This window comes from Gastrolobium bilobum, unplaced genomic scaffold (genome assembly GCF_033153095.1).
Source record: "Gastrolobium bilobum isolate Gb01-03AN ecotype WA unplaced genomic scaffold, APGP_CSIRO_Gbil_v1 utg2103, whole genome shotgun sequence".
Classification (NCBI taxonomy): Eukaryota; Viridiplantae; Streptophyta; class Magnoliopsida; order Fabales; family Fabaceae; genus Gastrolobium; species Gastrolobium bilobum.
In genome coordinates this window covers 830-118,552 of record NW_026895775.1, presented here as the reverse complement: position 1 = coordinate 118,552, position 117,723 = coordinate 830, and the positions used below count along the sequence as shown (strand labels likewise).

Here is a 117,723-nt window from a genome sequence, read left to right as displayed (position 1 = left end):
TCTCTCTCCTCTCGGAGGAAAGGCTGAAAAGTGAAAAGAGAGGAGAGACAAAAAAAAAAAATGAAGAAGAGACAGGAATTAACAGAGAGACACAGAGAGAGATATAAGGGAACAAGCCCTTGTCTTCTCTTTGTTTCTCTTTTTTATTTTGATATTCAGACAAAGACACTGGAATTTAAGGAGGACGAGAAGAAACGAAACTCAGAGGTGTAGAGAGAGAAGGTGTGTGGGGCCAAAGCTAGCGTTTTAATTTTTAAGGGGTTAATTTGATGTTTAGAGAGAAACAAACAAAGAACAAGGGAGAGAGAGAGAGAGAGAGAGAGGGTGATTTGTGTAATTAGAGGTGTGAGCTACCATTTCGCTCCGCGTTGCATGCTAAGTGCTACATCCATAGACGCGTTTATCATCTCCATCTTCATGTTTTCATATACATGCTCTTGCCATTTTCTTCTTTTTTTGGACTCAATTGAAAGAAAAAAAAAACCTTTGAAAGAAACAGAGAATTTTCTAAGAAAATTGAAGGAAATAAGCTGGTGTAGTTGAGTTGTAGAATGAAGACTTTTAAAAATATTTTATATATCTCCTATTCAATAGTAAATATTTTTATGGGAAGAGTGTTTGTTCTTTTATATGACACAACTTGTGTCATTTCACTTTCATAAAAAGGTGTGTGTTCTATAATTTTATTTTTTTTGGTCCACTCTTTCTCATGATTTATCTCTTTTTCTCACTTAAAATGACATAATTTTATATCCTTTAAAATGACACACATTTTTTTCTATTTTTATATAACAGAAAAGTCTTCTTTTTTTCTTTACTAGGTGTCAATTATTAAAGTTCTTTGGCTACTATGGAAATGATTCCCCTTTTGTTTTGGCTTTTAATTATTTTTTATAAATGATATTTTGAAATCATTAAACATGTGGAGTTAAAAATAAATTATCTGCCACAATCTTACTTAAATATGATACTTTTAAGCTCAAACGGTTATATTCAATTTCATCATTTGAAGTTGAACTTCCAATCATAATATAGAGATATGCTATCATTGTTTTCAGTATTAAATTTTATTTTTTTCAATTTTATTTCATATTTGTCTTTATTGTCTCATTTTGACTTTTACTCCTAATAATATTTTGAATTTTCTCAAGAATTAATTCCCTTCCATTATATGCAATTAATATACATTTTGACTATATATTAGTGGTGGAGCTCGGCTCGAATTTGAGCCCGAGCCAAAAAAGTTATATGTCTATTTATTTTTCTTAATTTTAGTTAGTTCATATTATAATATATTTTAGTGGCGGAGCTGGGCTCCAATTTGAGCCCGGGCCAAAAAAATTATATGTCTATTTATTTTTTTTAATTTTAGTTAGTTCATATCATAATATATTTAAATTATATTAAATACAGAGTACTTGAGTAGGCACCACGAAAAAGAGTTATAATTTTATTAAATATTTTTGAATTTTACTAAAAAATATTTTTTTTTTTTTATACAAGTGAAAATTGAACACATAACCTAATACAACTTAGTCAAATCTTTCACCAAAAATATTTTAAGTTTTAGATAGAGCCAAATTATAAATTGTAACCCGGGCCAAATTATAATTTTAACCCAAGTCAAATTATAATTAATTATATAATTATATATAATAAGTACAATTTGTTAAAATTTAGCCCGGGCCAGGCCACACCAGCTTATATATGGCTCCGCCACTACTATATATATTAATATTACACTCATAAAAAGGTTTAGATTTCTTTTTTAATATTCTATATTTTAAAGATATTATAATATTGTGTTGGTGGGTGTGTGTGGCGGAAAGAAATCTGTAGAAATGTAATATTTTGTTTGTCTATATATTTACCGCTTTAACTATTTTATTACACTTATAGAACTCAATTTTGATTAATGTCATCAAAAAGAAAAATCATTAGTGTACATTAATTTTACTTTGTGTAGACAAAACTTTTATTTTTCATAAGAAGTTGCTGAAGACCTCCTAAGCATCTTGAAATATATCTTTTGATGATGTCAAATGGTTTGCAAGAAGTCTCCAATTAAAAAAGGAGCTTGAAGACACATGGAAGCATAGCTAAAAATAAATTGGTTAGATTTCTTTGTAACACATTTTTTATATCACTAAGTATCATTCTAAGCTCCAATACATAACATGCATTTCATGTAAAAAAGTAAAAGTTGGATTTAAAAGTTTGAAAATGTATGTATGTTTTTATAATATTTTTAAAATATTGAAAATTTAAAATTTAATTCAATTTCAATTGCTGCTCGCTAAAACCCTCACCTTAGCGAGTTATTTTAGCGAGATGTAGGTTCTTACTCGTTGCTCAGCTCGCTATAGCGAGAATGTTAGCAAGTTTAAGGATGATGCTCGCTGTTCATATCGCTATAGCGAGCATTCTAACGAGCTGGGTCGTGACTCGTTTTAAAACACATTTCTCTATTCACTCATCGCTACATTTTTTAGAAATCACTCACTCACTCTTTCTCTACGTAAAATAGCTTCTCTCTGTAAGATTTCCATAAAAAAAAATCCTTCAAGAACCATCTTCATCTTCCAATTTGAATCATTGAAGTCCTATGTGTGTAAGATCTAAGAGTGTGTGAGAGAGAATCTTTTGTCCTCATCATCTTCCTCCCAAGAAAATATATCATTATCTTGAATCTTTGCACATAGCATAATTTTGGAGCTTGGATTGTGCTTAGTGTGATATATCTAGTGTGATAGGATAACGTAATTTTGAATATTTCTTTTGTGATAAATCTGAATATTGTATTGTGTGTTAAAATGGTGTGCCTATATGTGTGAGATTTGTCCTAGGTGTGTTGGGTGCCACCAAGAGGGTTGGCAACCTATTTACTTGGCTTGAGAATGTTTCTTAAGGCTTGGAGCCTTTAGAATCTACTAGGGAGTGTTGAGTTCTTGTGTGAGGGGAGTTGGTGAACTCCTAGGTTCGACTTGAGAAAATTCTTAGAACTTGGAGCAATTTAGGCACTAGGATAGTTTTGGATATTTTGATTGATTGTGTGTGAGACATGTGTTTGTAAAACACTGTTTTGTGATCAATAAAATATCTATATGTAATTCAATATAGACGTAGCATCCCATTGCATAAAGGGGTATGAACCAGAATATATCGTGTGTTTTTCTTTCTGATTTAATTTTTGAATTTTCTATATAGAGGTTGAAAGTTGATGTGTTTCCAATGTGTTATATATTAAAGGTCAAATTGAGCATTTAATTGATCTATAATTATTCAAAAGACATTAGAATTGTGATTAAATTGTTAATTTACTCTTAGGAGTATTTTCATGAAATTCTTATGTTTTTCTAAGGAATTTGGCTCAGTGAAAGAAGACCAAGTTAGATAGCTCAACAGGAAGCAAGGAACAAGAAAAGAGCAAGTTAGTTGCCGCTACTAGCGCCAACCGTAAGATTCTAGCGTGAATTTCAAGCTACTAGCCCCAAGTGACCCAACCTTTAAAGCTTCTCCATGCTAATGGTGTGGGCATGGAGCCCTTGGCGCCATAAAGACTAATCACCTCTGTTTGCTCGCGCCAGAAGCGTCATCTCCACGCTAGACACATCAAGGCATCAAGTGCCAAATCTTTCCCACACTAGCGGCGCTAAGGTAGCGCGACTAGCACCAATATGCTAGTAAAATTAAAGCTTTGTGATATTGATCAAGGACGTGATTTTAGTAAAGATTTGATTGATTATTTGATTTAAGATCTTGAAGGATTTTTAAAAGATACAACTTCCTGATTATAAAAGGAAGCTGGAAACCAAAAGAAGGGTTTTGCACAATTTAAGAACAAAAAGACTAGAGGATTGAGAGATCAAGTGGAGTGAATGAAGATCGAAGCAACTGTGGAGATCGACCAACATTCCTCTTTTAACCTTTAATCTAATTTCTTTTCCATACTTTCACTACTAGAAAATGCGCAATTTGAGACGAAAGAATAAACCAAACGCAACTTGCGATGGATATTGCGACTGCGTAACTTTGTTGACAGACTCAGACCTATTTTATCGTCGCAAAAAAATGGACGCACATTCCTCCGTAAGTTTGACGCAAACCCGAAGCAAATTGCGACAGAAGGATTTACCGTTGTAAATGTGAAAACTTTGTGTCGGAAGTAATTACGACGAGCATATCACTCACAAAACTGTGGGGGATAATTGGCGATGATTTTTCAATTATATCATCCGCAATTTGCGGTGGTTCTTGCGACTATATTTTTAGTTATGCTTTGCGATGATTTTTGTGACTTTTATTTCTGGTATTTTGCGACGGTATACGTTACCGTCGCAGAGTTGAAAATATAATTACATGCATTTTTTTATACACAAAGTGCCGATGTCGATCCCTAACATAATATCATATACAAAACAAAACAAAAATGGATGGAAGGAATTACATAAAGAAAATAATTGATATGCAATTAGCAAAGTAAATAGTACAGATCAGAGTAGAATGAAGTAGTAACAAATGAAATTGTCGTTCGTAAATAATCTTACACGTATCTTCTATAAATGATACATGCATATAGACAATTGACAACATGCTTGCTAATGGTAATTTATGCTAGGTCTGCTTAAAAAATGCAAAAGGCATAGGGAATTTATGAAACTGTGCACGAATAGTAGTACATACCACAATCATTGATTTTATTTCAACAAATAACTTGGAGACATCAAGATTTTATGATATAGAGTTTCATGTATTAAGTGAACGAGCAGGTGTCATGCCATATTAGTTATGCATCCATGCAACTCAATACCTGGACCTCAATAGTAGTCTTCTACAAGAATGTGGGCAATATAACCTAACACAACATTTTAAGAGAAACCTCTGAAGAGATCAAACTCAGTATATACTACTCTTATCAAGGAGAATATCAACAGTCACTTTACATGCAAATGAAGAGTTGGTATAGTATTATTCTGGTTGATATCGCGTGATGTGTAACTTCCATGTAAAGCCCCCGATAAGTCATGATATCGCAAAGACTAGGCAGATGCTTGTAATTGACACAAGGACCATCAAAAGAAATGACATGATTAAAATTCACCCACTTTTAATACAACTTCTTCATATAAGACATTTGATAACAACTTCATTATCAACATCGTAATCAATTATCGTACTGATTGGGAATTATCTGTACCAAAAGTCAGACTCTCAGTGAAATTTTTTCAAAGAATTCATGATAAGACCTTATGACAATAACATTCTCATCGTAATCAATTAAGATCATTCTTTTGCGACGGTTAACTAGTACTGTCGCACTTTACAACGAAATCTGCGACACAATTATAGAATATGCGATGGAAAATGGTTTCCATCGTAATATGATGCGATACTTTGCGATGGTATTTTTCGTCACAAAGTTCAAAATAACAGGTTAATTTTAAAGATTTAAATTTCAAAAATTATGTCTGGAATTGCGACGACATTGATAATATGCGACTGATATTTTCGTTGCAATGTTAAAAAAAATGGTTAATTTAAAGATTTAAATTTCAAAAATAGTGCCAAGAATGGCAACAAATATATTTGTTATCGCAGTTAACGACAGATACTGCGACAATAATGTGAAATGAAACAACGTTCCACGAAGTGGGTAGTAAAATTAAGGGTTATTAATGTTCAGTAACGACCAGTGTGCGACGGGTTATGTTTTCATCACAAACTGCGGTGGGTGTGCCGACGAAAACACATAGGTAGATGTAACATTATTTGTCTCATTTGCGACTACATTCTGCGACGGTAACGGGTGATTTTCCCATCGCAAAACATCTTTGTTTTGTTATAAAAAAACTTAAACTTTTGTATGAATCAAACACACTTTCTCTGGTCTTTCTCATTTCACTCTCTGGTCAAACACACCATCATCGCTGGTCACTCTCTCTGGGTTATGCACACCGCCGGTCAAGAAGAACCCTCTCGTATCTCACCGTCTCTCTAGTCTCTGCACACCGCCATGGGCCGTCTCTATTGTTGTCGCTGGAAATTTTCCAGTTGCTGGAAAAACCCCACCTCCGGCGTCCTTTTCTTCACCGGTTGTGACTTGGGTCAGCACATTCTGAACATAGAGGTGGGTTGCACCAGTTCTTCCCTTCCTTTTTCTTTGTAATTTAATTTCTTTTCACGATTTCATCTCTGATTTCACAGAGATTCACATGCTCGTTCCCCTGATTTCGACATTCACAACCACTTATATTTCTCCAAGCAAGGTTGTTCCCTCTAGCCCCATGTTGGTTATTTTCTCCTCTACTTTTATGAAGTTAGATCATTCTACTTGCGCGAAATAATTTGCCAATACTATTTCTACCAAAAAGTTAGCAGTTGTATGTGTTGCGTTTCACCTTGAAATTTGTGGCATTGTAGTCTTAATTTGCCACCTACATTTTGATGTTGAAGCTTTTCTTGCTAAGGTCTCAAGTTTACCAAGTACCCATGCATGTATGTCCGTAATGGCTCGTCGATATATAAAATCTATTTGATAAGAATTGTATGTTTATGTGTCCTTTTCATGTTGCTATTAAACTAGTGTAATTTTCTTAATTTTTTTAAGTTAGAAGTTCTTAATCAAATGTGAGATCAAGACAGAGTAGAATGCTCCATACCTGATTTCCTTATGGGTTAAAAGCTCTGTTCCTAATTTTCTTTCTCATATATAATATTATTACAAGCTGAACTATAAATGATTGAATCATTTATGCCAATGCCGAAGCTTGATTCTTCAACTAGCTATGTGGATTTACTTTATTTTGTACAAGATCTCACGGTCATGGTTTTGTGGCCAATGTGGCACTTGAACAAAAAAATAAAATATAATGGATAACTCATGATACCATGAGATTGTAATCCAATTTTGCATACCAAATACGATTCATTATAGAAGAATATAATTGATCTATGAATATGATACGTTGTGATTCATGGTTGGATAACTTATCAATTTTTTGCCTAAGGGTCTACTTTTACATGAATTAAATACTTATTCTATGCTTAGCACCATAAGAACCAATTCACATATGCTTTATAGGTTATATTATGCACTATGTTCTGTACTATTTATTCTTTACTGTATGTTGTCATAACTTAACATGCTATCAAAGATAATAACCTAAACCTATCTTAGAACCCTAACCCTAAACCAAACCATAACCCTAAACCATAAACCTAACTTAGAACCCTACCTCTACCCCTAACTTAGAACCCTACCCCTACCCCTAACCCTAAATCGTAAACCTAACTTAGAACCTTAACCCTAACCTTAACCATAACCTTAACCATAACCTTAACCCTAAAGACTAAATCTAACCTGAAACTATCTTAGAACCCTAATGCCTAAACACTAACCCTAACTTAGAACCGTAGCCCTAAACCTAACTTATAACCCTACCCAAAAACCCTAACCTAACTTAGAACCCTAGCCCTAACTTAGAACATTATCCCTAGCTCTAACCCCTAATCCTAACTTAGAACCGTAACCCTAAGCCTAATTTTGAACCATAAATCCTAAACCGTAACCTTAACCCTAAACCTTACACCAACCTTAAACCCTAACCCTAAACCCCAACCCTAACCTTAATCCTAATCTCTTACACAAACCCTAACCCTAAACACTAACCATAAATCCTAAATCATAACCCTAAATTTTACACCAATCATAAACCACAACCCTAACCCTAACCCTAAACACTTACACAAACCCTAAACACTAATCTTAACCCTACCCCTAACCGTAAACCCTAACATAAATTATTGGTTTTTAAGTTGGTACATCAGTATGAATGCTAATGATTGGTTCATTTCGTGCAGTTGGAGACTTTTTTAGCCATATTATATCGTGTATGATTCACCCAGGCATTGCTTTCATTTCTTTATCTGTCGTTTGAGGTAACAAATTACTTATGTATTGATGTAATTGCGTGTTTGCATTGCAATGAAATTAATATTATACATGTTATCTCAATGTTCCATAATATGTCCCCATCTTCTTGTTTACTTTCCCATTCTTTGGTTGTTCCCCGTGAATACATGTCTCGTGTTGAATGCATGTATTTATTTTCCGCTTACATGATTAAGTGGCAATTGCTTGATGTTTGTTTGATTGATGTCTTTGTGAATTGAAAGCATCATACTAAGGAGAACGTGGCCTGAGGTATATGTCGTGGGGACATACTCAAGTCCACATTTTTCTTTGTGTTTGCTGCTTGTTGGATTTGTATTGGCCGCTTATATTTGTGGCATAACGTGTTCGTGAATTGAATGCATTTGTAATGTTAATTTCTTACAACCTCATAAGTATGGAAAGCGTTAATGACAAGAGTTGGATGTACAATCGTAGAAATGATAGAGCACAACTAACAGGAGCCTTCTTTGATGGTTTGGAAGCGTTCATCTAGTTCGCTTAAGAGCGAAGAGTATTAGAAAGTAGGAAAATCAGTTATCCATGTGTGAAGTGTAAGTGTATGGAGTTTCAAACTACGGACGATGTGAGGGTACATCTGTGTAGGAAGGGCTTCATGGAGGGTTATGAATGTTGGCATTACCATGGGAAGATTAAACATACACCAAGTGGTTATTATTACGGGGGAAACAATTAATGAAACAACCTCAATGAATATGAACAGTTGCTTATGGATGCAGCAGGACCGTCGATTGGGAAATATTTTAATCCTGATACTCATGTTGAAGCTCTTCACATGGCAGATAACCCTAATCCTAAAGCTTAAAGGTTCTACAAAATGCTTCAAGATATTCAAAGTCAATTATGGGATGGTTGTGAACACTATGAAGCTAGCGCACACACAGCGCTATTTGCTACCCTAGAGACACTTAGCTTGAAAAGTGATCATCGAATTTCTGAGTCTGCTTACAACGGTTGGATGCAGTTCACGAGTCGAGTTGTTCCCAACAACAAAAAATTGGCGACGGATTTTTACCAAGAAAAAAAAAGGTTAAATAGCTTGGGCTTGGATGTGAAAAGATTCATTGTTGTCCAAAGGGTTGTATGCTATATTACAAGGAAAATGTTGATCGCGCCAACTGTAAGTTTTGTGAACATGGAAAATACAAAGTTGTGAGGAAAAAAAGGAAAACAAGCCTTCAAGTGTTTAACAAGATGTGGTATTTTCCTCTTATGCCTAGGCTTCAGAGATAGTATTCTTCAGAACAAACAGTCGGTCACATAAGATAGCACCAGGAGCATTATAGGGATGACAAATTTGTGATGCATTCATCTAACACCGAAGCTTGGATTCATTTTGATGAGACAAATCCTTTGTTTGCAGTGAACCCCCGTAATGGTTGTCTTGGTTTATGTTCGGATGGCTTCACTCTTTTCAAGCAGACAGGTAGGAATTATTGTTGTTGGCCTGTGATAGTAACTCTGTATAATCTCCCATCTTCCATGTGCATGCAAAGGGAGTTTTTATTCCTTACAGTATTAATCCCTAAACTTTCCAACCCAAAGAAGAAGATAGATGAATATCTCAGGCCTCTGATAGAAGAGTTGAAGATGTTATGAAATGAAGGGGTTTTGACATATGATGTATCATTAAAACAGAACTTTACTATGCAGGCCACCTTAATGTGGACAATAAATGATTTTCCTGCATATAGGATGTTAAGCGAATGGGGGAGATCAGGGAAGCTTGCATGTCCGATTTGCTTGGAACGAAATGTCGATTATACCTTACGAAATAGTCGCAAGGTATCTTGGTTTGACACTCATCGACGATTTATGGCACGCAATCATCCTTATAGGAGAAATTGAAATGACTTCAAGATAGGGAGGGTCGAGAACTCATGTGCAATATGTCCTTTAAGTGGCCATGAAATATGGTAGAGGGTGAAGGACCTTTAAAGTGTTAAAGAAGGGGGCGGTTCGTATGACCCAGGGGGATATAGCGTAGATCACCGTTGGAACAAACATAACATATTTTGGGATCTACCGTATTGGAAAGACCAATTGTTAAGACACAATCTCGATGTAATGCACATTGAGAGAAACATGTATTGCAATATTCTGTACACTGTGATGGACACCAAAGGATCAACGAATGACACTTTAAATGCAAGACTGGACATTAAAGCGCTTTACATAAAGCCTATTTTGCATTTGCTTGAGACCATTAGGGTCGCATGCTCAAACCTAAAGCAAAGTACACATTGAGCAAGGTCCATAATCTAGAATTGTTGTGTTAGGTCAACGATCTCAAACTGCCTGATAGTTATGCATCCAAGTTGTTGAGGTGTATTGACATAAACAGACAAAGTTATTCGGGATGAAAAGTCATGACTGTCATGTTTTATTTCAGAGATTGTTATCGTGGGCCTTCAAGGCCTTGCCAAAGCATATATGGAGCATCTTGACCGAATTATCAATGTTCTTCAGAGAAATTTGTGCTTCTCAACTTAATGCTGAAAGGTTATGGCATCTGGAGGTGAGCTTGCAAATAATCCTATGCAAGTTGAAGATGGATTTTCCTTCAACCTTTTTTGACTCAATGAAACATTTTCCTGTTCACTTGGCCTACGAAGCAAGGGTTGGAAGTCTAAAACAATATAGATGGATGTATCCGTTCGAGAAATTTAAAAACATTTTCATACTATTAATTGAGGCACATAATGTTGTAGGTTATAACAGTTGCCAATCTTGTGCTTATAGGTTTTTAAAAACACTAAAGGATAAGATTGGGAACATGAATCGTGTTGAAGGATCTATCATTTAAAAGTATCTGCTCGAAAAGGAAAGTAAATTTGCATCGTACTATTATCCTCCTGAATACACATCAACATGGAGACGAGACCCTCGACACGATGATGGCAGTCGTACGAGTGGTCAGATTTCAATATTTAATTATCCAGGCCGAGTAGTAAGAAGACAAAGTAGGTCAAATCTTGAAGGAAGGGATAAGCAAGTAGCGGAGTGGTACATTCTCAACAACTGTTCAGAGGCTGCTCCGTATATTGAGTGAGGTTTTATTTGTTGCTAGTAGGATTTTAACTATTGTGAATGTGTATAGTTCAGGGGTTGTTCAACGCTCCGATCAAATTTATCTTTTGTTACAGTTACTTCTCCAAATGGGCCAGATCCAATTATCCTTCATAGCCATATTTCGAACTTGACCAATTCATTTCCTCTCGGTTTCCTCAATGGCTTAAAGATCATTTCGCTGCAAAGACGTCAGCTCCACATGATGTTGCTTGGAGTTTAGCTTATGGAGGTGCAACATTTGCCACACAGTTTAGAAAATATATCATCAACGAGTACAAGTTTGCAACAGTAGAAGCGAATAAAATTACATCATGCTGCAATTATGGTGTATGTGTTCGAGGTGGCCAAGTCGACGGTGCCGAAGGAAACTACTACAACTAATTAGTTGACATAATACATCTAGATTACAGGTGGCAAAAGAAGGTAAGTCTGTTTAAGTGTGACTGGTTTGATAACACTCCACGTAGGACAAAAATGGATCAATATGGGAATTTTGAGGTTCATAATGCAAGGAGATATGCAGTGGGATATGATTCATTTATACTTGCTCAGCAGGCCGAACAAGTTTTTTTTTGAAAAGCAAACAGGAAACAGAAAAACAAAAAAAGAAACTAGGAACACCTCCTAGACCAAACTACTCCTACATAGTCCCTTTCAAGTTTGTCACGACAACCAGAAGGAGGCGAGTCAAACTCTTGTAAAGACCAATCAAAGGAGTAGGCAAAAGAGGTCATCCAATTGGCAACCCCATTCCCTTCCCTATGAATATGGGAAATTCTAACCCTCCAATTCCAGCAGGCCGAACAAGTTTATTATACATCATACCCTACATCTTGAACATGGTGGATAGCAGTTATTAAAACCAAAGCCCAAAATATTATCCCAGAGACCAAAGAGTCTATTGCGACTTTGGCAAGTGCACTAGTCGTAAAAGTAATAAAAGTGTATTGAGTACGAGATTGTTCCCACAAGGATTGGTTTTCAAACACTAGTTCACTATTCGCGATTTATTTGGATCAACAATTATGAGATGAGAAGAATTAAAATTAAAATCAATCAATAACATGCAAATTCAAAATTAAAAAATGAGTTGTTTTGACAATTAAAGAACGTAGTTAGGGTTTCAACTTCCCTCATTCTCCTCTTTATGTTATGAGTCAAACAAAATTATAAAACGTCCTTAAAATCTTGCTAATCAATTCTTTCTAGATTAACTAAGGCTCAATCCCTTGTTACCCTAATTCTATGTGATCTTGAAAGAATCCTTGTTCTTCAATTGTTTCTCAAGAAAACATGCATTAAGATCAAGAATTCAAAGATTATGTCTATTCCTAGATCACAAGGATTATGATGAATTTATCAACTCAGGATTCATGCCTCAACATCCCTATTGTCATACAATCCCCCTAAATCAATCTACAAGAAGCAAACTCATAGAAAGCATGTAAAACAGATAAATTCATTCGAATATAAAAAGAGAAGAATCTCAGAGACAATTTTAACACATAAACATAAAGAATCAAATGAGGTCCATCTTCCTTTAACTACAAAAAAGATCTAGCCTAGCATAGCAAAATCAAAGACAAAAAAAAAAAGAGAATCCCCCAAACTCCATTGGTGTGATGGCATGAAGAATCCTCAAAACTGCCAGCTTGTTCTTGAATTCAACCCGCTTTCGATACTCCAAAGCATAAAAGATGCGCTTCTCTCTCCAAAGTAAGATTCACTCTTCTCAATTATCAAAAGCTCCTATCTTTTTGAATGTGTCAGCCCTTTTTTCTTTCCAAGAGTTGCCTTTTTATAGTGATGAAATCAAATCTTTTAATTTTTCATAATATCTTCAATGGAATCTTCACTAGAATCTTCAATCATATCTTTAATCAAATCCTTAAAATCTTCCCTTTTATATTTAAAGAAAAATATTTCCTTAAAAATATTCAAGAGAATCTTCAATAAGATCTTCAATCAATTATATGATTCAGAAATTTAAAACAAATCAACTTGAGCTCTCCAATTTATCTTTTTATTGAGCTGAAAATTATTGCAAAAGATAGAAATTTTTATGAGAATATTACTGAGAATAAAATAACACATTAATTATAATTCTCATAACTTGTAATTATTTTTAAATCAATTTCATAGTTATATTAATCCTTAATACATAATAAATTGGAGACTCGTCAGAGTCACAATCAAATGAAATACCTAAACCATTCCAGGCTAATGTGGATCAAATACTGCCCGTAAATTTTGAAGAGGATGATGTGCCTCGCAATCTGTTTATTTAGGGTGCGGAGTTATACATGATTCCTATCCATATGGAGAATGAAGAATCAGATGATGATGAACAAGAGGCGCATTCAAGTAGTGAACCTGAATTGGACGATCATCAGACTCCAGAGGAAGGTGCATAGGAAGCAGTAGAAGAACAGGATTCGTCCGACTGATCACTTCTTATTCTTTCTTTAATGCTGAATGTTATACTAAAGACATTGAAATATTTGCTTTGACTTGTAAACTTAATTGATATAATGCATTATATCATTGCATTGGACTTCTTTTATATTTGCTCCCAAACACATTAATGAATGGTTTATGGTTGGACATTGTGTATTTCTTTATACATATTTTTTCCTTACTATTTCTATAAAGGGTTTCATATGGCTTCCGACCGTGATCGTGCTGATGGTCGTGGCAGAAGGGGTGGCCATAACAGCCGAGGAGGCAGGTCATCCACTATCTGCACTAGTACAAAAGGCAACAGGGATTCTCCCAAGTTGCCTCCTCAATCTATGCCATCCTTCCCTTCTACCACTAACTCTGAACTCGGTCCTAGTGGTCTATTGCTCATTTCGTCTACACTTATGGACGTGGCAGAGCATGTAAAAACTAAGTCCAATTTTAATAACTTTAATATTAATATTTTGTTTATGAATATTGTTACTAAGATTATTATTTAATACTTTGTTTGCCTTTTGCAGAATCCCCCTTCCCCCCGTCCTTTGATGTGGGAGATGCATCTTCTCACCAGCAGCCAGTGTAGGGATCAGTTGATCCTGCCACGAGGCATGTCTGGATTTGGTCGATGGGACAATCGAGTAAATTCTTTTCTTACACCGTCAAGTAATAATTTCTTTTGTTTTTTACGCTGTTTGCTTGATAATATTTTGATTTATTCTTATTATCAGGTTCGACCCACAGAAAGACACATATCCCTTCATTTCATATATAATTTTTTTCAATTACAACCACCGATGGGGCCAGTGGAAATTTGTTCCTGTCGACATCAAAAAGGGTTGGTGTCAAGAGTTCTTGGTAAGTTTTCCCATATTTGAGACCCTAAACCATCCTTTTCGACATGCGTTTTAAATTCCTCTAATGTGTGATAATGTGCAATAATCACTTGGATTTTGGGAATTTTGCAAGACTCATTCCACTGGTTGCCTGAGCATAAGGCCAGTTTGAGAAAAGTTTTCAAACACAAGTCTACGAAGTGGTTTGGCGATAGGATGCACCGCTTGAGAAATAACTTGGGCAGCGATGATTGGTGCACTGCTGAAACTAAAGAGAAATTGAAGGGACAATAGGCGGCATATGACAAATTTAAGGAGGCGCAGGAGCGGAACAAGAGGAACAAGCGGAATAGGGCGATGGCGCCCGGAGCCACTTATACTAGAAGGTGCATCCCGATATCGGACGACAAGAAAAGACTTGTAAGTATACATTCTCTTTTATTTCGGTATCCTATTTAATGCACTTTTAAGTAATTAATGAAGCTAATTTTAATTTGCAGTAAGTTGCTAGGGTGCCTAAAGATGAGCTTTCTTTTGCCACTCTTCAGAGGACTCACACCCAGGAGTCAGGATCTGGGTCCCGGGATTGGATAAATGATATGGCCAGGGGATTAGCTGTGAGTTTATGACGTACTTCATTTTCGTTTGATTTATCAACGTTTATTTCACTTTATCATTATTAATAATTTGTTTTCTTTTTTCGAAATGTAATCTGGTAGGAGGCGTATGATAGGCTTTGGGAGGAGACCCATGCGCAGGCGCTGACAGAAGATGGTACCCCTGTCTCTCAAGTCGATAGCAATGAGATCTTCCTGAAAGCAGGTGAAAATTTAATAAAAAAAGAAGAGTGTTCGAGATAGGAGCATCTGGCAACCAATTGAAGCTGAGCAAGCACCCCTTCATCCGCTCTACCGGAGTTTCTGAAGGTAAAGACACATTTAGTAATTGTTTACACTTTTTTTCCCTAATCCATTAAAATTATTTACAAAACGATTGACCTAAGTTGTAATGTATTTACAGATGAGCCCGCCAGGATACATCGAATGACTATTGCATTGCAGGACGAACTGCATAAGGAAAAGGAGAAAATAGAGGCCGCACTAAGGGAGACGAAAGAGGAACAACAGACGATGTCTAAGGCCTTCAAGAAATTTCTGGAAAAGATGGAGAAGAAAAAGTAGAAGAGGAAGATGAATAAGATGAAGAAGAAGGTAGTAGCAAATGACTCGTCACCCACATCCACATCCTCATCGTTATCCCCTTCCCCTCCAACTTCCGTTTCCCACACCCCTACATTGTGATGTATTTTATTACATTTGTTCAAGATTAGCTTTAGTATTTTCATTACACTTTTTTGTTTTTGTTTGTAATTTATTTTTAATTGTTTATTTTCGGACTGTTGATTGATTGTTGGACCGTAGTTGGACTGTTTACAGGGTGGAAATTCAATGAATTCAAGTAATTGAAACTCAAAATGCAACGTAACGCAACCTTTGAACCTTTTTTGAGTCTTTACAATGAGTATTAGAGTGTCGGGGAGTGTCAGAAAATGCCAGACACGACACGTCAGGGTCTTTGAAATGTTGATGCTTCATAGTACCAAGGGGTTTGCATTCATCATGTATCATGACACAAAAAATTTTCCTACACACTCAACATTTTGTGGGGACCGCATTTTTTGAAGCAAAAAAAAAAAAAAAAACTAAGGCACAGAAAACAAATCTCTATAACATGACACAATTATTTTCCTACAACATAACTTTTATAAAACCCTAGTAACAAACTATTAGAGTTGGCAAAAACGAGCCAACCCGTCGGGTTGGGTCGTAACCCGCAAAAAATAAGCCGAGTTGGGTTGGTAAAAATGAGCTGTCAACCCGAGCCAACCTGGCTCGTTTCAACCCGTGAAAAAACGAGCCAACCCGTGGGTCAAACAAGCCAGCTCGCGGGTTGAGTTTTTTTTTATAAAAAAATACAAAATATAATATACAAAAATGGACAAAACTCACACATGTTGTAATCATTTTTCTTCTTTCTCTAAACCTAAGTCCCTAATCTTCTCACATCCCTGCCATTTTTATATTCTTAGGCTGTGCTGGCTCTGTTTGGTTCAAATATCTTACCCACTTGGTAGCAAGTGGTTCTAATTTTTTCTAGATATTGATGCAAATTTGTTGTGAAGAAAATTTGAAACTAAAATATTTTGCTTTTATTTCTCATTTTGTAACCCTTTGTTTAAGCTAATGGAAGTCAGATAGCTGATGCATTAATACTACATGGTCATTTAATTAGGCTGAAAACGAGCCAACCCGCGAGCCAATTTTCGAGCCAACTCGTTAGCTATTTTTTCAAACCAACCCACGAGCCATATTTTTTAGTCAACCCGCGAGCCAACCCCAACCCAACTCGGGTCCGGTTGGGTTGGGTTTTCTGGCTCGTTTTTTTTTTCGAGCCAACCCTAACCCGGCTCTTTTTTTCGGGTTGAATGCGGGTTGGATCGGGTAGGGCCGGGTTGGCCCGTTTTGCCAATCCTACAAACTGTCAAACCTTTTCAGCACGAGATTACTAATAGTAGCTTTAGGTTTAAGATTTTAATTTTGATGTAGCTTCAACATTAAAATATACATTAACGCATTATTAAAAGAGGGAGATTACTCCTGTAATCAATTAAGGACGTATTGACTTTTCAAATAATTATTGTTGTTAAATTTGTAAAGTCTACATGATTTAAATATGTAATACCAGATAATCAAAATGATAATAATAATATAAAAATGCTTACATATCATCATAGAATCAAACTTAAATATCCTTTCAAATAAAATTTGAAAAGTACTATATTTGTCATTCATCAAGATGTACAAGACTAATTGCCTTAACTGACATGATCAATCTATACCAATGTATCATGGTAAACATTGTCTTTGAAGAATATCTATATCTATATTGTAATATTATTAAAATGCCTTCAAACAATTGTTTTCAGCATTAAATTATGGAATATAATATTATTTTGATCAGTAATTAATTATACTATTAATTATTCAGTGTCAATTTTATAAATAATATTTCTATAATAAAATTTCTTTGAGAAGCCTTTTATAAAAAGGAAGATTTTTTTACAATGGTTGTATTAATGATATTTAAACCTACATGATGCTCTTTGTTTTTCAGGAAAAGGAAAATGTAGAAATATTTTTTTACAGAAAGAGTCATTTTACTGAATGAGTCATTTTATTAATTCTTGAATAAACGGAAGTTTTTTTTTTTCTTATTCAATAACTATCTTTAACTTTTTATTTTTTTTTCTTAATTTCATTGTTAAATACATTTTATTTAACTTTATTATTTTATTTTGTTTTGAAAATTTATTTAACTTTATTATAACTCTAGCTGTAGCGCCTCTCTCTCTCCGGCCACTTCTCAGCCCAATTGTTGTGGTGCTGTTGGGCCTAAGTTCTTGACCTTGGTTTCTAGTCGCTTATTCCTAGACAGTTCGTGGACCTTCAAGGTTTACTTTCTCTTGAACTCACTCCAAATTCCTAAGATGATAATTTTTATTTTTATTTTTGGTTTGATATTTATCTTTTTTCTGTAATGATATTTAGTTCACGATTATAAAAAAAATTAAGAAAAAAATTTATCTTAATTTTCTCCTTGAAATTTTTAATTTTTTTTCTTCAAAATAAAATAATTCGACCATACAATTAATATAAATTTATACTATTAGTCCCTCAACTTTCACCGTAATTTTTTTCAAACTTTATATATCGTACAATTATTTCTCATAATTTATGCAAGTTTTTTCTTTTTCTTTTTACAACCAAAAGCTACTTGTATGTTGAGAATTTGGATAAAAAATTTGTTAGTAACGATCATTTTTTTTTTTTAATGAGAATTTGGTGAGATTATTGCATGTTAGCACATATAATAATCTTTCGCACATGAATGACTACTTATAAGTAGTAACTGTGGTGCTGATGTATGGTAAAAGCTGGTAAACCTTTAAAAGACTGTTATCTTTTTTTCAACTCAACTGCGGAAAAAGACTTTCCAAAAAGTTGAATGTCCCTCACATTGGTTGTTAAGAAAAGTATTTGGGGCTCCCTTGTTCAGAAAAGCAAATAGCTTCACGTATTTAGCACACAGATTCGAAAAGATTGAACGGATCTATGGAAAGGCTCCCTATTGTTCGTGGAGGAACATTCCCTAAGTCAGTTAAGCACTTGACAACTCGAGTACTCAAATATATAACGCTGCGGGTTTTAAGCTCATAGATTTCTGTTAAGAGTTAACTGACAAAAATTCAAAAAAAGTTTTGTTTTGAATTACTTAGCGCTTATGTTTTTTTTTAAGGGTTCGTTTTATCTACGGAATGTAGATAACTTATTTACATTGAGCCTAAAAGACGTTATTTTGAGGCAGAAATCAATATATTTTTGTAATTATAATTTATTCCAATGTTATAATAGTCTTTTTTATTATAATTTTTTAACCCAAAACGACGTCGTTTTGAGAGCGAATGTAGATAATTTATCTATATTCACTGTAGAAACATTAAAAGCCTTTTTTTAATCACTTACCCTCTTATGATTTTTTTTAATCACTCAGCCTCATGTAACATCTTGTTGAGTCAAGTCCGACCTTTAAGTCGATTGCGGAAACGAAACAGTAAAATCCAAGAGGAGAGAGATGAAGAAGAACACAGTCAATTTGTTTAACGTGAAAAAACTTTATTCAATGTGAAGAAGTAAAAACTCACGGGACACTAGTTCAGAATCAAACTTCCACTATAAGAATAATGGGTTACAACAATCAAACTTTCCTAGTCTTTCACTAGAAGTACAATCAAACTTCACCTACAATAGTGGTAATATCAAACTTCCTTAAAGATGTCTCACTCAAACTTCTCTCTAGAGGTATTCAAATTCTTTTTCATATCTCTAAACCTCAGACACTACAAGCTTATATACGGGAGGGATTGAATCATTCAAAGGATGTGTCCCTTGAACCTTGCACCTTCGTTTATGGAGAAACATTAAATCACTCAAAAATTGTGTCCCTTGAGCCTTGCACCAAAAAATGGAGAGTTTCAATCTCTTAGGACTTGAGCCAAGTATTGAAGAAGGAACAACTCCCAACACATCTCAAGGACTGGCAAGGGCCAAATCTTGTAGCTAGGGATACATGAATGAATCGAATCAATATCCAAAAGAGAAGAATTTCAGAGACTGTGCTAGTATAGAACAATACAGATAGCTTATAAGAATTAATTGATACTACGTATACTAACGAGATGTATTTACTTTTTAGTAGTAGGGAACATAAAAACTCCATATAGTTAAGTGTGCTTGACTTGGAGCAATTCTGAGATGGATGACCTCATGAGAAGTTTTTCAAGAAGTGTGTGAGTGGGGAGAGGACAAAGCACAATAAAAAGTCTCGTGTTAATTTGTGTGGATAGTCATTGATCCTCGTAATAAGTTGTCGGATTTTATACCTTATATGATTTTTTTATCCAAGTCCATCCATAACACCTTTAGAAACTTAATTAATCTATTTATTTTACCTTTTTGAGAAGAAAAAGATATATTGATGACAAAAAAAGAAAAAATAGAAAATCAAATAAGACCAAATTAAATATGCTGAAAACATACACACTTACATAAAAAAATTACAAGTGAAAAAAATGAAAATAGAGGAAAAAAAGAAGAAGAAAATAAACTGAAAATAAAAAAGGAAAAATAAGGCCAAATATTTAGAAACTTATAACAATGACAAAAAAACTAAAAATTAAAAATTAAAATAGCCTTAATCAAAAAGAAAAAAATAAATCGGAGACAAAAAGAAAAAACAAGACAAAAAGGAAATAGAAAAAAAGAAAGAAATCAAAGTTGTAAGTTTTTTTTTAAAATATATGGATTTTTTCTTCTATTTTTTTTTTTTGTCCTCAATCTATTTTTTTATTATTTATATATATTTGATCTTTTTTCTACAATTTTTTTTCTTTTGGTCTTTTTTATCATTGTTAAAAAAATAAGACAAAAAACAGGAGAAAAAGAAATTAGTTTTGTAAATTCCCAACGTTTTTGGTCTTATTTTTTTATCCTTAGTCTATTTTCTTCTTTTTGATTTAGACATATTTGGTTTCAATTTTTCTTCTATTTTTTTGTCTTCGATCTATTTTCTTGATTTTGATTTAGACTATTTTTATTTTTCTACCTTTAGCATTTTTTTATTACTATTGTAAGTTTCTAGTATAGTGGTCTTATTTTTTTTCTTTTATTTTTTCCTCAGTCTATTTTTTTTAATTTAGACATATTTTGTCTTTTTTTCCTTATATTTTTACATTTTTTACTTTTATCCTTTTCTTAAGTGTTGTAAGTTTCTAATATGTTTGTCCTTATTTTTTCTGTTTTTTTCTCTCTGTTTTCTTTTTATAAGGGTAAAATATGACAGATTAATTAAGTTTCTCACAGTATTAAGGATGAGTTTGATAAGAGTGTAAGTGATTAAAAAAATTTAAGGCAGTAAGTGATTCAAAGCAAAATTGTAGGGAGATTTTTTGAACTTTTCCCAATATAAAATGAGTTAAATTATTCAACACCTTATAGTTTTGTTGCATTTTCAAATTAGCTTTAATAATTTAAATTTTTTGAAGGAACTTATATGGCTTTTTAATTTTTAAATATTTTATAATATAATTAAGTCCTTAATTAGGTCATTTTGTACTTATAAAACTTTATAATTGAATCTCTGTAACATTTAAGGACAACATAAAAATGACTTGCAAGTTGCAAATGATTATATACAAGCATTTATTAATAAAATTTAATGTTTTTATTTAATAAATATTTCTTTAATATTTTTTAATAATACAAGACCCCCATAAAAAATTTTAAACTATAAAAATTTAATTAAACTATATGAACTTACAAAAATAATTTAACCTATAAAATGTGTATATTAGCTTAATTGGAGCACCCTATACCCATATATTTGAAAGAAGCAAGTGGGTCTTGATTATAAACTATGAAATGTATATATTAACTTCTTCTTTTTTTGTAAAAAAATGTACATATTAACTCATTTTTTACTTAAAACAGTTTATATTAATTTCTTTAACGTGTGTTGTAAAAAATATTGACAATATACTACAAATGAATAATGAACTGAAATAAATATATAATTATGCAGATTAAAAAACAGATTTTATAGATTATACAGTTTAAAATTTTTAAAGTAATACTTATGAATTATTATTATTTTGTAAGAATACTTATGAATTGTAATTATATTGATGACTAATGATTAAAATCTAACAGAAAAATGACAAATGATCAAATAATTTCTCTTTCTCTACCTAGGGCTCTAAAAAAAAAGCAGCTCAGCTTCAATGATGGTACTTTGGAAATTGCTAGATCAATAAAAGTAAACAATAAAAGTAAACAAAAGTTCTTCTAAATGGGAAAGTATAGAGCAAGTTAGATAATGCAGATCCCTAGATTTGTCCAAATCAAATCGTATCTGTCCAATGGGGCTATGATTGTGATTTTGTTTGGTGTCATGACAAAAGATCAGGAGAGAGGAGGATTATAATCAAATCATCAACTTGTCCCCCCATTTAAATCAAACAAAACATTGGTGCTCCAACCCTTGACCCACAAAGGTACAGGAAATTGTCTAGTGGAAAATAATAACGATGGTTGGTATGGGAAACCAACAAAAATGGTTTCATTCAAAAAAATATGTAAACCAGCAGTATGATGAATTTATGATGCTCCTCTCACGTCACTGCATGGATTGATAGATACAAAAAAGTTCAATTTTTTTTTTAACTTTTAATACGAATTGACTGAGTATATTAGCTTATTATAGTTGCCTTAGAAATGAATCAATGAAAGATAAAAACAAGTCATCAGGCTTTAATTTAGGTCCACATCAACCATCTTGTCACTACACTAGTTGCTCTCACATCCTTAATTATCTACATCCCCAGAAAAAACTCAATTCTTTATAATTTTCTTTTCATTTTTTGTAGGGATTACTGTAACTATTAAAAGGACGAGAAAGTTGGAGAAAACGTTACTAGGCTTGGCCTGCCGCTATCTAGCTATATATGTCGTGGTAGCTTAGTAGATAACACTCTAGTTCACTAAGTAGAAAGGAAAGAATTTTAATTTGATCCTCGCATGTTATTTTTAGAAAAGATTTAAATATTTTTATTTTTGACTTGAATTAGTTTTATAATCAGTTTAAAAAATTAAAATTTATTATCAAAAAAAAAAAAAATCAAAACTTATAACAATACTAGGAAAAGTCAACTTGCTTCAATAATTATAGTTGGGTTAACTTTAAAAAAAGAAAAGAAATTGATGCAATGCAAAAGGTAATAGGCCCCAATTGAGCTTGCACATTCAAGAACTTGGCTACGTACCTTCAATAGTTCGAAAACGAAGGATTCCCTTCATTAATTCTGCCCTGTCCTTCCTGCAATCAGTTGTCTTATTCTTCTTATGCTCAAATATCATTTACTTTTTTTTTTAAAAAAATAATGATAGTCTAAGGTTTTTTACAAGGACTAAGTAAAAAATGTTTTCAATTTAATAAAAATATAAGATTATTTAATAATTAAGAATGTTTTCTTTTATTTATGGTCTCAAAAGTTAATTTGGGAATGCTAACATGTAGATCATATTGGGGACATATAAGCATTTGAGATGACTTGGTAGATGATTCTGTATGAACATATGGGGAAACAACTCAATCATTCTCAACTGCATTAGGACAGTATACCTTAATTAGCTTCATATCTTTATGTAGCCCGCTTTGGGAACTAAGAACTTAGTATATCATATGCAAACTTAAGAATCAGTGCGGACCTTATTTTCTCTACATCTCTAAATATCCTTTACCAAGCTATATATCATTTAGAGGGTTCTTTCTACTTCACGTAATAATCCAATATAATAATGGTAAGTGCAAGCACTCATGGCCGACCTGATAATTCAAATTTTACCTACTTCTAACCTTGATATGCATTATCTGTAATTTTATATGCTTTTTTCGTCAAATAATTGCTAAACTAGCTATATGCATGCTATATATTCTACCTCTCAGGTGGTAATATTTTGATCCCAGGATCATCCTTTCTATCCTATCCACCTTATTCAAATTGATAATTTCTTTTGGAAATATATATATATATATATATATATATATATATATATATATATATATAAAATAAAATTAGAAAGAAGGAAAGCGACCAAAAAAATAAAAAAATTATATCTAGTTAGGGAAGAGAGGATTGTAGCCAGCAACCAAACTAGGGATTCTATAATGAAGATCATATGATAGACATCGATCCTACCTGAAAATAAAAGGCATATATATAGTCACACCATCAAACTTGTGTGTCTTTGCAGTTCTGCTCAATTGATTCGCCATATGTTCTAATTCCAATTAATCCACTCTAGTTTGGGCTCTTTGGTTTGTTTTATTTTGATTGAGATCAATAATATACAGTATAATTAATTAATAACATCACCAACTAAACTAATTATGGTGTACTATGGCTGCATATCATCTAATTATACCTTCTCTTTGTTTTGTGTGTGTGTGTGTGTTTTTTTCCCCTATCATGATTCATCTATAAGAGGAGAGATAGACAAGATATATAGCTTAATTGATTTTCTACAAAAGTACAGGAAGAGAAGCAGAGTTGTATGCATCTATGAGAAACAAAAGAGAAGAAGAAAAAGGATATATATAATTAGGAAAAGATAAGAGGAACAAAAAGGAGAAAAAAAGAGAAGACAAAGCATTGAATATATAGATACCGACAAGTGTTTGAGATTGGTGGGTGGAGCTAGATGGAAAAGAAGTGCAAACTTAGATATTGACGCGGCTCAATCAAACTACATGGCTGGTTTTCATAATAGCCATGTCTTCAAATTGAGGCGCGCCAATACCTAATTGATATGTGCTAATTCGTATAGCACTTCCCCATCACCTCCATCAATACCCCAATTCATCTTTTATATGCATCGATCTTCCTATTCTCCTTCCTCTCCTTAATCTTTCAGAGAAAGCAAAGAACATAACAAAAAGATATATGTTATTGAGGAACAATATCGGTTAGGTTTGAAGAACACAGCATTTAGAGCAAAAGCTGAATATATAATCAAAACCAAACCGGCTAGTGCTAATGTACGACTCCACTGTTTGTCTTTGACTAACTACTTTTCAATCTTCCATGAATGCAAATATTATTAATTAATTTTCCTCCTCAATTTCAAAAAATATTTTTAAAAAAATAAAAATAAAAAATAGCCAAGTGTTTCTGTATAGTGTGTACTATACCTCTAGTGGCTTGGCGTCCACGTACTCGTGTATCAAAATTTCCAAAGTGCCTTGCAAATAGCAACAAAATATTACCTCGAATGAATTAAGACACGGAGGTTCTTTTTGGAATTTCATCTGCATGGAGACCTACAATGAAGCGAAATACTAGGTCATGATGAAAGAGAGAGTACAATATATTAATTACGTTGTAATGAATTGCACCCACCATTCTGGACCACTGTCTGGAGGACAATGCCTTTTAACACTTGGATAATATAAAATGGGGTTATGTTATAAAAATAATATTTTTATAAAAGATTATTTTTTAATTATTTTTTAATTATATTTATATACTTATATATTTCTATAGTCGTACATACACATAACTAATATTTTGATTTTTAATTACTATGTTTTTATTAATTACAAAAAACAAAATTATTTTTACTTTAAAATCTTTATTTTTAAGAATTTATGAATAATATAGTCAAAACTACAAGAATTTCCTGTTTCTCAGAATTTTCTCATTTCAACTTAAAATGAAAAAAAAATGTAAATTTTGAGTCTCTGAATTTATTATTTTTGGAGTATATATGTCATATGGTTTCTTCACTTGGCATCTAGCGCGTTTGGTAGAGGAAAAAAAAAATTTTATCCGAAAATCTCAATTTGTAAAAATATAATTTTTACATTCAGTATACGATAATATCCAAAAATATAAAATTTAGAAAAATTTAATTTCTCAAAATTTTTGAAGAATTCTGCATACCAAACTCCAATTAATTCAAGACTCAAACTTGGGTTACTCGAGTTCCAGATTCCACTTTATTGAAAATGGACAAGCCATTGTATATGGTTCCACACACTAAATTGGGAAGCTTCAGTATTATGCTGATGAAAAGCAACCACGAAGGCATGCCAAGGGATTCAAACTTCAAAATTCGAATACTGAATATTGTGTATCTTGCACCAAAAAAATAAAATACAATTGTATCTTCTATTTTTTAAGGGTTTAATTAATTATGGGTTTATTTTTTCTGCAGTCAATGTAGTTAATTTATTTACATTGAATCCAAAATGACATCATTTTGATATGGAAATTAAATTATTTTTATAATTCTAATTTATTTTAGAATTATAATAGTCTTTCTCATTATAATTTTTTAATCTTTTAAACTAAAATAACATTATTTTGAAAATAATATAAATAACTTATCTATATTTTTATTATGGGCATGATTTATTCCGGTGAAAGCAGCACATATTAATGATTATTGATTAAAATAATAATATAAAGACAAATATAAATGAATGTTACTTTTTTTTTTGAAAATTTAAAATTAAGTCCCACAACAACTAAATTCATTTATTATATATAACTGTTATATTCGGCAGTTGGAGGGTCACGGACTTGCCAAAAACTGTGGAGACCCGCAATTTCCTGAGAATTATTTTAGAGAGTCACAAATATGTGGCACCTACCCACCTAACTCCTAGAAATTATGCTTATATCTTCAGTTATGCGAGCCTCGGAGTGGTCAATGGCTATCTCTTTCATGATGTTTGACAAAGTTTTTTGTTTGTGTTTATCATAAATATGAAAGAGAGAAAAGGAGGGAAAAACTTATTATATTGAAGAGTGATTTATTTGTACATGAATAAGGCTCTTATTGATTTGTACCAAAAAAAAAAAAAATTCTTATATAAAAGAACAAGAGAAGATTCTAGAATATTACAACTAAATTAAAATAAAATATTTATATCTCTAATACTTTTCCCTCAAGATGGAGGGTGAATAACATTAACACTCGATCTTTGGAAGAAAGAAGATTAAAAAGAAGCTTTACGGAACATAAGCTGAAAAAATCGGTAGCACAACAAATCAACTGGAATAATCATCATTCTAAAGAGCTGGTAAAGAAACAGTGCTGGAATGAACATCAGTTAAGATGCGCTGGAATGAACATCAGCAAAGGAAGGGCCGGGATGGACATCAACCTGAACATCAGTACTTCAATTGGGATAAAAGCTGACGGAGCCACTGTAACTAGGATTATTCGCGGTGTTATGGATATGAATATCATATCCCAACTACCCACCTAGGAATCTACTAAGAGATAGAGTCATAAGCATCTCAACAACTCTAAACAATCAAAGGGCACAAGATAAGAATCACATCCCAACAGAAAGGGAGTTGAATCCTATTGCAATTGGGGGAGCTCAAAAGACCCAAGTCTAAGAAGGTAATCCTTATAAATAAGAGCCTAAGGACCCCAGGTAAACACTTCTAACCTATAAACGAATACTGCCCACACTGTGCACACACCCACCCCTTGGCTATAAGCCTATTGCTTGTGCACAGTGATTGAGACTTCAGCTATAAGCCTAGTATACACCTGATATACATTATCTCTGAGCGCATACCTCACGGTATAGCAATACGGTCTATCCAGGACCTAACACGCGGACTAGGTAACAACTGAGATAAATGCTCCTTCTGAATCGGAGGCCAAAATAAAACCAAATAATGACAAAACCAATACAAGCCAAATAAGACTTGAATAATATCACAAACATACGTGGGAATAAAATTAAATTGGCCAAATACAAGCCTAAGAACAACAAAACGTCCAAAATAGGAATGGCAGCACAAGAAAATTCAGAAAACAAATACATAACCCAAAAACAAAATCTGAACAAAATTGGTCGTAGTTGTAATCCGGCAAACATGAAACTGTAGAGCAAGTATGAAATATCATGAAACACTTCCTATGCATGCGGGGTGAGAAGGAAAAAATGCTTGCATATCCCTAATAAATGTTAACAGTAAGCTGAGAAATGATTTGTGAAATGAGCCAGAACAAAATTGCAGAAACTAAAGCGTAATGGCTTGGTGACACAAATCAGCAAATAGTTAGTGTGCAACAAAGAGCTCAACATCCTAGCCATGGAATCAAGGCCAAATAGAAACCACACAATAGCAAAGAAATATATCTTCGGAAAAGACCATTAATCGGTGAGTCCATAACGGGAGAGACACAGGACAACACATATAAAAAATGGAAAGAAAGAAAAAACAAAGATGAGAAAAATAAAATAAAAAGTGATAGATCTGTTGGAGAAGAACCCAGAAATAATCGAGAAAGACTGGACAGAAAATGATATTCCGAAGGAGATGACTCAGAACAATGAAGATGACTCGTAGATCTGGAAAGCTATAAAATGATACCAATAAAGAGAAGGGTTGGACAGAAAGACATTGACGAATAGGGTGCCTGGGAAACACGTTACCATGCGCGGCAGAAAAAAGCCAGGAAAGATGACCGGAATAGGGAAAGAGATATGAAGGAGAAACAATGTAGAAAACAAAGGAAAAAATAAAATGACGGCAACGGAACCTCCATTCATGGAGGATGAAAATTTTCTTCTGATATCATGTTAAAAATATGAAAAAGAGAAAATAAGGGAATTTCATTGAAAAGTGATTGATTTTACGTAAAGGAGGTTCTTATATAAAAAAACAAGAGAAGATTCTAAAATATCATAACTAAACTAAAATAAAATATTTATATGTCTAATAATGTTCTTCATTATATTATTTGCTGATCCTGTGAGTGTATTCTTTTCAGCTAGGGATTCGATTCCCTTAACTAGGTCATGATACTAACTTATCATTCTCCATCCATAACTTTGGACAAGTGATTGCAAGACTGGATTAAATAAAAATCTAGACTATTGGGTCATGTGTACTGATTAAAAGAACAATAAGTTTTACCGTTAGAGCTTGATTTTCTAGAAGACTTGAACCATTCGACATTATTAGTCAAAGGGCTTTGCTCATTTTGTTAACGTGAATGTCACATTTTGTCGTTTCTCTTAACTCGTGAATCTAACTATTTATAAGTCAATAATCAATAGCATACCTATTAGGCTATTACAATATTGTTATTATGAAACAGTGTTATAATTAGTTTGTTTCATCATTAAATTGATTATGTTGATTCAACGATCTTGATTTAACTTTTAAAAACCTTTTTTTTTCCTATATTTAATACTTTATATTTATTTCTATTTTTATTTGGTTATAATTCCTCATATTAATGCTTTCATGTTAAATATGAGAAATTATAACCATACAAATGTGGAAATAAATATAATCGTTGGATCAACATAATCAATCTAACGGTGAAATAAACTGGTAGTGACATTAATAGTAATACTTGTTGGAAATCAACAACACACAAATCGAAAACGAAAAAGAAAAAGAGAGAGAGAATAAATATAGCGATTTATCCTGGTTCACCTAATTTAGGCTACGTCCAGCTTGTCTGTACTATATTCACCTCACCGCCACTCGTTACAAGTTACTCGGTTTACAAGGAAAATATAAATAGGATTAGAAAACCCTAACAGCAGCTATTCATGGGTCCAAGCTCAAACTGCTAAGAAAATTACAATAAAACAGAGCCTCACAATAGTACCTAGCCTCTACGGGCCTGGGGGCGCTGCCCCCCGGATCCCCGCCCGCTCACCTGAGAGCGAAACCTCAGTTGCCTTTCTGTTGACCCTGATAATTAGGACTCTCATCAGCATGCGAAGTATGAGCCATACCCAATAACAGTAACACTAACTGATAATAACAATATCTTATCTCTATATATTATGAGCCAAAGGAAAAAAAATCAATAAAACCCAATAGTGTTTTATATACATTAGAGAAAGAAACAAAGAAACTACAAAATATTGCGCAGCAATACGGATCCGGAGAACCAGGGTTGCTGATGATTAAGGTAACAAGTTAACTTTTGTTTTTCCCCATTAAAATGCATATGAGTAAGGATATTAACGGGTCGAGCCAAGTTTTGCTCTTAAAATATTAAGTTTGTATTTAAATGTGTTAGCCTGACATAGTCTGTTACCTGTTATGAATATAATTATCAGCCTTTGGCCTGATTTATTTAAAAAAAATAAAAGTCTGATTTAGCCTGTTAGTCTGTTTAAGAAAATAAAATAGCAAAAATTTATTCAAACAAAATATATGATCCACAACACTAATAATTTCACAAAGATTCATAAATTTAATATATATCCAAAAAGCATAATATAGAATAAAATCATTCAAAAAATATGTTTAACCAATAAAATAGGATGAAATGGGTTCAGGAGAGAGAGATGATTATTATGAATAGTATAAAAAATATAAAATAAAACTAAACGTTAGTGTATCAGGCCAGTCTGAGAAGCTCTAAGGCCGAGCTTCTGAATTGAAGCTTGATGTGTTTTTATTAAATGAGCTTTTATATAATAAGTTCAAGTCTAGTTTCAACAATCAATTTTAGATATAAAAGTTCAGGCCATCATGAGCCGAGTCAAAGACCCCTGATTTGTTTAGCACCCCCGAGTAAAATCATCGGTCTCTTTTTTTCTTTAATTGAAATATGATATTCAGAAGAAAAAAAACTAACAATTAAGAGAGAATGCGTTATCATCTAAAAGAGAGAGAATTTTTTTATTGAAGTATCATTTTTCAATTAAAAAATATTAAAAGAACAAATAAAAAAATAAGTGTTTGGGATTCAAAGTCTAGAGTGCATTTAATTAAGATAAAAGAGTTGACGCATGCATTTGCTGGGAAAACGTTTATCGTCAGTCTAATTTATTAATTGTCAATTTGTCATTATTCTTTAAATATTTTATTAGTTTTGTAAAGCATATCTTATTAAATAACTTAATAATTATTTATTTCTTTTTATATATTTACACAAATTTCAAAGTAATATAAAAAAAATTATCAGTTAACTTTTTTCATATTCCATCCATTTCAAAATAATTATCGGTTAAAATTTCTCATGAGAGTAAGAAGATTATTAAATTTAAAAATATAATTATATTTTATTAAATTACTATTCCACTTGATTGATATTTTTTATTTTATTTTATAAATAAAACAAGCTTAAAGTTTTTTTTAAAAATACGACTTGCTAATTCTTTATGGAGAATATTATATTTATAAAAATTTTATTTACAAACCCTTACAAATTATATCATGTCTTATTGGTAAGACACTCTTAAGCAATGTTATTAAATCCGACCCGGACATCAACCCGGTCGGGGTACTGGATCACTAGTTGGATCGGTTGATCCGGATATAAAAATATATATAAATATGAATATATAAATTTTAATTATATTCTCCATATCTAAAATATTTAAAAATGAGTTAAACAAGGTTTACTAAATAAGTTTAAAAATATGAAGTACAAATAAATAAAAATGCACGTCATTACTATGTCAATTTAAATTGTAACTCAGAATCACATAAATATACCTCTCAATAATATTGAACTTATATTTTTCAAATTCATTTACATTGTGTTATGGATATATATCATATCCTAACTACCTACCTAAGAAGTCATTAAAGGATAAATGCCTAATTATCCTAACAATACTAAACAGCAAGATACTTGGGATAGAATCCTTATCCCAACAGCAAATAAGCTAAATCCTATTGCAACTGGGAGATCTACACAAATCCTAGAGGTGACCCTTATAAATAAGAGGCTAAAGACCTCAGGTACACACTTTTTGACCTATTTACTATTACTGCCCACACTGTGCACACACCCACATCTTGGCTATAAGCCTATTGCTTGTGTGCAGTGATTGGGATACTGGCTATAAGCCAACTACGGTACCTACCTCAAGGGTATCTCTGAGCGCATACCATTCGGTATAGCAATACGGTTGTCTAGGACCTAACATGTTGAAATGACATATGTCACATTCTCTTAATTTATTATTCCACAAATTGCTTCAGTATTAGAATTTAGAAGCTAAAATTTGGTGGATGTCCAAGTCGGAGAGGTCGGCACAGAAATGTCGCCCTTCATGATCCAAGCCAACCCGGCGGTGGAGTCTGCACGCCCACCTCCGCAGAATGATCAGCCCAGAGACGAGAGTCACGTGGTCAATACTGCCATGAATGCAATCCTTCAAAGGATGCAAGAGATTAAGAACAGGTTCTTGGCTCAACAAAGGCTGAATGCCCAAAGAATGGAGGCATTGGAAGCCGAGCTGCAAAATAAAAACACCGAAGGCTAAGCTGGAGGAGCAGGCCAAGCTGGAACTGGAGGGCTGAAACGCCAAACTCTGGCAACCTAGAATGTCCGAGATCCTCACAATGACAACTACCAGGAAAGAGGAGGACAAGGCAACAATCAAGGAGAGAACTATCTCCATGATGAAGAGGCTAATGATAGCCCATTCACTGAGAGGCTCATGAACTTGGCAATTCCGCTGAGATTCAAAAGTGCCAAACGCCCATCTGGAGGCGTTCAAGCAAGAAAACAGAGATAGAGATTAAAGAGGATCGAAGAAAAGAGCCAAATCTCAGGACAAGAAGTCGGACGAACGATATCTGAGGACCAAATATGACAATTACACACCATTAAACATGTCCAGATCTCGGATATGGAAAGAAGTAGCTTAAACCGAGATGTGCAATGTTGAAAGGCCTCCGCCCCTCAAGAGCAAGGGTGGGTTGGATAGAAACAAATTTTGTGCTTTTCACGATCAGAATGGCCACACTACAAATGACTTCTGGGATCCCCGAGATGCCATTGAGAAGCACATCAGAGAAGGAAAGCTGAAGCAATACATCATCTGAACTCAGGGAAAGAAAAATGTCTAGCGAAGGAAAAGAAGCCGGAGCAGGAGTCATAGCCTGAAGAGGGAGGAGAGGGAAGATCACGAACAAAACCTCCCTCCTAAGGGTAAGAAGGTCGAAGATAAATAGGAGGAGTTCCAAGAGGCTGAATTTGAGTGCAACGTGATAAGTGGAGCCTTGGGCGGAGGAGGTGACACTACAAATGTCAAAAGAAAATACCTAAAGGAGGTCATGTCGGTTAGAGACAGACCGACCTTCAAAGGAAAAGCTAATAATCCTGCTCCCCCAAGGCTGTTCTTTACTGAAGAGGACCTAGAAATGGTTGTACCTGGACATACTGACGGTTTGGTAATTATTGGGGTGCTAGTTAACTGCCGAGTTAAAAGAATCTTCCTCAATCATGGAAGCTCAGCTGACATTCTCTTTTGGAATTCTTTCCAGAGGATGAATTTAGACGAGCAAGACCTGAAACCGTGCGTCACTGAACTGATTGGCTTCAATGGAGAACCATCTCCTCCAAAGGGCTACATAGATTTGAAGCTGACCTTGGGAACAAAGGAAGCATTTTGAGCTGGCAGAGTTCGGTTCATAGTTGTGGACGCACCATCCTCCTACAATGTGATCATTGGTCGGCCTACCATCCATGAGTGGGACATGTTAGTTTCCACTAAACATCAAGCACTGAAAATGGTGAGATCAAAGAATGAGGTCATCACCATAAGAGGAGATCAGACGGAATCAAGAGAATGCTATTATGAGACATTAAGGATCATCCATGGAGGGCCGTCGTCTCCTCCTAGAATTAAAAATGGAGGCAAAGCCACCATTAGAGACCAATCAGTGTACCCATATGGTAACCAAGTAAATTTGGTTGAGTTGGACATGAGGGAGGAGCTCCAAGCACCTCGTTCAGAACCCGAAGGAGAGCTGGAAGATGTTAGCATTGGGGATGACAACAAACATCACACCAAGGTCGGAAAAGGCCTGGAAGCCGAGGTAAAAAAGACATTAATCTCATTTCTCAATGAGAATTCTGATGTGTTTGCATGGAAGTCGTCAGAGATCCCGGGCATAGATCCAACCTTTTGCTGCCACAAGCTTTCCATGTACCCCGGATCAAAACCAATCTCCCAAAAGAAGAGGAAAATAGGCCTTGACCGACGTCAGGTTCTGAACGAGCATGTGGACGAGCTATTAGGAGCTGGCTTCATTAGAGAAATACAATACACCATATGACTCTCCAATGTTGTGCTGGTAAAGAAACCTAGTGGAAAGTGGAGAATTTGTGTAGACTACACTGACCTCAACAAGGTTTGCCCAAAGGACTTGTATCCAATGCCTAATATAGATCAGTTAGTTGATAATTCATCAGGATTTCAACTACTGTCATTCATGGATGCATACTTCGGGTATAATCAAATTCCACTACACCCAGATAACCACGAGAAGACCACATTCATCTCGGAGAAGGGAAACTTCTGGTACAATGTTATGCCTTTCGGCCTCAAGAACACCGGGGTGACCTATCAAAGGATGATGAACCATGTCTTCCAGAATCAAATTGGAAGAAACCTGGAGGTATACATTGATGACATGATCGTCAAATCCATGCATATAGCTACACATGTAGCCGACCTAAGAGAGAATTTCGAGCAATTAAGAGCTCGAAAAATTAGACTGAACCCAGCCAAGTGCGCTTTCGGGGTACCAGCTGGGAAATTCTTGGGCTTCATGCTCACCAACAGGGAAATTGAAGTTAACTTTGACAAATGTAAGGTCGTCTTGGAAATAAAAGAACCAGAAAACAAAAAAGAAATCCAGCAAATCACAGGTCGTCTGGCGGCCTTAACCAGGTTTCTGCCAAGGTCGGCAGAAAAATCCTTGCCTTTCTTCAAGCTCCTAAAAAAGGAGGCAGAATTTGGATGGGGGTAAGACTGCAAAAGAGCATTTGAAGAAATAAAGAAGTGCTTGGCCACCCCACACGTGTTGTCAAAGTCAGAGCCCGGAGAAACGTTGATCCTATATCTTTCTGTAGGAGAAGAGGTCATTAGTGCCGCCCTAGTAAGGGAGACTGACAAGGGGCAATAACCGGTATACTTTGTAGGGCGAACATTGCAAGGACCTGAGCTTCGGTACCAAAATTGGAAAAGATGGTATTTTCCCCGCTTACCACGACAAGAAGGCTCTGACCTTACTTTCAAGGACATCAAGTGGTCGTAAGAACCAACCAGCCTATCAGACAAGTACTACACAAGCCAGATTTAGTTAGAATGATGATTAACTGGGCCATCTGAGAGTTCGACATATCGTATGAACCTCGGCAAGAAATCAAGTCTCAGGCACTGGCCGACTTCGTGTTGGAACTCTCTTCCTTTAAAGGAAAAGAAAAAGAGAACGAGGACCTATGGACAATATATGTCCACGGATCCTCAAACTCTAAGGGAAGTGCAGCCGGGGTGATAATTGAAAGCCCGGATGGAGTGTCCATCGAACACTCACTTCACCTTGCGTTTCCGACTTCAAATAATCAGGCCGAATATGAGGCTTTCATCGCGGGAATGGTACAGGCAAAGAAGCACAGAGCAAGACGGATATAAATCCTCAGTGACTCACAACTGGTAACCTCGTAAGTCAAAGGGAAGTATTAAGCCAAGGGACCCCTCATGATGAAATATCTCCAACAAGTCAAGGAACTGTTGGTTGAGTTCGAAGAAGCGGTGATCTAGTACATACCCCGAAATGAGAATAATAGGGCGGACATCCTGTCAAAGCTCGCCAGCTCAAAGGGAGCGGGAAATCATCGAACGGTGATACAGCAGAGCATCCCAGAGCCGCCTTGCGTGATGGTCATAATTGAGAACGAGGACTGGAGAAGGCCAATAGTAGCCTACCTCGAGAAAGGAATTCTTCCTGATGAGGTCCAAGAAGCCAGAAAATTCATAAGAAACTCGGCTTGCTACACCATAGTAGAAGGGCAGCTCTACAAAAAGGGTTTCTATACACCTATGCTTAAATGCCAAAATAAAAATGAGGCTAAATACACCTAGACCGAGATCCGTGAAGGCATTAATAGACATCACATGGGAGGAAAAGCTTTAGCCAGGAAGGCACTTAGGGCAGGATATTACTGGCCTACTATGGAAGCGGATGCGAAGGAGCATGTCAAAAGATGCGAACAATGTCAAAAACATGCACTTATCATCCATGCACCTCCTGAGGAGCTGCAAACCATCACGGCTCCTTGGTCGTTCTACAGGTGGGGGATGGACCTGTTAGGGCCCTTTACTGTGGCTGAAGGACAACTAATATGGTTGATAGTAGCAGTGGATTACTTCACCAAATGGATTGAGGCCAAACCACTCACCACCATAACCTCAGCCAGGATTCAGAGATTCTTTAAAAGAAACCTGATAAGCCGATTTTGAATTCCAACTGAGATCATCACTGACAACGGAACACAGTTCGCTGATAAGATGTTCCAAGAGTTAATGGTTGACTTCAAAATCAAACATCGATTCGCATCAGTAGAGCAACCTCAGACAAACGGACAAGCTGAGTCAGCCAATAAGGTGATTCACTCCATAAGAAACGTCCATCCCTTCCGTGATAAGACCGGGATTCAAGACCTGAGCTTGTGCAATGGCATTGGCAAAGGATTCAATAGCGGCATTTATAATTACGGTTCGAGCTTCCTCGAAGTCGCCCTGCAACTTCTGAAATTGAACATCCTTGTCAGCCATGGACTTCGAGAAGGCCTCCTTCTCAGCACTCAAGCCATCCACCTTAGTATTGGCCAACTCCAAAGCTTTCTTAACCTCGGCCAAATCAGAAGAAAGATCCTCAACCTTCAGTTCCAACTCGAATTTTGATTTGCATAATTCCTCCTGTTTCCCCAAAAGCTCATCTATCTTAATAGTGAGTGAAGAGTTGGAGGCAGAAGATAAATCGAGCCTCTGATGGAGATCCTGAAAAGATTGGAGTAAAGAAGTTTTCTTTAACGCATCCTCCTCCATCGGGGCCAGCATAGACTTAATGTCGGGGGTCAAAGATGAACCTCCAATAAGTTGCGGAGGAGGCTTCAGGGCGGCCCTAAGTCGGTCCGAAACCCCTACCCTCCAAAGTTCGCCAGGTTTTAATATTACAACGTCCCCCTGAGGAGCTTGGGTAGGGAGTGGAGGTGGAGATACGGAAGGGGTGAGTTGAGGAGCAGAGACCTCAGATGAGAGTGCAATATCGCCCACAAAAGATGAGGTGCCTCCAGACATAATGTCGAAATGCCTCTTTTTCGACACCTCGGTGTCAAGGGCGAATTCTTCAGTAGCCTTCCCCTTCAAAGAAGTCTTCTTAGGCTTTGGCAAAAACTTCTTATATGCTGAGCTCGTCATGCTAGCTGCAGGAGATACAAAAATCAAAATGCAAATTATGAAATAAATCAAAGTAAACATATAAGGGAAACTACATACTACATACCGAGCTCTTCAAGGAGATCCTCTCCAAACTTATTTACAATTCGACTTAAGTCGATAATGCCGAATTCGTCGGCATAGCCAACCAGGACGGAAGTCGTAAATCTCTTCGAATCGGAAAGAGCTACTCCTGGGGTAGTGTAATCCCTAGGACGCCTTTGGTAGTGATTCTGCGTCTAATAAAGCTCGAACCGATATGCCAAATCCCCTTTGTTTAACCATGACGAGGCAAACCGGGGGAAGGAATCGAGACGAGCTGCCACTTTGAAATAGGCATCCTTAAAGCCTTTGAAAGATTAGGAGTATGGGATAAAAAACCCCGATTTGGAGCACCTCAGAGGGTAACCTAACCCTTCCTTTCTTTGGCCTCGGCCCCAGTCTGGGCTGTATATACATCAAATAAAAAGAAAAATAGACAAACTATGCAAGGAAGACAAACATATGCACACACTTGCTCAAAATCTCGAATGAAAGCCCATGAGTTGGGATGAAGTTGTGAAGGAGCAATTCGAAGTCGGTGGATCACGACAATTTGAAACTCAGAGAGAGGGAACCGAATTGCCAACTTGGTAATTAGGTCTCGGTAAAAATAAAAGAAATGAGGCTCGTCCTCATTAGGCCCGCACATATCGGGTTATCCCCTGCTAGGAGAATGTCAACCCCATTGGGGTCTCCAACTGGAAGTTGGGTTACCTCGGCAGGAGACATCATAGATCGCATGTTGAGAATCTTAAGAAGAACCTTATTCCGGACGTCAGACTCTTCCATAACTACAGTCCTGGAACACGAAGGATGAGGGTAAGTATAAAAATCAGCCAAATTCGACCTAGGGCAACCTGAGATGGGGGCAAAATGTAAGACCGAGGAACTGGATCACGAGGGGAGCTCGACCCAAGAGAAGCTACAGGATCCGAGACCGAAGGGGGCCACCCCTACCAAAATTAAGTTCAGTTTGACGTTCCCCTCTTCCTCTCCACCTCTCCATTTCCTGCCGCGTCAACCTCGGGAACTCCGGTGACCTCCTCGAGGGCCCCGAAGAAGCTGTTGAAGCTTCTCATCCTCGGTATATTCCTTACCATAAAACCAATACTGAACTGCCCTAGGCAATTTCTTCACTACTTCCTCATCCTCCTCATCACCTCGGCCAGAAACCGGATCAGAAGATGGACCAGGAGTATTCATCAAGAATTCTAAAAACAAAAAATCCCTTTCGAAAGCAGAGGAGACTCAAAGAAGAAACACAAATTGTTGTTCTTCCTAGTAGAAAGCAGAATGCAACAACTCTAAAACCCTAAGATTGTATATCCAAATGAACAGTAAAATAAATGAGGGAAAGAAGAAGTACATGAGAAAGGAACAGGCAAAGCAACTATGAACTCTACGAAGATCTTCACAAATAATGACAGCAAGGAGGGAATGCCTATAGAAGATAATGCCAGAAACGAAGGAGAAAGGCAACTGAGGAAGGTGAAAGTCACTAAACATGTTGAAAATGAATATCTATACAAAGGAAAAAACATCTCAGACGTGAAGATGAAGAGGTTTTAAACGGTTAAATAACCAAGGGCAAAGTGGTAATTTTCCTACTGCACGCATTGAATAAATGCACTCATGGCCTGCAAAAGCTCAGAACGGCGCCCATTCCACGAAGCACGAAATGCCAACAGGGGCATGACACGTGGAAAGTTGTAACCGTCATTGCAGGAGAGAACTGAGAGGTCAAGTTGATGCGATAAGGACTAGATTTGACCTCATCCACGACATCATAGTCGAATCCTTTAAACCAGAACCATACTCCATTGACGCGTCAAATGTCGAGCTCGAACCCGATGTTCGACATAACTAACACGCAACATCGAATGCAAGAACTCGGTAATACTAAGGCCAAGATGATACATAAACACCCCGGCATTCCGAGCTACAGAATACCAGGCTGGGGGGCAACTGTTATGGATATATATCATATCCTAACTACCTACCTAAGAAGTCATTAAAGGATAAATGCCTAATTATCCTAACAATACTAAACAACAAGATACTTGGGATAAAATCCTTATCCCAACAACAAATAAGCTAAATCCTATTGCAACTGGGAGATCTACATAAATCCTAGAGGTAATCCTTATAAATAAGAGGCTAAAGACCCCAGGTACACACATTTTGACCTATTTACTATTACTGCCCACACTGCACACACACCCACGTCTTGGCTATAAGCCTATTGCTTGTGCGTAGTGATTGGGATACTGGCTATAAGCCAACTACGATACCTACCTCAAGGGTATCTCTGAGCGCGTACCATTCGGTATAGCAATACGGTCATCTCAGACCTAACACATTGAAATGACCTATTTCACATTCTCTTAATTTATTATTCAGCAAATTGCTTCAGTATTAGAATTTAGAAGCTGAAATTTGAGGTCATTGTAGAAGAGTATACTAGCAAATAAAATTACAAAAAAATTTTAATATGAGTTCTATATTTTTTTGTGATAAGATGAAACAATTTTTATTTTTTAGTTTTTTTTTTGTTTTTAAAAATGTGTGACCCGACCAAGTCACGGGTCGCCGGATTCCAGGTCGACCTGGCAAGGTCGGGCCGGGTTCATAACAATGCTCTTGAGTGAAGTCTTACGACATAGTGTAGTTTGTAAGTTTGTAAAAAAAAAAGTTTGTCAATATAGCCCTCCACATTCTTTATAATACTCAATAAATAATTAAAAAAATTAAAACTTCTAAAATAAAAATTATTTTAATAGATAGAATAAAATTGCAAACATTTATTATGAAGCCAATTTCAATAAACACTTGATAATTCAACCTAAATACTATAACGATTAGGGTAACATAACAATTCCCAACATAAGTATGTTAGTTGCTAAAATTTAAGTTCGTTTTATATTGAAAAATAATTATTGTAAGTCTCATAGAGGTAGTATCCTTTGACACCAATGTCAAATTTGAAATTTGACACCTCATCTGAGAGTCATTAGAACAAAAAAGATCAACGATTCTGATTTGTAAGCATGTGAAACCATTGATTCTTTTTGATCTAACGGCTCTCAGATGAGGTGTCAAATTCAAATTTGAAATTTGATATCTCATCTGAGAGCCATTAGATCAAAAAAGATCAAAGACTCTGATTTGTAAGCATGTGAAACTACTGATTCTTTTTGATCTAACGGCTCTCAGATGAAGTATCAAATTTTAAATTTGACACTGATGTCAAACGATCATTACCTCTATATATATATATATATATATATATATATATATATATATATATATATATATATATATATAGAGGTAATAAAATACTAATCTAATTTAACTATTTTTTTAGCGTTTTTGTGCTTGTGGGGAACTTACTGTACATCAATGCTCGTGGCCTTGTGCTGACTTGCTTGCCAAAAGGACAATCTCTTGAGCTTGGTGTTTTTTACCTTTGTCCATGTTCCTTTGTTTTTATAGGGTTTTTTTTTTAAATTAACTTAATCCTAATCATCTCTTTAAGTGGAGTTGACTCCTCTCGATATTTTCACAAACTTCAATTTATAAACCAGTTATGAGACTAATCTGTAGTGCAGGACGTGTCTATAAAAATCGAACCGAGTGTCTTTTCTTTCCACTTACTTAACTTCATTACTATTAATTGAGTTACCACCATTATAGTTTTTACAGAATTTAGAATTACAAAAACACCTTATTTTCACCAGAAAATGATGTCGTTTTGGGTTTATTGGAGATAATTTATCTTCATTGACCGGAGAGATCCTTTATCCATATATATATATATATATATATATAGGGAAAAGTATTTCTCCAGTCACCGGAGATAAAGTTATCTCCAGTGAGCTCAAAATGACGTCGTTTTGGGTTATAAGATTAAAAAATTATAATGATAAAGACTAATATAACCCTGCCATATATTATAATTACAAAAATACCTTAATTTCTGCCTCAAAACGACGTCGTTTTGGGCTCACTGGAGATAACTTATTTCCATTGACTAGAGAAATCTTTTACCCATATATATATATAAGGAAAGATCTGTTTACAATTTTTTTTTATAAATTGCACTAGATGACCGGTCATACACTCCTGATTGAAGTATGAACGGTCATACTTAGTATAATTTGTAAGAGTTAGTAAAAAAAAATTTGTAAATATAACTTTCCGATATATATATATATATATATATATATATATATATATATATATATATATATATATATATATATATATATATATATGGGCAATGAAATTCTTATGTTGCATGATAAGGATTTTATTCCAGCAGACACAGCCAATGTCACAGCAATACTTTCAAAGGGAGTGCTGGAGAAAAAAATCCAATTGCTTTGACATAAGATTTGATTTTTCATATATATATATATATATATATATATGAGAAATGTTTTTCTCATGTTGCATGATACAATTTATCTCATGCAACACACAAAAAAGTGGATGAGATCCACTAAGAAGAGGAGAGAGAAAGGAAAAAAGTGAGTCTCACACACTTTTTGTGTGTTACACGAGACATTTTGTGTCATGCAACATGAGAAAAACATTTTCCTATATATATATATATATATATATATATATATATATATATATTGACATTTACTCGCAAGAAATCCACCTAAGAAGGAACCATGACTTTGTGTTTTTTAAGGGATTGCATTTAATTCTTAAAGATGAAATTTTTATTTTTAATTATTATTATTCTGGCCATTGTTTTCTCTCTGAATATTCCCATCTTTGTTTGATTCTGAACAAGTCTTCCTCTACAGCAGCAGAGTTGTTGAGAACTCTGCTTCATTCCTTGGTCCAAGTTTAAAATTTTGTTTATGTTTGTCTTTCTGTTTCGGTGTCAGAGAGCACACAACAAGGAGTGAGAACCGTTGACCTCAATCTCCATGGCTGTGAAACCTCTTATTGTAGCTGGGCTTGCAAGTTCTCAACTTGGTTGTCACAATTTGAGGACCAGACATCATCATGCTTTTGGGTTGATTTGGGAAAATCAGCTGAAGAGAACACACAATTGGGTATTCCTTGGTGGGGTATCTGTTGGCCGAGCCATGAGGCTTGTGGAGAATGAGAATCCACGGAAGCCAGCAAAGATACTGGTGCATGTGGTTGATCATGATCAAACGGGTGGTGATGTCTCCCATGGATTGCATAAAGATTTGCTCTCTCTTCCAAGTGGGTTTTATTTTGTCTACATTTCACTTTCTTCAAGATGATTGTAGGAGTATCATTTAAGGAACCTTATTAAAAGTTTGTGAGAACCGAATTTCCATATTGGATTTAATTTATTCCTTTGTTGCTTGCTTGCTTTACATTGCTGAATGAATAAATTGTCGTTTTATGTACTGTTTCTTTTGTTTGATTTTAAATGGTTAATTGAACTTTCTCACTTTTTGTGACAACTTGCAAAGCCATGGTTGGGAACATACTAGTTATTGAACTTAATGTGATTGTGGCTTATGATCTTTTGTTACCAGTCATGGCAAGGATTAATACTAGGCCTGGTTGAGAAAATATAATCATTGACACTTTACCCCGGACTACAGGATACATGGCTTTCTGTTTGGAGCTTTTTTCTTTGAAATTAGGAACTTTGTTAACATTGCCAAGCCAAAGAGTGGACAAAAAAAAAAAGAAAATTCCTTTCTGTTGCTTTTAGCATTTATTTTTAAAGCCAAAGTAGGCTGATGAAATGGTAGCAAAATAATGTGATTACAGGATGAAGGGAATAGAATACAGTCGGTCAGTATTGATGAAAGATTTAAATACTATTTTCTCCCCTAGAGAGTTATAAAATCATGAGGGAAATTTTATTTATTTTATTTTTTGATAATATAAGGAAGGAACTTGTTGATGGGATAATGTTATCATCAAATCTAGATTATGAATCCCATCTGCTGATTAGAATAAGTTTTTGACATAACAGTTCTTGTGCTAATTTCGTTTTGATCTTTCATTCATAGTCTTATATTTCTCATTATTTTCATGTTCTTGAATGCTGGGAAACATTGTTCTGAATTTAATATGCATCTAAAGTTTATCATCTCATTTAAAGAGCTATGCTGTTAAGATCAGACTAGTTATAATCATTTAGAAAGTTACAGGTCTTATTCTGTTTTCTTTGCCTTCTTATTTCATTATTATTCCACCATATGCATTCACATTGTGTATTTTGTCATGAGTTTTACCGTTAGATCTCAGACTTTGCAACTACTGTTTTTGATACTAACTGTAGGGCCATTATCCATATCTGATATTATGGCTTCTTCTGATGATGGTGCTAAAGTACGAATATCATATAAGGTATGATGTATCTGATGGTTACTGTCTGATTTGATTCCCATAGCCATGGTTCAATATTTGCTTGGATTACTGAATTAGGGGATACCAGGATCATACAGCGAGGATGCTGCACTCAAAGCTTACCCTAAGTGTGAAACAGTTCCGTGCAATGATTTTGAAGATGCTTTTAAGGTTTGACATAGCCTGTAATATTCTTTAAGCTAAACTTCAGATAAAACTGTAACATTCCTTATATTTTAAGATTTATTGGAGATGATTTTGATTCAACATACTATATGCTTTCCTAAGGGCAAGGACTTGTAGGCTTGAAATTTCAATGTCTTTCTGATGACCTTCTGTCCTTCTCATTTATATGTGCACTCATCCTCACCCTTTCTCCCCACTCATTTTCTAATTTTTTTTTTCTTAAAATTGTCTGACAGGCTGTTGAAATATGGTGGGCTGACAAAGTTATCATTCCAATAGAAAATACATCTGGGGGAAGCATTCATCGGAACTATGATTTACTTCTTCGCCATAGGCTTCACATTGTTGGTGAGGTGCAGTTGGCTACTAACCTCTCCCTTCTAGCTTTGCCTGGTGTAAGAGCAGAGCACCTAAAGCGTGTTCTAAGTCATTCCCAGGTCAGGCTTCATGTTGCTCATTTCTGGCTCTTTTTTTAGATGTGGTAGCATAGAATTGTAAGAAAGAAATAGATGTTTTATTCTGGTTTTGAAATTAATATACCATTGCTCCACCCATGAATGGACCTGGAATTAATATTCATTTAACATTGAATTTTAACGTTTCAAACTGGTTGAATTGTTCTTTTCAAAGCTGAGTAATAACTATTATACCCATTAGTTGAACAACAAGAGTGTAAATAACCTTGAGATACACCACCCCAAAAGCTAGCTCAAACGGTGGGAGTGCCCAAGGCCTTATAAACTCCACATTAGTTGCTCATACAACCAATGCGGGACTATATATCTCAACACGCCCCCTCACACGAGAGCCCATTGGGCTTGAAGAGTGGATGATGCAATAGGCCCAGCCTACCTGTGCTAAGAAATTCCACAAGAGAAAGTGGGGGACGACGAGGCTCTGATACCATGTAAAGAACCTTGGGATACACTACCTCAAAAGCTAGCTCAAAGGGTGGGAGTGTCCAAGGCCTTATAAACTCCACATTAGTTGCTCATACAACTAATGCGGGACTATATATCTCAACAATTAGGCATGTAACCAGTATTTTTCCTAGCCTCATTTGTTTAACAGTGACTAATTCGGAGCAGTAGACTGTAGACCACTTAGTTATCAACCCTTTTGTTTGGTTTAAGCATGGGCACCATCTCTATAAGTAGCTAAATCTATGAGTAATATGCAAGTGTTGTTGAATATCTGAATATGTACTAGTTGTTGGAATATATATAATATATCCTATGGGTTATGAATAAGAAGTGAGTTAAGGAAGAAAAGAAAAGAGGGAAGTTGACGGGGTGTGTGGGTTCTAAGAAGTCCCACATTGGACAATTAGGAAAAGGTGAGAGAGTTTATAAGCTCCCACCTCACACTCCTAAATTTCCCCTTGGGGCACTACACTTTTGTGGAGAGGAGAGGAGCTAGGTGGCCTTTGGTCAACCACTTCCAGCCGGCCGGATCGGATCGGTTCGTACATGTGTGTGAAATAAAAGTAATTTTTTAATTTTTTGTCCAACCCTGTCCTTATCCGTTGCTTCCCTCTAGATTCTTCAAAACCAAACGTTTCTTCTCGCCGGTTTTTTGAATGTTTTGAACCGAACCGGTTCTTACTTTTCGGTTCGAACCGACGCGTTCATTCATATTGAACCGAACCGCCGAACTGGTCACTAGTTATACCTGTTCGCGGCCGTCAGTCATGGCCGTTCGCCGGCGGCGGCAGTTCATCGTGACCGGTCAGTGTCTATATAGACACTGACCCCTTGAGAAGTTTTATCTAATTTTCTGCACTGTTATTCTGCCGGATTTTTTCCTTCATCCGGTTTGCATACTTCCTTCCATTTTCCGGTGTAATCCCTTTGGCATCTTGTTGTGTTTGTTCGGGCTGTTGACTAGTAGTGCCACCAATCTTCAGACACAATTGTTCTATCCTGGGTGACAAATGTCCATCAACCTTCGACATCAGTGAGGGGGCAAATTGTCTTATGGAGACACTTTCTGTGGGCTCGGATTTCTTACACTATCCTGCATACATTGATCATTCTGTTCCATCTGTAAGTTTGTTCTAATTTCCTTATTGCACTTTTTTGATAATTATGATTACTAATTTCATCTGTTCTATATACGGGTTCAAACCTCTTAGTGATTTTTAATATCACTCACTGTCTTCTTTACAACACTAGTCATATTATAGCTGTGAAAAATTGAAAGCTTTTTTTCTTGCAGGCACTTGAATTGAGTGATAACTTCCTGACTAAATTAGGTGTTGCCCGAGAAAATGTTGATGATACAGCTGGTGCTGCTCAGGTATCCATCTATATATCTTATGCAACTTTTGAGTTTATCTAACAGATTAGTGGAGAGTAATTTTGTTTTCTGTTTTTCTTAATGCACACGTGAGATTAGCATGTAGCTTCAAATGGTCTATATGATGCTGGTGCCATTGCAAGTGTTCGAGCTGCAGAAATCTATGGGCTTGATGTACTTGCAGAAAGAATCCAAGTAAAACCCCTTATCAATCATCTTCATTTGCAAGAAATATTCAATTTACTTTCTTCTCATTACCCTTCATTTGATTGTCAACAAGTATGCCTTTGAGAGGTTAGTGTGTGCATGTTTTTAGTTCTTCATAATAATCTGAAATTTTGAAGGCAAAGAAACTAGGCAATTGTAACCAGAAATTTGCAATTAAAAGTTTTGGTACAGTGTTCTGAAATCATTAATGGTTATAAAGTAGAGGCGATCTTGTTTAAGAGTATAGAAAGTATGAGAAATTCTATAGTGCTCCCATAGAAAGAAAATCTCTTGCTATGTCCCATTAAACGTGTACCACCTCAACCTAACTTAAAAATGTAGTTAAAGCAGGAGATAGTAATGGCCACATAGCTGAGTAATATGCATTCCATGGTACAGAATTCACTATTATGAATTAAGAAAGAATTCACTATAAAATCTAGGGTGATTGACTGGGGATTGATGGAGCTTGATTGATTGACAACTACACATACGTATACTCATTCTTCTATTATAAATATAGGTGTTGGCTAAAGGCAATGTGTGCTTCTACCTACGGTCTTTCTAGACTGGCTTCTTCTCTACTTTTCTTCAATAGAATCCAGATCCTTATTTTCTTTAGTATTTCATCATGTTGAAGAACAATTCCCCTAAAAGATCCTTATGCTGTTAGGTGGAAGCCCAAGAATGGTCTATATCTCTGACAGATCTCATATAATACACTGCTGCTGACATTAGATGCTGCAAGACAGATATATCTTAAATTTCCACGATGGTAATATTTAGCTAAGACCTCACCTGTTCTTGAGTTCTAAAACATTTTTACTGAGGCTATCTAACTATTTAAACCCTTTCTTTATTCTCTTTTTCCTTCTTATTTGTTTCCCTTTTGTCCTGGAATCATGTGGATGACTGGATGTTTAAATCTGCTTTGAATATCTGCCAACTGGCCCCCTATGTAACCTCTGATATATCATCCATGGCACCTAGAAATATGCTCTTTACACCCTTGAACAAATTTTTACTGGTAAGAAACATCAATATATTCTAGTGAATATGTTTTTACTGATGGAATCAGCCAACTGCAATGCATTCGCTGTGTGTTATTTCTTTCAATGGTAGGGATCTGTCAGATAGAAATTAGTCAGTACAAAGAAAAACTATGTTTAATGATGTGCATAAATAAAGTTTATTAGACATGTTCTTGTCATTCGTTTGTACACAAACTGCTCAAATAGAGGCCAGATATTATGCTTCTATATTACTGTAAATAAGAAATACTCGTGTTGTCTTCAATGTCTTGTACAGGATGATTCTGAAATCATCAGTCGTTATCTTGTGCTTGCAAGGGATCCAATAATTCCGAAAGCTAATAAGCTCTTTAAGGTAATAGCTCTTTTGACCTATGACTATTGTATCATAATCATGTTACAAGATTCTCTAGAACCAATTGTTCATCATTTTCAGACAAGCATTGTGTTTACACTGGACGAAGGTCCTGGGATGCTGTTTAAGGCTTTGGCTGTATTTGCATTGAGGGACATAAATTTAAGCAAGGTATCTCAGGAAAAACCTTTCTTTTTACTCTAGCTTAATACATGATGATTTCATGAACATTAACAGTATATATTATGAAATCAGATTGAAAGTCGCCCACAAAGAAATCGGCCATTAAGAGTTGTTGATGACTTTAACACTGGGACTGCAAAGTGAGTTATGTTTTTGCCTTTTCATGTTGGAGCACTGCAACTGGCCATTTTCTTTTACATCATATTTATTGTTGCATGTTCAATATCTGATTCGAGCTAGTTTGTCTTTAATTGCTGCAGAGTTTAAACATGTCTAATTTTGTATTCTTCTCCGAAATTGTTTTTTATTGTGCTACAAATCCACAAACAAGAGTTGAAGAATAGTATTAGATAGATAGAAAAGGAATGAAACTATTACTAGTGAATGAAATCTGAAAAGAAAAAGGAGAGAATTCTCATTCCAAGGGTTTCTCTTCAACAAAGGCTTCCCTTTTCTACAACTGAGCTATTGCTCAAAATTCCCCAAAGTAACAATTCAGAAAGAATATCCGTTCTACCCCCTCCTTACTATTTAAGCTAAGCCCCTGCGCTTACTATTAAAACCACCTAATTTGTAAGTAATTCTATAACTTCCAGGGTCCTATCATTGTGGGTGTGCTTTAATTAAGGATAAACTCACCCTTAGATTTCTGAAACAATGTATTTTCTTATATGCTGATGCAAAGATTAAAATAACCTGTGATGTTTTTTTGATTTAGGTATTTCGATTATCTTTTCTATATTGATTTTGAGGCGTCTATGACTGAGCCCCGGTCGCAAACTGCTTTAGCCCATCTGCAGGTTTGTTCTTTGACATCTTATTTTAGGATTTAAGTTGTGTCTTTTAATTCTTCTTTTTTCTTTTATCTCTACTCAAACTTTCATTTTCAAAGAACCAAGGGAAAAATAGTAGATAATATTGTTCAAATGTTTTAAGCCTTCTCAAGCTTTTGAGTAGTAGTCCTCCCAGATTTTTAGATTCTAGCATGCTAGCATAAAATAACAAATTTGCCAACTATTAACATCAAGGAGAGCACAGGTTACATTAATGTTTGCATCAGCATATAAGAAAACAACGTTCCTGTCTTTTTGGGCAGCTGTAGTAATTATTAACCCTTCAACTTTCTTGTCATGAGTAAACTATCCAATATATCAAAAACATTTTATGTCCCTACAGGAATTTGCCACATTTCTTCGTGTGCTGGGCTGCTATCCCATAGATACAACCATATAGATCATACCTATCTGCGTTTTATTGGTGAATTTTCAATTAATGTCATCATATTCAAACCTGAAACTTGGAAGAGGATTTGGAGCTAACTTCATATTCAAGTAATACAGGAGCTTTCAGATGGTCAGAATGTAATGTATGATAAACAATAGTTGATCCTTACCTTAAACACATGGAGGATGGAAACGGAGTTTGATGGTCATTGAAGGTGATCTTCGGGAAGGATGAACGAAGTATAAGGTTTTAGCCAAATATAGAGTTTTCTTTCTATTACATTATCAAACCTAACAAAAGGAACAAGAAAAGGAAAATGAATCTGCTAACATTCTTTCACAGTGAAGTCATCATAGTCAATATGAATATTGCTTAATTGGTTCACATCTCATGTCTTGATTCTTGTCGTGACATCTTCCACCAGTCAAGTTGGTGTGTGGTTCATATATTATGTATTGGGCTTTATTAGTTTTCTTTTATATAAAATAGTTATTTTATATTGTATAGAGAAAATAAGTAAATCTCGTCATTACAAAAAAAGAAAAAAAAATAGGTATTAAAATCGAAGTGAGAAAGCATAAAAGAAGTTGTCTTAAGTGAATTTCACGAGAGTAATATTTCTCTTATTTATTCTATACATTTAGCCAAATATCTAGTTTTCATTCCATCACATGTCAAGTCTAATATAGGAAACAAGAAAAAGAAAAAGCTGCAAGTGCATTGTTGCACAGTAAAGTCATCATAATCGACAAGAACATGTCATGTCATGTCTTGTCTTGATTCTTATTGTGACATCTTCCACCCGCCAAGTTGGCAAGTGTTCTTGTTTATATTCTGTTCACATATAAAAAATTAAAGTTATTCGAATCTTGAATTTTGTAAAGATGAAAAAAGAGGGGTAACTAAAAGAAGTACAAAAGTAATCGACTAGGTTAAGTTTAGTGGGAAACAGTGACTCATTTGCTATTTTTTTTTTTTTAATTTTTACCTAATTGTAATGGAAATAGTAAAAAATTTTAAAGTGTCATGTATATGAATAATGAATTAACTGATCAAAATATCAGTCTGTTCTGGCAAAAATAGAATACGTGAAAACAAAATTAAAACACGTGACAGTCTGGTACAAATTCACTATACAAGATAGCAAATTATGTGTAATAAAAGCTTTTATGATTTTTTCCTTTCCAAAATTGATAAAAATGGAAAATAAAAATGTAATAAATGATACAATCAATATCACTTTCACATTACAACCTCCCGTGAATTTTTAAGACGACGGTTCATTACCTGCAATATAACCTTTCTTTCTTTCTTTTTTCACCTCGCAAACCTAAAAAGAAAACAGTATTTTTTTTTTGAGTTTTGATTAATTTTCTTTTTAAATAGATTAATTGCTTTGGTTCAGTTTTTTTATTTTTGCTTATGAGAAAACCAAAGTAAACTGAATTTGTATGACTATGTGGTAAGTTATATATTTTTATAATTTATACACTTTCAAATAATTAAATTTTACTTATTGCTGAATTAATTAAAATATATATATATACCTATTTATTGTTTATATTTCTCCATCACTTTTTATTAATTTTGAAAAAAAAATCTCCAAAACTCAAAAAAAATTATTGTTTTCTCTTTAGGTTTGTGAGGTGAAAAAAAAGGAGGGGCAAGGCTGGGAATTGACCATCATCTTAAAAATTCACGCGAAATTATGATGTGAAAGTAGTATTGACGGTACTATTTATTACATTTTTATTTTTATCAATTTTAGAAATGAGGAAATCATAAAAGCTTTTATGACACCTAGTGTAATGTCCGGCCGCTTCAAGAATCAACGACTATCCCCACATACTAACACGAGACTTTTTAGTATGTTTTTTTCTCACTCGCACACTTCCCGGGAAAACTTCCCAGGAGGTCACCCATCCCACAGAATTGCTCCAAGTCAAGCACGCTTAACTGTGGAGTTCTTCCGTTCCGGGCTACCGAAAAAAAGATGCATCTTGTTAGTATAGGTAGTATCAATTAATTCTTATAAGCTATCCCTAAACTGTGCAGTCTCATACCTGCACAGTCTTTGGAATCCCTCTCTTTCGGGTGTCGATTCGATTCATTCACGCATGTAACCCCCCGCTGGAAGCCTGTCAGGAGTCGCTCCTTGTCCATGCCCTTTCGCACCGGCGATCACTCCCCGCCCTCGTCAGCGTTTAGGATGTTACACCTAGTTCGCTAGCCAATATAGCAAATTTGTATTAGAGTGTCACGTGTCTTGTTTTTGCTTAAAGTAGATTGACAAATGTCTACCTAATTTGCTACTACTGATAGTGAACTAGGTGATCACAAAAAATGTGTCATGTCAACAAATTAAGTTTGCTACCTATTATAGCGAATTTGTACGCGTGGTACTTTGAAAAATTTTACTATTCGCTTGACAGTTGAACAATTTTTTTTAAATGGCAAATGGGTTACTATTTCGTCTAATAATAAAGATTTGGATAGACTATATTAGATTATGTGTTAATTCTCATTTATATATAAAAAAAATTACAAAAATATTATTGATTTCATTGTATGTTCATATGCACTGAATGAGTAAAATATTATTTCATGACATGTCATCATTGCAGTTGAATGTCTTTTTGAAAAAGTTCCCACATGGTGATACTGCAACTTTTGTTTTCAACAAAAAGTTCATCTTTTTCCTCATTCTGACATCAACCCACTCCATACCCATTTGACATCAAGGAATTAAATATATTTTTCCTTAATTTCTATGACCATTCGGTTCCTGTCAAGTTTTTAACTTGGTTGCCTATTTCAAATTTGAGATTGTGAAAGTTGAAATAGTAATTTTGAATAAAAATTAAGTGTGCATATTTTCTTATGTTGTAGGATAGTAGGAGAGAAAAAAGTAGAGATAAGTTAAATGTGGGTCCCACATTTTAAATTAAAAAAGAAAAGAAAAATTAATTGGCACGAAAAACGAATTTGTGTAGGGAAAAGTTTTTATCTCATGTAGATGGAGATAATGATTTCCCAAAAATTAAAGGTAACACACTTGTTAGCAGAGTATGCTCCAAGGATTATATTTCAAGTTCGATACTTGAAAGATTTTTAGTTAGACACGAAACCTTTTTGATCTAAGCCACTATCTCGGGTTTAATATATTTTTGTTTTGATGATGAGCTTGCTCTAGATCCTACTCTGATGGCAAGCAAAGTGACTAAAGGTATAAAAATAAAAAGAATAAAATCTCATTTGGGTGTTTAACAAAAAATACGGTCACTATTTTGGTTTTCTATAAAAAAAAAAATTAGTTATGAAGTTCTTAAGAAAGATAAAGTGGACCCACGTTAGTCCTTTCGTCAATCATAAACACATGACGTTAGCAACATGATTGAGGTGTCACATTAACTAGACAACTCGTGGTCCACGTAGGAATAAAAACATCGTCATATAGGATATCAGTTCTCGTTGTTGCAGAAACCAATTCAAGTTGAACTATTCTTTCCCCCTCAACATCTCCCCATGAATGTCGCCATATAGTGTTGCTTAAGCAGAAACACATTAAGTGGGTATTCTATCGTTGTCTGTACGTTGTAATTTAGGGTTTTCTGAATATTTTGTGCGTTCTTTGTAATTTAGGGTGAGAAGATGAATGTTTCTTCTGGGATGGGGAGCTCAAGCCTTTGCAGTTTAATTAGGGCTAGAAGCAAAGAAAGACTACTGCTCTAAGGTGTAAATGCAGGAGGCCAAGTGTTGTATACACCTCCAAAACTCATAGAAACCCAAACATAGCATTTTTTGGGTGTCTCAATTTCAAGGTTAGCAATTTATAGACAACTATACACATTATTTACTTTTCAATTTTTTTAATTTGTTTTAATTTCAAAGTGAGCATTGTTATTATGAGTTTGATTTCTTTTGCTGGTAGGAGAAGAAGTCTTACTGTGATTTTTTTAGATGGATGGATGATGCCTCAAATGAGAGGATGGAGCTGGAAGATTGGAGAATTAATAAGCTGGAGTAGAATGTAGATGAAATGGAATTCAAGTTAAACTATGTGGATATGAAGCTGAATGATGAATTGCGGGTTAAGGTGAATGAGCAGCAAATGAAGATTAATGAGCACCAAATAAAGATTAATGAGCTATCAATGAAGATGCTTGCAGAGTTTGATAGGGTGGAGAAGGAAATTAGGCATGTGGGTAAGTGTTCCATGGTGTTAGTTGCTACCACTATTGTTGTGTTCATTATATGTATTTTGGAAGTAGGCTAGAATGAAAAAAAAAAGTGTACCACTGTTGAGATTGATGGTGTATGTACCAGTAGCTAGTGTATTGTTGTTGAAATGGAATGAATTGTAATGGAAGGACCAGTATTGAAATGTAATAAAATATTGTTCATCATATATATATATAGGGTAAAGTGTGTGTCATTTTAAAGGATGTAAAGTTATGTCATTTTAAGAGAGAGAAAGAGATAGATAAAGGAGGAGAGAGAGTTGACAAAAAAAAAATAAAGTGTGGGTCCCATCTCTTTGTGAGAGTGAAATGATATAAGTTGTGTCATTTAAAAGGATAAATACTTTTCCCATATATATATTTATATATTATATACTTTCCCTTCTTGCATTGGCACAAAGATCACTATAATATAAACCTACTTTTGTTCAAAGTGGATTTAAAACTATTGTCATTTATAGCATTACAATTCCTTAACTACCACTTTGTAATTTTGATTTCTGTGGTAGCTGTTTGTAAATTGTCAGAAAGATTGGGGAACTAGAGTAATAATAATGAAAAAGTGGGAGTGAATTGGGAAGAAATGAAAATAGGATGAAAATAGAAAGATCTTTCTATGGTAGTGTTAAATAACATAGAAATGATAGGAAATGTTAAAATCTATGTTATAATAGCATAATGGAGGCTCACATCTTAACAACCTATTTGGAATACTTCTAACAAAAGACAAGAAATAATGAAACAGGAAGATTGATCACCATCAGACTAAGAGTTCTATGTAGAGAAAAAAAATGGAATAATAGTTCTGTTAAGATTGATCACCATCTTGCAAGTGGTTTTACCTCTACATGTAGCTGTGATGGATAATTCTCATATGTGTATCTGCACATTATGGTGGCATTCATATTTTGGTTAATGTGATGATATTGAATGGGCTACTTCTGATTGGACTTATGGCCCTCACACTTTTCAACTTATGGTGCCATTCTTGTGTGGATGCTTAATGTTGTGCAGACTGCACAATTAAACTGAGGACTAAAAAGGGTCCAGATAAATTTGTTGAGGACTCAAAAGGGTCCATGCTTAATGAATTAAGGACTAAAATGGTCCCTGATACATATTGTTGAGTACTTAAAAGGGACACAAATTGCAGAAGGATAAGAAGTGCACTAAGAATCCTGATACGACATGCATGATTGGTACCACACTCGGAAACAATAACAATTTCAAAAATCATGCACATTAACATTTAAGCAGCACTTGTACTTGAGGCATTGTTCATGACATACAAAAATATACATGACAGATAGAAATGTACATGATTGCCAAACATAAAGCATATATCACAATATGGACCTATATTCCAGAAATGTATAGAACAGACAGAAATGAACATGATCAATTCACAAACAAGCTGGAATATCTTGTATTCCTTACAAGATCATGACAGACAGAAATAAACATGGCCTATATGAAAGTGTTCCAAAAAAATGGCCTAATTTGAAGTACTAACATGGCCAATACCAAAGGTATACAAAAAGGCCTAATTACATATATCCAAATGGCCACTGATGAACATGAGTTGTCCGGTTAACGTGACACCTCAACCACGTTACTAACGTGTGTGTTTATGACTAATGGAAGGACTAACGTGGATCCACTTTGTCTTTCTTGGGGACATCGGGACTAATAATTTTTTTTATAAGGAACTAAAATAGGGACCGCATTTTTTGTTAGTGACCCAAATGAGGCTTTATATAAATAAAATTTTCATAAAAATTGGTTTCTAAATAAAAATAGTTCATAAATTTTAAGGGACATTTGGTAAAGGATAACTTTTTTCGTACCTGGGAATCATGATTTTTAGAATATGGTGGGAAAGTCACTTTCCCGGAAATGTTATTAAAAAGTTGTTTGGTAGGCTAAAATACTACCAAAATTTTGTCTAAAAAAAGTGTAAATTTTTTCAACACCTAGGATTCTAAGATTACCACTCATTTGATAGTATTCTTGGATGGTATTTTGAAAGAAAAATTATACGCAAAACAAAATCCCGGGAATATCATATTTCTGGAAAAAAATATTTAGAAACCTTATATCAAACGTGAATAAATAAGATTATCACTATCACTTTTTCGAGAATCTCAAAAAATCCCCCCAACCAAACATAGAATTTAGAGTTGTACTCATGGTCAAACCTAACTTTTAAGTCTAAATTGATTTTGAAAGTTGCCTGACTGCTAAAATTAAATTAGATGATTACTTGTTTTTCAATGTCATTTTCATTTGAAACTAAAAGAAATTAGAAATAAAATAATTTATGAATGAATTAAACTAATATAATTCTAAGTAAACTTTATACAAAAATTGCTAGATCAATAAAAGTAATTCTTACATATTGAAGGTTCCAAAGTTCAAGCACAGGGCTACTGTTGACCTTATCGTTAAATCTAGCTTTTTAGCCTAACTTAAACATCACACACGACTTGGATATAAGTTAGAGTTTCTCTTTTCTTATATGACATGAGGTAGCATTTCTCATACCATAGATACAATAAGTGATGGAGCCCATCACTTGTTAAAAAAACAAAAAAGATAGCACAGATTTCGATGTCTCACAACATAAGAAAATTATCTCCTATTACATAAAAAAATAATTTCCCTATAAATTATTATCTACTTCGGGTTTGGATACAAGTCAAATCTTGCAATGGTTTACTTCAGGTTTTATTATCTACTTCTTGGATACAAGTTATCAAAGTCCCCGTTCAAAACTTTTAAAACATTTTAATCAAATAGAGCATTCTTCTCAACCACTTTAACAAATCGATGTTTCCTTTCTTATAAAAGGATTAATGTTTCTCATATTATAACACACATATATTAAAGTGGGTGGGTCCCATCTGAAAAGAAAAGAAAAAACATGGGTTTCATATATGGAGAATATTATATTTACAAACTTTTTGTTTATAAACTCTTACAAACTACACTAAGTATGACCGGTCATACTTCAATCAAGAGTGTATGACTGGTCATACTTAATGTAATTTGTAAAAAAAATTTGTAAACGGATCATTCCTCTTCATATATATATATATGGATATAAAATTATATCATATAATATGAGAAATATTAATTTCTATATAAAAATATGAAATGTAGGTGTGTATTATGTATGTAATTAATTTGCTTGAGTATTTTATTATTGCAAGTGTTTTGGATTGGTCTTGGCCCACTTAAGTCATTTTTCCACTCCCCATTACATGACAATTTGACAAGATATGTAATAATCAATAAATATCATACTAAATAATAACTCTTGTACATGAATTTCCAAAAATCGGCTATTCCTTACTCACATCTCAACCATTGAAGTAGGATCAACCTTCACATTACTATATATAAGCAATGGCCTTCATCTTGGTTCAAGATCTTGAGACTTAAAGCATTAGATTTGTGAGTCTTTTCACTTATATAGTCATCATTTAGTATATTGATTTCACTACTTACACTTGAATCCCAATCAATCTAACACTAATTGGACTGGATCACATGCTGTTGAGCTTGGTCCAATGGTGCTCTGAGTCTTTACTGGAATGAGTGCTACTAAATGAAAGCTTTGTGGGATGGTATGTGACTTTACGAGATGTTCTACAGGATGGAGTATTTGAGGTAGGATCTCTTGATTGACTGAGGCGATTGTGGGTGCCTGCAAAGTATTTCGATACTCAAGTTGGTATATGATTTATTAGTTTTTTGTTTTTTGGAGATATTCCAATCAGTTCATCGCTTTGCGACTAGTCTAATTTGGGGTGGGTCCCAGGATTAAGGCTTTAAACCCCTCTCAGAGATGGTACTGAAAATGATCGAACACATGTTCTCACCCCTACCTACTCAGTTCTCTGACGCCAACTGAGCTACCATTATTTGGTAAAAAATAAAAAATGATCATACTTGAATTTTAAGCCTCTGTTTATATAGTAGTTGAGTGTCTTACTTATGTCACCTTAGTATGTTGACACTTAATCTTATTGATGCACATAGGTGGCTCTTGTTGGCTCTCCTTTGTGCAAGATATCTATATGTGGGCCATGCCTGATAAGCACAGGTAGAACATGTGCTTGTCCCTTAGCCATTGGCGATTGGGTGGCTGTAGAGTTTTGAGTTATTGATGTCGTGTAATAATAATAGATAGAGCTGCTAATGTCGTGTCTGTCAGTGTACCTGCGAGATAACATGTATATATGCAGGATGACTACGTTTTCTTAATCTTAAAGTTTTAGTGATCGGGCCCTTCTGGATCTTTCATGGACTCAACCTTGTATTTTGTGTGGGATAGGTCTTGATCATAACCCAATATTTTTTAAACGAATTTAAGATTCAAATCACTTTATATGAACCGGTTTAAGAACAACTCTGAAGTAGAAAATATATTTTTTAATCAAAATTGCAAAATTGATTGCACAGAGAAAACAATTTATGATGTATATGTATATTAGATATGTCTAGATCCATTTTCAATATTCATCATCCGTTTTCCATTACTCTTTATATATATATTTTGTTGAAAGTACATAATTTTATAGACAAAATGATTTCTGCAGCTGCTGTACTTACAGCAAGCAAGGATCCGCGTCCGGATCATAGGATATGGTACCGGATCTTGAGGTTTTTTTTTTTAAAAAAAAGCCGTGAGGCCCACTTTTTTGTGTCAGCTGTAAATAACAATATCTACGGCAGCTGCAGAAATGTTAAGCCCAATTTTATAAGGAAGAGAAAGACAAAGGAAAGAATATCCTGTTGCTAGAATTCACAATTTTTTTTTGAAAATGACATCACATGTGATGGCGAAAATAAGGGGATATCCACCTAAGGATAATCAAACGAAACTTAAAATTCCACAAGCACAATTATACTAGAGATGATAATGGAAATTAAATTTGACTTGATGTGTACCTCTAAAATTATAGGCAATGAGTAGGATTCAAATCCTACACGACTATGGCAGCACATAATACTATTTTTAATTGATTTAATAAAGCTAATAATAACTCTTTTTTTTAATATTAATAATAACTCTTTAATATACTACAAAACTACGAACATATTTTTTTATAAACATAATTGTTGATTTACAATTAACTTTCATTTTACCCTTGAAATATGAACATTTTTTTAGTATATTCATAAATATTCTTAAATCTTTATTGAGCACCAAAAAAATACATAATTTAATACGAACTATTGGTAGCACCCAAAGAACAAAAAAAAAACAGAAAGGTGTGGGCATCGAATGAGATGTTGGCAAATATTACAGTTTGTTTAGTTTATAGTGTTCTTTTACAAGGAAAAGGAAACATTACTAAAGATGCATCGTTTATGATGGTGACGCTCTATACTTTATGCTTTGTTCTTTTCCTTAAAACGTTAGACAGATGCTGCGTGCATATACTAAACTTCTGTAGTACAGCTCGTCCTCGAAGCATAATGTTCCTCCGTACTATGTTGTGTCCAGGTTCAATGAACTTGGCACCTTTCTTCTTTTTCTTTTTTCCATTTTCCAACCATATGATTATTTAAGTCCCAAGTGTCTTTTATAGAGGAGGGAAAGAGTTGCAAGAGATCCTCATGGGGCAAATGCCAACCCCTTAGTTTTCTGTACTCATAAACTTGGCTGTTCTATTGGTATGCTTCTCTTCTCTCTTCTTATTCATTGTTCTATGATTTGGATGGTCCATCTTTAAACTTGTAATTAAAGCAACTTTCTTTTCTTGGTCATTGCTATCTGACAGTATAAGGTTATTAAGTTTGGGTTTGAGCTCAAAAATATTTAAGTTGTTTTCTGCTTATTATAGTATAGCAGGAAAAAGAAAATGACTCAGATTTTTCCATCACAACTCTTTAGAAGCTCTAGAACTCCAAAGTTTCAAACTTTTATTTGTTGTCATTGATGGGTGTGGTTTAGATATTGTTCATAGGAAGTCTTTTGATGGATAACGTTTTGGTTGATCCGTTGGTACAGCTTGTTGGACAGGTTCTCGTGGCTCATTGTATCAGTAAAGTGCTGTGTCCCTCAAAGATTTTGATCTCAAGCTAGCCATCACAAACTAGAGAACTTAACAGCTGTTGCTTTCAGGTACTTTTATGCTGCTTTTTTTATGATCCTATGAATATTCTTCTTCATATGCCAAATCCAAGCAATTGGAGTGTGTGTTATATTAAATGGAAGTATGGAAAGCTTTTTTCTCTTCCTTTGTCTCTTTATATCTATCATTGGTAAAATAGAAAACGTTGTTGATTTTGTTTTCTTTTAAAATGGTACACCAGGTGACTCTCTTAAAGAATTTCAGTAATTTACTTGTTATTTTGTGATGAATTACTTGATAATATATGTTGGAACTAATGGAAATAAAGCAGCAAAATACATCAAGAAATAGTCTCACAACTTGAGTGGTACTTAATTTAACAGATCTATCAACAACCAAACACATATCATAAACGATGGATGTAGGTCGGTTGAAGATTTTGTGTACGGAAAGGTCATTGACTAATGTTTTTCAGGTTAAAGTCTTAAAGACCATTAATTATGATAAAATTAGCAATGTGAACTGAGAAGAAGATATGTAGTCAACATAACATGTTAAAATATATAACATAGTACAGAAGAAACCTCCAACTTCACTCAATGGAAAATGGGAAGACCTCTCCAATTACTTGGTGCCAACTGTATAATATATTATGTGTGGATCTTCTAATTTCTAAATTTAAAATTCAAGCAGGCTAATTCACTGTTGCACGTTACCTTCGATTATTGGTCTTTTCTATAACTTTGTAGCTAAACATGTATTTAAACTGTGAGAATTATTAAATAGTTTATAATTGTCTAGCCTACCATGAACTGGAATATGTTCAACTAGATATGTTGAAAGGGAATGTTTGTTTCTTTTTTTTCTTTTTGGAAAGTGGAATGTTTGTTTCTTAAAACAAAGAAAGGTTGCATTGATACAACTTATTTGTGCTTCAGCAAAGAATTTAGGGAAACCAGGGCTAATACAATTTCATTAATTTGGAGTAGGAATTTGTGTCTGTATTTGTGCAAAGATGTAACTCATTTTGGAAATGGAAATGCCACCATGAGGGCTTTGGGCCCAAACTCATGGACTGAGAGACTAAAATAGAAACCCTTTATCATTCGTTATATTGAGACTCAACCATTCAGGAAGTGCTAGAATAACTCTTTTAATAGGCACTCTTGGAGGTTCTTCAAGTAAATGTTACAACTTTCGAATTCCATATGACAAGATGGATAGAGGGTGGTGCTGGTAGCCTGGTAAAATTGGACAAAGTTGCATACAAGAATAGTCAGGACTATTGGCAGTGGCAGTTCCTGCAAGCCATGAATGAGGCCTTCTGTGGTTTTCTCACTTACAAAAATGTTTCAATTGGATGCTATCCACATACTAGACTCATCATTCTACTTGAAGAACTACAAAGCTCCAAGTGTCTCTGGGAGGATCTCAATGATGAGAAGCCTGGCACTCTCAAAGGACATACTAAGCTGCAAGTGATGATGCATATTGCTCATGGTCATAAATATGGAGCTGCATACAATGCCCTTTTCTACCTGTGCTTAGTTTCTCAAAGCGTGAATATTGTAGAGTATATTTTGCTGCTCTATGCATCTTGGTGTTGCTTCTTCCAGGTAATTAACTTGTTGGTTATGAGCTTTTAGTTTTCTGGTGATTTATCTTTTGTGCACAATCTAACTTTATTTAGCATTTTTGCTATATACACAGGCTGATGCAGTATCTTATGCTAAACAAGTTGTAAAGCTGATGGACAGTGGACACATGGCAGGGAAGGTCACAGTTGAAATAAATGAGGAGCTGATGCATCCTATTGCACAACACTGTTATATCCCAGATATGATCCGGTGCTGCCATCATATGTTACTTTGACTACAGATATTTCATTGATGGCTTTTAATAAAGTTCATCAATGATAATATTCATAATCCAACCAAGAAACCCTCTTGTACGGGACAAGGATCTCAAACCAACAAGTGACTTGTTGCTGCTTCATACAAATGTGCTTCAGTGAGGTCCTATGTTCTTGTATTGCTGCTGAAGAGAGTTCCCCTTTCGTAACTTCAAAATTTGACCCTGTTTTAATCATTTGCTGATCAGTCAACTTGATCATAGCTAAGTTTCTTTTTACATTCCATCCCTGTAGTAGTACTGATGAGTTTTACCTTTCTGTTGCTCTTTGCAGCAGAATGTAATAAATTGAAGTTTATGTGCTTGTAATTTGAGAGGTTATTTAGGTATTATGAGAAAGTTTGCTGAACTCTGAAATTCTTGCTTGAGTATTAATAATATTATGAGTTATGTGATTTCTGACTTGTTCACTTCAAATATGATGGTTTTTCTTCTCTCAATTCGTTTTAACTTTCTGTGATTTAATGTTTATTGGTTTCTTTTTCTCTTTCTCACTCATATAACAATGAATGTTCTTTACATTTTTCATTTATCCTCAAAGACACAAACATTGGCATTTCAATCCTACCAGACAATCAGTCACTTATTTCAGAACTACTAATGTAATTCACATGAAGCTACCTCATGCAAGGATTTTTTTATATTTTAGAACATTCATAATTGCACAAATATCCAGCAGATCTTAGCTCTTCACAAAACTATCCTCAGTTTGCAATTGCTTGCAACTGCCTTGTCTTCACTTTAACCCAAATGGTATGGACACAAATAGTCTCTCTAAACTTTCAAACAGAAACCCAATTCTAATTTTGTGATCATAAACTAACTTAAAAATGACTCTTCTCTTCTTAAATGCATTATGGTGTCTTTCCTGAGCAAGAAATAACTCTCATCACACTTTGAATTATTATCCATACATGAAATTATCTAATGCATCAAAATACACCAAGTCTAGACACATAATTAGTTTCATTTCCCCCCTTCCACTCCATCCATTTTCACCCTTACAAACCAAGCCCTTACCACAAATAGCTTCAAAATTAATCAGAAGAAGAAGGAAAGGCAATAATTTATAACAATGACTAACATTCAAAAGCTTAACTAAATTGAGCCGCTCTCAAGCTTTCTTCTCCTTGACAGGCGAAATAAATAGAAACCTGTAGACCCAACCAGCTAAGATTGCACCTACAAAAGGGCATATCCAATAAACATAAAACTGCTGCCAAGTGTTGTGATTGTTGTTCATATAGGCCCATCCAAAGGCATTGGCCGGGTTCATAGAAGGTCCTGTGCAACCAGAACCAGGAATAACCAAAGCCACGGTTGCCACAGCAAGCAAATACACCTTCAACAAAGGGTTTTTAGGACCCTTGAGCATGACAAATAGGATAGCTAAGTTAAGAGCAAAAGTCAACGCACCCTCAGCTATAGCTCCTGTATGCAAGTCAACCTTCAAAGAAGGACCCTTCAACATGTGTTTGTATTGGGTTGGCATGACATGCATGATGGACTTTGCACCAACAACTCCACCTGCTGCCTGTGCAGGAAAACGAATAGCCATGGATGCAAGTGATGAATCAGGCCTTAACCCTACTGTGTAGAAGGTAACAGTGGTTGAAGGGTTGAAGCTAGCACCACCCAAGGCCCTTCCAATCAAGCTTATGATGAAGACTATAAAGGTGGCTAGAATTGTTGTGATGAATAGACCAGCTAGTGAGACAGGTTCAAGACCAAAAAAAACAGCTACCTTAGCATTGGAAATTCTCAACGTTGATATACAGAAAACCCATATTGATGTCAAAATTGCATCTCCAATTGCTGCCTTTATCACCCCCATATCCTCTCTACAAGACTTTTGCTCTGTATGGTATGTCCTTTTTTTTTTTTTTTTTTTCTTGGAATTGGAATTTCATGATTAAGAAGAAAGAAAGAGATAATAAGATTCTATGTTTGAAAGATGTAATCAGCCAAAAAGATTCCAATGACCTAGTTTGTCGTTTGCACACGTGGCCTACGACAGTGACATGTGAATATAATGCAATTACGAGAGAGATAGTGCATCCTCTTACCTGAAAAAATATCATATTGGTCATGTTATTTGATCACAACCACTCATGATGAGATAAGAGAGAGAAAAATATATAATTTTCAAATAAATGGTTGTAATCAAATAACATGATCACATGACCACTTTTCCACGTGAGAGAATCCACTCCCGTCCTGAGATAACTAAGTTAGGATTTGACTAATTATCCTCCATTCTTAACCTAAATTTCATACTCGTACCACCCCTTATAAAAGTATAAAATGATTCATATTGTTTTAATTTAAGAGATTAGGTTTCGGAAATGTTAATTGTACAGAAATTTTATAATCAAATAGTTTAAAATGAAGTTCAAAGCACTCTTACACCATTAACATGTTATAAAAATACAAAATTATTTATAAATGTTCGAATAATAGTTTAAACTTTTTCGTAAAGTTAGTTTAAACATAAATGCGACTGGCCATGCTGAGAAAGGTCCTGATCCACTAGATTGGGTGGTAAGTTGGGTTAGAATAGTCCAGGTCACTTCGATTGGCCCATTTTCGAATTATGGACCCAAATCTTAAAGCCTTGTGAGTCATTAACGATGACCCAATGTTATTATTAACTTTTAAAGAAATAAAAACAACCTCTTCGTAACTCTTGACATCCACGAGCGTGTGTGCTGGGATATTATTAATAAATAAACCAATTTAAATATTAGTTAATATTATGTTTATCTTTAAGTTTCAATAAGTTAAAATTATAATATATCATGTATAAAAAAACTATGATATATTTTAAATTAAATTAAAGATATATATTTTATTTACGGACTTTACATACGAGTTCAGTTTAAGTTCATGTTAAAAAAAAAAAAAAAATGTGAAAGTTAAAATCTGGTACAGTCATTGTCATGTGGATTCGTTACCCGCTATGAATACACAACGACATTGGTTTTCCTTGTCTTTTTCTGAATTTAATACGATTCATTAAGTCAAGCTACCACAGAAAAGTGGTTGTTATGAACTAATATATTATCCAAAAAAAATTATTAGGTCCACTCTCATATTCTTCGTCACGAAGAAAATACATTCCACAAGATTTTTCAGTTGATAATAGGTGTGATGATATTTTTTTAACTTCTCTATAACCTCATCTCAAGCGACCTACACTTACAAACAATAGAGAGATTTTGCAGCCTTACCCACTTGTTGGAAAAAATCAGATAAGGGTGACAATTCAGGTTAATAACTTAATATGATATGAAACGAATGTAAATATTACGAATTTAAAATGGGATCTATTAATCTCATGTTGCAGAGACAAGATTGTGGGGTCCACTACTTTTTAAAAAATAAAAATAAAAAATAAAATAGTGGACCCCACTATTTTATCTCTGTTATGAGATAATTATTTCCCATTTAAAATTGAGTTAAAAAATTTTATACTAACACAATTCACTTATTTGACAGGTTAACATAATATGACATAAATAACTTGTAATTATAGTCATTAATGAAAAATTTGTTCAGAACTGAGAAGAGTTAATAATGCAATTTAAATCTTACTTATTTACTTGTTTACAACAAATCTTACTTATTTACTTACCCAAAAAAAATCATTTATTTTTCCTCTTAATAAAAGAGTATGTTAGTAACGAAGATTTGCACCCACTAATGACATAAGTGAAAATCTTGTATATACAAATAGTACAGCAAGTTGATGTCAAAATGAGGTACACTCCAACATTCTCCATTGAAAAGTAGGACCTCATAAATATAAAATGGGGAAAGAAAGTTAAACCTTAGATCTGTTACTTAATTAGAAGCATCCAATGATTAACTTAGAGTTTTGAGTTATTTTGCTCTATTAAACCCTTTATTTAGTATTTAATCTGCACCCATGCTTCCAAACAAAGCAAATGTTTTTTCTGGTAAAATTTTATTTTGTTGGCAGATTTTATTTTAAATTTTAAATTTTTTTTTTTTATGATAAACTTTTAAAGATCAGTCAATAGTAGCGCTGTGCATGGAGACACTCTCTTTAAGGATACTGAAATGGATACAGCTCATTGATTAGATAATACTATCTGACAAACATCAATAAATATAGGTATACCAGTCCTTTCCTTCTGCTGAAGAATCCTATTGTTTCTAATTCTCTCTTTCCCCACACCGACACAACAATACCTCATGGTCTTATCTGGGTGTAGAAAGCTCCAAAAGTTAAAGGGAAAAGAGAAGTGTAAGAAAAAGAAGAGTTATTTAAATAAAAAGAAAAGAACTTGCCAAATTCGTTTGTTTTAGTTTCAATACTTAGAAAGGCAAAAGAGAGAGAGAGTCATTTTCCCATTTCCACATCTTAGCTTAAGAGTTAGAAAGAGATTGGAGATATGGGTTACTTCAGGAAGCTGGAGTCTTTCTTATTGTTGTTAGTGTTGCTGGTGACATGTGCAAGTGGGGAGGATCCTTATAGGTTCTACACTTGGAATGTTACCTATGGAGACATATATCCTCTAGGAGTTAAACAACAGGTACCTTTTTTTTTTCTTTTTTCTTTTTTCTTTTTCACCTTGTTCTTCATTTTTGTGTTTGATGAATGTAAAGAATATTTGGTGTATGAAAATGGCAGGGGATATTGATAAATGGGCAGTTCCCAGGGCCACAGATCGAGTCCGTGACCAATGATAACTTGATCATCAATGTTTTCAATAGTTTGGATGAACCTTTCCTTTTCTCTTGGTTAGTTTTTTTCTCTCTCTCTTTCTGTGGGAACTTTCTTGTTTAAAAGTATCAGTGTTAAACTAATGTTAAGATGATGTGATTCTTTATAGGAATGGGGTGCAACAAAGGAGGAATTCATGGCAAGATGGAGTCTATGGTACAAACTGTCCAATCCCAACAGGGCAGAACTTCACTTATGTTCTTCAAGTGAAGGATCAGATTGGTAGCTACTTCTACTTTCCTTCCCTTGCATTCCACAAGGCAGCAGGAGGTTATGGTGGTTTCAAAATTGCTAGCCGCTCGGTGATTCCTGTTCCTTTTCCTCCTCCAACAGGAGATTTTACCATATTGGCTGGTGACTGGTACAAGAGAAATCACACTGTAAGTAGCTTGCTTTGCATTAATGTTAATTAGTCTTCAATTGCATATTTGCTCTAACTAAGGTAACATTTGTGTCACATAAATATTTCAGGGTGATCCGAACTAGTTTTTTTCTTGAACCAAACCGAATTGGTTTAAATCAGTCCCACTTAAAAAGCCTAATTATTTTATTTAATCCAAATCGGTTTTATTTTTTCCCGATTTGAAACTGGTACTAAACTGGTTTAGAAATAATTTGGAATTGGTTTACGTTTCAAAACCAGTTTATGATTTATAACCCGTTTGGAACTAGTTAGGGTATACAAACCAGTTCTGCGCAAGAACCTGAGAGCAGATGAGGGTGAGAACATGTGTTCTATTCTCCGTACCGTTTTTGGAAGGGGCTTAAAGCCTTAATCCCGGGACCCGTCCCAAATTGGACTAGTCGCGAAGCAATAAACCGATCAGAATATCTTGAAACAAAAAAAAAAAAAGTTTTGAATTAGGTTTTCAAAACCAGTTCTTTTGGTTCAATTGTTTATAAAACCAGTTCAGTTCTTAAAATTTATTTAGAAAAATACAGTTTGATTTAGTTTAGTTATTTTGTGAAGCCTTACTTTCTGTAATTTATTTTCTGGTTTTATGGTGTTTGATATGGAAAATATTTTCTGAAAAACATAAAAAGAAGAAGAAGATATTTTCATCAAGAAAGAGTCTACAATGTTTAAGAAATTTCACCAAAACCATTAGTATATTTGTATTTATTCTTGCAGGATCTGAGGGCCATTCTAGACAGTGGAAGTGACCTTCCTTTCCCTGATGGGCTTATCATCAATGGTCGTGGTTCCAATGCTTATACATTCACGGTTGATCAAGGTATAGTACAACAACTTCAAGCATTTTGTTTACTTGGAAGCTGAAGCTATAATGGGGGACATTAAGCACAATGTACTTGCTTATTGAACAGGCAAGACTTACAGATTCCGGATATCAAATGTTGGGCTTACAACTTCCATCAATTTCAGAATCCAAGGACATAAGATGATGCTAGTTGAAGTGGAAGGAATCCACACTCTCCAAAACACTTATGATTCCCTTGACATTCATTTGGGGCAGAGTTACTCTGTATTGGTTACTGCTGATCAACCACCCCAAGACTATTACATTGTTGTCTCATCAAGATTCACCACTGAAGTGTTGACTGCTACCTCCATTCTTCATTATAGTAACTCAGCAGCAAGTATTTCTGGTCCTCCACCGGGGGGGCCAACAATACAAATTGATTGGTCTCTTGAACAAGCTCGCTCTCTCAGGTATTACTTCAATACATATTCAAAAGTTCAATGATACAAGTGGTTGTCTCACTTGGCTGGCATGTACATATATCACTTCCAGTTTGTTAAATTCTTTCATACACATTTTCATCTACTTCTGTATTAATTATCTATGGATGATTAGATTATATATAGTTGGAGATTATTTTGCCCACAATTTTCCTTGTTGGACTCACCTCTCAAATTCCTTGAGAACTTACAATCAAACATGCATAAATTAAGATGACAAGATTACATAGTTATGCTGGGAAATTTGTTTGTTATATGGTCTCTGAAATAATTTATATAAAATAGCTCCATATTAACTATATAACATTTGATAATTAAATCAGGCGGAATCTGACAGCTAGTGGACCAAGACCTAATCCACAAGGATCTTACCATTATGGTTTGATAAACACAACACGTACAATTAGACTTCAAAATTCAGCACCAATTATCAATGGCAAGCAGAGATATGCTGTCAATAGTGTGTCCTTCATCCCAGCTGATACACCACTTAAACTGGCTGATTACTTCAAGATCCCAGGAGTTTTCAACCTTGGAAGTATCCCGGACAACCCCACCGGCGGCGGCGGCTACCTACAGACTTCTGTCATGGCCGTGGATTTCCGAGGCTATGTTGAGCTTGTGTTTGAGAATCCTGAAGACAGTTTGCAATCATGGCACATTGATGGTCACAACTTCTTTGTTGTAGGGTAAGTTCTCCTAACTCATTGTAATATGTCTTTACACTAAGAGAGATATTTCAGCTTCAAAGCAAAAAAAGGAGGTAATAATATAACATATTTGTGACGTTCATATATTTAGAATGGATGGAGGTCAATGGTCAGCTGCAAGCAGGTTAAATTACAATTTGAGAGACACGATATCTCGTTGCACAGTTCAGGTACCTATGTTTATAAATTTTTCATATAGGATGTAAGTGAATTATATGGTAAAATTGTGACTGAAAAATATGCATTGGCTTGTGTTTTGGTGCACAAAAACAACAAAGGTGTATCCCAAGTCATGGACAGCAGTGTACATGCCTTTGGACAACGTGGGAATGTGGAATGTGAGGTCGGAGAACTGGGGTCGTCAATACTTAGGACAACAATTTTATGTTCGTGTGTATTCCTCAGCTAATTCGTGGAGAGATGAGTACCCAATACCAAGTAATGCTTTGCGGTGTGGACGAGCTATAGGCCATTGAACTCGTTCTTTATATATAAAGCCACCGAGATTGAGATCTTTATTCAACATGAGTCGGTCATTCATTTCCATTAAAGGCTTAACTCGAGCCAATTTCCTTTGTTTGCACCGTCTGTCATAATACAATATAATTGAATATAGGTCATGGATTGCTCTCTTGTTAAGTTCAAATTTAACTCATTGGATCATCTGTGGCAGGATATTCATATTTTTTTGTGTGTGGATAAATTACATATATTTTCCACGGGAAGCAATCTTTGTTGTTGTCATATTTAAATGATATATTTTGTCTTCTTGTCATCTCTTACCATTCAAAGTAATTCATATTGTTGTTGGGTTTCTTTTATTATTGTTGTTACTTGTTACTACATTTCTTTTCAATTGGTATGATAAATTAAGAGGAATCTTGAGGCTTTATCTCCTTTCAATGCTTGTTACGGATATTGTAAACTTCACATTAGTTGCACATACAACCAATGTAGGATTATATATCTCAACACGCTCCCTCACACAAGAGCCCATTGGGCTTGAAGAGTGGATGATGCAATAGGTCCAGCGTACCTCTGCTAAGAAAGTCCACAAGAGAAAGTGGAGAGCGGCGAGACTTTGATACCATGTAAAGAATATTGGGATACACCATTCCAAAAGTTAGCTCAAAGAGTGAGAATGTCTTATAAATTTCACATTAGTTGCACATACAACCAATGTGGGACTATATATCTCAACAGATATAATTTTCAGTGTTACAGGAGTACTTAACTGAGTATTCTGAGTATTCATTTTTTTAAACGTTGGGAAGCACGAAAGATTTTCCACGTTTGAAAAAAAGGGAAGCACCGAAGATTTGTCCGCTCGCTACACATCCGGTTATTAAGATCACAACGTATCTAACTCTTTGTTTTAAGTTGTGACCTCTTTTAGTGTTTTTGATTATTACACTTAATATTCTTTATTTTAAAAAAATATACTTGCGTTGTTTAAATTAAAAATGACTACTCATATGAAAGTAATAATAATAAAATTTTCCAACTAACGTATAACAAGTTTTGGTATATTTAAAATTCCAATTATATTTTTTTAACAACTATAGTAAATAATTATTTTTGTCATTTTTTTAATTTTTTTTAAATTTCATAAAAGCATTTAAGTTTATTGAATCGCAATTCCAAAAGGTGAGTTATGTTATTTTTTGAATCGTGAATATAAATCTTGAATCATAAGATTTAAATATGGGGAATATTAATCTTATGTTACATGAGAGTATTATCTCATGCTATAGAGAGAGTTTAAGTGGGGTCCACCATTAAAAAGTAAAAAAGAAAAAGAAAGAAGAAGGGGTGCGATTTTCGATGTGAGAGAAAATGAGATAACTACCTCATGTAAAATGAGAGTAATATTTCCCTTTAAGTATATAATAAAAATAATTCAAAATATATCGTATAAATGATGTATTATAAATCGTCAAATAGATATGGTATTTTTTTAATGATAAATATTTAATAAAAAAATAAGAAAAATAAAATTATAATATAAAAATTAAATACAAGTTAGATTTGAAATATAATAATATTTTTTTTTCATAACTTTAGTTCGAGCTCCTCAAATAAATTTACTTTTTTAACCCATCTCAAATAGATTCAAAATATATTTTGATATAAATATATAAGATATAAAGAATAAAATTATAATTTGATAAAAGATATATTTAAATATGATATCTTTTTGTCTAATAGCCAATTTCAAATAAGTTAATTAAAGTAGCAACTATATATATGCTAATTAAAAAATAAAAAAACCATAACTCATAAGTAACCAAGTGATCAAAGTACACATATTAAAAATTATTCTTGAGGTAACCCCTCAAGGGTAGCAATTGAGCTCCCAAAGATTTGCTTGGGTCAGGGTTTCAAACTCTGTCTCAAATTCTCAGCACAGAGGATAAATTAATAAAATAGATTTCTTTTCCCCTCACACTACCTTTTATCTTTGATTAATTGAATATTAAATTCTCAAATGTTGATTTAGGTATTTTGTTAATTTATTTCCAAATTAAATCATAATAACCATATCATATATCAATATTGTTTACCTGATTATGTATTTTCAAATTTAAATACTTGCCAATAGCTGAATTAATATTTTTTTAATTAATCATAATATTATCATAGACATTAACCCTTATACTAAGCATTTTTTATAAAAATAAAAAAATATAAATCTTGCTAAATTTTAAGAAAGAAAACTATTGCTTTCCTAAAAATTCATTCGTGATATTTATTAGTTTATCATGGGTCCATATGAATTTTGGGGTCATTTCTCATGTCTAATTTATCTACTTTACTTTTCTCCTTAAATTATAATCTGACCTTCGTTATATATCTCTTTTTTTTAGTATTAACGTTATATATCTCTTTTGAGATAGTGTGATCTAAAGATGTCGTAGATAAATAAATAAATTATATATATATATATATAGGAGGGATATATTTATAAACTCCATTATGTACTAGGGATAGTACACTGTGTGGTGGAATGTACTACTGCTAGTACATAATATAGTTTGTAAACAAAAAATTTATAAATATAACTTTTTTCATATATATATATATATATATATATATATATATATATATATATATATATATATATATATATAAGGATATGTTATTATACTTATTATTATTTTACCTACTTTTGTTTATCATTTTCAATACCGATAAATTATAATTTCATCTAACAGTGGAGAATTGCAACATTTTATCCTATTCTTTCTCCCTCATTGTCTCTCATCCTTTCTCTCTCCTCCCACCCTTTCTTTCTATCCACAAAAGATAAATTAAAACTCACAATAAGATTTTAAGTTTGTTATTAGAACTTTTTTGTTTGTCAGCAAAATGCAAGAATTGTTTCCAACCAAAATATTTTATTTTTTTTGGTATCCCACTACTAGAAAATGTTTTTTTTTCGACGGAAAAATTCCGTCGAAAATGATTAAAATTCTGTCGAAAATGATGTTTTCGACGGAAATGAAGCCGTCGAATATATGTTCGTGGGTAACAATTTTTTCGACGAAATTACAGATTCCGTCGAAAAATTTCGACGAAAATTTCAACGGAATAATTTCTGTGGGAAGTTTCGACGGAAAAATAATTCTGTCGAAAATTTTCGACGGAAAATGAATGAAATTCCGTCAAAAAATCTTGTCTCAATTTGTGACGGAAAATAAATTCCGTCAAAAAATTTCGACGGAAAATGAATAAAATTCCGTCGAAAATTGTTGTAATGGTTTTCGACGGAAAACTGATTCCGTCAAAAATTTTCGACGAAAAATCAAAGAAATTCCGTCGAAAAATGTTGTAATGGTTTTCGACGGAAAACTGATTCCGTCAAACAATTTCGACGGAAAATCAATGAAATTCCATCGAAAAATCTTGTATTAATTTTCGACGCAAAATAAATTCCGTCGAAAGTTTTTGACGAAAAACAAATTCCGTCAAAATTTTTTGATAGAGAATGAATAAAATTCCGTCAAAAAATTTTGTAATCATTTTTTACAAAAAATGAATTAAATTCTGTCAAAAACTATTGCCTTAATTTTCAACGAAATTGCTTTTTTGTCAAATTTCATTTTAATTTTGCTCTACAAAATTAATACCTATTTATCTTTTGCACTTGATTAACAAATATAAAGACAGTAAATAATATATCAAATTCATATTGATCTTAATATAATTATGTGTACAAAAGTCTCTGTTATATACTAATGAAAAAAGTCTATGTCCATGTCATATACATCCAAACAAGATACAAAAATCATGTTTTACAGCCCTTTTCTGTTGCTGTGGAGCCCTCTTCTATTGTTGTGCAGCCCTTTCCTCTTGTTGTGCAACTGTACCTGTAGGCATGTAAAATATTTAAAACACAAATAATTGGAAAAGCACAACAAATCTAACATAATATATAATCTGAAGTTATACAACCAACCAAAAATACTTACTCATATTTTCCAATGGCTTCTTCAAGTTAACAACTTACTGCTGCAAAGGTAATATTAATGGTCTACAGATAAAAATTGTAGATATAAGCTTGTGGTTACAAATACAACCAAAAATGAACATAAGAAACAGAGAGGGGAAAAAAGAAGGAAAAGAGGCCAACAATAATTCATTTGTAATATATATATATATATATTAGGATTTTTTATTTTTTGCAAATTTTTTAATATATATATATATATATATATATATATATATATATATATATATATATATATATAAAAGTTACTTTAGTTTTATAAGTTAAGTATGTTATATATATATAACTAACGTAACTTTTATAAGTTACGTAGCCTTATAATTGTAAATCATATTTCTTACGTCAAAAAGTATTTTTTCCCTCATATATACATTTAATTAATTTTGGTATTAAATTGTGCAACTGTAACTCTACCGGATTATTATGCCTACCTGATTGTAATTGTAATTCATGTCTGTTCCAATGTAAGTGGGTGGGTACCCGATATAACGTGAACAAAATTAATTAACTATCAAATTAAAATAGTTAATGGGGGTACTGAAATACTCTATCTGGTTGTCCTATTACTCCATTAGACTATTAGTACAAAAAATAACAGAGAAAAAATAATAAAAGATATAACATTTAAACTATTATTTAACTCTATATTCTTAAATCATTGATAAAAAGCAATCTATATTTAGAGCAAAAAAGTCACGTACCTATCAATCTATATATAAGGCCAGTATTTGCATATCCAGAGCCACATATCTGAGAAATATATAGAGCAAAAAAGAATATAAGAAACATATTTTTTTATGAAAGTTTAACAATATTGAGCATGGGAAAAGTTCATCTCTCTATAGGGCAGAGGACAAAATACTGACCCAAAGGTGCACCACCACCTTTGGCTCGATTGCTTCGTGTAAATTCGCAAGCTTGAAACAAGTATATTGTTTTATATGAGGACTAAGAAAACCAAAAGAAGTATAAATGCAGATACTCACGCTTTGGCTGTGCCAAGGAGAATCTTGATACGTGCTTCCCAGGTAAGATATCCATGGATGACTATCAGCTCCATGAAGCCATTGCTCCAAGTTTCCATTATTGACATACTCATAGACTAACATCCTGAAAATATACTACACATAGGAGATTAATGAACGTGCAATTCATATCATGATTACCATAGACATACTCAAATTGACCTCACCATAGACATCCCATCAATTCATAGCTCCATGTAGCATCCATCAATATGGATTAAAAGCACACATAAAACTATCAAACAATCTGCCAGCTACTTAATGAGAGCAAACATAACACACAATATTACAACCTATATATGCAATCCTGTAGCAAATATAAAGCTATATAAAACCAATAACCCGTTAAATCCTACTCAATAAAAATTCTAAATTCCTTCTATGTCTCTTTAACTTCTTTCTTTATCTTTAAGACCATGATAATTCTGAAAAAAAAATTATATCTTTCCCTACAGAAAGCATTAACAGCCATGTCGAATATGCAACAAGATCAAAGAAAGGGAACAAGAGTCTACAGAATCAAAGACTAAGTTACACTCTCGGTAAGTTTGCCTACTTCCTACTCCCAACATTTTCTCCAAAATAAATTCCCGGAGCTCCATTACCACCATGCATCAAGGAAAACTACAATGGAATTCTTCTTCACGTTCTAATTTTAGGGTTCATAAGGACTTCGTCCTTCTTAGCAAATGACCCAAAAAAACAAGCAACAAGCTGTCTACTTTTTCAGGAAGACAAACGGAAAAAAGAAATCAAGGCTTTTCCCTTTCTTGTTTAAAATCATTCAAAGTTAAAAGAACAAGGGCAAAAAGGATAACGAAAGATTAAAATAAGTATCATATAGTGCACGCAATGCAAGCCCAGCCACCCCGTCGAAAATTCCACAAAATATAATTTCTTTTTCTTTTTTCAAAAATTATCGACGGAATTCGTTTTTCGTCGAAAATCTTCGACGGAATCGAAATTCCGTCGAAAAATACACAAAATAGAATTTCTTTTTCTTTTATTTTTTTCAAAAGTTTTCGACGGAATTCCTTTTCCGTCGAAATTCTTCGACGGAATCGAAATTCCGTCGAAAATTCCACAAAATATAATTTCTTTTTCTTTTTTCTTTTTTCAAAAGTTTTCGACGGAATCGAAATTCCGTCGAAAATTCCACAAAATGTAATTTCTTTTTCTTTTATTTTTTTCAAAAGTTTTCGACGGAATTCCTTTTCCGTCGAAATTCTTCGACGGAATCGAAATTCCGTCGAAAATTCCACAAAATATAATTTCTTTTTCTTTTTTCTTTTTTCAAAAGTTTTCGACGGAATTCCTTTTCCGTCGAAAATCTTCGACGGAATCGAAATTCCGTCAAAAATTCCACAAAATGTAATTTCTTTTCCTTTTTTCAAAAACTTTCGACGGAATTCCTTTTCCGTCGAAAATCTTCGACGGAATTGATGTTTCGTCGAAAATTCCACAAAATATAATTTCTTTTTCTTTTTTCTTTTTTCAAAAGTTTTCGACGGAATCGAAATTCCGTCGAAAATTCCACAAAATGTAATTTCTTTTTCTTTTATTTTTTTCAAAAGCTTTCGACGGAATCGAAATTCCGTCGAAATTTCCACAAAATATAATTTCTTTTTCTTTTATTTTTTTCAAAAGTTTTCGACGGAATTCCTTTTCCGTCGAAATTCTTCGACGGAATCGAAATTCCGTCGAACAATCCACAAAATATAATTTCTTTTTCTTTTATTTTTTTCAAAAGTTTTCGACGGAATTCCTTTTTCGTCGAAATTCTTCGACAGAATCGAAATTCCGTCGAAAATTCCACAAAATATAATTTTTTTTTCTTTTATATTTTTCAAAAATTTTCGACGGAATTCCTTTTCCATCGAAAATCTTCGACGGAATTGAAATTCCGTGGAAAAGTCCACAAAATATAATTCCTTTTTATTTTATTTTTTCAAAAAATTTCGACGGAATTCCTTTTCCGTCGAAAATATTCGACGGTATTTCTTTTTCCGTCGAAAATTTTGGACGGAAAAGGAATTTCGTCGAAATTTTAGATGGAAAACAGATTCCGTGAAAAATTCCGTCAATAATTTCAACGGAATTTTTTTCCGTCGAAAAATTCCGTCGATAATAAAGACTTTTCTAGTAATGTCATATTTCCAACGAAAATTTATTTTGCCCTTTCTTTGTCATACTATTGCTGAAGCGTGATAATCTTATTTCCCCTTTTAAATTTGGATAAATCTTAATGAAGAGTCATCATGTGCTTTATAATCATGAACCTGTTCGAAGTATTAGCCATGCATAATCATGGATTTGTGAAATTCTAAATTTTATCTTTTAAATTTTGACCATATTTTTAATTATCTCAATCAACATTTAACTTTAAAATATTGCAAAGGAAAATTTTATCACACCTGTTAGTACATTTTTGTGCAATTTTATATCATAATGATAAACTAAAAAGACAGGCCTAGTATTGTTGTGCAATAATTTCATTTTGAAACTGAATGACTAGTCTGGAACATCAAAACTTAGATGTTAGGTGAAGGTACGTGAATGATTTTATATTAACATTTTTAATAACCCCGAATGCAAAGTATATCATGTCATAAACCAACTTTCTCAAAAGTTTAAAAATCCTAGATCCATGGAGATGGGACTAAGGAGAGGACGGTGTGGCCAGTGGTGGTAGGAAACTGTGAGGCACCCATTGTCACGGGACGCTAAGTGGGGGCTAAAGAAGACAACACGCAAACCAAAGAAGGTGGCTCATGAGGGTCGTGTCCAGTGCGTGTTCATCGTAGGTTTGCCAAGGATGGGGCATGAGAGATGAACCGCTCCAGATTCACCGACACGGAGGGGTCGATGACATACGATGGTTGGAAGAAGTAGAGGCAGTTAGGGCCGTTTGGTACGCTACATTTTTTATTTCCGGGAAACGTGATAATCATATTTATCCACGTTTGATATAAAGTTTTTTGAAATTTTCTCAAAAATTCTGATTTCTCCGAGATTTTATTTTGTTTTGTGTGTAAATTTTTAGAAAATTAATTGTGTAATATTCAAGCTCCTTTGTGCATTAATTTTAGAGATTTTAATACATATGTCATTGGATTAATTTTCTGCATATAGCATAAATTTGTGGAGCTTAGTTTGATATTACCTTGATATATTTGGTGTGATAGGACACTATATTTTTGGATGATTTCACTTGTTACCGTTCTGAAAAATTCTGTATTGGTTGTTAAAGTGGAGTAGTTGCGTGCTGTAAAATCTGTCCTAGGTGTGTGGGTGCAACCGTGTGGGTTGGCGACCTTGTGCTTGGCTTGAGAGTGTGTCTCAAGGCTTGGAGCCTCAAGAATCCACTAGGGAGAGTAGAGGTCTTGTGAGAGGAGTTGGTGAACTCCGTAGGTTCGGCTTGAGAGTATTCTCAGAGCTTGGAGCAGTGTAGGCACTAGGAAGATTTTTGATATCTTGTTTGATTGCATGTGTGACGCGTGTTTGTAAAACAGGTTCACTTGTGATAAATAAAATCTCTAAAATTAATGCACAAAGGAGCTTGAATATTACACAATTAATTTTCTAATCAATAGACACCAAGAAATCTGATTTAAAAAAAATATCACAATTATAACCAGAAAAATCAGATTTGAAATTTATCTCAAAATTTCACATAAAATTCAGAATTAGTTCTAGATAAATCTTTTAATAATAAACCACAAGAAATCTGAATTTTAATTACAATATACTTCAATTAAAACAGAAAATTCAGATTTAATATTCCAACAATAAAATTTCTAGAACAATTCAAGATTAGGTTTCTAAACAATAAATCCCAAACAAAAATCTGAATTAACACAATGTATAACAAGGTGTAAAAATAAATTCAGATTTAATATTTTTAATCAATATTTCACAAAAATTAGAAACACTGATCTTACACAAAGAGCATCAAGATTTTTAAAATATTCACTTAAAATCAAAACAGGAAAATCAAGATGCAAAGATCAGATTCCAAATTTTAACAGTAAAATTTTATACTAATGAACAACTCAAGAATTTAATATTCAGATTAAACAACTCAAAATCCCTAAAGCATATGAAATAACAGATCTGAAAATTTCAGATAAAATGCTTCAAACAAAGATTCACAAAGGATTCGAGTTGATTAGAAAATACCACAATAAAGACCTAAATTCTTTATCAAAGATCCCCAAATTCTTCTCCAAGAAAATATGTAGCCACAAAAAAATTGAAGAGTAACCGCAAGACAGAGGAAGCGAGTAAAAGTCGAAGAAGAAGAGGCTCTGTAAGTTGTTTCCAAAAAGATGAATGAGCGTTGTTTTCAGCGTGAAGAACCGAGAGAAAGAGAGAACGCTTTTTTTTTTTCGCAAGAAGTCTGTGTGTTTGTTTCTAATAATCCTTCTATGCTTCCTATTATTATATGGGTTTTATGTTTATCATTTAACATAATATAACTTTACTTTCCTACACACACATTAAAGAGGTGGGGTCCACATATTTTTCTTTCTCTTTCATCATTCCACTTTCTCTCTCCCTTTTGATGTGAGAGTTGAAAACAACACTTACATTATGTTACATAACACTAATAAAACCCTTATTAAATAGTATATAATATTCAAAAGAAAGCTGAACTTTGGAAAAAGCCAATGACCTGATAGCTATTAACTTTCCTTTTCTTTATTCAATGGTTATTAACTATTATATTATTTTTAAAAGAACAAACATGATTACATTTCTAATTGAAATCTAAAACCCACACGTAAGTTTTTCTTTTATTTCAAAACCAACGACCTGTAGCTTTTTTTTTTATTGATTTAGTTTTATTATATTTTTAAAACATATTTTTATCAAAATCAAAATCATTATTATAAAATTATAAAATTAGCATGATATGCAATAATATGTATTGACATGCAATGGAGCTTAGGTAGATACTATATGATATAATTTTATGTGTAACAAAATTCTAAAAATACCTAACTACATGTATCTTCAAACTCCCTCTTCAATTTGAGACTTCTTGTAAACCCTTTGTCATTATCAAAATATTTATTCCATTATGCTTAAGAGGTCTTCAATCTCCCCCTTTTTGATGATGGTAATTTAAACTCAAATTGAAACAAGTAAGGGTTAGTAGCATAAGATATTAAAATCATGTAATCACATACTCCCCCTAAACATATGCATACTAAGAATTATCATGCTAATCAAAAGTAAGGCATACATATGTTCTCAAGACTTCTCAAAACTTCCCCTCAAAATATGCATAAGCTCATAAGCTCAATTTGATGATATTCATATTTTCTCCCTCTTCGACATGATCAAAATCAATTATAGCATATAATAAGGATTAAAGATGGATAAGACATATAACAAACATATCATATATCCAAAAATTACCCATGTCTTGTACCAAGTATTGATTCTTTGCAATTTTTGGGCTTAGTCTAAGAGGTTCTTCAATTTACCAATATCTTCAATGTAATCTTCATGTTTTCATTCATTTCCATTTTCTTTCAAACACCTACAACATAATCTTTCACACTTGCCTTTCTAGGCACATTAGCAAGATCAAGCATTTATCAAATAGTACAAGTATGAATAATAGGCATTATATGAAAGATAACTCATTCATGATTGCTAATAGGCATTATTTGTGAAAGATACATTGAAATAGGCTTGTTGTCCTATTTTGATAGAATTGAATATAAGAGTAAAATAGTGGACTATTCAAGTACATACGTAGTGCATAAAGTAAGCTTTCTATCCACATATAGATCATTTATATTGAACATGTATAACATAAGATGTGTTAAAAATAGTCTATGCATGTCATATTAAACACCAAACAACAACTAGACATCATGTGCAAAAAGATTTATAAAATAAAAACAGTCCATGGCACATGATGCATACATGCTCACTAAGTTTTCTTAGGAACATATATCATGTTCTTAACCTTGGGGCTAAAGAACATGCTAGATGTATTAGGTTGAGGTCTATAAGATGTTGAAGCAATGTTGCCCACATCCATAGTCCTCTTAGGAACCCACTTAAGATTTGTTCCTTTTAGGCCATATTTCTTAATATTGCATTGATATACAAGATGACCACTCATGCAACAATATGTACATTTCTTAAATGGTAGTTTAGACATGAACCTAGGAGGATATTGATTTGTCTTTCTTGGTTAAGCAAAGGGAGGTTTTTGAAAACCAAGTCAAAATTCTGTATTGGTTGTTAAAGTGGAGTAGTTGCGTGCTGTAAAATCTGTCCTAGGTGTGTGGGTGCAACCGTGTGGGTTGGCGAACTTGTGCTTGGCTTGAGAGTGTGTCTCAAGGCTTGGAGCCTCAAAAATCCACTAGGGAGAGTGGAGGTCTTGTGAGAGGAGTTGGTGAACTCCGTAGGTTCGGCTTGAGAGTATTCTCAGAGCTTGGAGCAGTGTAGGCACTAGGAAGATTTTTGATATCTTGTTTGATTGCATGTGTGACGCGTGTTTGTAAAACAGGTTCACTTGTGATAAATAAAATATCTGCATCTACTTCATTCTGGACGTAGCACCCTACTTAGACTTAGTAGGTGTGAACCAGGATATATCGTGTGTCCATTGTCTCTCTGATTTAATTTCTGAATATTTTGTTTAAGAAAATTACATTGCTGCGTTTATACTCTATAAATTGCTAAGGTACGCATTCTGTTACTACATTGTTCTTAGCATTGTGACAAATTATTTTGGACATATAGGGACTGAAGAAAAATTGTAAAATTGTTTACTGAATTTAAAAAGATTTTGAAAAAGTTTAGAACACCTATTCACCCCCCCTCTAGGTGTTCTGTAAGCGTCCTGTGCAAGAAGCCACTTGCCCAACACAATCCAATACCTATTACTTGCAACACAAGCAACTCATCACTTATATATGTCAAATTTTTGAAATTGACAAAGGTTGTCCAAATGGTGATCTACACATTTTTTCACCATTTATTTTTCAATCCTTATCATACTTTCCAACTACAACCAAGGCTAAATCAAAGTTGAACACCATCAACTAACATCTCATATTCATAGGAGTCTAGGTTATCAAAACCATCATAAAACTTGATCAAATATAGCATTACTCACCACAGAGCTTCCTAGAACGCTTGTAAGAGTATTTTCCAAGCTTAGAACAAGATCAACGAACACTCCAAGCTCCTTAAACACCAACGGCAACGCTACTTTTCCTTGGAGATAACTCTCCACACAACCTTTCAAAGAGTTTTGAATTATAGGTTTTGCTCACAAGGTAATTCTAAACCTCATTCATGTTCAAGCTTTCTTGATTTAATGGCTAACTAAGAAGTTGCAAATCAAAACTATTATGACAATGGAGTTCGGCCTTAGGAGAAGAAGAAGCATGACGATGGAGAAGAAAATGAGCACCTGTCTTAACTTAGAAGATATTTAGTTCGCTAAGCAACCTTTTTTAATAGTCAACATTCTTTTATATGATACGTTCTATGTCCCTTCTTAAATTTTAATCCAAAGACATACTTTAATTTATCTAACGTGATTTTAGACTTTCTCTAAAATCATTTAATAATATCTCACTATATTATTTTTAAGTTTTGGATAACTTTTGTATAATTATATTTTTGTCCCAAAACTTTCACTATTTGCAGTTATGTCCAAAAGTAACTTTAATTCTTCTAATTAAATTTCACATTTAATTTATTCTTCTAATCCATGATTAATTCCCTTAATCAAGTCATAATTCTATAATTTAGTTAAGGTTATTATTGGCTCCACACACTTTTATGTGTGTGGGGAGATGAATTTATTTTCTACAACACGAGAAACATTAATTTTTATGTATTAAATATTAATAATCCATCCAATTCCACAATTATAATAAATAAATAAATAATACAAGATATCAAATTAATAAAAAAGAATACTTTTTCGACTATATATATATATATATATATATAGGGATCTGAATAATAAGAAAGGAAGAGAAGAAGCAGGTGGGAAGATGTGTGTCACTGTTTAACAATTAATTCAGGAAGAAGATGGAGGGAAAGAAGGAAAATGGATGAATTGACTTACTACCACTACCCTTACCCACACGGGTCATACCCATACCCAACATCTACGTTTTATGTCGACTCTCCGAGTTTTACTCAACACACACTGAACCCACGCGCTTTAATCTCTCACTACTTAATTAAGGTTTCACACCTGTTCATTCGTATTCGCATTCGTTAAGGTTTCTGTTCCAATTGAACTGAACAAAGAAAAAAGATGTTGCAGCTTTTATATGCGGTGATATTTGGGGAAATGTTAATGATTGTGAGCTTTCTGTTCAAGACTCCGCTCAGGAAACTCGTCATCGTTTTATTGGGTCGGGTCAAGCGAGGTCGGGGACCCGTCGTCGTGAAGACCGTCGCCGCCACATTGCTGGTGGTGCTCGCTTCCTCCTTCTACACCATCATCAAGATTAAGGGTCGCACCCTTGAACTTGGTATTGTCAACCCCACCGACCAAGTCCTCATGTCCAAGCACATGCTCGAAGCTTCTCTTTTGGGTAATCTAACTTTCTTTGTTATTATTTCTATTTTTCTTGTCTCTGTGTTATGTTTTCGAACTATATATCTGAAAATTGAATTGATTGTGAATGTTGTATCGTTTTTTTGTTTCCTGTGAATAGATTTAAAGGGAATACCAAACACTTTTCATTTTACATTTTCCTCCTTTATGGAAAACTTGATATTGGCTTCTAGCCTTGTTTTATTTCATCATGTTGATGCCTAGCTTCATTGTCATTGTTTTGTTTCCTTGAATTAAAACCATGATGGTTTGTCTTCTGTGGATTATGCTAATTGATTTTAAGTTTTTTTTTTTTTTTTTTTTTACTTTAACAATAGTTGTCAATGTTATAAAAAAGGGAAAAATAAAGTTATCTACGGTGATCTCAAAACGACGTCGTTTTTGGGTTACAAGATTAAAAAATTATAATGATAAAAATTAATATAACCTTTCAATATATTATAATTACAAAAATATCTTGATTTCCGTTCCAGAATGATGTCGTTTTGAGTGCACTGGAGATAACTTATGGAGAAATTCTTTACCCTATAAAAAATGGTTTCAATTCTCTTCTTAAATGCAAGGTTATTATAGACTCATACAATGGGTCTTGTGAGCTTTATATAAAAAGGGAATGTATTTTTTTTTGTAGTAATTTCAGTTTCATTACTTTTAATACATTCTTTCTTTTATTTTAGTTGTTGAATTTGATTTCTGACATGTCATGTGGACAGGGTTTGTTCTGTTCCTGTCTCTGATGATAGATAGATTGCACCATTACATTAGAGAGCTTCGGTTGCTCAGGAAGAACTTGGAGGCTGATAAGAAACGAAGTCTAAGTTTTGAGGACGGTAAAAATGGCCGTGCAGAGGAGCACAAGGCATTGATAGAAGAAATAGCCACATTGAAGCCCAAAGTTAAGAAACTGGAATCTGAAAGTGAGGTGAAAGGAAGCAAGGCTAAGGCTTTGGAAGCTGAGGTGGAGGCTCTTAAAAAGCAATATGAGGGGTTCCATATGGAATATGAACGCCTCTTGGCAGATAATCAGAATCTGCAAAGTCAGTTGGAGGCTAAGTACTAATTACCAGAGCTTTTCCCATCTTGATAACAAAAAGAGAATGTGAAGGTTCCTATATCTAGCAAAGCAATTTTCTCACTTTCATTCAGCTGCTTCTGTTTGAGGGTATACATGTTTGCACTAGAGAACTATGTCACAGTTGGATAGATATATTTTAAGTTCATAAAGAGGAAAGAGATGTTATGCGGATTGAGTGAGTTGACTATGCTTAAAGCAGCTGATATAATAGGATAGTGGATAGGGGTTGATAGTATAGAAGAGCTTATAAGCTCTAATGAAATATTTGGTTATTATCTTATAAATAGACTGATTGTATATTCAATTATTATTTTTCTTTTTAAATAGAAAATAAATCTCTGATTTTTTCTCTCTAGATTCTGTCACTTGAAATCAATCAATGTAAACAGAAATTAATCAATCTGATGGTGAGATCAGAAGTGAACTAATTTTTAAGATTTTTTCACTTGAGAGAGTTTCAAATCTTAATACCAAACAGAGTAGAAAACTTGATTGCCAGTATTCCGGTCTCCATGGCGTTCTTCATCAGTGCCTTATCTCTCGATGATGGCCAGAAGTAAGTTTTAATATATGTAAGAGAAAGTTCCAAAGAGAGAGTATTTCTTTTGTCTCTTCTTGGTCATGATTCTAACAAAAAATACCGTTAAAAATGGTACGTTGCCCAAAATCCTTTGCAAAAATATTTCCATACTGAAGGACAAATCAAACTTCAACCCAAAACATGGATTAACATCAATCTCAATCAAAAATTTAAAACTAAAAGGTTATGGGGTTGTTTGCACTTATATGATTCTCATTTAATTTATGTCTAACCAATGTGCAACTCACACTAGTGGCGTAGCCACGTAGTGCATAGATGGGCCTGCCCCTGCTGAATTTTTTTTAAAATTATTATTCATTTAATAGCCTATTGTTTTGATATACGTTTAGGCTATTTGTAACGTTAAATGTGATATATAATGAGAATTTTTGATATATAACATTAAATAGTGAGAGTTTTTAAAAGAATACGTTAGATGTATTAGGCTATTTGCTTTGATATATAATAGTTGCCTATTGTTTATTTAAATTTTCAATATTATGTGATATTATTTAGTAAATAATTTAGATAAATATATTAGAATTCATGATAATTTTTTTTCCTAATAGTTTTGATAATTTGATGTGTCAAATTTTTTGGCTCCAGCTGAAATGAAATATTGTCTCCGTCGCTGACTCGCTCACACTCAATTCTCATAGGCTTGTTTCCAAAAAAAAAATTCTCATAGGCTACGGCCACATATTTAGATTTTCTTGTATGAACTATATTATATACGAGAGAGTTACCCTATTATAAGAAGATAAAAAAAATGCTTAACCGGATTTGAATACGCTATCATGTGTCAGGGCTAAACATATGTTAGGACTTGAAATTGAAGCTCCAAATGCAGCCTTAAATGTATAATTAATTTTGAACATCAGGTAATCCAGGTAAAGTACAGAATCTAGTCAAGTTTCAACTTCAATTTTTTAATTGGAGTGCTTTTTTATTTTATGTTTAGGGAACAAACAATTAGAAATTAAACAAAGTAACATTCAAGGTATGTGCTTATATAGCTTAAGATGGATTTGAGATTAAATTCATAGTTGCATACGCCTAATTAATTAGTGAACTTGGCGCATGAGGCTTAACGTTCATGTTAGATCAGAAGGGATGTTACAATAAAATAACGGTACAGGTCCATTGTATATTTGGACTCAATTTAATTCCAGCCCTTCATAATTTATTTATTTTTTTCAAAAAATTTAAACTAATTAGTGTTTGACTGGGCATCTATTTTTTTTTTTTATGGCTATTAGTCTACAATGTTCAACCATACTTGAATCAGATTCTACCTGTTCTTCCCCCACCTATTTCTACGTGCGGTTCAAATTTGTGTAACCTTTCAAGCAGCGAGTCCTATCAGGCAACTAGACCTATAATTCCCATATCCATATCCAATTATCCATAATAGAGTATGTGAGCACCAATACTAAAGTGAATTTAGAAAATAATTAAGCATGAGATGATTTGTGTGGATGGGCTTAAAAGAGCAAACAGCAAAGACAAATTATAATTCTGAATTCCGAGGCCAAAGTAGCATAGATGCTTCAGAAGAATGGCATAAGCCTTTAGGGGGGAATTGTGGATGGGCTTTAAAAGTAGTGCAAGTTTCTTTTCTTTTTTAAATTTTTTACCGATTCATTGATTAATCGATTAATCCGGTCAAATCGAACACGATTACAACTGCAATAAAATTTTTACTATCAAATTTTAACTACGTATGTAGAACACGAAGTCGAGGTTAAGCTGGAAAAACCTCCTAAGGTGGTGTTTGGTTGGAGCTTTTTGTGAGGATATTTAGGTATATGAGATTGAGTTTTTGTGTTATTCATGTTTGGTAAAAAAAATTACAAAATTTTCCTAGCTAACTTGGTTCCCCGTCATTTCATAATTGTGTGTAAAAATAGATGAAAAACATTGTTCAACTTACCCACTTCTAACATGGTATTTGGAAGAAAGTTTCTACCAATTATATTTCTCTAGTATTCAAAAAATTTCTCCTCAACCAAACGCTCCGTAACAGTTGACCCATACAGTAATGCAAATAATGAACTCGAATTTTAAATGAAGCTATTGCCTCGATTTACAAAAGTTACTTTGCAATTTTGCAAGAGGGGCCTACATCAGCATCTATTCTCTGACCAGTAGAAGATCAAAGAGTTTGATTTATATTTGGGTTACTAGCCTCTGGATTCTAATATTCATCATATAAGATAACACAACCTAGCGGGGGTTGACCAAATTTCACGACTCCAAAGTGTTTCAATTTGTCCTCTGTGATCTATTAGTATTTATCTTGATGTCTTGGATTTGACTGAAACCCACCTAACGTAATATTTGCCGCATATTCGCTTTGCTTTTAAAACTGTGACCTGTTTTATTATACATGTTTGGTACAGCAAAGTAGAATTTCATCAGTAGATTTACCTTAGGGTTTTGGAATTTCAATTCTGGACCTACCAAATACCATGGACAGATAAATAGTAGGCAAAATAGATGGCAGAACCATCAAGAGAGATAGAGAGAGAGAGAGAGAAAAGTGAGAGACATTGCACTAACCTTGTTCCCTATGCTTCATGTCCATTGGAATCAACCAACATTATTAAAGAATTTACGAGAGGTTGAGAGTTTACAACTGAGGTAACCACTTGGGACCTGTCCTCCCCTCCATGTTCTATTTCTCTGGCTTTTTGTCTTATTGAATTTACCTACTTAACCAAATAAAAACAAAAAAGGTTCAATTTTACAAGGGGTCAAGCCAATTAAGCCCAAAATACCCACCAAACATAAATTGAGTTATGCCATAGGACATGAACTGCAACACTGACATCTAATGGCATTTTGAGAGAGTTAAAAAAAAAAAAAAAAAAACTGAAATAATTGAATTATAAACAATCTAATGTTGAAGTTAGCAGCATCTCAGTAATGCCTCTCTCAAAATTGAGACTATTAACTACAACACTAACATCCTTACATTTGTAATCCTCACAAAAACAACAACTAATTTTACTTCTAATATTGCTTTTCTCCAACTCATCCAAATCCAACCCATTATTACAAGTTGAAGATATTTCATTGTCTCTAGTAGTGATCCAATTCTCATCATCCCATGTCCAATTGGGATCCCCTGAACACACAGCAAGGCTTCTGATCCTACCAGCAGGAGAATTCTCAGAACTCATCTTAACCAAATTGCCATTGAACCATTCTGGCTCTTCCACAGAATTCCAAAAGCCATGCTCAAGAATGCTTGTTGGTGAGCCTGAATTAGAACCCTGAATTTGCTTAACATTGAAATTGAATTCCCCAAGAAATGGATGCTTCAACAGTTGACTAGCAGTCAACCTCTCCATTGGATTCCTCCTAAAACACTTCCCCAAGAAATCCTTTGCTTCCTCAGACAGAAAACCAGGAATCTCAGGTAACTCATCAGAATATGCAACACGGTACATCACTGAAACAGGGTCTTCAACATTAGGCCACGGTCCAAAACCAGTGGCCATTTCAACCACTGTGCACCCAAGTGACCAAACATCACAAGGGTACCCTTGTTCTTCCCCACGCGCCACCTCCGGTGCCATGAACATCGGCGTGCCGCTGATCGGCGCCGCCGCCGTATCAGCCACACGCTTGGCACATCCAAAGTCACCAATCTTGGCTCCATCTTCACCAATCAATATATTGCTACCCTTAATGTCACAATGCACAACACCATTTGAATGCAAGTATTCTAGCCCCTGCAAAACTTGCCGTGTGTAGTGTGCGATCACCGGCTCCTTGAGCCGGCGGCGAGCTGCCTGAGAGAGCGTGCCAGAGGGCATGTACTCCATGAAGAGGTTGTAAAAGAGCTTGTTGTTTTCCTTCGTTATGTCACAACCTTTATAGGTAACTATGTAAGGAGAGGATAGAGAAGACAAGATTCTCTGTTCTCTCTGTAGTTGTTCTAACCGTGATAGTGATGATAGCTCAGCTGACTTGACGGCGGAGACATCGGAGGAGTAGGAAGAGGTGGCGAGGTAGACGGTGGCTGATGAGCCATGTCCTATGATGAAGCCTCTGTTCCACTCCATGTTTTTTTTTTGTTTTTTTAAAGGCTCTGCTGCAGAGTGCATAGTCTTTGGTTTGTTATTGCTGCCTTTATATAATAAGAACGGACATGCTTTGAGTTTGAGTTTAAGAGGGTTGGTTTACTTAATTAGTTGAAGCTTTCTCTCTCTATTTCTAGAGGGAGTATCCCTTCGATGGTTTGGTACTACTGTTGTATCAAAGATTCAGTGCATCCCACCAATGAAAATATTACATGTGAGCTAAAATACTTTTTTCTGTCAAATTTTTTCTCTCTCATCTGATGTGTAAGGCTCTCATTCATGGGATGCACTGAATCTAGGTACAACAGTAGTACCAAAGATTTATTCCTTCAATGAAATAAATTTTAGGTGCATGCACCTAGATTCAATGTATCCCACCAATGAAAATATTACACATTAGAGGAGAGAGAAAAAAAATTTAACAGAGGAGAGAGAATTTTGGCTGACGTGTAATGCTTCCATTAATGGTATGCACTGAATCTTTGGTGCAACAGTTGAACCAAAGATTTATTCCTTCGATGAGTGTTTATGATGTGTCCAAATTTGGGTGGTTGTGGCTGCTTAGGAATAAATCTTTGATATATCTGTTGCACCTAGATTCAGTATATCCTACCAGTGAAAACATTACACGTCAGAGGATTGAGAAAGAATTTGACACGAGAAATTTTTTTGACTGATATGTAACATTTTTATTGATGGAATGCACTGAATTTTTGATACAACAATAATACCAAATATTTATTGGGGTGATTAGTGGGCAAATGGCTTGGTAAGTGGCACGTGGTCAAGTTTTAAGCATTAAGTCTTTGAGTGTGTTAAGAGTGAATTGATTTTTGGATTTGGATTTAGTTTGGTTAAGTGAAGGGTTATAGAGGTTAATAGTTTGGGTTAGGTAGATTAGAGAGGGAGTTAAGAGGGGATTCCTTGTTTTGTATCTTACAAAACCTAGACTTTGAAAAAAGGAACATGGGGGGCTATAGGGGAAAGGTAAATGGGGTGGGTTGAGCAACCAAAATGGTTGAAGTTTAGTATCTTCTTCTTTAATTAATTTTTTTTCAATTATATTGGTCAGATATTATGGAAGATGTTTGAATTTAATAATGGTAATGTGAACATATAAACTCGACAAATTACAAGTCTATAGGTGAGGAAAAGTACTAGTCATATAGTGCATGAGTTTTGATAGAAGTCAAAAACCAGAAAGAGAAAGATTCGTCGCTTTGCCCTGTTCTATGTAATTTATGTTTTTTATTTGCCATGCCTTATGATTAGTTAATTGCTATTTTTTCCCCCCCAAAACAAGCAATAGCCTTTTGTTGAGATGGACTTAATCAAAGAGTTACATATATTTTCATGGTTGTTTACCCGTTGTTAACAGAATAACATAATCCTTTCTGTTTATCATAAACTACAAATTAATAAATAAGTGCCTATTTGACCCTATATTTGAATAAATTTATCTCTATCCATAAATCATTTTATTTCAATGGTCCGAAATTGCAACTCTTTAATTAAGAAGCTTCACAACAATATCTTGTAATGTAATGTGATTGGTAAAGCACAAAATGTCTTTCGAAACTGCAGTATCAATCGATGTTGGATTGGGGATGATATTTTTCGTGTGGGGAATGAATATTTGCAGCTTTAAAAAAGTAAAAGAGGGAAACATATATGAACTTCATTAAAAGCTTAGAGTACTCGAAGAATTTGGATTGGTCAATTTGATAAAGAGCAACAGCTCCCTTGTACTTGTGAAATTAACACCATTTCCATTTCATTGATTTGTCATGATTATTTGTTCATGAAAAAGTGCAACGTACTTTAATCCAATGAGTTGTTACTACTTACTAGTACCCAGAAAATTTAACCCAATTGTCATTTTACAGCATGCCTACTTCTAGAAGCTAGATTGCAATACGGATTCGTCAGTCCAAAAACAACCCTCATGATGGGTGGTTATAAATATAATCTCCAAAGTAAAGTAATCTTGATAATTTTAGAGTGACACAAAGAGTAGAATGAAGTACCTTCACTTTTTCCTTTTTTGGTTTTTCTTTTCAATAAACACCCTCATTTTTTATTTTATTTTTGAAGTATGAATTATCTATCATACCTGATTTTGCTTTACTAATCAATTATATTTATGGTCAAAAAATATCATTTCAAAAACAATCCAAAATCATTTCAAGGCAGGTATTCTTTTGACATTCATTAACACTCTTTAGCTTCACGAAATATATCATTAAGTGAGTGAACTTTCATGGTTTGGAAACACAGGTGTCCAACCTTAAGCGTGAAATTAACGTTAAGTCTCACTCATCTGCATAACGATACATGAGAAAATACATGGATATGCATGCTAACATGGTAAACACACCCAAACTAAATTAATTCGTAATTAACACACTTAATTTAGCAATTAGCATGTATTATTATAAAATGGGGTTTGGTCATTTGGTTTGGTGGTGTGAAATAGAAGCTAAAGGGCGTAACCACTAAAAAAGTGCTTATAGGTTGAAACTGAAAATCAGAGGAAATAATCAGGTGGGAGTGGGAGGTTGGAATAGGGAATGGACATTTATGTGTTATTTATTTACGCAGCAAAAACATAAAGCCAAATAAATTCTCTACAATTACCCAATAACTGTCCAACTAGCTGTTTTCTGTCAAGTTACTTCAGTTAGTTGGAACAGGTGCAACTTTCTTAAATTGACTATTTAGCCTAATCAAAAGTTTTTTAATTAAAAAAATTAGGATGAGATATTATGTTTATTTTACTTACTTCTTTCCAACATCGTTAAATTATAATTTCAATCAATATTATTAAAATCGGCCCGGTCATTGACCCGGTCGAGACACTAGGTCATTGGGTCATTGGTTCAACCAGTGGATCACTAGTTCAACCAGTGACCTGGTAATTATATGCAATTTTATAATTTATATTAAAAATTATAAACATATTCAAATATCTAAAAAAAATGATAAAATTTTCAAATATTTTAATATAAAAATAATAAATAACATATTATTATCTAATAAAAGATCAAACAAAAATTCAATGATCGTGATACAGGACTTTAGGTTCAGAAAAGAACATCTCTAACTATAAATTAATTCAAAATTGTCTGCATAGTACATGATTGAGATAATATTAATGTTGTAAGTACATAACTTATGTAAGTCAATAAGCGAAAAAATATTCAAAATGTTCATTATGATTTTTTTAAATAAAATTTTGGATTTTTTTTTTTGCGACCGAGCCGGGTCACCGGTTTTTATGAAAATCGACCGGATCGCACCGGTTTTGATGCATGGCCAGTCCGTTGCTTCTACCGGACCGATTATATGACCGATTTACCGGTTCCCGGGTCGACCCAGCCGAGTCGATCCGATTTTAATAACACTAATTTCAATAGTAGAGAAAAATGATCTAAGTCGGTTAATATTTTAATCTAGATGTGTTGCAGAGTAATAAGTAAAATAGACATAAAAGAAAATTAGTCATTTGAACATTATTGAAAAAAATTTAAATTCTTTTAACGACATATAATTGAATGATAACAAAAATTTAACTTTTATTTTTCAAAAGATACTGAATTAATAAACTGCAAATAAGAATGACGTGAGTGGGAAGGTAGAATGGTTTTAGTGAGGAAAAATGCTTCGATCACACGCAAGTCACGTGGTCCTGTTTTCTTCCTTGTTCTTTTCTGTGTATGAAAAGGATTTTCGCGTAACAAAAGTGGGGCCAATCTGAACACGTGGAAGAGAAAACACGTGTGAATTGAGAAAATAAACAGCACGTTTTATATGTGAGGACCCGAACGCCCCATGTGTCTACGCCGTAAGCAGCTTGAATAAAAATTTGAATTTGATGTTATATTTAACTTTAATAAGGAAGAAAAATGAGAGTTTAAAAGGAAAAAAATAAATACTTCTCATTACATAATTTGATTAACCGGTGGATAAATCCAAAAATAAAAAGCTTTGATGAGAATAATTTGAATATAAAAAAAAACAAACAAACATAGATAATGGCATTGTTTTGGTTAGAAGTTTGAACATGGTTGCTTTGTTTGTGAAACACAAAAAAGGTAAAAAAAAATAAAAAAAAATGGGCAACTTTGCTCTCCTTCAATGATGGACGACAAGTAAAATGTGCAGTAGAAGAATTGAATGACGTTTCATGTTTGCTTTGACGTTCCGTTATGGTGTGGTGGTGCCAAGTGCGGCTATTAAACAAGATCAAATTCAAAGGAAAAGTTCCTCCATTTGTCCCTTCTTCAGTGGTGATGGACTTATTATAGTTGCTTCAAAGTGGTAATTATGTCTCTCTCTTTCTCTCTCTCACACACAAAGTAAAGTGGAATGATTAAAAAAAAAGTACAAATAGATCAACGTGCCTTCATCGCTTTCTCTCTATCTATCCATTTCAAAAAGAAAAACTATTAGCAAACTTGGCGGCAGCTAAAGATAGCATTATTTGTTGCACAACGTTTGCTAGTACTTTCTTCTTCTCTCATATCTATTGGTACAAAGAGATCAAATTAAAATATGAGTGTACAGGAATTTTAAGAAAATTAACTGTCATCAAATGACTAGGGGCTTGTTCATTTGTTTTTTTTTATTTTAGAAGAAAAGGTACTTTTTTTAATTTAAATATATGAAGGGATTATACTGACAAATTTTTTTTCTTACAAATTTACAAACTACACTAATTATGACTAGTCAGATTTTAATCAAGAGTATATGACCATTCAGACTTAATATAGTTTGTAAGAAATTTTTTTTATCAATATAACATTTCCCTTAAACATATGTTAAAAAGAGAAAAGAAACATAATAAAATAAGATTTAATAAAATAAGATACAGATTAATACAGTGGTGGAGGGTTAGACTTGTTTTTTTTTTTTTAATGTTCTAAATTATTCATTTTTAGTCTTTTTCCCGTATATTTTCCATTATTTCTTTCTTTACCTTTTTTCCCTTTCCTTTCTTCTTTTCTTTTACTTCTCATTCTCCTCTCAATTTTTTTTTCTCTTATTTATTTATGTTTTTCTTCTTCTTTTTTCTATATTTATCTCCATTTCTTTAATTTTTTTACTTTCTTATTCTTATTCTTTTTTTTCCTCTAATGTATCTTTAATTTTACTTTATTTTTATTTTTAATTATTTATTGCTATTTTTTAATGTCTAGTGTTATTTATATATTTTTTTATCCTCTTTTTCTCAATTATTTGTCCTTCCAATAGTTAAACATCTTTCTGGGATCCTACGTAGAAAAGTGTCCTAGACACTAAGTTATTTGGTCCGCAAGCGTGCCAAACCGACCACATCCTATATCTACTTTGACATTCTCTTTATCCTTCCAATGGTTCAACAGTTTTTCTGAATCCTACAAAGAACGTTGTCAGTTGAGCCTCATAAATTAAACGACCTTCTAATATGTGACAAATGGATCACATCCATGTCCAAAAAAAAATTATAAAGCATGATAAATACTAGATACTACCCAAGCTTAATCATTAACTTGTGTATCTTTAGGCTGCAATTTGTGCAAAGGTGATTAAAAGGAGGAATGGGAGTTTTGAAAGTTTAGTGGAGGTTACAACTTAGAACCATGCACTGAGCTCTTAATACCTTTGTTTAAAGTCACCGTGGAGGTTTCACCATCACATTATTTAAATCCTATTAAAATGACCTTTTTAAAGTCACCAACCATGATCTCCTAGACCTATATTGCATCGACACCAACACGGGACACGAGATACAACACGACACGACACTCCGACACATTAATTCTAAAAAAGATAAATTTCGACACGTTATAAGACGTTTTGATATTATATAATATTTTTAATTTATGTAGTGCATATTATATTTAGTATTCAATAATTTAATAAAAAAATAAAACTAAACTTATAATACCCATCAATTTTGCAAAAAAACATAATATATCCCAAATGTTTATATTAAACTCAATAAAATCGTAATTATAATCTAACGAATCTAATAGTTGAAACTCAAAATGCAACGCAACATAACCTTTGAATCTTTTTTTGAGTTTTTGCAACGAGTATTGAAGTGTTGAAAAATGTCGGAGTGTCGGTGAGTGTCGGACACGATACATCAGGATTTTTGAAGTATCGATACTTTGTAATCTTAGACGCATGTGAACGGAACAAAAACCATTGAAACAATAACGCAAGCCTCTTTTACGGAATTGTACAAATAGAACTAGTTTCTATATTTTAAGGTCTTTATTACATAATAATATGACAATAGTGTTTGCTAACTAGCTAAGTGTATTTACAAACACTTGTGCCCTTATCAAAAGTTTAGAGTTTGCTATAGTGTCTTTGTTGAGGCACTATGTATTGGACAAGAGACTAGAGTTTGTAAAATAGTACATTACTCCCATTTAGCTATTTATCATAGTCTGGGGAAATTGATCAGCAGTAGTCCCTTCCCAGCCATGCAATTATATTACAATACATATAACATATTTATGCTGATTCAGCAAAACCAACTCTCATATTGCCATAATCGAACACTGTGTGATAGCGACCCATGAAAATATCCCCCAGAATCCTGTATTTCAGAAGCAACATAAGATGAGTTGAAGTATTGAATCTATTGATACAAGCATAACATTTCTGAAATTTCAAGGAAGATTGATAGAGCACTAGAGCCCACAAGCACTTTATTTCATTTCTTCTCAAAATTGTTACAAGAAAATGGCTTATCCCAGTGAAAGAGATGCACATTTTGTGAGACTAGAGATGTCATACAGATGAGATTCTTCAAATTGTTATTAAGATGACAAACTAATTAAGAGAAAACAGGAATGAGTCATAGTAGCTAGAAGATATTACAAGTAAAAAGAAAAGAAAAAGAGAAAAAGATACGTACCATATAGGTCCACGAGGAGGAGCAATGTCTAGAGCCATAAATCCACTAATACATTGTGCTATGGCTCCTTCTCCCACTTTAAGAATATACTGATTCATGCAACAAACATTCATAAAAAAACATTCATAAGCATATACTGATGTAGCATGCCCTTTTGCAATCTAGCATCTTGATACAACTAATAAGACACACAGACACACACACACACACACACAAATCTATTATGTGCCAAATGCTACACTTTAGAAGTCACTATATACCTGCTCTGGGGAAAGTTCAAACACTTTGTCCCCAATGGTGAATGAAACATTAGGCATCTCAGACAGAGTTTTGCAATCAACTACTGATTCTCCATTTGGACTAGGAAGCCGGTCACAGAGCTGGAGATGCAAAATAGATTTAGAGAATATGAGCTTCCTGAAAGTATATTAAGTATTCTCTGGAAACATGAATGTGAAGAATGGTTTACCGCGTTGGCATATTCTAAGATCTGATCTTCTGTCTCATTTAATCGTAGCTGATTTTTTATCCATACCACAGCCATCTCACAAGCAGTGCATCCAGCATCATTCAAACTATCAGATTTCTTCTCTATGTTTTTATCAACCACACTCTGAATGCCCATACTGCAAGTTATAGAAGAAGAACCAGTGACTATTTTCCTTGTACGCAACAAAGTTGGTTATCCAAATACATAATACGTTCATCAGATCAGACCTTACACCTTGAGTCCCATCAAAAGTACATAAACCAATTTGAGAGCAGATCTGTTGAGGCAAAGCCTATGGAAACAACAGGAAATTTAGGAAGTTGGTTTAGCATGGAAAGTATATGAATATGAAACACATGAATATAGGATTTATAAGTCTCATGACATGTATCACTCAGAGAAAATAAGGAAATAAACCAAAGACTGAACAAGAAACGAAGATAAATAATAACACCTCATTTATCAGCTTATCCAATATGGTTTTTCCATATTGAGCGACCACTGCCTTGCATTCTTGGCTCACAATACCATCCGCTCCAATTGCATGATTGATTTGGGCAATCACAGCCTAAAAGTACAACAGATGAAAGTTGAATCAACAATGCGATAACTATATTCCTACAAATTATTACTGGCGCTCTAACAAGATAAGCAGAGTTGCATAACTTATAATAGTTTTAGAGCACAAAGTTTATTCTAAGCCTGATGTGTTTGGTTTTGTTCAACTCATCAAAGGGATTCTTTTTCATACCGTTGGGCCAGCTAACAAAGAGGTTCCAGAATCAGCAATTGCCGAGCAACCAGCAGCACAAAATCCTGAAAAATGAGAAGTATGCATCTTATAGTTAAGGCCGGACCAGTATCAATGAATAGTTTCCACTCTCAAGAATGCAAAACTACTTTATAGTTAATATAAACTATGTTAATATAGTCATAGATACCAGTTGTTTGGCCATCAAGTAGGACATCTCCCGTATCAAACTGCATTTGAAAGGGAAACAAGTTAGGGAAAAAGTAAAAAGAATGAATTGTATAGCATGTCATTGGTTTCAAACGATTATCTAAGTTTGTTTATGGATAACCTGCCAATAGCCTTTCTGGGTAACTGGAACATATGTGTGCTCACCCTTGTAATGATCTGAATCAACTCCACCAAATACAATCTCACCACCTTCTTCCCCATCAGTATCATTGCGGTTCAACCAGAATGAAAATACTGGTTGTGGTAGAAGATGTTGATTGAGCATATTATACCTATGACAGTCGTCAATCATAAACAAAGCAATTTTTTCAAATTAGAGAGATGCATAGAAAAATCAATAATGAATGTACTAAGATGATAAAAGGGTGTTGTAATTGAATTGTTGAATATGATAATGGGAAATTTCATCATGTATGTTTCAAACCTTAGTCAAATTCTCCATCATATAACAGAAAGCATCGATCAACTTACCAGATAGGAGCAGCATTTCGAACAGATATCTCTTGAAATCCTAACCCCAGAATGCCATCAAATTTGGCTGCCAAAAATGTGATGCTAGGTTCTCTGGTTGCCTCAATAAAATCCTAAAGCCAGGTAGATATAATAAAGACAGACTTATGGAACATTATTAAATTGAAGAATACAAAAGTACCCACTGAGCAAACTTACCTGGTTAGAAACAATCAAATCTCCAAGCTTGACATGGTCCTGGCTAAAGAAACCTGAAATTTGCCCAGTTCCATAATGGATTTCAGCTGATGTCCCTGCATAAAAAAATCAAAAGAAGACATATTTCAAAACATCATCATACATACACCTGAAGTAAGAAGATCAATAAACTGAACTAAGAACTAGTTGAGCTTGTCAAAATTTATTTGGTAGAAAATAGCTACTGAACTATGCTAAGCATTAAGTGTAGCTTGTTTCCAGTAAAATCGATATTTTAAGCAAATATTCTTTTGCACTCACATGCAAAAGCAATTAACAGGTAATAATATTTTATTTGCAAATGTACATAATAGTTCTGCATTATTTCTAATTTTAATGAATAAAGTACCTTGATACTCAAAAATAGAAGATTATGAATCTAACATTACACAAATGAACGGATAATAATAACATGAATAACTGTATCTATTATCTAAAATCTATATTTTCTTGTCTTTCTCTTTGTTTCTAATACAAATAATAATAACAATAACTACATCTTTTTGTTTTGGAAGAAGGGGAGGGATCAACTTACACTAATATAAGAATAAAAACTCTTACACCCATTATTAACCGTTGATTCTAATTGCACTGAACTCTATCTCTAATATGTAAGGACAAAGGAGAAGTAGAGAAAAAAAGCACATGGTAAGTTTCGAAACGGAAATTTAAGAGAAGTAAGTTCCCTAAACCAAGAATGAGAGTTGTACCATTTTCATTGTAAGTGCTAGACTCGCTTGACTTGTATCTCGAGTGCAAATAACAAGCAACCTGCACACAACATGGAATTACAGCTTTTCTTCTTTCCACCCAAATGAAACAAACACTACATTTTGGAAAACTTTTACCAAATATGAACAATGAAAGAGATTATGGAGACTTACTGAAAAATAACACTTAGAGGAAGGCACCCAAAGATTGGAACTTCCAGTGTCAAATATGACAGTAAATTTCTGAGAAGGAGTCCCAATACCAATCTCACCAACATACTGAGCATCCATATAGTTTTTCAACCGAATAATACTTGTGTCATCAGAAATTTCAGAGCCACCAAGAAGCATGGAATCTCCCAATGTTGCCCCTTCCTCAGAACCAATATGTCTTGTGAGCATGTTGCTTTGATCAAATTTGTTCTTTTTCAACCCAACTCTGATAATCCCATTAGAAGGTCCAGAGAGAACAACCGGGTGGAGAAGTAACAAGAGAAGAACAACCAAAAAACTACATTTGGAATCCATTGAGGGCTGTGGAGTTGATAATGCATATTCTAATCAGAAATCAATCTCAGTTATAACTTACTATGTGTCATGATTATTTTTTCTTTTTCCAATATGCGGTGAAACATGCAATTTGTAGCAACTAGCAAGAGAGGAAATTTTTGTTTCCATAATACGTAATCAGTTTGCATTCTTTCTTAGGTGGATCAATTATGTCAATGTACCAACTAAACCATTCCCACAAATTCAAAGCTCTTTTAGTTATCAGCTATGAAGCACCGACTCCGACACGGCGTTTTCAATATGTTCCCGATACGTTTTCGATACGACCGTTAATTTGCGATACGATGCAATATGTTTCCGATAGGTTTCCGTATCGGATACGTTGGAAAAAAAATTGGGAGTATCAGTGCTTCATAGGTTATCACGCAGAAGCCACAAGACTAAGCATAACTAAGATTTGTGTGTGACTACGTTCTTATCCACATAGTACATACTTAGTTTTCATTTTCAGTTTCCTTTTAGGTTCTTTACTATAAAAAATTAAAAAAAAAAAAAACAAAAAAAACAAAAAACCCCCTCCTTTCTCTGCCTTGCAAACAACTAAAGCGGGACAGTAATTATCACATACACTTCCATAATATAATTACAATAAAATGAGAAAGAAGAACTTGAGTCACCCACCTGAGCAGAGTCAGACACACTCAAAGAGCTACGAGCAAATGAGAGTAACAAGGTAACAGAGTGATATCTCTCTGTGCTTGAAAATAAAATTTAACAAGCAAACTGGTTCATTCCACATTCCCACCATCAACTACCAGTCCCATATGGCCCAACTACCGTTCAATGTTGCTTTCAGTATGATCATGGAAGGAATACTCTTCCAAAAATCTATCATTTTCTCTTCATGTCACCTAACAAATTTTTTAAAAGAGAGATAAAAAAATAATTTTAATATTAATACGGCAAAAGTGTGTATCATTTTAAAGGACGTAAAATTGTGTCATTTTAAGTGAGAGAAAGAGATAGATAAAGGAGGAGAAAGAATGTACAAAAAAATATAAAGTTGTGGGTCCCACCTCTTTCTGAGAGTGAAAGAATATAAATTGTGTCATTTAAAAGGACAAATATTTTTCCCGCCGTTGCACTAGTTTCACTAAACATTTATTCCTATTGGGGCCTTGTGAGTCGAGTCACCAACGTAGGCTTTGTCCTTCTTACCCAACATAAGCCCAAAGCTTAGAAGCAACAATGTATAAGTACTAGTACCTCGGATAATTTTGTACCCAACATAATTTTGTTTTTCTGATAATATTTTTCATGTTTTATTTCTAATAACGGTATTGTGTTTATTAAGGATATTTTATTATATTTTATATAATAAAATCATTTTCAACATTCAATAGGTTAAGTAAAACGAGTCATAATCACGATAGTCATTATATCTCTTAAGTTTGAGATCACTGAAATCATGCTATACATACGGTAATCAAACGGGTACAAGTTGAATCATGAAATTATGTAATATCTGAGATTCCAGAAATTACCTGAGTAGCTGAAATGATATTGTATATTATCAGCTTTTTCCCATGATAATAATTAAAGGAAAAATGTTTCTCTTGTACATAACATTATTTTCAGCCCCCAAAATAACGTTATTTTTGGATTTAGAAAAGAGAATGCAGGATCTTTTAGAAAATTTATTTTCCTCTTCTATCATAAATTTTAATAAAATATCCTATATTTTTTTCCCTAAATCCTGAAATGATATCATTTTAAGATTGCAAGAAATAACTTTATTTTTTATTGCAAAAGAAATGTTAATCCTAAAAATTAAGCATTTGATAGTGTATGAAGTTATTAGTTATTTTATATTATTAGGCTTTAGGCCACTTGGGGTGCATCATCTTGTAACATACAAATTACATTTTCATTCTTATTGATTTTACTTGTAACTATTCCTGTGATTAACAAATTAGAATGATTAATTACAAATAAATCAACGATAAAATTAAGTATAAGACTTATTATATTCATACACTCATGTAAAATGATCTCGCCCCATACCACTCAAGTTTTGTGTTTTATGTTATCTATGTGTGTCAAACCTGGCCTTATCTTTAGACTCATTTTATGGGTGCTCTTGGTCACATGCTTATATCAAACAGATAACCTTTTTATAGAGCTAATTGTTGTAAATTTAAGTTATAATGATGAGTTAACACTGATCTGATCTTGTATTTATTATTATTATTATTATTATTATTATAATTTGGTATAAATATCACTCTAAATTTAATTAAAAAACCAATAAGTATAAGTGTGTGATCCTACACAAAAATCAATATTTAAGAAGAATCTTGATTTAAAAATGCGAATATAAAATGATGTCTATAAATCACTTTCCATCTAAGAACAAGCGATCATGGAAGGCTGATATCATCGATATATAATCCATTTAAGAGTTCACATAGACCCAATTCAATTCTCGATTTAATCAAGCAATTTTTCATAGTGGATGCATGCAGTTAGCGTGATAAACCAAACTTTTATTGAACGATCATGTAGGGCTCGTGCATGAAGAGAATTATAATCTTTGATCATGATTGCAGAAAACTTTGAAGAGCAATATCATTCCTACTTTTGATGCTGAGTAACATATGAGTCAGAAGCACGGGAATAGTCAATTAGCCTGACTTTTTAAGAATTATAGCCTATTACTTATTTGAGCTCTCAAATTACTAGTGAAGGCATGCAGCAAATAAATGATGAAACCCACAAGCCACGACCAACCATTCAAGACTTTCCCAGACAAATGCTAACTTAAGAGTTTACACTAGTTATGAATTGTGACAGAAAAGCTACCCAAATGCAAAAATACCAGCTACCCTTTTCCTTTACTATTGTGGATTATGGCAATGTTTAGGCTTTGGCATGTGTTACTTGTAACAACACAGTTAGCTACACAAAAGATGTTATTTGGTTTAAAGTTTCTTGTCTTGGATATAGCAAGAATTGAAATTAAGTTTCACCTTATTATGAGAGAGCTGAGACCTAGAAATAGTTACCAATAAAATTGTACAAAGATATATTTCAATAACATTATTTGGGGAAGGTTATATTTGCAAATTACACTATGTCTCACCGGTAAGACACTTTTGAGTGAAGCCTGACCGGCCAGACACAGTGTAATTTGTAAGTTTGTCAATATAATCCTTCTCGTATTATTTTACCAAAAAAAATTTCAGCAAATTATTTTCATTATAATTGGGGCGGCACAGGTTGAGATACTAAGAATGTTAAATCATATCACCATAAGTTGATTACTGTTCAAGAAAAACTAAAAAACCTTTGACCATTGTGCTCTATTTTAGGTAAAACAAACAATTCATTAAATTTAAGAGCTACAATCACTGATGAAACTTGAAGAGCATTAACTATACTTGGACAACTAGACAGGTCATGAAAGATTTTGCAGAATCACTGTGTGTCCTTCACATGCATTCGCAGCCAATAGAAGGTTTGAGGGATAACATTAAGTAGTTGATTGTTTATCTTTATATATGGTCAAGCACGGGTTAAAGATTACCTGCCAAGTGGGCTTGAAATGGCAAAAGACAACTTGAACATGTCCCCTCTCTATGATCCTTTTCTCATACAATTTTAATTTCTTTTGCACGTGTCTCAGGAGTGACTTCCTCTTTTAACCACTCAGACGGTTTTCTTGACTCCTTTTTTCTTTGCCTATTGCCATTTGGTACACGTAACTGTTACTAACTCTCTTCTTTTATCTTCTTTCTTGTTCTTTTTCTCTTTCATGATTTAGCTTCTTCCATGACAATGAGAAAATGACAAAGCACATCGATCAATACAACATTCAAGAGAAACTAACATGCTTTCATTTGTATATAACTTTTTTTTTTTCTTAAAAAAAATTTGACTTTTGTTGTTTTATTTGACATACTATACTGAGACATAACAAAGAATATCAACTATATGCTGATAAAAATATTTCCTGAGTCGAACAAATTGAAAAAAAAAAAAAAAAAGTAATCAGCTCAACTTATTTTTTGAGCCCAATAGAAGGGGAAAAAATTAATTAAAAAAAAAAAAATTGAAAGGTAATAATATGTGAACTAGCTAGTTCCCTGAGAAATTCGAATTGTTGATTTTATTGCTTCCATTGCTATTGTTGTTGCTTGATGTAACATTGCCATTGCTGTTGTTGGTTGTAGTGTTGCCATTATTATTGGTACTGTTATTGTTGTTTGGCTGTGAACCTCCAATAATGGAAGTGATAGCTGCTGCTAAAGCTGCAGTGAAGTTGGGGTCAGCTGCAATGGCAGCAGTGGCAGCACTAACTGTGTCAGCAAGGTGTAATGGTGGCTGTTGAGATTGATTACCCAATTGGGAAGAAGGTTCTGCATCTTGAGACATTTGAAGCCCTGAAAACTTTGACTGATTGTACAGTGCTTGACCAAATATCTGAGGCAGTAATGAGGCTGTGGAATTGTCAAAATTCTGAGGGACACCTGGGAAGGGGATTTGGAATTGGCTTGGAGGCTTTTGGAACTGTAATGGGTTTGGAGATTGAGTCAAGTCCAATGTAACTGTTGGGAATGGAGCTGATGCTGAGATAGTTGCCATGCTTGAAGAACAAGGAAGGAGTGTCCTTGCCAAGAAGTTTGCATTCATTAGGCCATCAGTGCTTGACATTGATCCTGAAAGCAACATTCTTGCAGCTGAGGAAGTGGTTTGTGACATTGCCATAGCCGCTGGAGGCAAAGGATGATTGTGATTTCCTTCATATGTTGTGATAAGTATTGTTCGGTCTTCAGCACACCTTTGTACCTGTTTTACTCATGTCTCAGATATTTTTACTAAGAAAATAAACCATTTTGCTACTGAAGAATGAAACATGAGCCATAATTCAAGCTCATTATAATTCGTACTACAAAGACATGAGATATGATATGCAACTTTATGTACTATTATTAGTTTATTTGAGGCCTTAAATAAGGTTAATGGCAGAGAGAATTTTATAGAATACAGAAGTTAAAACAGGAAAATGAAGTTTGAGAATGGACATCACATACTTGTTTTCTCACTGGGCAACCGGTGGCCATGGTGCATCTGTAATATGCTCGAGGACATGGGTTTCCTTTGGCCATTTTCTGCCCATACTTTCTCCATTGACACCCATCAGTGATCTGAGACAATGAACAACTTAGTATAAGGTGAAAGGAAAATAAAGAAGATATATATATAAAAACAATATCTCCTTAGAAAATTGTGACATTGAAGTATTATGTGATGTACCAGGGGTGCCTCTGATCTAGCTCTAACCGAAACTCTTGCCTTCCTCATGGTGGCTTCAGCTTGATCAACATTTCTAGGAGGACTAAATTTTGGAACATTATTAGCAGCTAAACCTTGATCTGCTGGGGGACTATCCTCTCTTTCAACTCCCCTACCAAACTCCTTCTTGTTTTGATCAAACACAACTAATTCATCACTAGCATTCCCATTCTTTCTTGTGCCAATTTCCTTTGAACCTTCCTCTATGTTATTTGTAGGTGACTTAGACCGATCCCTACTTCTTCCAACTGATGAAGAAAGCGAAGGTTCATCAGTGTCAGCATTAGTAGCCAATCCAAGATCCATAAACTGCCTTGGAACCAAAGCTCCACCATTCCCAGTTTGTTTCTCCTCTTCTACTTTTACATCAAACACTTGCTGTTGTTCTTCACCCTCCTCAACCTTCTGGTCCTGCATCAAATTCACCAAATGCCTATGCAAGGCATTGTAATTGCTATTAACCTGATCAAGCATGTTCCTCAGCCGATGATTCTCAACCTTCACCCGCTCAAGTTCAGCTTGAAGAACAACCAGCTGAAAAAGTAGATAGCAGAAATCAAACAAAACACATAACGCATGAATGCTCAATCATATAACATATAAAGAGAACCACTCAATGATAATAGAACATTAGAATTTCATCAAATAACTGAATTTTCTGTTGCATATAATTTCCTTTACCTCACTCTTAGCTCTTTTGTCTTCTGAATTAGGTGATATCTCATCATCCACCATGGATTGCTCACTGCTAGTATTGGTGGTAAGAAGATTCAGACCAGTCTATTAAAAGAATCACAGATTCATGAGCACACCAAAGATCACACACACACACACACACACACACATATATATATATATTAAATAATAAATGGTGAATGATAGAAAACAAAACAATTAGGAAGAAGGGTCACTCACGTTTACTTTCAATTCTAAGATATCAGGAGGAGTGGAGGAATGATCATGTGAGTGGTGTTGGGGAGGTGCAGAGGTAGAGGCAGAGGCAAGGTTGTCATCTTTGTTGTTCTTGTCAGAGAAGAAGTCCATGACATCTAAGAGGGGTCTCTTATCATCATCATCAGAGGGTGGAGGAGAGGGATGGTTGACTTGAAAGGGGATGGTGGAATTACTGCTAGGAGTGGATGTGGTTCTAACTGTGGTATCCATGTTAGGACTAAGTTTCCACTTGTGTTGGTTGGTGTTATTGTTGTTGTTGTCTTCAGGAAAAGAGTTGAGAACTATTGGCTTGTGGTGGAAGAAGCTCTTTATTGGATCTGAATCAATGGAGAGTCCACCCCCTCTGGCCATCAATTTCAATGGAATAGGAGAGAGAGAGACAGATGGAGGACTAGAGGGAAAGAGAGAGAAAGAGAAAGAGAGGGAGTTAAGTCATAGTAAATGATGCAATTGGACTCGGCAATAAAAGAGGAGAGGAGTTGAGACTTGGAAGAAGACCAAAAGTGAAGAAGTATAAGTGTTCTTAATGTTTGCGTTGAATATTATTGTATTATATTTGGTTTTCTAATGCAATGAAATATATAATACTACCTTTTAAAAATGATAAGTTTTATGGGAATAATATCTGTCATTTCAAAGGATAGAAGCTTATTCATTTTAGATCCTAATCGTTGATTTCTGTCCAGTAACGGTATCGTTTTGAGGCAGTATAAGTTTGCTTTTTCTATAGTCAATGTATATAACTTATCTACATTGACCTAAAACGATGTCGTTTTGACCCAGAAATCAAGGTATTTTTTAATTATAATTTATTCCATGGTTATAATAGTCTTTTTTATTATATTTTCTTAATTTTTCAACGCAATACGACGTCGGTTTGGGAGCGAATGTAGATAACTTATCTACATTCACTGTTGAAACATTAAAGCCTTTATTTATTTTTATTATCAGAATTATGTTATATAGGTTTGAAAATGGGGATGGTATTAAATGGCAGAAAGTTTGACCTGTTCTATGTTCTTACTGATGCGGGGATCGATTGCAGTTTGCACGTCCTTAATTATTGTGTTTTTTTTTAATGGAATTATTAAAAATATATGAAAATGCCTTTTAAAAAGAAAATTACCAATTCTCACGAAACAGTTTCTACGAATGAGTTGTGATGTTTGACAAATAATTTCTTTTTTGTTAAACAAATTATGCAAAATAAGAGAAAGTAAATCATGCAAGTAATTGTTTACCAAAATAAAAATAAAAATAAAAATAAAAAAACCATGCAAGTAATTTATGGTTGATTTCGGTAAAAACATTCCTGAAACATCGCACCAATATGAAAAGAAACCTTTGTTAAATAATCCTCATAACTCCACAATTAACATATGTTGATATATAGGTCAGCTTCCACGTTGTTGATGATTTAAGAAAAAACATAATGGCATCCTCACAAATTTCGATATTTTTGTGGACTAAATTTTATGGGGAAAACTCAAAAGCAGAGGGACTTTTCTTCTTTTGTTTTAATGATTAATTAAGAAGCTTCAATAAAAATAAAATTTTGTTGAGCTTTGTTTATATTGTGTACTCACATATTTTTATTAATTTAAATTTGATGCATAGTTATTGTTGTTTTATATAGTATCATACGGGGAAGTTAATAAAAAAGTTATAAGAATTTAAAAAAAAAAGTAACAAATATTATTTCCAAGTTATTGTAACTTTATAAATATTTTTTTTATACAATGGCAGGAACTTTATAAATAGTTAAAGCTACGGTTATTTTGACTTAAAAATTTTCATTAACTTTTTAAAAAATATATACAGCTATAATTTTATCCAAAACAGTTACTTAAAATTAGAAGAGGACGAAAAATTGTAAAACGTAAAATCCTAACTTAAAAAAAAAATCATAAAAAATCGTAACATCATAACAACATTTGAAATTTTGATGAAATTGTTTTGATTAAAAAATTATAAATTATAAATATAAATCTCAATTTTAACTACTGTGATCACGCCGATGTATTTAAAATAGCCGCTATCTTCTGAGAATTTATAATAGGGCGTTGCTTTTCTACTGTTATTGAAGAAAACAAAATTTTCTTTCAGACTCAAACATCAAACGAACCCACCATTTCAGAAGTTTAAAAAATAAAAATAAACTCTGCACAAACTCCTATGAGTCTATAGCAGAAGAATTATTCTTCTGTGACATAAGAATTATTTTTCCCTTTATAATATATACATGATTACATAATAATATAAAATTTAAATCAAAATAAACTCTAATTTTATGAGCATTGGTGCTGAAAGTCAATTTGGATAGTAAAAAGTTGGAAGGGAGAGAAGGATAGGATTGATGAAGGAAGGAGAAGGCAGAGATGAAAGCAAAAATGATATTTAATATTAAAAAAAGTGCAGTCTCAGTCAGCGATTTTGACTGAGTTGGTGTAGCTCATTACGAGCGGGACCCACTTTGACACGTAGGATAGCTGGTTTCGGATTGAGGAGAACGGGTTGACCCACTCGACAATGGATTCCTTTCGTGCTTCGTTCATATTTGTCAAGTTTGCTGCATATAAATTAGGGGAGATATTTTTTAGTAATGTTTGGTTAAGTTTTTATTTTTAGATTTCCATTTATTTGATATTGGCGTTTTATGTTGTCTTCGTTTGGTAGAAGAAATATAAAAATTTATCCATCAAAATATTTTCTCCAACATTTCTGAAATGCATGCAAAAAGGGAAATGTTGCTCTATTGAAGCTTACCATTTGCGAAGTGGTATTTGTAGAAAAGTAAGGAAATGAAAAAAGTTGAACGAAGAAGTGAGGAAAGAGATATTATCTAACCTAATTTTTTGATAAAATTTCGTCCAACCAAACAATTTTTTTACCAAACTCATTTTTCTATAGTATTCTTGGACATGAGATTTACCTAATAAAAAAATATCTCATCTACCAAACATTAAGAGAAAAGTGTGTATCATTTTAAAGGATATGAAGTTGTGTCATTTTAAGTGAGAGAAAGAGATAGATCATGGAGGAGAGAAAGTGAACAAAAAAATAAAGGTGTGGGTCTCACTTTTTTGTGAGAGTGAAATGACATGAGTTGTGTCATTTAAAAGGATAAACATTTTTCCCATCTTTTAATTCCGGTGTAAAATTTAGAAATTTTATTCTCTGTCTTAACCGTTGATTTTCGTCCATCTAACGATTATAATTTATTGAGTTATGTTAATTAATTAATTATTAATTTCAAATAAATTATAATCATTAGATGGACGGAAATCAATGACTAAGATGGGAAGTAAAATTTTTAACTCTTACACTAGAGTCAAAAGATCTCGTATCTATAAAAATATTTATGGGTTTAATGTTAAGTATTATAAGAAATAAAATTAGTTTATACACATAAAAACATATGAGACGCATTACACAAGTGAAGCTACGTGAAGAGAGAGAGAAAAAGAAAATATAAGTCATATATATATATATATATATATATATATATGAGATTATTTTTATGAGTTAGGATATTCTTACTATAAATTTTTTTTACTATCATTTCATTACCACTCTAATTACCATTAGATTAGAGGAAAAGTTGAATGAAGAGAGAGAAAAGAAAAGAAAACTTTTGAATCCAATGGTGTAAAGTGGTAGTGAAATGGTAGTAGAAAAGATTAGTAGTGAGAATATCTTATCTCTATTTTTATGAGATATTTTTATCTCCTACAATATAATAAACATTAAAACCAGTATTTATTGTGTTTAAGTATTTTTATTCTGGTCACACTCACGCTCTCATTTTCGCTTTAATTTTTTCTGTTATACCATTCCTCTCACTTTTTCCCTTCTTCTGCCTCGCTTCACAGCCAAATCTTTCCACAACACCACGCAAAAATTTGAATTTTTATTTTCAATAAAAATTTGCGCTTATTTTAAAGGATTTATTTTTTTCTGCAGTTAATATAAATAATTTATCTACATTGAACTCAAAATAACGTTGTCTTGAGACAAAAATTAAGGTTTATTTGTAATTATAATTTATTTCAAGATTATAATAATTTTTCCTATTATAATTTTAATTTTTCAACACACAATAACGTCGTTTTGGGAGTAACCATTGAGTTTTATGGTAGCGAACTCAATAAAGTCGGTTATAGTGATTCCACTACTGTAAAAATATAAATAACTTATCTACGTTAGAAACATTAAAGTCTATTTTAAATTGTATAATATATATCTCAATCAACTGTTTTTGTTTTATCTTTCAATAGGAACAGATCATTAACATCGGTACTAAAATAAAAAAAATTTAATACTTAGTTAAATAGTTAAATTTTATTAATTTGACGACTATAATTTATTATATTATATCTATTTAACCAATTATTAATTTTCGTTGGTTGCATGTACGTACACCACCCCACCACCAAATTTCGCGAAGGAACTAACGTGGTGTTAAGCGTATTAAAGAACACTATTAGCTCGTCTTGTACTGAACAAGAATCATCCTTTAAAACAATGTGGTAGTCAAAATATTGGATAACAATCCTTGAAACAGTAAAATAACTACAGAGATTTGGCATATTTAATTCGCACAAAAACAAAAAAATCTTAATCAACAAGGAAATTGGTTATTATCACAGCAATAACATCATTAGAAACCTGAATGATAAAAATACAACCAATTAATGTATAGTAGGTCATCAGTTATCTCTATTCTCTAGAAAATATTAACTTGTGCAGAGGAGAAGATTATGCGTTTTTTTTTCAAGAACCCTAAAAATGGGAAATAAAAAAAACGCAGTTCAAGCGAATTACAAACCATTAAATTGAATACCAAATAAAATATATATATTTTCTTTTACAAAAAATTCCAGATTAGAAATTTTCGCAAAATAATGATATGTAAACGTAAAACCGTTGCCGCAAGACTATGGCTCTGTTTAAATACTGTTTTCAAAAACAGTTTTTTGGTTTTTAGAACAAAAAAACTCGTTTGGTAAAGTCTGTTTTGTAAAAAAAAATTTAAAAATTGTAACTGTTTTTTGTTTTTAGAATCAGATTTAGAGAACATGTCTGAGTTGTTTTTGTTTTTTGTTTTAGTTTTTAACTTTCAAAACAAAAAAAAAATAGAAAATAACTGTTTCCATAATTATTCTACAAAAAAGTTTTAAGAACAAAAAAATCAAAACACAAGCAAACAGACCCTATGACGTTGAGTATTTATTATTCTCTTTTTCTCTCTCATCCTTCCTTTCATTTTTATATATATATATATATATATATATATATATATATATATATATATATATTTGGATCAGGATCATTTTACACCAGTATAAGTTACACTCTTAATCTTGTCCGTTGATCCCATTTATATCTAAGGGCTCTAATTTTTTAGTAATATGAGTCATTTGATACAAGTGGATCAATGGTCAAGATTAAGTGTAAGACTTCTAACTCTTACACCAGTGTAAGAATATCCTGCCCCTATTTGTATATAGGGTTTGATTTTTCTGCAGTTACTGCAAATAAGTTATCTGCAGTAAACCCAATACGACGTCGTTTTGGGCAGAAATCATGGTATTTTTATAATTTTAATTTATTTCTGAGTTATAATAGTCTTTATATTTATAATTTCTTAATATTTCAATAACAAAATGACGTCGTTTTGAAAATAAATGCAGATAAGTTACCTGCATTAACTGCAGAAACATTTTTCCATATATATATATATATATGTGGTTTACATTTCTGCAGCTATTGTACGTGGAGCAATCAAATATTTGTCATTAATATATTTGAAAGTATTAAATGCGGGGAATCATAACCATACAAAGGATGAAAGCATTAAGTGTGGGGAATCATAACCATACACTTGTCGTTGCTGTACATAAAGCGGCTGTATACATAATTTTACCTATATATATGGGCTTATCATTTCTGCAGCCGCCGTAGATAACACTCTATACAGATGACACAGAAAAGTGGGCCCACGGCGTTTAAAAAAACAAACAAACAAGGATCCGTTGCCGTATCCTAGGATCCGCACGCGGATCCTGGCTAGCTGTAGGTGCAGCGGCTGCAGAATATATATATATATATATATATATATATATATATATATATATATATATATATATGAGTTTTATAAGAGTTATGTTGTAGGAAAGGTGACTGTGTTATGTTATAGAGATTCGTTTTACGTGACGTATTTTTTTTTCAAAACATGCGGGTCTCACAAAATATTGTGTGTGTAGGAAATTTTTTGTGGTCATGTTAAATGATAGATGTAAACCCCTATATATATATATATACATAAAAGTGATAAAAAAAAAATAGAAGAGAATGTAAGGTACATCATAGATGATTAACTTTAAGCCGCAATCTTTGAAGCTCGTTATACCTTTATTAATGGCAGTAATTATTAGAATATATAAATTATATTTAATTTTTTTATTATACATAAATCTATTATAAAAATCTATTTTTTGAATATTTATAAAAAAAAGTATTTATCCTTTTAAAGGATGGTCATTTTAATTAAAACTAGTATTTTTATTTAAAATTTAATTTAAAAAAACCCTCTCATTTTCTCCCAAATGATTTTCATTGTGTGTCTCTTTCTCTCACTTAAAATGTTACAACTCCATATTCTTTAATAGGACAAACACCAATTCTTTTTATAAAGTTATAGATAAATTTTTTAAAGTTGACTAGACTTCATATAGTATCAATGAGTTGTTAACTTTGTTAATTGATAAATAGTTGAATTATAATATCAAAATTGAATTAAACATTCAAATAGTTGAATATCAAAATTAACACCCGATTTAACAGTACTGGACATAACATATGGTAACATATAGGAAAATAATCTACTTATATTATAATAAGAATATTATTAATTATTTTTCCACATCAATTAATATTGAATTTTCTCAGACATCTTTAGGAACCCTATATCAACTTGATGTGTTTAGGGAAAATCTTAATGACTATGAATATATAATCATTTCATTTCATTTACTTATATGTTCTTAGTAATATCAAATTATGATGTGTTTCGGCTACGAAGAAAATTGATAAACAGTAAACAGTGGGCGGTGTTTTATATTAAAAATTGAGTTATATTTACAAATTTTTTATTTATAAATTCTTATAAATTACATTGTGTATTATGAGTAATATATGTTACTTAAGCATTACTATATACCTATAATATATAATGTAATTTGTAAAAGTTTATAAACAAAAAATTTATAAATATAATTTGCCCTCAATATAAATATGATTTTTGCATGAAAATTTTAGAAGTTAAAAGAAGGACGTGGTTCAATTAATGATGAAATGGAGTGCTGCGTACTTTCTGGTCAACCGAAGACGCCGGCCTCTTTTATCGGCTACCCTTTAATATAAACTTTTCTGTGTATTGAGTAATATTTTAATAAAAAATATAGAGTAAACACCTTTTTTAGTCTATGGTAATATCTACGAAGTCCTTTTTAGTCCTTAGCAATAAAAAAGGACCAAATTGGTCCCTGAAAGTACAAGAAAAGGGTCACTCTACATATTTGGGAGTTGACATAAGGACTAACATGGTCTTTTTTTGTAATTTCAGGGGCCAATTTGATCCTTTTTTATTGCCAGGGACTAAAAAGGACTTTGTAGATATTGAAAGGGACTAAAAAGAGTGTTTACTCAAAAATATATATGTCCTTTAAAAAAAAAATTAAATTCTTTTAAAAGAGATAAACATAAAAAGACATAAGTCTCATTTTACTTTTTTTGTATTTATTTTTTTCAGTTGGATTCACACTTATGTGTATCTCTTTCTTAAAAGGATTTAAGTTTGTGTCCTTTAAAAGGACACATATTTTTTTCTATTTTAATATTCAAAATATCAAAATTTATATATCAATTTAATTGCTTAAAAAGATATATTACTTAAAGACATTACTCATAAAATTTAATTTAATTAATATTTTCATGAGTTAATTTTATGTAAATACTTGGACAACTATATTTTATGAATTTTAGTAACTCTCTTCACCATTTCTGTCGGCATAAACATATTCTTATAAACATTGCTGTCTCCAAGCTTTTTTTTGTCTCCCATGGCACACGAACTCCCAAACACGTCACTCACACCGTTTTAGAAATTAGTCTTAGGCTTTGTAGAAAGTTTTGGCTACCACTAGATACAAAGTGGAAGAAAGATCGAGTTTTTCCACTTTCATATTGAATTTTTTATTTATTTTTTACAAATATTTATAAATATCAATTAAGCTCACTTTTATGTGTTTCATGAAATAACTACGTAAGATAAAAGAAGTTATCTTTTTTAACTCATTAAAAATAATAATTTATAATAATGTTCATGTCAACACAATTCCGGCCAAGATATTAATGCAGATTGTACATTTTCATAAATGTAAATATAAATTATGAGCTACTAAATCTAAAAAATCAATGTTGATAAGCCATTAGGATTGATTAATTGAGGAGTTTGAATAATTTATAGAGATCATAAGTTCAAACCTCAATATTTTATTACCATTGCATCCGAAAAATCAATGTTGATTTTAAATACAAATTATATTATATTTAATTTTTAATGATATTCATAATTATATAATTTGAAATCATTTTTGGCAATAGAATAAAATTTACGATTAAACAAAAAAGACAAGTGTTCGATCTAATTTGTTGAATGCTTGATTTTTTTTCTATAAATGTTGAAAATGGATTCTTTCATATTAAACACAACATGGTCACGTGTAAAAATTATAATCATATAAGGATAAATTAATTGTGATTATTTTATAACTACCTATTTTAATATATTTTTCTCAATTTTTATTATCATTGATCTATTTTTATATAATTATAATTCTTCATATGATGTATATATATTTTTTTTTTAACACGACAGATCCACTCCATAAATGTTTAAAAACTGCTAATATTTAAATGTGCATTTCATCTTTGTTGGGAGAAGTTATGACTGTTTATTGATGAGTGTGTTGAATCATTGAATGTTGCTAAAAAGAACGGGAAAAAAAAGGAGAAAAAAATATATGAAGGTGGATGACGTGGCACTGCAAAGGTTGCAGATGTACCGTTGGGTAGGGGTGTTCATCAACCGATCCAAACCGATTCAAACCACTATAACCGAACCGAAAAACCGATAACCAAATAAATTGAAAACCAAAAAATCGAGAACAAAAAAAAAATCGCAAATTTTAATTGGATTGGATCGGTTTTCGGATTGGTAAATAAAAACCGATCCAATCTAAACCGATCTAATATATTAATTTTTCTTTACCTAATTGGGTCTTTTCCAATCATAGCCTAAAAATTTCTAAACTCAATACCCATTAATCCATTAACTGAATAAAAAAAAAATCTAGTCACATCTCATCAACAAAATTTCATTTATGTAGAGTTTCATATTTCATTATCCAAAAAAAAAAATTATATTATCGTTTATTGATGTTTTTATATTTATTTTTTTTTCAAAGTCAATGTATACAAAAGATGCATAATCATGAAACAAATTTTAGAATTTTTAAAAAATCGAAAACCGATCCGATCCAATCCAAACCGAAAAAAATTGGATTGGATCGGATTTGATTTGAAAAATATTCAAACCGAATGGATGATTGCATGACCAAACCGAAGGGATTGGATCGGATGATTGTTGCTTTCAAAACCGATCCAATCCAGATTGCGAACACCCCTACCGTTGGGACAGGTAGGGATTTTTTTATAGTGATCCAGGCCCATATCACTATTTTGTGGTCCTTTGCCATTTTGGGTAAAATTTTATCTCATTTATATCCTTCTCTTTTTCCCATATTCCCCTCCATCCTTTTTTCATTCTATATTTAGAAAAGGAGTTGTGTGCCGGGCCCATAGCAAACAAGCTCGACAGGTAGACCCAATTCATAAATTTTTTAAGCGATAGTTTGACAAAGAAAGAAGAAATGAATGTAAGGGATGACTATCTGGCTAAAGTGGGTAAAGAAAGAAATGAATGCCTCAATCATATTCATGCATGTAAGTGAAAAATGCAGTTTCAAAAAGAATCAGAACAAGTTCTAGAGAACAAAGATCAAGAGCAGAAGCACACAAGAAAGAAAGCATGGCCAGAAGATATGCCATGTATACAGGCTCAAAACCTCACAAAGGTATACCAAATCATGCAATCAGCAGCACAGTATCAAGTAACAAGTAATGCAATCCAAGAATCAAGAACCAAGCCGAAACAGAAATTTCTATCAAACCCTGTGATTTAAGTATAATCCATGTATAACTCACTAATTACCAAAAAGAAGAGAAAAATCTACCTATGAAAGTCAAAAACTAAAAGAAAGAAAGGAAAATAAAACTAAAAGAAAAAGAGGGAAGAGAACTCCCTAAGGAGAATAAACAGCATCAAGTAGCTTGATTTCTTCCTCACTTGTTTAACATTTTCTTCAAGCAAAATGCGGTGCATGCAAATGGAAGGGCTGATTTCCACATTATCTGCTAAAGTCCATCCAATTGCCTTCTTACTTTCTTTCAGCAATGTCAAAAGCTTTTCCTCCTACTCAGGTAGAAGGTTCTTGGCCACTATCACATGTACCTGTTCATTTTCTTCCAGATATGAATACTTCATATGGTCAGGCAGAACCTTTAGTTCCAACTTAGGTGGCTGCTCAGTGGATGGGAGAAGTCTAGCGGGTGCAGGTTCTACAGAAAACACATTAACATCTATGCCTGCAATCAAATTCTCAGAAAAAGAATCATCAATAATTTCAACAGGCAATTCAGAATTCAACTTCAATGCAGAACCACTGTGCAAATCATCGTTCAATGCATGATTAACATCAGAACATCACACCGCTATCTCAGCACAAACAGTACAATTACTACTAGCGGTACAACCACATGACAGATCAAAATCAAGGAATGATGATAATTCTGGAAATTCAGCAGTTAAGCCAGCAGATATATCATCAATCATTTCATTAATTACATCCATACAGAAAACTGAATGCTTTTCCCTAGGAAATTTCATGGCATCAAAGATATTAAAATTTACCATGCTATCACCAAATTCCATTGAGAAAGTACCATCATGCACATCTATCTTAGTCCTAGCAGTTTTCATGAAAGGTCTACCAAGTATAATTGTACTACTAGGAATCTCACCCTCCATCCCTAAGACATAGAAATCAGTAGGAAAAATCAGATTGTTCACCCTAACTAATATATCTTCAACTACACCAGAAGGATGAACACTACTCCTATTGGCTAACTGAACAATAATACCAGTAGCACGCAAGGGACCAAGACCAAGAGACTTATACACAGGTTCAGGCATAACATTAATGGATGCTCCTAAGTCTAACATACAATCATGAAAAACAGAATTTTCAATAATGCAAGGGATAGTAAATGTCCCTAGATCTTGGCACTTCTTGGGCATGGGCTGGATGAGTGCTGGCACATTCTGGCTGACGCTGACTCGTTCATCTCCTTTCAGCCTCCTCTTGTTGGTGCACAACTCCTTCAGAAACTTAGCATATCTTGGAATTTGTTGAATCACATCCAAGAGTGGGATATTGACCTCTACTTTTTTGAAGGTGTCAAGAATCTCTTTATCTTGAGCTTTTGCTGCTTGCTTTTTAGACTGAGTGGCTCTTTGAGGAAAAGGTAACAGGATGTGGACATCAGAAGTATCAGTATTCTGCTTCCTTGAACCAGTGTCACCTCCTTGAGATGACTTAACAGCAGATTGGTTTGGTTCCTCCAGTTGCTTGTCAGACCGCAAAGAGATGGCACTAACATTGCCGGTTCCCTTTGGATTTGGAACTGTCTGTGATGGAAGGGAGCTGCCACTTGCTTTTTGATTCTGACTCATTGATGTTGCAAGTTGGCCAATCTGTGTTTGCAGATTCTGGATGGGAGACTCAATCCTCTGCTGGAACTGCAGATTGTTAGTTGCCATCTGCTTCACTAAATCCTCCAAAGAAAGACCATTGCTATTGGCTTGCTGTTGCATTGGCGGCGGCTGCTGCATTGGCTGTGGAGGTGCAAATTATTGAAAATTTTGTCTCTGCTGTGAAGGTACAAACTGCTGCCTCTGCTGGAATGGTGCTCTTTGCTGGTTCTGATTCCAATTGAGATTTGGATAGTTTTTCCAGCCAGGATTATATGTATTAGAGAAGGGATTGTTTTGCAGCTGCTGCTGCATCTGCTGGTATTGTGGCTTTGCAGGAAAGACTGCAGCAACAGACTGATCACCTTGGAAACCACTGTCTTGTAGAGAAGGACAAGTATCCGTGGGGTGAGAAAGATCACAGCAGATGCCACACAGGTTGCTTATCTGTTGAGCAGAAGGTTGCACAGTCTGTGTTACTGCCAACTGCCTCACCATTGATGTCAGCTCATCAAGTCTGTTCTCCATTCTCTGGTTATCTGTGCTTGATGCTCCTGCTGCTGCTACTGTTGGATTTTGCATTGGAGGAGTTTGCACTTGGAACACTGCACTGCTGTTTGCTCTAGTGCCAAATTGCTGAGCATTAGCCGCTATCTCAGCAATCAACTCTTTTGCCTCATCAGGTGTTTTATTGCTCAGGACTCCTCCACTAGCTGCATCTAAAAGGTTCCTATCCATATGCAGCAATCCTTCATAGAAGTAAACAATCAGGAGATTGTCTGGAATCTGATGGTGTGGGCAGCTTGCACAAAGCCTTTTAAACCGCTCCCAATACTCATGCATGTTCTCCCCATTAGCCTGCCTTATGCCACTGATCTCCTTTCTGATTGAGGTGGCCCTAGATGAAGGGAAGAATTTCTCAAGACACAATCTTGACATGTCATTCCAGCTTACAATGGAGGAAGGTGGCAAGTAGTACAGCCAATCCTTAGCTCCACTGTCCAAAGAGAAAGGAAAAGCACGCAGCTTGATTTGCTCCTCATCCACCCCTGGTGGCTTCATAGTGCTGCAGACTATATGAAATTCCTTCAGATATTTGTGAGGATCCTCACCTGTAAGACCATGAAACTTGGGAAGCAAATGTATCAGTCCAGACTCAAGCTCAAAAGGTACAAAAGGATTAGCATAACGAATACACAGGGGCTGCTCATTATCAACATTAGGAGCAGCCAATT

The 117,723-nt window shown here is 33.6% G+C and overlaps 8 protein-coding genes across 10 annotated transcripts; 4 read left to right on the top strand and 4 right to left on the bottom strand.

The window, feature by feature from the left end:
• The first annotated feature begins 41,571 nt into the window (after positions 1-41,571).
• On the top strand, positions 41,572-49,094 carry LOC133295784 (arogenate dehydratase/prephenate dehydratase 1, chloroplastic-like). Of its 2 annotated transcripts, XM_061494640.1 has the most exons (12): positions 41,572-42,027; positions 43,088-43,155; positions 43,234-43,326; positions 43,578-43,778; positions 45,559-45,639; positions 45,739-45,834; positions 47,155-47,232; positions 47,314-47,403; positions 47,488-47,555; positions 48,134-48,215; positions 48,592-48,689; positions 48,720-49,094. In XM_061494640.1, exons 1-11 carry the CDS (start codon positions 41,742-41,744, stop codon positions 48,646-48,648), a joined length of 1,200 nt encoding a protein of 399 aa, XP_061350624.1. In that variant the 5' UTR covers positions 41,572-41,741; the 3' UTR covers positions 48,649-48,689; positions 48,720-49,094. The 2 variants fall into 2 exon arrangements, with proteins under 2 accessions (XP_061350624.1, XP_061350623.1); XM_061494639.1 differs by having other exon boundaries at positions 48,592-49,094.
• Positions 49,095-58,435: 9,341 nt separating this feature from the next.
• LOC133295783 (5'-adenylylsulfate reductase 1, chloroplastic-like) lies at positions 58,436-60,935 on the top strand. 2 transcript variants are annotated; one of them, XM_061494637.1, is made up of 4 exons: positions 58,436-58,565; positions 58,903-59,016; positions 60,127-60,582; positions 60,677-60,935. In XM_061494637.1, exons 3-4 carry the CDS (start codon positions 60,175-60,177, stop codon positions 60,836-60,838), a joined length of 570 nt encoding a protein of 189 aa, XP_061350621.1. In that variant the 5' UTR covers positions 58,436-58,565; positions 58,903-59,016; positions 60,127-60,174; the 3' UTR covers positions 60,839-60,935. The 2 variants fall into 2 exon arrangements, with proteins under 2 accessions (XP_061350621.1, XP_061350620.1); XM_061494636.1 differs by having other exon boundaries at positions 59,956-60,582.
• Positions 60,936-61,072: 137 nt separating this feature from the next.
• Positions 61,073-62,779, bottom strand: LOC133295782 (aquaporin SIP1-1-like). The gene has a single exon (XM_061494635.1). It carries the CDS (start codon positions 62,709-62,711, stop codon positions 61,992-61,994), a length of 720 nt encoding a protein of 239 aa, XP_061350619.1. The 5' UTR covers positions 62,712-62,779; the 3' UTR covers positions 61,073-61,991.
• A 2,516-nt stretch (positions 62,780-65,295) lies between these two features.
• Positions 65,296-68,515, top strand: LOC133295780 (L-ascorbate oxidase homolog). Its single transcript, XM_061494634.1, has 8 exons — positions 65,296-65,436; positions 65,535-65,644; positions 65,737-66,007; positions 66,760-66,862; positions 66,954-67,299; positions 67,653-68,018; positions 68,131-68,209; positions 68,318-68,515. The coding sequence occupies exons 1-8, from the start codon at positions 65,296-65,298 to the stop codon at positions 68,513-68,515; spliced, it is 1,614 nt and encodes a 537-aa protein (XP_061350618.1).
• Positions 68,516-81,850: 13,335 nt separating this feature from the next.
• LOC133295792 (uncharacterized) lies at positions 81,851-83,511 on the top strand. Its single transcript, XM_061494647.1, has 2 exons — positions 81,851-82,162; positions 82,899-83,511. Exons 1-2 carry the CDS (start codon positions 81,880-81,882, stop codon positions 83,243-83,245), a joined length of 630 nt encoding a protein of 209 aa, XP_061350631.1. The 5' UTR covers positions 81,851-81,879; the 3' UTR covers positions 83,246-83,511.
• Positions 83,512-86,728: 3,217 nt separating this feature from the next.
• LOC133295791 (mitogen-activated protein kinase kinase kinase 18-like) lies at positions 86,729-87,913 on the bottom strand. Its single transcript, XM_061494646.1, has one exon. It carries the CDS (start codon positions 87,911-87,913, stop codon positions 86,729-86,731), a length of 1,185 nt encoding a protein of 394 aa, XP_061350630.1.
• A 6,233-nt stretch (positions 87,914-94,146) lies between these two features.
• LOC133295790 (aspartic proteinase A1-like) lies at positions 94,147-99,007 on the bottom strand. The gene is made up of 14 exons (XM_061494645.1): positions 98,926-99,007; positions 97,909-98,268; positions 97,735-97,795; positions 96,986-97,080; positions 96,788-96,900; positions 96,417-96,588; positions 96,276-96,315; positions 96,086-96,150; positions 95,789-95,902; positions 95,562-95,626; positions 95,314-95,470; positions 95,105-95,224; positions 94,845-94,933; positions 94,147-94,523 (listed from the first exon to the last, which is right to left on the bottom strand). Exons 2-14 carry the CDS (start codon positions 98,260-98,262, stop codon positions 94,439-94,441), a joined length of 1,530 nt encoding a protein of 509 aa, XP_061350629.1. The 5' UTR covers positions 98,263-98,268; positions 98,926-99,007; the 3' UTR covers positions 94,147-94,438.
• Positions 99,008-102,210: 3,203 nt separating this feature from the next.
• LOC133295788 (probable WRKY transcription factor 31) lies at positions 102,211-105,026 on the bottom strand. Its single transcript, XM_061494644.1, has 5 exons — positions 104,515-105,026; positions 104,281-104,379; positions 103,561-104,133; positions 103,338-103,451; positions 102,211-103,092 (listed from the first exon to the last, which is right to left on the bottom strand). Exons 1-5 carry the CDS (start codon positions 104,902-104,904, stop codon positions 102,382-102,384), a joined length of 1,887 nt encoding a protein of 628 aa, XP_061350628.1. The 5' UTR covers positions 104,905-105,026; the 3' UTR covers positions 102,211-102,381.
• Between the last annotated feature and the right edge of the window lie 12,697 nt (positions 105,027-117,723).

Bases quoted from the DNA above. Each gene is read 5' to 3' on its own strand.
- LOC133295791 (XM_061494646.1), bottom strand. From the start codon at position 87,913: ATGGAGTGGAACAGAGGCTTCATCATAGGACATGGCTCATCAGCCACC.
- LOC133295782 (XM_061494635.1), bottom strand. From the start codon at position 62,711: ATGGGGGTGATAAAGGCAGCAATTGGAGATGCAATTTTGACATCAATA.
- LOC133295780 (XM_061494634.1), top strand. From the start codon at position 65,296: ATGGGTTACTTCAGGAAGCTGGAGTCTTTCTTATTGTTGTTAGTGTTG. The intron at 67,300-67,652 runs GTATTACTTCAA...TAATTAAATCAG, and splicing joins GAACAAGCTCGCTCTCTCAG to GCGGAATCTGACAGCTAGTG. The intron at 68,210-68,317 runs GTACCTATGTTT...AAAACAACAAAG, and splicing joins TATCTCGTTGCACAGTTCAG to GTGTATCCCAAGTCATGGAC.
- LOC133295788 (XM_061494644.1), bottom strand. From the start codon at position 104,904: ATGGCCAGAGGGGGTGGACTCTCCATTGATTCAGATCCAATAAAGAGC. The intron at 104,380-104,514 runs GTGAGTGACCCT...TTCTTTTAATAG, and splicing joins TCTTAGAATTGAAAGTAAAC to ACTGGTCTGAATCTTCTTAC. The intron at 104,134-104,280 runs GTAAAGGAAATT...CTACTTTTTCAG, and splicing joins ACAAAAGAGCTAAGAGTGAG to CTGGTTGTTCTTCAAGCTGA.
- LOC133295783 (XM_061494637.1), top strand. From the start codon at position 60,175: ATGACAAGATGGATAGAGGGTGGTGCTGGTAGCCTGGTAAAATTGGAC. The intron at 60,583-60,676 runs GTAATTAACTTG...CTATATACACAG, and splicing joins CTTGGTGTTGCTTCTTCCAG to GCTGATGCAGTATCTTATGC.
- LOC133295792 (XM_061494647.1), top strand. From the start codon at position 81,880: ATGTTGCAGCTTTTATATGCGGTGATATTTGGGGAAATGTTAATGATT. The intron at 82,163-82,898 runs GTAATCTAACTT...TCATGTGGACAG, and splicing joins GCTCGAAGCTTCTCTTTTGG to GGTTTGTTCTGTTCCTGTCT.
- LOC133295790 (XM_061494645.1), bottom strand. From the start codon at position 98,262: ATGGATTCCAAATGTAGTTTTTTGGTTGTTCTTCTCTTGTTACTTCTC. The intron at 96,589-96,787 runs GTAAGTTGATCG...CGACTGTCATAG, and splicing joins CGAAATGCTGCTCCTATCTG to GTATAATATGCTCAATCAAC. The intron at 94,934-95,104 runs GTATATAGTGAC...TGCATGAATCAG, and splicing joins TTGAACTTTCCCCAGAGCAG to TATATTCTTAAAGTGGGAGA.
- LOC133295784 (XM_061494640.1), top strand. From the start codon at position 41,742: ATGGCTGTGAAACCTCTTATTGTAGCTGGGCTTGCAAGTTCTCAACTT. The intron at 43,779-45,558 runs GTCAGGCTTCAT...TTTTTCTTGCAG, and splicing joins GTGTTCTAAGTCATTCCCAG to GCACTTGAATTGAGTGATAA. The intron at 45,835-47,154 runs GTAAAACCCCTT...TGTCTTGTACAG, and splicing joins TACTTGCAGAAAGAATCCAA to GATGATTCTGAAATCATCAG.